The 144,179-nt window shown below is 41.1% G+C and overlaps 2 protein-coding genes across 5 annotated transcripts; one reads left to right on the forward strand and one right to left on the reverse strand.

Annotated features, from left to right (window-relative positions):
- Nucleotides 1-3,163: 3,163 nt before the first annotated feature.
- TBPL1 (TATA-box binding protein like 1) lies at nt 3,164-33,539 on the forward strand. Of its 3 annotated transcripts, XM_019951768.3 has the most exons (8): nt 3,862-4,125; nt 9,397-9,479; nt 27,174-27,352; nt 28,852-28,934; nt 29,101-29,164; nt 30,687-30,790; nt 30,883-30,977; nt 33,004-33,539. In XM_019951768.3, exons 3-8 carry the CDS (start codon nt 27,218-27,220, stop codon nt 33,081-33,083), a joined length of 561 nt encoding a protein of 186 aa, XP_019807327.1. In that variant the 5' UTR covers nt 3,862-4,125; nt 9,397-9,479; nt 27,174-27,217; the 3' UTR covers nt 33,084-33,539. The 3 variants fall into 3 exon arrangements, with proteins under 3 accessions (XP_073645712.1, XP_019807327.1, XP_019807325.1); XM_073789611.1 differs by lacking the exons at nt 3,862-4,125; nt 9,397-9,479 and adding an exon at nt 3,164-3,188; XM_019951766.3 differs by lacking the exon at nt 9,397-9,479 and having other exon boundaries at nt 3,864-4,125.
- A 2,569-nt stretch (nt 33,540-36,108) lies between these two features.
- SLC2A12 (solute carrier family 2 member 12) lies at nt 36,109-92,530 on the reverse strand. Of its 2 annotated transcripts, XM_073789610.1 has the most exons (6): nt 92,247-92,530; nt 71,406-72,746; nt 52,738-52,860; nt 48,936-49,068; nt 48,029-48,122; nt 36,109-37,479 (listed from the first exon to the last, which is right to left on the reverse strand). In XM_073789610.1, the coding sequence occupies exons 1-6, from the start codon at nt 92,359-92,361 to the stop codon at nt 37,375-37,377; spliced, it is 1,911 nt and encodes a 636-aa protein (XP_073645711.1). In that variant the 5' UTR covers nt 92,362-92,530; the 3' UTR covers nt 36,109-37,374. The 2 variants fall into 2 exon arrangements, with proteins under 2 accessions (XP_073645711.1, XP_033723641.1); XM_033867750.2 differs by lacking the exon at nt 48,029-48,122 and having other exon boundaries at nt 92,247-92,529.
- Nucleotides 92,531-144,179: the final 51,649 nt, after the last annotated feature.

The following is a 144,179-nucleotide window of genomic DNA, read 5'->3' on the forward strand; positions in this document are numbered from 1 at the left end:
CACACACACACACACACACACACACACACACTGATTTCTCCATAGCTATAGTTTCTCTTAACATAAAGCAATGATCCATACACAATTGACAATGTACTCAATCCCTACCCAGTGGGAGGCGAAAACTCAGTCATACCCAGCCCAGATTCAGGGTCCTTGGGTGTAGTCAATCTTGATCTGGTCCAAATGTAGCTAAAGGATGAATAATAAAATTTTCCCCAATGCACAAATATACAGTAAAGGAGGTGGGAGATGGGATAACAAAAACTAACGAGAAAGGGCAAAAAGGAGACGCAATATGTGATGGCTGTGAGATTACACCGTATGTATCCTGGTGGACAAGAGTAACAGGGTAAGAAGCAACTCTCTTCTCCAGCAGAGGACTGAGATATCTGGTGAGCCAATCAAAGTGCCAAGATTTCCTTTATCTATTATCCTGAAAGACCCTGCCTTAGAGGAATAGTGAGAAGGAATCTCCTGGGACTGCCCCAACAAGCGAATTCATCTTTCTACAGAGACAGAGACTGGGACATTGTCTTTGAGACAGCATACCAGGAGATGCCTTCTGCCAGGCTGAGGATTTTCTGGCTATACCTTCAAACAGTGTCATTTGGAGGAAATCCATTAGCTTTTTAACAGAAATCTCACTGAGATGTAAGCTTTGAATATGGACTCTGCCCTTCCTGCTTCTCTCCCTTGGAAACTGGCCTGGCCTCTGTATCATTCTCCCTAGATCTTAGTTCACTGTCTTTGCCACAGACACTATGCTATCTGAGCGCAGAGGGAGGGAACAGCTGGGGTCATAAAGCCAGGTTACGGTATCACATTCTGTCCTATAAATTGCACACTACTCAACTGGCATAATGGGAGGAATTACTTTTTCAGTTGGTGTACAGAGTGTACAGCAGGAGATAGTCGAGTAGAATCCTGAGAAATGAGGATCCCCAACTCCACTGTTCTGCTGGGACTCTGCATTCCTAGTTAGTATGTTAACTTTATGTGGGGCAGAAAATTTTGTTGTTTCAATTGGCAGAGTAGATATTATCTAATCCCTACCAGTATAGGATAACTAAATCACTGGCAGAAAGGACTCCTCTTAACAATGCTGTCTAAGTACCACCCCACTATTGCCTGTCTCTTCAGAAAGGCTGTGCTGAACCACAGTTTGTCTCTCTCAAAGCACTAAGGGAGACAAGCAGTAGCCAACATATTCCAATAACCTGATTTTTTCTTAACCAAGTTCATAAAGCTGGAGCCTTAGTGGGCATAACTGTGGTGAAGGATCAGTGTTTTGGTTTGTTTGTTTTTATTTACCAACCCAACACAGACAAGTGTTTTCATAAATACAAAACTGCACGCTTAGATGTCACAGTAATGTCAGATTATTGAAAGTTTCAAAATGCTCCTCTTGATTTCTATACCTATTTTATTGTTGATCAGTAGTTTACAAACTGGCTTTTGTCTATAAATCACATTTTTAGTAGCACATATCTAACTGATAAGGTTTACTGTTTTCCCAGCCTAGATATCAATTTCTGTATTAATGGGGAGGCTTGGTTCAGAACATACGCTGTATATTCTAATCTTACCTGGCACCTGAATGATGAATAATATTATAATCTTACCTGGATCTTGAATAATGGAGCACATTATAAGACCAGTGAAGCCCATGGGCTTTATCTCATTGTCTTGCTTCTTTCATCTTGAAATGAACTCCTGGGTCAGAGGAATGGTGTTTGAGCTAAAGCGTTCAATGAGTCTATGGAGAACGGTGCCTGCAGTAAAATCAAACCCAATTCCAGAATAAGGAAATACTGTAATGAGACAGACTGTGGACTGACCTGTGACAAAAGGGGGCCCAAAGCAACTGACATGCTTGATACCAGGTATATTGCTGGTCTCCTGCAAGGAGGGTGCCTCATAAAGACCAGTCACCATTGCTGTAAAGCTGACTTTTCAGCAGTGGCAGTAATTGTTGGGACAGAGCCTTTCCCCTGCCACTTCCTTGGTAAATCAGACCATGCCACTCTACAGCTTAAACCCCTTCACTTCCACTAGCACTTGAAAGAAAATCCAAACTCCCTTCTGCATGGTCTGCAAGGCACTGAAGGTTCAAGGCCTTAGTTTCTCTCCAACTTCATCTCGTGTCCTCTACCCCTAGCTCTGATCATGATGCCCCATCCACTCTAATACTCCAGCACAGCAAATTCTAGCCCATACTGTTCCCTCCGCCTGGAACACTATGTGCATCCCTTCCACTCCCATCCCTTTCAGATAACAGTTAAAATGTTACTTCCCGAAAGTCATCTCCTCACTACCCAGCAGACATTACTCTCTAACCCAGCCTCTTCTTCATCACACATATTCTTGTTCATTTTCTTCATTAAATAATTATAATACAAGCTATAATTATTGAATATTATTCAAAAAATAAATTAGTAAAGAAAATGAAACAAAATGGAAGTTCCATAATTCTACAGTGCTTTTAAACGTCAGATATTTTACTGAACAGAGTGGGAAGCAAAAGATCTAGAGGCATCCTTGAAGACCCCGTAAGTAGTGAAACACTCAAATGGTTGTCTACTCCCAAATCCCCCAGAAGTCAGCCCAAGTCTTTCAAAAGGACTGTGGTGTTATCATTTTTCATGCAGGATTCACACCAATCAGAGGCCAGGTACTCATGAGCCCGCCTCATGGCCTTTTATTAAATTAGAGCTGCCCACTGGCCTCATCCAGGGCCAGAGGCTTCTGACTGCAGCCCAGCCCTAGAGCAGAGGCCTGTGCCGGCCTGGGAGTGGGGCTCGGGGGGGTGCCGCGGGGCCCCGCGCTGCCTGGAGTTCCCAGGGCCGTTACTCGGGTCTCGCTCCCACAGGCAGCACCTTTCACGTCACCCCGCGAGGGTCCTCGAGGACCCCAGCGCAGCCGTTCAAACGGGCGAATGTGCACCCCTGGGAGTCCCCCGGGTCAGTTCACGGCTACTTGGGAGCACAGCCGAGGAAGGGTCTCAGTCCCAAGCGCCCAGCTTCCACGTGAGCCGAGCCGCCGCTGCTCCTGCCCAGCGCCCCAGTCCCAGCCTGCAGCCGCCCTCTCCCACCTCGCATCCTTCTTGGATCCGGCTACGCCGCTTAGAAGCCTCGGAAGTGCCTCCCGGCTCCCAAGGCAGAATCCTGATCGCAAACCCAAGCTGAGTAAGGAATATCGAAGGGACAGGCGACAGAAGTTTGACCTAAACTCCCTGCGTTATCTATCTATCTATCTATCTAATCTATCAATTTACCTGTGTATCCATTCTTTCATCTTTCATATCCTATCGCTCTATTTTAGGACTAGGATTAGAATTCATTCATGAGAGTTTGATCGCGAAGTCGTAAATTAACGCGAAAAAGCGAAGTAGGACTTTTTCACAGAAAATGTCTTCGTTAGAATTAGAAAAAAAAATAGTTCTTAGGGCTAGCTTCGCTAATTATGTTGAATGGTGGACCTTTTCTATAAATTGAATGAGCTAACGAAAGTTCCAAGGTTTTGACAAAAAACAAACAAAAAACCCTAAAATCCATTTATATTATACTTTACGCCAGAAATTACGTGCTCATGTTTAGCTACCAGCTAAAGATGTACAAGGGATACCTAGTTTTCTCGAAATCTTTTCAAGCGGTTTTCAAGCACAAGCCTAGCCTAGTCCACACCCACCAGCCCCACCTCGCCAAGCTCTCCAACAGGCCGGGCCGGACCTGGGCACCAGGAAGGAGGAAAGGAAAACGGAGGAAGGGGCGGGGGAAAGTGACGGGAGCAGTGAGAGCCGGAAGTGGTTGGCTAGCGAGGAGCTCAGGAGCGCCCTGTCCGGCGGCGCTCTAGCCTCCGCGCGCTGTCTCTGTGCTCCCCCGCGTCTCGTCTATTTATTGTCGCGGGGAAGCAGCGGCCGCCCTGTACCCGGAACAACAAAGCACGAAAGACTGAGCCCGAGCCTCGGGGGCTCCTAGCAACGGGCCGGGGCGGGAGTTCCATGGAGACTGGGGAGCGCGCCCGCCTCATCATTATCCTTGTCCTCCAGCTTATCCTTCGCGCCCGCCGCAACCGGCAGCAGCGCTGCCGCCGCGTCCTCTGCCGCCGCCCGCTCTTCCCACGGTAACCCGGTCGGCGACCCTGGGCGGGGGGAGCGCGGGCGACCGAGCTGCCTGAGTGCCGGGTGCGGGGCGACTTGGCGCGGGGCTGCGTGTGCGGAGCCGGGGCCGTGCTGCGGGTGGGGTGTGTGCGGGCGGATGCCTGAGGGAGAGGCGCTCAGATGTAGGAAATTGGTCCGGGGGCCGAGGGAGGGTCCAGTTCTTAGGAGGACAGGGTGATATTTGGGGGTCTCATCAGGGATAACGGGTTGGGGGTGGGGCGTCACTGCCTGGGAGCGTTATCCAGCGAGGTGTAGGATAAGAAAAGAGGTATTTTATTTTTCCTGTTAGCCACCACTGGGAAAGACAGGAGAAGGGAGATTCCCCATCCGTCTCTATGGAGCCCTCCCCCAGGGGAAGAGAAATCGTGCAAAGATGCTAGCGGGTCCGTTGCTTCCCAGAAAACTTCCAACGGCCTTTGCCGCGGCGGGCCGGCTCCCAAATAGCACCTTCGTCGGTTCCTGGTTCTGGCAATGCCAACAGCCTCGCTTTATGTTATTATTAGTAGTAGAATTAACAGAAATTAGACTTGATGAAGAAGGATCTGGAACTGAGGAAGATAAAATGGATAGTAGGTAGGGCTAAGCAGGGTTGAGAGTCGGGATAAGCAAGCGCTTAATGATAGCCAGTAGAAGCTCTAAAAGTAAATTTAATTGGGAATGACGGTTTTTAAACTCTCTCCTTCTGCCGAGATGTGCATCTGCGGGCTGTGTCAGTGTGCTCATTGCGATAGGATTCAGACTGCAGCCAATCCACATCTGTGAGCTCTCTGACTGCATCTGTCACCTGCAGTTCCAGAGCGACACTGGCAGTTAACCAGCGTTAGGCTTGTGTATTTAGGGTTAAGAACAGTGCCTTAAAACTGGCTCAAGGAAAGAAACGGAAACAAGCTTGGTGTGATTATTGTGTGAAGAAATAATAACAGATTCCTTGGGGAAACTGGGAAAGAGAAATATGAGAAGGTTCAGCTCTTCTAGTACAATCTGCAGTCTCTTGGAAAGTTTGAGAAAATGGCAGTTCATTCAAATCGAGAAAGGATTTTTATCACTGTGTGGTTTAAAGAATTATTCGCAGTTGATATGTTAAATGCCAGTTTATGCTATCTCTTTAAGCCTTACGTCTCTAACTATTTAATGGTTTTATGCTTTCCAAAACCATTCTAGGTCAGTAAATGAGGTTTTCCTGTGGCGTGCTGAAACGGCCATGTATGCATACTACAGTGATACTATTTTTGTGTCCAGTGGGAACAAAGCTCTTTATATAAAGCTGAAGATTAAAGATGAAAATAAAATTGATAAATAACAGAAGCAGTGATGTCAACCACAGTTTCTATTTGTTCCTTACCTTTTTCGCTAAGTCTGGCTTGTCTTAAGCAAATAGGTTTCATCCTTGTCCCCCAGCCCGCTTTTTTCGTAATGATCTGCTGCTCTGTGCTCTTGACTGGTTGATGCCAGAACAGAGTTTTTGACTTTGGCATTTTCATGGAATTGAGGTGCAGCATCTCTTGTTACGGAATTTCATATATGTGCAAAGAGGTGGGCAGTTTCCTTTGACAAAGATGGGAAGTATAAACATTGGGAAACTTAAAATTGCATTTTAAACCTCTTAAGAAGAAAAACCTAATATTGTCATCTTTAGGTTAGTGAATCAAGGACTTTTTCTTAATCTCTTCATGTAGCTGTACTTCTGTGAATGTTGTTCTGGGGGGTGACCACACTTGAGGGTATTGGACGTTGAGTCCCAGGATTTTCTCAGTGTGTATGAGACTTAGTGAGTTCCCTCAGTCTCAGGGCTGCCATCACACTCACTTCGTTTAGATTTTATTTGCTGTTGCCTCTATCCCTTACCCCTTCTGTGTTTGATGGGGGAAAGGATTTAAGCCCCGACTTCCACCTTTATTAACAATCCCTGCTTTCCCTGCTCTCTGCTCCAACACTCCCAACGTTTTGTGTTGTCTTAGTTCCTCTCCTTACTTAATCACATCCCAATCAAAAGTGATTTTTTATGATATTTGTATTATTTCTGTTTCTTATGGAATTTTCAACATATGTCCTTGGCCTGTATATCCTTTTCATTAATGTTACTTTGTCTGTTGCATTTTCCTTCTGTATCCCTCCCCTGATATGGAAAATGGAGTGATCATGTCAGATGCTCTGTATTTATTCTGAATACAACAGGTAAGAGCCTTAAACCAAGAATCAAGACTGCATTGAAATAAGACACGTAAAAATATTTGAACGTTTAGGAATAGAAGGTGTTTCAGAAGTCCAAGTGGTAACACTGTAATTGGAGATGTAGTCACTTTTTTAAAAATAAAAGAGTATTGTAGAGCCTGCTGTGTGTTTTTAATTGAACCTTAGATTTTCATAATTTGTACTCTAAAAACCTTTTCTTAACATCCATCTTTTCTGATCATTTTGCATCTGAATACTTGACTGAAATTACACTTTGCCAAATTAGAGGGAACAATTTAAGTGAGTCCCACAATTTTGTTTCATGTGGAAAATTGTCATGTCGAAATTTGTGTGGATGTATACATATATAGAATGTGCAGAGTTTGCTGTAAGGTAGAATGAATACATGCAGAATCTATAGCTGAATAGTTTTGGAGAGTGTTCTTTCTTAGCACGGGTGTGGCACAGTATTTAAAAATCAGCAAATATTGTATAATCTAGTTGAGTGGGTATTAGTGCTGTTTTTAGGTGAGGAGGCCCGTAATTACCTGGTGATTGATTTCTTTCTGTTGCATCATAGACCATGTGATGAATTATTATTGCTATGAAAAATAAAGTGTAAATTGATTGTAGAATTGATAGTAGAATGTTTCCACAATGGCTCAACACCTGTAGTGCTTTGAAAATTTAGCTGTATTGTGACATTTGAAATAATAAATAAAGATTTCCTGAAATTTACACTCATGTTTGTTGTACCTTTAATATGTTTGATGCCACGGCAGGTGTACAAAGCTGGATGGAAGTGTTTCTCTTCAGGTGCTTTTTGTGCACTTGTAGATAGCAGAGAAATGACATGCATAGATACTAAAACATGACAAACCTAAATTTGAATTTTAAATCCTTTATTACGTACTGCCTGGTGCTATAGTTATTGATGTATGGATTTCATCGTGCCTGCTAAATTAGAAGTTTCTTGGGGATCGGGACTGTAAGTCGCCATCATATTGTATGTTCATGTTGCATATGTGTGTATTTTGAAGATTAACATATTAATAAAAGGATGTATATATATTTCATTTCTTTCACTTCAGGGACTTATCTAGTGGATGAGGGGAACCTTTAGGCATCTAATCTAATTAGGAATCTAATTCCTGATGCCTAAAATTAACTTTTTATACTGGCTGCAAATTCTAAACAGCAAAATTTCTCAAACATGATTAGGGCTTTTTTTTTTTTTTTTTAACCAATTCAAATAATAAAAATAATGGTTTACTGCCTTGAGTTGATACAGTATTTGCTCTTATTACATGACTGCCACTTCGGGTAATTTCAGAAGGGTGAAAGAATATATTTATCTGAGGTCTTTCCAGGCCACGTAGACAAATTTGATTTTTGTATTGTGACACAATTTATTTAGAAGAAAAATGGAGTGTATGTGTTTGTACAGTTGTGAAAAAGCAAGATTCCAGAAGTACGTCATTAGTGGAAAGGAATCAGGTCATATCAAAAATTGTACTTATCTGGTCTTATCTTGTGACTAAAGGGTGACAGAATTCACAATTTGGTTTAAATGGCTTGTTTTGTAATGGAAGGTGTGCTGCTGACGATCCTATTAAATGCTAAAAAAACACAAGGTGAATTCTGGGACAGTTCAAATCAGCCTTCATATGGGAGTCCGTAATGAAGCTGTTTGAAATTTCACCAAAAAAATGCAGCACAAAACTTTGGCTGGCGATTTTGACCATGCAGTATTCATCCGTAAAGAAAGAATACTGAAAATCAGATTGCATCTGAAGGACAGTCTTCTCAGGACATGTGTGGATGACTCTTGGTACTATAATTGTGTTTACCATCATAGACTTCTGTCCATAGACCTTGATCCATGATACGTTTTTGTTTTTTAACTCACTAGGTGAGAACTCACAACATTTTGAAAGTCAGAATTTGTTTTTATTAACTAAATGGTTCCAGAGGTCAGGCATTAACCTTTTTCCTTCTGATAAATTACAAGTATTTTCATTGTAAAACCAGTTTTTTTTGTTTTTTTTTTGCGGTACGCGGGCCTCTCACTGTTGTGGCCTCTCCCGTTGCGGAGCACAGGCTCTTGGACGCGCAGGCTCAGCAGCCATGGCTCACGGGCCCAGCCGCTCCGCGGCATGTGGGATCCTCCCAGACCGGGGCACGAACCCGTGTCCCCTGCATCGTCAGGCGGACTCCCAACCACTGCGCCACCAGGGAAGCCCTGTAAAACCAGTTTTGATCAAAATCAGTTACGCTTTCTTGGGATTAGGGTTAGTATAGCGCTTAAGAGTATGGACTCTGGAGACAGGCTGCCTGTGTTCAGCGTGGTGGCGATGCTGCTTGTTAGTGGTGTGGCCTTGAGCAAGTTTTTTCACTGCCTTCGTTCCCCAGTTTCCTCATCTTCAAAATGGGGTTCATATAAGTACTACCTCATAGGTTTGCTGTGAAAAGTAAGTGTAAAGCACTTAGCACACTGTTCTGCAGAGTTAGCTGAAAAAATACTAGCTGGTGCTTGACTCAGTGGTGTGAGGTGTAGTACGTTAAAGGTGAACCATTAGACCACTCAGATGCTTTGTTTCTTTCCTTTGGAGGCTATTAAAACAGTGAAATTGTTTGTGATGCTGGCTATTGGACTCATCTCTGCTGTTAGGTCTTGGGAGGGGGAAGCACTTTTGTTTTAATTTTGGATCATCACACAGACATCTGGTTATCACTTATGGCAGATGGATTCAGTAAAAAGAGACATCTCTGTTTCTTGGAAAAGGACGGCCAACAAAGCCCGGTCTGGCACCATGTTGCAGCTATTGAAATGCTATTTCCCTGTGGACTTCACTGCTTGTTTAGTTGTGTGGTACTTCTGAATAAAAGGAATAGACCCCAGTGGTTTCATTTAGCAGAATTAGCCCTTTTTTAGAAGACACTGTTTTTTACTTGTATAGCCTTAGGTGGTGGTAAACTTGAAACTTATTGGTGTCATTATCACTTGGGTTTTCTGTGTCACTATAAATGTGCTCTACATAGTAGCTTTCTTGTAATTTTAGAGGTAGCTGAAACTACTGCTGTGCTCCAATAATTCAAGTGGCTCGGGAATGACTGCATACGATTGCAAGATTATTTGTTTATGGTAAGGCTGACACCAAATACTGAGGCTGCCTAGTAGGGGATAACCTGATCATTATAGCTTTGTTTATTAGGCTGCTATTGAAATGGCTAACTTTTTCATGTTAAATCCAAATGTTTTAGTTTAGTTGTGTGGACCTTTGAAACTGTTGACTAGAAAATAAATATTTCTCTTAAGTACAATATATCACAAACTGTTCTTTCCTATATTGGCTAATATGTAGGTCTTGGTTTTTAGTTGAAATATTTTTATAAAACATATAGAAGTTTATATAAAACATTATTAAAAGTATGTTTTGCTTTAAATATACAGGGATAAAGTTTTATAATTCTTTCTTCTATATTGTGCAGTTTTTGTTTTAGTTGGTTTTTATAACCACCCCGCCAAGACGATTGGCAAATATGCTTGTATTTAGAGGCATGACTTCTGTTTTCCTGATTGAAGAGAGTGACATTTAGTTGATACTGTTGATTTCATTGCGTACTAATAACTACATTGGCCAGAATAGATGAGGTATTGATATAATATTGTTAACATAATTCCTGTAGCCATCATGGATTCTGGGTCTAAAAAAATATGGAGATAAGCAAGGAAATGATCATGGCTGTTTCATATATATACTCGCACATGTATATATCCTTTAATTTTAGATATTCTGAGGATTGTATTGGGAGATTTTTAGGACAGCAGGTCTCCAAAGTGTCAACACTGTTGCCCAGAATAAAACCTGGGTGTTTTATTCTGTCTAATACATTGTTAACGTTTCCCCGGTGTTCTTAACACCACCCTTTTTCAGGGACAGGTGTTGCCATCTTTCAGATATGAAGATAATAAAATCAGTGTGTAACCCAAAAGTGCAAATCTGAAGATGGGCATTTGGTTTATGAGTATGGCCAACACTTAGAGACTGTATCATTGTTTGAACCTCTTAAGATTCACGATGAACCTGCAGCTTATGTGGAGCAAGAACCTCTCCATTCTTTTTAATTTGCCAGATACTTTTGTTGAACCACAAAACCTTTTATCTTTCACCTGCTTATGGCTGCAGTGAACCTCTTGGGCATCTCCAGTTTCTTGTATGTATGTGCAACCTAGTGAGGTTGTAATGAGCAACCGTTAATTGCTCATGGGTTGACCACATCCCAGGACGTGGCAGGTTAGGGTGGTGGTAGGAGCCACAGCCATGTTGAAGGCACAGTCACCAGTTCATTAGATCTTCCTCAACACCAACCTGGTGTGCTCATCTCAAAGGTCCACCAGATTGCTTAACTCAGTTCTCTCCTCTTTTTTGTTGTTGATGGGGGAGGACCTGAAGTAAGGGATGTGATGTGGCTCAACAGTTCACAACTGATAAAAAGCTCTATGAATAATACTTTTTCCATTATCTCAGCAGCATATTGATAATGTAAGTCTTTAGAGAAAACCTTTGGCTGGCCGGTAATCTTGAAAATTCTGCTTCAATGCATAGTGTAAACCTACTTAGGTGATAGTTTAATTTGTCTGTACATTAAGAATGTGTGCCTTTTAGTTACTCTTTGTAGGCTTTTTGCTTAGGGCCTGTTAAATTAGAAGAGTTTCCGATGTCTGAAACTATATTCTTAACCTAATTTGTCTGTATTGTATCCTCGCTCTCACTTTGTAAAGAGAGGAATAATGGCTTTATCATCGCACCCTGTTTAGAGGATGGTTGTTACGCTGAAGGTAACTGACAGGGTAGCTAGTCTATAACCAGCTTTCATGGAATAAACTTAGGATATGGATGAGTTAGGACCCTTGGGGCTGAAATGGAGAGTGTAGCTTAGGAAAGGGGAAAGAGAATATATACCAAAAGTGCTAAGGGTCTGTATGTGTGTTTTAACCAAAATTATTCTTTCCTTACATCAGAACGGTATTATATTTCTGTATTTGTGAAAACTCCTAGAACACAGTTGCCCTTTAGGACTTGGGGGTCTGAACTAAAACCGGTCTGTTGAGTTGATGACCAAGTGCCAGCCACTAAGCCACATTCTAAAGACATTTATATTAAATTGTTCTCTTTAAGGAGCATGGTGCCTACAGTCCAGTAGAGTGGACAGTTACAATACAGTCAGTGCCCTGACATTTGTTGGGCCCTCACTTGGGGTCTCTTCTGTCAGTGTTGCATGTGGCTGGCTCCTGCTTAGCCTTCCAGATCTCATTTTAAGAATAATTTCTCATCTCTGAGGAAGTTAAGGGACCTTCCTGGATCACTCTAGAGTTTCTCTTTATAACATAGATCACATTCTCTAATTATTTTCATGGCTTGTCCTTTTTCATTGTCTGTTTCTTCCACTGGAATACAACTGCCATGAGGGTTTCTTACCTGACTGTTTTGTTCTGAGCTGTATTCCCAGTGTCTAGCCGCAGTGCTTGGTTCACATCCATTGCATGCTAATGAATACAGTTGTGAGTAAGAGTTTGTTAGTTGAAGGAGTGGGGAAGGGGCATCCTAGGCAGATATAAAATCAGGAAAGGGTCAGCTGTCGCAAGAGGAGTGGTAAAAAGTTGTGAAGCAGTTAAGGTGTGTTGGAAGTGGAAGATTAGGTTATAAAACTTAATTTGGAGACATGAAACTCACTGCATTCCAAGCTGTCTATGTAAGAGAGCCAAGAGATATTTATTTAAACAGGGGTGTGGCACAGTTAGGAAGACAATTCTGGTAGCTTATTTGGTAGATGGACTAAATTGTGGAGACTGCAAGCAGAGAATTCCACTAGAAGGCTGTAGCCTTAATGGCACGTGAAAGCCTAACGTCAAACACTGACGCTTGGGATGCAGAAAAGAAGCTAGACGAGAAGCTAACTGGGTGTAGGAGAAAAAGGAGAAATGAAGGATGATTCTGAAATTTCGGATTCAGGTTTGAGAGGGGTGGCGGCTCCATTAACTAAAATTAGGAATCTGGAGACAGCAGGTGTTTCTGAGGGGATTAATTATTAGTGTTGGATGTGTTGGTTTACCTTAATGAATATGCCTACCAGACAGGAATATGGTTTCAAATCTCTGATAGGTCAGGATTGAAGTAAGAGCCATAAATTTATGGGTAGCAGTCGCATTTATGGGATTTAAGGCAGTTGTTTATAACCTTCAAGGATCTTAAACTCATTTGAGAATATGAAGAAAATAATGGCCTCCTCAGATGTACATCCACATTTGTGTGGATATGATTTCAAGGGGGTTTGCACCTCTGAAACCAATTGTTGAGCTCTTCGGGGACTGTCGTGGACTTCCCTGAAGAATTTATGACATAAGAGGCAGACATAAGAGCAGTATTTGAGATGGGGAGAACCTAGGAAAGGTGCCTCAGAAGCCCAGGATAGGGGATGGTGAGGAAGAATCGGGGGAATCAGGGGTTCCCAGGGCTTATGCTCTGGAGAGGTCCAGTAGGAGGGAGTGTCAGCTGTGACATTGGATTCAGCAATGAGCAGTTCATTTGTAACATTTCATCCCATGCAGAGGCAGAAGGCAGATTGTGACCGTTCAATGCATGAATCCAAGTTAAGGAAACAATGCATGGGAAAGAGTGCAGAAGTCTTGATGTTCTGTATGATAAACAGTCCTGATATGAGAATATAACCCATTTTAAGGACCTGCTGAAAGGGAAATTCCATTATTTTGTTGACCTGTTGTGGCGTTTCAGCCCAGTGGTTCTCAACTGACTGCCCCATTAGAAACAACTTGGAAATGTTTTTAAAATCAGGGCCCTACAAAGGTTAGTTAATCAATATCTTTGGGGCTTGTACCTCTTTATAGCTTTTATTTTGTTTGTTCTGTTTTGGGTTTTTCTTAAAAGTTAAGAACCAATGTTCCCATCAGAAAACCTCCTTATCACTCTTTTTATGCGTCTGTGTTAGAATACTTTCTTTAATTGTACGTTATTATCAATTACTCAGTTTACTGTTGTGCTAGGTTTAAATCAGTGCCCTTTAGTCCTTCTCACAGACCTTAGTTTCCAATTTAAAAAATTTTATGGCTTTCTTCTGATCTTCAACCAAGTTCTACATATTTATCTTTTTTGAGTGGTACAGCCCTCAATCAGTGAAAGATCTGCCCATTTCTGAGTAAGACAGGAAATTCTTAATGGTGCTTACATGTGGAAAGAGTATTCATTCTGCAGTCCCTTTTGCTTTTATTTAAGTATGTTACATTTTTTACTAAATAGTAAAAACTATTTTTTAACTAGAAAAGTTTGAACTCTGTACAGTATTTTCCAAGTAGCTAATTTCATAATAGCTACATAAGAATTTCATAATTCTTACCTTCCTTTTTTAAAAAAATGGCAGTCATACATGACCTAGGCCTTAAACAGGTTGTCTCCATTAGAGCAGACATTTTATATGAAGGGTAAACCTGTAAAATCAGTTGAAAGGAAACTGTCAAAATAGGAAATTCCACCTGTTGTGTTTTCAACTTGCAGTGTTTTCTCTGGATTAAATTCTTGATGAGCTGTCAGCAGTTCAAGTTTGAATCCTGTGTTCATACCCTTGAAATAAAAATCAGATTATGGAAAAAATTGAACTTTATGCATGCCAACCTTGACACCAACCACAAGCTGAAAGGGGGTTTATTCCGTTTTTTAGCAACCTAATTAATTAATATTTTTACTTGCGAAGAAAATGATAATCTTTAAAAAATTCTGTTGTGTTATTAGCATCAGCTTAATGGCTAGAGTAGTCTCACAAATTGTAGTTGCTTATTATGGGTAACTTAGGGCAAATATTAAGATTCTCTGTAAAGAGACAAACTTCCTCGTTTTTTAAATAATAGCTCATAATATGGGAAAATAGGGATGCATGTAAGACCTTCTGGGAAGAACTGAGGCCTTACACTTAAAATGAACTGATAAATTTACACTTTAAATGAAATGAACAGATGAATAGTTTTGTTACAATTTAATATTCAGTTTTCCTGTTTTTGCAGGTACCTAGCTAAGTAAATGTTGGCAAAATGTCTGTTTTGTAATTTGTAGTAGACTTGGTGAGACTCTTCTCCCCGTCTCTTCTCTCTCCTTCTCCTCCAGACTCCCAACTCCCCACCCCACAAAAAACCCACACAATCAACAACTACTTTTTGTTTTGGTTTGAAACGGTTTTGTTATTGTTGTTGTTGTTTTAATTCACTGTTAAATTTAGTTGTTTTTTAAATACTGATTTCATTTACCAGATACATCAAAATTGTATTCTTTATTTTTACCCTTGCTTTTAGCCCTGAAGCAACATGATCTGTTTTTGTGTTCCAAAGCTGGAGAACCACAATGAATAACTGGAAATCCTTTCCATTTTTGAACATTTCTCTATCCGTGGAAGATGAAGAAAGGAGATAATTATAGTAACAATAAGAATAGCTAAATTTGAATGCTTACCGTGTACAAGTACTATGCTAAATGCTCTGCATGAAATTTTAGTTTTCCCAACACTTGGCACTAGGTGCTCTTATCTGCCTTATCCTACAGATGTGGACATTGAGGCACAAAGGCGTTAAATAACTTCCCCAAGGTCACACGACTGATAAGTGGTAGAGTCTGGATTTAACCCAAGTAATCTGCTCCAGAGCCTGCGCTCTTAAAACTTGTGTCTGGGTGCGCATGTGTAGAGATGCTGCTGTTTAATAATCTCAAGCTAACAGTTAACCTCTCATAGACACTTTATTGAATGTGTCTCATGCCTTGGGCACTATTCCAAGACTTGGGTACAAAAATAAGTAAGAATTGATCACGCGTCCAAGGAGCTTATTGTCTACCAAGGAGACAGAAATACAAAATTTCACTGTAGTGTGGGAAAGTGCTGTGTAGTAGTACAACTAGCAGCGTGGTCATGAGACTCGGAGCATTCATCATGGTAATGGACGCTCTGGCTCAGTCTTGGAGATCAGATGGCGTAGTTCCTTTGATTTCTTATTTTACCCATCATGGTTTTAATTACCTTCTGTATGAGGGTTTCCAAGTTTTCACCTCCAGTCTAGACCTAGGCCTGTCCTGAGCAGTGGCTCTTATCTGATTGTCTGTATCTCCTCTTGGATGTCTCACAAGTTCCTTCAAGTTAACATGTCCAAAACAGAATCCTTACCCCTCCTCCTTTTCCCATCTCCCCTTGCAAACCTGCTCTCCCTTCAGTGTTCCTGTCCCAGTAGATAGTATCTTAGGCCACAAACCTAGAGTCATCCTCCATCTCCCTTTTCCTCTTTCCCATATCAGTCACAAAGCTCTGTTCACTCTGCCTCCCAAAAATGTCTCTCTTCAATCTACTTCTTTCCGTCTTCATCCACCCTGCTCCCACGACTGTCCTCTCTCACCAGGACTGCCGCACTAGACCCTAACTGAGTTTTCTGCCTGTTCTAACTTTGCAGTCCATTCTCCTGTTACAGAAATGGCAGTGATAGATTTTCATGAAAAGCAAATACATTATGTCATTTCTTGCTTCTCTTTAGCCCACCATTATCTTGGGATAAACATGAAAATCCTTAACTTGGCCTAGAAGGCATAATTTAACCCCTCCCTGCATCTCCAGCCAGGTCTCATGCCACTTTCCGTCTTCCCGCTCTAGCCAGGCTGGCCCTTCTTCACATCTGAACACTTCACACTGCTCACTCACCTCAGAGCTGAGAACACCAGCTGTTCCCTCTGCCAAGTCTTGGTCACTGCTGGACCCCCATCTGCTGGGACTGGGCCTGATGCTTAGATTTCCGTTTCATTGTTATAGAATTGATTGAATGAAGGTGATGCTGAGCTATAGAACAAGTAGGAATGAGCTAGGTATAGAAATCGGGATTGATCATTTTTAGCAGAAGGAATAGCATAAGCAAGCAAAAGGCTGATATTTCTTTACATATAAGAGCTTTTTATAAATCAGTAGGATATCTCAGAAGGAAAATGAACAAAGGGTATGAGGCAGTTAACATAGAATAAATACAAGTATTCATATTTGCAAAGTTCACCTTCATTAGTGTTCAAGGAAAATCAATTCAATATTGCTATTTTTCTTATCTCAGGTTGTCAAAGGTTTTTATAAAATCCTTTGTTGACTAGATACGACACCATATGCATATGATCTCAATCTTGTTTAATATGCACAGATAAATATATGGATTTAGCAGGCTCATGTGCCTACATGAGCATAGAAAAACAGCAGTAATTATCACTGTGGTGAGATTATGGATGACTTTTTTTTCTTTAAGTATTTCTTATGTAATCAGAAAATGACATGCCATCTTTTAAAATCATATATTAAGACCATGTAATTGAAATACTAAGAAATCTATCCAAAATAAATTTTGCTTTTACATAATAAGGAATCTGTATGCCAGATTTCTCATTTTTGAGTGTGAATCGCCAGATTTCAAGTTGTATTCAGTAAAATACTTTTTTCCTCTTATAATAGTACATTAGTTAAAATTAATATTAATGTTAGCATTGACTAATGTGACAACACTTTAATAGAGCATATTATAATTTGTGAGGTGCTCATTAATCCCTCAAATCAATCATATGGTGAGTAAATAGTGTTGTTTGTATTTTGCAAATAAGGGGAGAAACAGTTTAGAGTCAGCCCCTAGTCACATAGCATCCATTAGACATCCAAAATTTCTTACTTTACAGATACATGTTAGCACATATTAAAATAGTGAAATTTGGGCTTCCCTGGTGGCGCAGTGATTGAGAGTCCGCCTGCCGATGCAGGGGACACGGGCTCGTGCCCCGGTCCGGGAAGATCCCACATGCCGCAGAGCGGCTGGGCCCATGAGCCATGGCCGCTGAGCCCGCGCGTCCAGAGCCTGTGCTCCGCAACGGGAGAGGCCACAACAGTGAGAGGCCCGCGTACCAAAAAAAAAAAAAAAAAAAAAAAAGTGAAATTCTTAAGCAGGCTACTGTTTAAGCATTATTAATATGGGGTAAGTATTGATTATGTATTCTTAAACTGCAAAATACTTTTTTATACTGGAACTTTTTCATGGCAGTGTAAACCATTGAGTTATCTTTCCTTAAGCAGTCATTTTCAGAAAATCAGCATCATTTAAATCTTCCTCCACCACCTTTTAGGCATCATTACAAATATGTTCACTGATTAAAACATATTAATATACTCCTCTTTACTATTTTTTTTTAATAGATAGTTGCTGGCAACCCTCAGAGTTGTTTAAAAAACAGTATCTTTCTCTGTAATAACCTATATGGGAAAAGAATCTGAAAAAGAATAGATATACGTAAAAACTAAACTAAACAACAAACTAAATCACTTTGCTGTACCTCTGAAACTAACACAACATTGTAAATCAACTATGCTCCAGTGTAAAAGAAAAAATAAAAACAGTATCTTTGTAATTCTCTTAATGTAGATTTTTAAAAATTGTAATAACCATTTTGCTGCCAGTCTTCAGAATTGGTATTTAGATTAAGTCAGAGATAGAAGGTGGAGACATATGTAATGAAGATAGTTTAACTTTCTGTTTAACTTAATGCAGTGATGGTTTTGTACATCAAATACTTTTGCTTTTATTTAAGCATTTAACTGTTTTATATGAGTGGTATACTACATAATCCTTTCCTTTGGAATATACAGGGGTTTTTGTGCCCAGGCATACTGTTAATAAAACTTTCTTTCTTCGTGTGGCTAGAACACAAAAATGCCAACCCCAAGGACTGTTGGTATAAAGTATAAGCTGTTGGGCCGTGCGGAGAAATGTCTTCATGATATGATGTCACCATGCCAAACAAAGAATTTGCAATTTGGTCATCTGCCTCCGCCGTTGCCCCTCAGCGCATCTTTCTCCCTTTACTGCCCGTTTGAACACGAATGCTCGTTGAAGGGAAGGTGGGAAGTTCAGAATTGGGATGTTAATTTAACTAAACTAACATAATAGTTCTAGAATGAAAATTGAAATTTAGTATGTAATTCTAGTATGAAATTTAGTATGTAAAGTTGTCTATAGTATGTCTTCATGTAAGATGTTGGAATCCTGGGATTTGAGAATTAGATGGCATCTTAGAAACCATCTAGTGGCATCTTCTACCTAATAAGAGAATCATCCTATAACATTCCTAACTTGGTTAATATTTTGCCCTACCTCCCCTTTTTTGGGACACTTACCTTCTGTTGAGGCTTCTGTTTGGCAGGCATTTGCTTTTTGGTGTGGCTTTATGAGGCCTGCTTCCGTGCGACTTCGTTTGGATCTTTCAGTTTCCTTTTTGTTCAGACATTTTAGAGCAACTGCTATCTTTCCTTTCTTGTGCTAAATGTCCTGAGACTCTCCTCATACAACTATTTTTATATCTCATGCCATCCTACTTTCCTCTGGATATCTGGATATCAGTGCCCTCTTTAAATGATAAGGTCAGGATATTCTAGATGTTTTAGTAGCAAAGAGGCTAGTAATTCCTTTGCTCTGAATAGTCCTTTCTAACCTAGTTTTTCTTTTTTTTGTAAGTAATATAATTAAAATCCATGTTGTCTTAGTGTGACTTACTGTAAGGAAATTCTTTTTTTCTTTTAAAACAGCTTTTAAAAATTATTGTGGAAATTTTTAGACAGAAATGTCGGGAGAGTAGTGTAACGAATACGCATATATCCTATCACCTAGATTTAATCATTAGTAAGAGATGAGGCAGTAGTATGGTACTTTTTTGTCTTAAAATAAAATTATACCTACTATCCAGATTCATTCTGTACCTCAGAATAGATCGTCCAAATTTGTTTGGTTCCTGTGGTAAGATTCCAGATAATGAGGGACTCATCTGAAACTTTATCCAAATCTATTTGTTACCGAGTTCAGACAGTGGAAGATTCCTGTATCTTAAATTACAGACATGGCATTTCCCCCGTGAATATTTCAATATGCATGTCTGAAAAATAAGCATAATTGTCTACATGGCCACTCTATTATTTCACCTAACAGAATTAACAGTAATTCCCTAATGTCATCTATCATATACAAATTTCCTAATGTCATCTATCATATACAAATGTTCAAACCAGGAACCAGTCAAGGACCATGATATACAGATGTTTTATTCACTTTATTTATTTTTTTATTGGAGTATAATTGCTTTACAACGTCGTGTTAGTTTCTGCTGTACAATGAAGTGAATCAGGTATATGTTTACATATATCCTCGCCTCCCACCCATCTAGGTCATCACAGAGCACCAAGCTGAGCTCCCTGTGCTATACAGCAGGTTCCCACTAGCTATCTGTTTACACATGGTAATGTATTTGTGTCAAACCTAATCTTCCAGTTCATCCCACCCTCCCCTTCCGCCCACCCCAGTGCCCACACGTCCGTTCTCTATGCCTGCGTTTCTGTTCCTGCCCTGCAGATCCGTTCATCTGTACCATTTCTCTAGATACCACATATATGTGTTAATACACCGTATTTGTTTTTCTCTTTCTGACTTACCTCACTCTGTATGACAGACTCTAGGTAAAAATGTGAGCTTTACATTTATTAGCACTAAATTTTATTTTATCACTGTCGCCCCATTGCACTAGTGTAGGGATCTGCACACTTTTTCTTAAAAGGACCAGATAGTAACTATTTTAGGCTTATAGGTCATTTGGTTTTTGTCACAACTACTCAGCTCTGCCACAGAGTCATTATGTAAACACATGAGCATGGCTGTGTTTCAGTATGACTTGTTTTTTTTTTTTTAACAAATCAGGCCCTGGCCCATTGGTTGTAGTTTGCTGACCCCTGCCGAACCTCTTATGATCTCTGTTTTTTTCTGTTAATGTGACTGTTCTCAAGTTTTGTGTCAATTCACTAAATCATACTATCTGGTTGCGATATTCTACTACCTGTGAATCCATTAAACAGTTATAGCTACCATTTAGTGAACACATGCTGTATGCTGTGTACTTGACATAAATAATCATATTTAATCCTTAAAAGCACCCGGGGAGATGCAGTGATGTTATCGCCGATTTTCAGAAGAAAAAATTAAGACTTAGAAAGAGGTCAGGTAACTTACCCAGTATCACACACCTAAGTGTAAACACTAAGTCACCCTGCCCTTTTGTAAGGTTTATGCTGTACTATTAAACAGATATGAAAGAAGACCCTCTTTCTAAAAGGCTTTTGTCCATCTTAGTCGTAGGCATGTGTTGAGAGACAATCAAGTAATCTGTTGGGATCAGGAACACAAAATGTCTCTTTCCTAAGCTGCTGTTTTGGGGGCTTTATAAAGAATACGAGGTTAGTTTGGATGGCGTACCTTATTTGTAGAAGAATGATCTCTAGGACACCACCTGGGTTCACACTGTGTTTGCAGTTGTACTATATCCAGTCATTCCCTCCTTCTGCCATTTCTCAAATCGTGGACAGTAGTTCCGTGGTTAAACCTTTGAGGACCCACAAATCCTTTGAGGATACCCACAGTATCTTCAGATGCAATTTGAGTACACTTAAAAGTAGCTAGAATCTACTTTTCTGTATTCTCATGTTTATTTTATTCTTTTGGCTTGTAGTTAGATTTTTAGGGTTATTTTTGCATTGTTTTTATAACAGTGTTTATTGTGCCCTTTTAGTTTAAAATGTCTTTCCTGGTGTGGAAAATTTTAAATGTAGTAGTCTCGGATGTAATTTGTCTTAAAAACCAGGAGGTGGCGATGTTTTCCAGGTGATGCTTTAAGGTTGTAGTTGGAATACCACTGGAAAGAGGATCTAACTTGTCCATAAAAGTCAGTGAGCAGGGAAGAAGCTGTTTCAACTCCAATAATGCATTTTAATACAGTGCTAGAAATGTTACTTCTTGAAGTAGGACAGCTTCAGTTTTCAACTTTGCTTTTTATTAGAAGGAAATATTTGACAAACACATGTTAGGCATTTACTTGAGAAACAGGACAAAACACATTATTAAACCATGTCTTAATATTAGGCCTTGGGCAGTGGGGAAATTACCAAAGTCACTCTGTTGCCAATTCTCTGAATAGAATAATTGTTAACATTTTGGCATTTTTAGTACATACAGAGATATATAAACCAAAATGAACTCTATCAAACATATATTTATTTTTTACATTATGAACCTCCGTCTACATCCATGTAGTTGTAATTTATAAAGTCTGTTCAGTAGTCTGTTACATGAGACTGCTATACTTTATTTAACCAATCCCTTCTAGATGGGCACGTAGGTTTCTGTTATTAACAGAATTGCAGTGTATATAATCTTATTTATACTTTGCTCAGTTGAATAATTTCTCAAGATGCATTCTTAATGGTTGACTGCAATTCATCATATACACATACTTTTAATTATTTGAATACACACTGCCAGATTATCTCCTGTAGAAATTGTTCCAAATTATAAGAGAATGCTGGTTTACTTACATCTTCATCAGCAGTGTTTGATGCTTACCAGTATAAATAGTGGTATCTCATTCTTTTAAGTTAGCACTTCCTCATTACCAGTAAATTTAAAAACTATATATGTCTAAAGGCAAAGACTTTCTAAATAAATAGCTAATTAGTCTAAGAAAAATAATAATGGAAATGTAAATATTGTTAGAATCAAGGGATAATGGAAACATAATATATCCAACTTCAGATGTACCGGAAGCACTTGGTTATAATTGCCTTAAATGTTCATACGAGAATAGAGAAAAAGTTCAAAACTGAAGTATTAAGCATCCAACTTACTTTCTAATATAAGAAATTAGGAAAAAAAATAGATCTGTAGAAGGAAGGAAATAATGAGCATAAGGCAAAAAATTTAATAAAGAGGATCAACTAACTGCCAATAGTTTGTCCTTTGAAGAAACAAAAAATAGAAAAACTTTTCAGCAAGATTGATGATAGGAAAAAAAGCAGGGATAAATGATACTATGATGAAAAAGAGGTAAGTATACTAAAGTTGAGTTTTTAAAATTTGTAAGAAAACCATGAAAAATTGTATGCCATAAAATTTTAAATTTTAGAAGAAATGCAAAATGTCCCAAGAAAATTTAATTTAGGAAAACTGATTAAAGAAGAAATAGAAGACATCAAATGTCTTAAAACTCTTAAATTGAATTAATCTTTTAAAATCCCCCAAGGAAACAAGAAACAGGTCCACACCATTTTCAGATAAGGTTTTCTAAAACTGTCTTCCAGAGGATTTTTTTTTAAAAAAAGAAGAAGAAACCTCACTACAAGTAACTCAATTTCGTTTCTTTTTATGGCTGAGTAATATTCCATTGTATATATGTACCACATCTTCTTTATCTAGTCATCTGTCAGTGGACACTTAGGTCTTCCATGTCCTGGCTATTGTAAATAGTGCTGCAGTGAACGTTGTGGTACATGACTCTTTTTGAATTATGGTAAGTCAGGAAGAGAAAAACAAATAGTATGTGAACACATATATATGGAATCTAAAAAAAAAACGGTTCTTATGAACCTAGGGTCAGGACAGGAATAAAGACGCAGATGTAGAGAATGGACTTGAGGACATGGGAAAGGGGAAGGGTAAGCTGGGACAAAGTGAGAGAGTAGCACTGACATATATACACTACCAAATGTAAAATCGATAGCTAGTGGGAAGCAGCCGCATAGCACAGGGAGATCAGCTCAGTGCTTTGTGACCACCTAGAGGGATGGAATAAGGGAGGGTGGGAGGGAGACACAAGAGGGAGGGGATATGGGGATGTATGTATGCATGTAGCTGATTCACTTTGTTAAACAGCAGAAACTAACACAACATTGTAAAGCAATTATACTCGAATAAAGATGTTTTAAAAAATAAAAACTGAAAACAAAAAAAGAAGAAACCAACCTAACTTGTATAATAAGTCCAGTGTCACCTTGATACTCAAACCAGATAAAGACAGTCCAAGAAAGGAATATTATAGGCAAATTCTACTTACAAACATAGACATATCAATCCTAACTGAAATATTAGCAAACCAAATCCATCAATGTATTTTTTTTGAAAACATGACTTACTGGGTTCAAGGATGTAATACATATGTCATAACTTTAAGAGGAATATATGAGAATGATAAAACAATTCAGCGAGAGTAGAGATTTTCTCCAGAGGGAAGGAACGAGCATGTAATTTTGGGAGAAGTGCATGAGGAGACATCAATTGTATTGTAAATTTTATTTTTTAAGCTGGGTGGTAGGTACATAGATGTTCGTTTTTGCCATTTATGTATCTTAAGTATTTCACGTTATAGTGTCAGCAGGCTTAACAGCTTTGTAAGTTTAAATGCCACTCTAAAATACTATTCTTTTTTGTGGAGTTGCTTAAACACATTTCCCTTGGAACTGTACGAACAAGTTTAAAAAGTTTTATGTGTAAACCATCATGCAATATAGTGAAGTGTACTACATATGCATTTTCATGGATATTATATTAAGGGAAAGAAAAAGACTCTTAACTCTTCTTCATTTATATGAAAATGAGTGCCTTTGGAAGTAAAGTTTCAGACTTGCTTTTAGTTTTTAAAAAGTTTTTCCATGCCTAGTATTAACAGAAATAGTTTGGAATTCTAGGTGGATGAGAAATTGAATATAGGCTGAAGATTGAAATGTTGGATTTTCTAGCATTCATTCACCAAATAGTAAGAGAACATTTACTATGTGCCAGATACGGTGCTGAGCCATGGGTGTGTACAAACATTTAAGATGTAGTCTTTGACTTTCAGAATTTAGTAGGTGAAATAAATGGTCCAGATGTTTAACTGTAGGTACCATAATAGTTACAAGCAATTGGAATATTTCTTCCCTAGTGGGAGTTAATTGTCCCCATGTTTTTTATAGTTGTGTGTGTGTGTGTGTTTAAACTGTGTTTAAAAAGTTATATGTGTGTGTTTTTAGGAATAATCTAAGCCTTTTGAACTACTTTAAGAGGTAATCAATTCATTCCTCTTTAATGCTGACAATAAAGTTTCCTCAGGTAGAATTTTTTACCCATTGATAAATGATTTAGCTTCACTCGGAATTGAAAGGGGTATGATGCTCTGTAGAAGTTGAGATTTGTCTCTTTCACTGGATTGCCATTTGAATTATCCTAAGTGATATGAAATGCTTTAGCTTTAAGAAGTTAATCTTTGTTAATATTTAGTACTACTCTTGTTTTACAAGATAGATAAACTGCAAATGGGCCTTTTTTTTTTTTTTTTGGTACTGCTTGAAAAAGGTGGAATCTTTCATGTAGTATGCCTTGCCTCTTTTTTTTTTCTTAAGTACTGACTTCTTCATATTTTATTCTTGATTTAAAACCTATTAAAGCAATGATACATCTTCTGAGACTGTTTGACAGCTTACTCATATAAATATGAATATTCCTAACATGATGATCTATGCCCATGACTTCATTTTTAGAATTTAAGTTGCTTATGTATAGAAACAATCATGAATTTTGAATTAATTGCAAATTAATTAAGGCTTCTTTGCATTCTCAAAGATTTGCTTTACCCCTTCTTTCTTGACTTATTTTTTACCTTATATGTTATCCTTGTATTCTCTCCCAGACAGTTCAGCAGTTTAATACTCAAGAGTAGTAGATCTGAGTCAATTTGTTTTAGCCTGTTTGTTGTAAAAAGTCTATGTGAAACAGTAAATTTGACATCGTTTCTTCATATGTAATTTCTCTGTTAAGTAGTGCTTTTTGTGGCCTCTTATCATGGGATGTGTGTCAGTCAGGCTGCATATAACTAAAGTCCACCATGGGGCCTTAAGATAGAAATTGATTTTTCTCTCACACTTGTAAAGTCTAGAATTAGAAAGTACAGGGCTAGTAAGGAGGTTCACAGTATCAGGGACTCGGGCTGCTTCTGTCTTACTATTCTTCCATACTCATCTCATAATCTCATGATCCCAAATGGCTTCTTGAGTTCCAGCTCTCACGTCCAGACTCCATGCAGCAAGAATGAAGAAGAGCAGAAAGGCAAAAGGGTCTTCGCTGGTTAATTTGGTCCCTCTAAGCAGACTTCTCAAAAGACACAAAACCATTTATTTTACATTTCTTTGACCAGTACAGAGTGACCCTAATAGATGTTGGGGTGAGCAGCCAGGAGCCTCTACCTCACAGTTATTTCCTACTTTTAATAGGAAAATAGCAGGTGGCTCGATATCTGGGTTGTGATGTAATCGTGGGAAGTAATGCTAAGAAATCTCTGCTCTGCCTGTGGCTTTGAGCTTATTTTTATCCCTAATCACTGTTATTTTTGTGTTATTATTTTCCAAGTATATGTGCTAAGTACTCTTCATACATTTTATGTAATTCCCATAACACTGTCTGGTAGGCACTGTCTATTCCATGTCACAGGTGAGAAAACCAAGACACAGACAGAATGCATAACTGGCCTAAGTCCTGAGAACTTAGTCGGTGGTGCGTCAAACATGGAGTCTGCACTTAAGATCACCACTGATAACTGTTTCTGTCCTCTGCTTATTAATCTGTCCACCTATATATCTATCCCTCAGACTCCACTGCCACCCCTGCCCCGCCTCTTGTGCATAAGAATCATATGAGGTTGCTCAAACATACACAAAGAACAGAAAAACAAAAAGATAAGCAGATTGAAGGGAATATAAGATTGAGAAAATAGAATGACGTTGAGGTTCAAGTAGTACAGAGTTCAATGCTATATGATCCTGTAGAGGTGCTAAAAGTTTCGGTCTGACTTCTCATTGTGTCCTATCAGAAACTAAAAGGCAGGAAAACAAAACTGAATTTTTTTTATTTGGACTCTTGGCTTCTTCATTTTTTAGTCATATAATAACTTGAATCCTTAGTCATATAATAACTTGAATCCGTATAAAGAATCCTAGCTCATTTTCATATTGTGGCTTCAAGGAATTGTAAAGATAATTATAATAGTATTGTTACTATTTTCTGATTTTCTCTTTGTGGGGTAGGTAAGCTGAATTACCATTATTTATTTTTTAAGATGTGGAAACTCAGAGAATATTTTATCTGGACATGGATCATGTGCTTAGTAAAAACAAGGGCTTGTTCTTGTTTGTTTATAGAAATTCAAATTGAAAAGATACATATTTTGGAAGATTGGGATCTTGATAAAAATGCTGTTGTGCTAAGTAACTGTTAGAGCTCCCCCGTACACACACAGGTTTGTGAGCTCCTTCAGGACAAAAGACCTTGCCTTATTTCTTTTTTCCTCCAGTATCCTCAGTGGATGGAGGTGTTCAGTAAGTGAATAATGAATGAATGACTAGTAAGTGAGAAAAGTCTGTTAATAAATGTTATAATTAATATTGCTGCCTCTTTAAACTTAAGTCAATGGCTCTACCCAAAATAGCGGAAAAGTAGGCCATTCTTTTTATAGCCCTTGCAGGTTGTATGAGGTGGGTTATAGTACCATTAATGGTTGGACACTGGGACCACAAAGTCCAGCCCTTGAACATGGTGTGAACGGAGAATGGCCATAACTGCAATACGCCTGGAGCATGGTGGTTGTAAAGGCGAGTTGCTGCAGTTACGTCTGGCAAGCTCCTGGTGTGTAAAAGTTACTGATTAATTTTAAGGAATGAAAGTTAGGTCCAGATTTGGAAGGATTTTATATGACATGTTATCTTTTAAAAAGTGACATTTTTCGTGGGGAGAAGAAAGGATATGATTTGATTTGAGTACCGTTTGAACAATAAGTAATGAGCTCGACTTCTTGCATTTTAGTTTTCAAGATTACTTGTGAACAATATATTAACAAACCATTTGAGTTTAATTATCTTATTTTGTTTTATTTCTCAGGATGTGATCTTCGTGGTGGGAAGCTAAGTTTTTAAACTACCCCAATGGATGCAGACAGTGATGTTGCACTGGACATTCTAATTACAAATGTAGTCTGTGTTTTTAGAACAAGATGCCATTTGAACTTAAGAAAGATTGCTTTGGAGGGAGCAAATGTAATTTATAAGCGTGACGTTGGAGTGAGTATCTGAATTTTGTCGTGTGTGCTACATTACCCTAATTTTATAGTGCTGTGAAGATACTAAGTAAACAATGATGACACTACCTTACGTATTTATTATAAAAATTAAGAATGTGTATGAAGGCTCTGTTTAAGCTCTAAAAATCAGGTGCCAGTATACCTTGATAAATTTTCATTAGTTCTTCATGCTAGAAACTAAGTAAAGATGAATTAAACTCAATTAAAGATTTCAGTGAATCACAATGAAAGGTTTTCAGGTTCATCAATAATGCCATCTTCACTTTAAAAAAGGAGCAAATATATCTGCTAAAAAGAGAGGAAAAGGCTTATGCTGCGTTGGAACTTTAGCATGCCATATGGTAGAGAAGTCATTTTTTCTAGGAAGGTTAACTGAAAACTGAGTTGATGGACGAGCTGGTAGTGCAAGACAGTTAAACGTAGAATAACCTCAATGTTTCTCAGCCACAGCCACTTAATGTATGAAATTTTATAATGTATCTTAGCTCAGATTTTATTTTGCATCTGTGGTAAATTTTGTCTCCCCAGATTTAATAGCTTTCTAGTTTGATAATATGGCATATGACAGAGAAAAGAAGGAACTAAAAATGTAACAAGAGTTTTAAGAAGAAATGTCTCATTCATATATTTGTTACGTATTCAGTAAACATTTATCTCTTTTATACATATGGCCATATAATAAATACTGCCATAAATGAAAAGCTGCAGTGAAAATTTAAATTCACATTTTATCTTGGACCTTAGTCCTTGACCTATTTATACTCACACTGTAGGTAATTTCTTCTAAACCCATAGCTTTAAGTGCCTTTCGTTTCTAAGGAATCTAAAATTACATCTCCAGCTCCAGCATTCCTCCTGCATTCAGGATTTGCACATCAACCTTGAATATGTAATGGGCATCTCAGCTGTAAGATACAGTATAACGTAGTGGCGGGCACCAAGAAGCAGAGAAAAGCAGGGTTAGAAATCAGGGAGGGGTGAAGGGATGGGTACTTTGGTGGAATGATCAGGGAAGACCTCTCTGTGGAGATGACATCTGGTACGAGACCTGAGTGAAGGGAGAACATTGAAGGAAGAATATTCCAGATGAAAGTAAGCTAGGCAAAGCTCCTGAGGCGTGGACAGGTTTGGCATGTTCGAGGATGTGTGCAAATTGCAAATTCCAGTTATGTGAACAGAGTGGAACGAGAGTTGGAGTGTGTACATCTTTGTGGTACATTGATTTCAAGTATACAGTGAGAGGTTTATACAGGCCTTGAATTTTTAATTGATTAAATGTCCTTTTGGATTAATACGTTCTTTGTGTTCAGCGTGGTTCTTGATTTCAGAATGGGTCATTTGGAGAACAGTTATTTCAGTCTTGGGTAAGCTTGGCTTAGTAATTAAACATGAAATGGCCACATAGAGTAGAACCGTGTGTGAAAATCAACACTTACTGTGTAATCAGGTTGTTGGAGTTCTGGTTGTCTTTTTTTGCAGAAAGTATTAATGAAGCTTAGAAAGCCTAGAATTACAGCTACGATTTGGTCCTCAGGAAAAATTATTTGCACTGGAGCAACAAGGTAAATGTTACTTGGGTTTTCAATTTTCATTTTTTAATTTTCCCCTCATGGGAAGGACATTTTTCTAGACTTAAAAACAAAATCACATGTACAGTTTGTTGTGTTCCTCAGTATAAAATTTATTTCCTGTGTAACTGATCGTCTTTTTCTTTCTTTCAAACCACAGTGAAGAAGAAGCTAAATTTGGTGCCAGACGTTTAGCCCGGAGTCTCCAGAAACTAGGATTTCAGGTAACGTTTTTAAAAGCTCTCCGAGCTGCAGATACTCAAGGATTTACTTTTGTAAAGTTAGCATTTTTTTTTTAACGGACTAAAGAAATCTCCACGGAAAGTCCTCTTATGATTGACCTTTTTCTACATTACCGTCCTTCAACACAAAGATTTAGTGGCAGACCTTGCCCGTGTGGGTATTTGTCAGGAATCCTGGCTTTCTCCCAAATCCTTTCGCCATAGAGAGAGAGAGAGAGACGTGTTTCCTTACAGATTAACTGCCTTTTCAACTCTTTACATTTTTCACTTCTCACCAAAAAAAAAAATTCTGTTTTTGATCATCACAAGAATGCTGTATCAGGATGATGAGCGAGAGCTGCAGGACCCTGTTTACACGTATACACTGGTTAGCAGGCTCTCACACTTGTAAAATGACTGTTACTAGCAGGCCAGCCTTATCAAATGTGATTTTGTAGAGTCATGCATTTGAATAAAATTAATACATATCCTGGACTTGCTAGGTCACCTGGAAACGATGAGTAAATGAAAGAAAAAGATGAGCTGTGGTTCCTGAACAGGTGGGCCTAGGCAGTTTGGGATTTGGGTGGGAGGTGATGAGAGGTTGAGTTTCTCTCTGATGACTTCAGTCTCCTCTGAGGTGGAAGGTGCTAGGAAGGCACTGAGGTGCTGGGGGGACATGAGTGTGTTGGTGCTGGATGGGAGTGCAGGGTAGAGAGCCATGATTGACAGCGGGGCCACTGTGCACGTTTTGTGACTTTCTCCCACTGCCTTGTGCCGGTACTGAGCTGGAGGATAGTTCATCCAGATCTGTGGTTTTACTAGGGACAGTTGAAAAGATGACAGGGTAAAACCATTAAGATCTTGGTAGGAGTGGCTGAAGTTATTAATATTGAGAGGACTTTATTTTCAGCCTTGGAGCCTCTTTTCTTAGCATAATATTAGAAATGTTGAGAGAAATCCCAGTGAGTTAAAAACACAATTCTATCACACTGTTCCTCATTTTGTCCCCCAAAAGAAACAAACATCTAACTAAACTCGCAGAAATGCCATTTTACCTGACTGCATATAAGAAAAAGTCAGGTGTTTGGAGCTCAGTGTCCAGTACTTTCTGAGTTTTAAGTGATGGCTTTGCATTCTGACACTTCAAGGAGGACTCTGCTTTAATTTTTTCCTCACTGTTCTCCCTCTTATCCCAGTAGATTAAATATTAAATGGGTTTAAAGTATTGAAAAATTAAACTGAAATAAGATTCAGAAGACCCCAGATGTAGCGCTTTGATCATGCAGTTATCTCAGGCATTGTTTATTTTTTTAATGAAGTTTTTGACCCTTTTTCCCCCCTTTAATTATAGCATTAAGGAGCCCCCGATAACTTAAAACACTAAATCCATGCTTTAAATGTTTTTGTTTATCTTGTTTGTTCTTATATTTAAGGATTACAATTCAATGATTAAGATTGCCATGATGAGCAGATTTTTTTGTTTGTTTCAAAATAATTCATTCATTTTACTTCTCTCCTAAAGGTAATATTTACAGATTTTAAGGTTGTTAACGTTTTGGCAGTATGTAACATGCCATTTGAAATACGTTTGCCAGAATTCACAAAGAACAACAGACCTCATGCCAGGTAGGTCTTTGAAGAATCAAGATAACTTAGCAAATTTGAAGTTACTTGTCCGGCTATAAGTATTTATATTAATTTTGGCTTTTTTTGCATAGTTACGAACCTGAACTTCATCCTGCTGTGTGTTATCGGATAAAATCTCTAAGAGCTACATTACAGATTTTTTCAACAGGAAGTATCACAGTAACAGGTATTTTATGATATTGAAACCAAGCTTGTCAGTTATGGATTGAATGAGATAAGAGGTGTCCGTACCAAAATAGAGATAAAGTCTGCTTTGTCCCTTTTAGCCACTTCTGCCCTTCTAGGGGAACCAGTCTCCTCACTTTTAACACAGTAGATTAGTTTAACCTGCTTTTATATACTATTTTGAAATCTTATGTATACTATTTTGTGTCGGTCTTCTTTGTCTTCATCATAACCCTAGTGAGATTCATCTGTATTGCTGCATGTAGCTGTAGATCAGCCATTCTTACTGCTATTTAGTACCCAGTACGTGAATATATTGTTCCATGGGCATTTGGATAGTTTTCAGTTGGGAATTTAAAATATTCTAGTATGTATTTTTATATATGATTTTTAAGTTTATGACATCTTGCATTTAAAATACTCAAGAGAAACCCATTCTATGAACTTCATAGAGGTTTTACATGAGCAAAATATTCATATATAATTGGTACTTATTTGGTATGTTTTATGTGTATTTTGTTATATCTTTTGAATTGTTTAATTACTTGGAAGGGGTAGTTTTAGAATACTAGGTAGGCATAGATGTCCAAGGGTAGTATTAGCATGCAGGATGATTTTTTTAATGGTACTATGGTTATAAATTGTTCAGAGACATTACTTGAGAGTCAGACCCAACCTTTGGCAAAACTGAGTTAAGGAAAATTTCTGTAGTGTCCTTGAATTTTCTTTTTATTCCTTCAATCCTTAGAGGAAAATAAAAATTATTGACACCTGTAAGCCTTCAACAAAAAAGCTTTAGTTCTGATTCAGCCATGGATTTTCACATCTTCCTTGGAGACTTACAGGCTCTTGCCAGAGTCATGCCTGAATCTTAAAAATGGGGGAGCAAGTCCATCTCTTTCCTTCTTTGGACTCTCTGTTTCTACACTTTGGAGCCCAGACCTTACAGAGGCCTCCAGATCTATTGACAAGTCCCTACTAAGTATGGAAGAAAATAATGCATATGTAAAATATATATTAAGTTAATAGATTTAAACAACACAGTAGCAAACTGAAGACCATTGACCTGGTTAATTAGTATGCGTTACATATTAACCTCTGGAATACCCTATGAACTGTTAATTCAGTGGACATATACTGAGTGGTTCCCGTGGGCAAAGCTCTACTCTGTGGAGGGACTGAGGTGAGTCAGGAAGGATCGGCCCAGGGTAGGACGTGGTCAGTACCTTCAAAGGGTCCACAGTGGATGCATATGGACGTTTTTTAGGATCTTTCAAAAGGTAAGTTTACGTTAGTAGAAAAAACGTATTTATTCAGAATAAGTTTTATAAAAATATTTTTTCATTATCCTTTTTATATATTTTTTTAGCTATTTAGATGAAAGGCTACACATTTTTAAAGTCCTAGCGTTACATAGATTAATTAACACATAACATAACCTCATCCCTGGTGCTTTTTTTTTAACGGGCAGAGTAAGCTGTAAGGGTGAATGGCCAGATTAGTAGTAAACATGTGAGTACCAAATAGCAGTAAATTTGTGGGGATGTTTAGACCGTGCAGTTTATAACGGCCCTCTGGTTTCCCAACGCTCTGGTAGCAGCTCTGTTTAGCTCTGCCGGGTTCCTCGATACTCCTGTGAGCTTCAGTCGTAGCCTAACCAAAAGCCAGGCTACAGTGACCAAAAGCATAATAGCTGTGTAGTCCCGCTTGTTACTCCTTCCTTTAATAAGCGTATTATAGTACTTTGTGATTGTCTGTGTGGTTTTTATATATACTCCCTTTTCACAAGGGTGCCCTAAAACAAGATGAATATCATCATTTTGTGTTTGATTCCCTTTAATTGTCCATAAAAAAATCTTATTCTCTTGGTTCTTGCTGTGACTGTGTGTATAATTATGTAAGTGTAGATTTTTTTTAAAACAACCTGACAAATTCTAAAGTACTTGGTTATTTGTAATTCTGGGAAATCAGCTTTTCCTAGTGCTCTTTTGCCTCTTCTCACCCCTTCCTCCACTGTGTTGTTACAGGGCCCAATGTAAAGGCCGTCGCTACTGCTGTGGAACAGGTATACCCATTTGTGTTTGAAAGCAGGAAAGAAATTTTGTAAGTCATCACGTAATTGGTTAGAATCCCAAACTGAGCACCTTTTAAAACCTGCTGCACATTGGACTCAGAACAAAAGGAAAACTGGACCAACAGTAATTGAGGAAATAGACTCTTTTATTCATTCACGGCTACAGTGTAAGCTCCAGTCCCTTTGGATTTTATTTCAAACCTTGCTGTAATATAAAAAGGAAGTTTACAAGACATGACATTGCTGCTTTTACAAAAGGACATTCTATTTATTTTCGCAGTAATTTCATGTCCCCACGAGCAGAGCTGTCACAGTGTGCACTACCTTAAAGTGTTTTGTTGTTGTCATTATTTTTTTCCAGTTTGAGCTGATGTGTTTTATTTGTGAATAGTCTTTTACATTTTTGTATGCTGAATATGGGCACCAAAGAACCTGTAAAAGTTATCTTTTTCAATTGAATGTGCACAAATAAAAGTTTGGAAAAGATCACTCTTCATATCCATTCTATTCCCCATTTTCTATTTTAACAAAAATTGTATTCATAATTCTTTTTTTTTAATCTATGCAAGCTTAGACTTTTGCTAAAGTGTGTTGGCTTCTTTTTGAAGTGTATTTTGTAAATATATATATGCCACATGTGTATAGTATCTTTTAATGCTCTGTTACCAAATATCAAATAGGAATTTTTTTCTTGCAGATTAGAAATAAAAACATGTATATAAATTCTAGGGAACTGGAGTAGAACTTTATAAATTCAGCGTAATGTTTTATGTTGCTAATTTAACATGATAGAAAATGTTAACTATCTTTTAAAAGTCATAAAGTTGTAGTTTTAAAAAGAGAAACTCTTACCTACAAGATGAATATAAGAAAGAAGCTGTGATGGGTTGTACCTCATATGTACCTTTGTTATTCTGGAAAGACTCAACTCTGGTTAGAGGAAAGTAAAAATCTTAGGTTGGTACTCAAGGCTTTACTAAGAGTCTTGTCGGAAGTTGAAACATTGTGCTGTTTTAGCAAGAAGTGCCCAAAAGCTGATTCTGTGCCACAGTGTAATTAATTATACTACAGTTCAATTTGAACTTGAAAGCCATTTTGCAAGATAAGTCTTTCCCCTTGCTGTGTCTTATTTAGTGAAGCTAAAGAGCGACTACTCAGTATATGGGATTGCTCCTCTTTAAAGTTATAATAAATATGCATTTGTGAAACAGTGGCTCTCTGGCTCACCCATGGGCCCAGGAATGGTAATATAGGATCAGGCTGCAGTGGTGCTCGGCCATTTGTGTTTAGGAGTTTAGTATTACTAACAATGTAATTACTAACAATGATTTTACCTAGAAATAAAGCTGAGTGGAGCGTCATATTAGCTTCTCAGTTAAAATTAATAGAGGTAACAGTACAACACAGTTTTCCACTAAAACCTTGAATTTCCAAAATGTTTTGAAACCTTTGTGAAAAATTGGAACATCTTAACCTCCATTTTCCCTACCATATTCTAAAATCTTGAAAGCTGCACTGAACAATATGTATTATTTTTTATGTTTATTTTTATCTTCTTTCTTCTCAATGCCTTCCCCTACCCTGCCTCTCACTCCCTCATAAGTTGGGGCCAATGGCTAACTTTTATATTTTCTTTCTTGGGAAAGACTTAATTGTGATTTTAAGACTTCTCATTTTTTACATTTGTGTTTATTTGCTTCATTTTGAGATCCAGTGGGATAGGCAACCTCAAAAAATATACAGAAGAAAATTCAATGAAAGTTATAGGTTCTGAGCAGACTGTTTCAAAAATTTGAGGTTTTCCACTTAGATTTAATTAACAGTAATTAAGTGACCTCCTGTTTGGCAGTGTTCACAAAAAAGAAATAGCGAAAAGGGGGGGAAACACGATTATATAGCTAAGGTGCAGATCCAGATGCTTGTTGTAATATTTTTCAGTATTCGAGTGACTTGAAAACTATGTAGATCAGTAGCTCATCAAAATGCTTTCTCAGAAAAGAGGGAGAAAGACAATCTGACCGGGTCTGGTTTCAGGGCTGCTTGCTTGAGTATCGCCTGGCAAAGTGTCATGGGTGACCCACTATACTTAACAAAGCTGGTAAGAAATGAGTGTGTCTGATGTCTTCTGGCTTTTCACAAGTGCTGTACATTTTTTTAATAAATAAAAACTGTGAATATATACATATAAATTATAAGTATTCCCCCTTTTTTATTTTTGAAAGTCAAAAAGCTCTAATTGGGTGCGTATTGGGTAAAAATTAGTTTGAAAACAGAACTGTTTCATTATAGATTCTGGATAATAAAAGAAAAATATAAGACAGTGTTTAAGATACTGAAGTTGAAATCACTTAGTGATAAACCTACTAGGTTTATAACAGTTTCCTGCCCATTTACAATGTATGGCTAAGCCAAGAGATAGCTAAAGTGTATACAGTGTTTGAACTGCACAGTGAAATGTGTAACAATTTTGTTAAACATCTTACAATCTGTGATGCTTGGCAAAGAAAAAGAAATTCATATTGATTACCTGTCTTGACCTTTTTTAATCTCAGCGTATAATTGCACTGAAGGTTCATAATAAATTTCTTAAATTGATCCTCTACAGAACACACTTTCCCTTCTTCCAAAACAAGTGAACCATGCATGTTCTAACTTGCATATGAAATGTACCATGCAGAATGAAGACTGCAAATCTCCCTTCCTGATAACTTCCCTTGCCAATTTTAATTTAGATAGTATGTTTCAGCACCAGGACTTTTAGTCATTCTCCTGAGTTCCTGATAATACAGTTTTACTATTGCTTACATAGGTTGTAGTCAGATCACTTCATTATAAGGGAATGCAGTAGATCATATTTCCTTATATCAAACTGGGGCAGTTTGTTATGGGCCAATAGAAAATTTTCAAGCTGAATAAAAAGGGCTTTTGACTCTTAGGATTCTCCTTTCTTCAGGTTAATCATATTTTTGTGTTCTTTTTCAAGTTAGGTTGTTCAGTACTTTCTGTGTGTGTCTCCCATGGTTTATAATATTAGTCATTTAATGGGTTACTGCATAAGTGGTTTGAGATTCTTTATTGTAGATGTTCTATCATCGTATCCAAATTCTATTGGTAAAGTGCCTCCCCACGTCTTAAAATTCAACTGGTGAAATACAGAAGAGAGCAATCCATTGTTGCGTGGGTGAAAACCCAAGTTTCTGGTACAGTCGGTGATCTCTGTTTCATCCTAGAGAAGACCATATTGAGGGAATTGTCCCGATGTTTGGATGTCATTTATTATGTTTGCAGGCATCTGAAAGTCAGCATCAGCTATAGCCTGTAGGCCATAACCTGAGGTAGTGATAGTCCTGAGGAGTGCGAAGAATCACAGGAAACTATGGATCGCTGTTAAGGTATCAGGAAAGCCTTACAAAGAGAGAACTGTGTAAGCTTGACCTAGTAACTCAGACCTAACTACTGACAGATTTGGATAAATAACCTACTGGCTTGACTTCTTTTCTCGTGTTTTACTAACAGCTACTTCTAAATAAATATGGTCCCAGGATTTTGAAATTGTCCTTTCTAGCCGTATTTTTTTAAAATGGATGGAAAATGCTTATTTTTCTCAACTATTGCAGAGTTGTTTCTCTTAATATTTTATAATACTAATACCAAATTCATAAAAGGATATTTTGAATTACATTGTAGTTCATTATTCATAAAATAGGATGTATAATCTTTATCCTTGTTGAACTGTAATTAGAAATTGATCGCTAAAATCCTAACCAGGACCCTATCCTAACCTAGAACATGTTTGCAGTTGTCCACATTGTGTCCTGGTTCTTTTTTACACAAGACCCAGTGCAGGTAGTGTCTTGGTACGTAGGCAAAAAACCATAAGCTTATGTTCAGACAGCTTCTGTGTCTTAATGATAAAGCCGCAACTGGCCTCTATGCATACAAACCTTAAGGTAAAAGTTATTCTCGTCACTAGTTCATAGTCTTTCAAAGGCTGCTCTGTGAAGAAGGTGGAAGATAACCAACCGGTATTATTTTTTAACCTGGTATTCTGCTCAGAGTAAGAAAGGGATCACTTGGGACCTTGTTCCTCACCTACCTTTCATGGTTCCTTTTGGGCGGGTAGAGATTAAAGATTGTCTCTATAATTTCAGGGTGTCCCTTTTAAACTAGCTCTGTGATACTGAAGAGAAAACATGGGAGTGGCCAATATGTATTGGTAGGAAGACACCCTAAATGTTCTCATACTGTGTCAACAGTTGTAAGGTTTTGAGGCCATTAGGTCTCTGGAGAAAGCTGCCTTGGCTGTCCCCTACCCCGTAGCTTTTTAGACTCCAAGAACTGATCTTGGGGTTTTCTTTTTTGAAGCTGTTTTGGCACTAATTCCTCTTGGTGATGACTCATAAAACAAATATTGTTTTTCACATAGTTCCTGAAAGAGAAAGAGGCACTAATGAAAATGTCATTCTTAATTTACAGTATTTAAAAATGTGCAGGCTATAATTTTTAAAATCACCCTGGGGCTTTAATGTTTTAGCTCTGCAAAAATAGACCAAGGTTTATTGCAGCGTTTCCACGTGCCATGAAATTCAGTGCACCACAGACCTTTGATCAATCTCATGCAAAGGGTAAGGTGGGGTGCCTTCTTCTCAGAACATAATCATGGCATTCCTGTCTGCAGGGAAGGATTCCAAGGATAGTCTTACATAGAACTACTGAAGATTACATCCCAGATCCTCTTTCATTTCTTCCCTTTTCTCAAACTCTGCTTACCAATATGCCTATCTATATTTATATCTACATATTCTGCTTTCTGCATTATCCCCTCGCCCCTGCATTAACCAATTCATTTCTGCAACATTATTCCCATCAGCATAAAAACATGCTCTAGTATTTTATGTTTATTTAAATAAACACCTTTGAGGGCTTCCCTGGTGGCGCAGTGGTTGAGAGTCCGCCTGCCAATGCAGGGGACGCGGGTTCGTGACCCGGTCCGGGAAGATCCCGCATGCCGCGGAGCGGCTGGGCCCGTGAGCCATGGCCGCTGAGCCTGCGCGTCCGGAGCCTGTGCTCCGCAACGGGAGAGGCCACAACAGTGAGAGGCCCGCAAACCGCAAAAAATAATAATAATAATAATTAAATAAACACCTTTGAACCTGTCTCTCCCCTTTCAAATATCCTGTCCTATAATTTAACCAGTTCATCGAGTGGCTACAACATGCCAGGTGCTGTGGATGGAGGAGATAGAGAGTCTGGCTTTCAAGGAGCTTACACCTTAACAGGAGCCAAGCACGTAAGCATATAATTTCAAGCAGTAAGAGTGCTAAGGAGAAAAGTAAACCAAGAAAGGGAAAAAGAATGACTTAGTTGGGGTGTGGGGGACTGTATCCTACTGCTGGCATCTCTAAAGATCAGGTGACATCTGATCAGAAATTGGAGTGAAGTTAGGGAGGGAACCATGTGAAGGATTGCAGCTAAGTGCTGTGTTGCGGAAAGTCCAATATGGCTAGAGCATGGCGAGTACCTGAATGACAGACGTGAGGTCGGAGGGGAGGGTAGCAGCCATAGTTAAGAAGCTTGAATTTTATTCAAAATGTAGTAGGAGCCATGGGATTTTGAGCTGAGGAATGACGTTTTTAAGACCCATCTGGGGACTTCACTGGTGGCACCTGGATAAGACTCCGTGCTCCCCATGCAGGGGGCCTGGGTTCGATCCCTATCAGGGAACTAGATCCCACATGCATGCTGCAACTAAGAGTTCTCATGCCACAACTAAGGAGCCTGCCTGCCCCAACCAAGACCCGGCACAACCAAATAAATATTTTTTTAAAAAATTTAATCCCTGAGCCTCAGTGAAGTCCTCAGATGATTGCAGCCTTGACCAACAGCTAGATTGCAACTTCCAGGACCAGAGCTGTCCTGCTAAACCACTCCTAAACTCCAGACCCGCAGACACTGTGTGAAATAATAAATGTTTATTACAAAAAATAGATAAAAGATCCATCTAACTGCTGCATGGAAGGTAGCGTGCGGAGCGCAGGAGTTGAAAGAGGAAGACTAGTTTGGAGGTGAGTAAGTCCAAATAAAAGATGGTGGCTTGGATTTAGAACAGTACTGGTGGAAAGTGTATATTCATATGTTTTGTTAACAGCTAACAAGACTTACTGATATTAGCTGTGGGGTGAAAGGAGTAGCGTGGATGAACCCTAAGCCTCTGGCCTCAGAAGTTCCCCCCAAGCAGAAGACCCGTGGAGGAAATGTGACTGGGTGATCAAGGGGACTGGAAATCAAGAGTTCTGTCAGATTAGAGATGCCTGTTGGATGTTCCAACCACAGATGTCAAGTGGACAGTTGGATTTCGGAATTCGAAAATCAGGTAAAAGGTCCGAGACTAGAGATAATCATTTGGGAGTCATCAACTTATGGATGGCTGGTAAAGCCACGGGAATATATCCAAGAAGTGAGTGTAGATGGAGATCTAAGGATTGAGCCCTGGGCGTTATGGTATTTGAAGGGAGGGAGGGAGGAAGGGGAAGCAGCAGAGACCAAGGAATGACTAATGAGGTAGGAGGAAAACCAGGAAACTAATACTCCAGAAGACAAGTGGAAAAAAAAAATGTTTAAAGATAGGGAGCATGAGGGCCTGGGCACGTGTTGCTGGAAAGTCACATGACACGGGAACTGACCCTGAGGTTTGGTAACTCGGCAGAAGTCGTGAGTAGCCTGGGGAGTCAGAAAGCAGGAAAGAAAGCCTGAGAGCAGTAAGTTCAAGAAAGAATGAGAGGTGAGGACCTGGAGACAACAGAGCGCTCTGGAACTGAAAAGTGGGCAGGGAGTGAGTGGGTACCGGGTGGGGAATTTGAGATTTGAGGTCTAGGGAGGTATGTTGTTTAGGATGGGGAGTACTGCAGCTCTGTGTGTGTGTGTGTGATGATAATCCCATAGAAGGGGGAAATTGATGACATGCTCAAGACAAATGAAAGAATTGGCTTTTGCACCGAGAGAGAGAAGGTGGGCATAGATGTAGGTAGTTGAATAGACGGTGTGCAGGATGAAGTGGGCTCTTTCTTTCTGTTTTCTCAGTGAACTAAAAACCCAAGACCATCAGCAGAGAGTGAGGAAGTGGGAGGGAGTGCTGGAGGCTTGAGAGGGGACAGGGTGTGAGGCCACCATCTTGGACAGTAGGAAAATCAACTGACCAGGGCCATGTGGTAGGTTGCAGGACATTCCTGAAGACCTACTTGAGACTTATGTTCATCAGTTTAAAACTGGACTTGTCAGTATAGTTGGGTGTATCTCAAGCCAAGTTCCTTGGACGCAGGGATAAAACAAGCTAAGAATTGGCTTAATCAGAATTAAGGTTTGCCTGAATGGAGGGAGAGAGGGCAGGCTAGAGGGAGGGGTGGTGCATGGGATCTAAGGAAGGTAAGAAAGGAAGTGAGGACACGGGTGATGACTCTTCAGTGGATTCCCAGTCCTGGTAGGTGCTTGAGAGAGTGAGCTGAAACGCAGAGTGGGCCGAGGGTGAGTGGGATGCTTGTGAAAGGAGCAGCAATGGGTAAAGACAGTCGAGGTTATGATCATCCTGTTTGCTCCCCTTCCCAGCATCATCCAGTCCCTCCTTCTGACAACACTCCTCTTGGCTTCAGTGATACCATATTCTCCTGGCTCCTCTCCAGCCTCACCGTTGGCTCCTTTTCAGTCCTTTCGATACTCACTCTCTGCCTGTTCTCTCCGTGTTGGTGTAATCCAGGGCTTGGTCCTGCACCTCATTCTCCTCTCTGCTCTCTGACTAGACGATCTCATCTGGTTCCATAACCTAAATACCACTTACCCGAATCTGACCCTGACTCTGAGTGTCTCCAGAATTTCATGCTTAACATATCCAGCTGCCAACCAGTGCTATATCCATCTGATGTCTAATGGACGCCTCTGCAATCCTTCCAGCCCTGAAACCTAGTTCTGAAAGGGCTCCCCTGTGTTACCGTCCGTGCAGTTTCGCAAGCTAAAAATTTAGGTTCCACCCTGACTACTTCATTGCCTTACTCCTATATCCAGTTAATTCATTAATTTATTCATTTTCAACAATGAGCTTCAATTATATGCGAAGAAATTATTCCAGGTGCTGGGAAACAACAGTGAACAAAGTATACAAAATTCCCTGCCCTCAAGGAACTTAATGGAGTGAGAGGAGGTAGACAAGAAACCAAGTGAAATATAGAAGGTACCAGCTTTGGGGGAAAAACTGAAAAAAGAGAGTGGATGCAGAGTTGGGACATGATTGTGATTTTAAATAGGGTAACAGGACAATTCAGAAGGAGATAAAGTGGTGAGACAAGTGGATATCTAAGGGAAGGGAATTCTAGACAGAGGAAACCAGGGCAGAGACCCTGAGTCTTGAGCATTGCGTGGTGTGTTTGGGATGCAGCAAAATGGCCAGCGCAGCTGATGAGAGTGAAAGAGGGGGAGAGTAGAAGGATATGTAGGCTGTACGGGCCATCAAAGCCGCTGGAGGATTTGAGCAAAGGAAGAGCTTGATCATATTTAAAGGGATTACTGGCTGCTGTGCTGAAAACAGATCAGAGAGGATGGAGGCTGAAAACAGGACCAGGCAGGTGGTTACTACAGTAACGCAGGAGAGAGCACGGTGACTCAGATCAAGGGAGGGGCAGTGCAGGTGGCAGGCTCTGGATCTATATTTTTTTTAAATACATTTATTTATTTAATTTATTTATTTCTGGCTGCGTTGGGTCTTCATTGCTGCGTGCAGGCTTTCTCTAGTTGCAGCAAGCGGGGGCTGCTCTTCGTTGTGGTGTGCAGGCTTCTTATTGCAGTGGCTGCTCTTGTTGCAGAGCATGGGCTCTAGGCGCACGGGCTTCAGTAGTTGCAGCACAGGGGCTCAGTAGTTGTGGCTCACAAGCTCTAGAGCACAGGCTCAGTAGTTGTGGCGTAGGGCTTGGTTGCTCCGATGCATGTGGGATCTTCCCAGACCAGGGCTCGAACCCGTGTCCCCTGCATTGGCAGGTGGATTCTTAACCACTGCGCTTCCAGGGAAATCCCTGGATCTATTTTTAAATTAGAGCCAACGCTGTTTTCTGAAAGATTGAACATGGGGTGGGAGGGAAAGAGTCAGGGGAGACGCCAAGGTTTGTGACCAGAGCAAGTCGAAGGATAAGGTTGACATCAACTGAGGTGGAGAAGTCTGCGAGTGGAGTAGGTTTGGGGAATATTGGGGTTCAATTCAGATCATGTTTGTAATATTTGTTAGACATTTGAAAAGAGTTGGAGAGCAAACAGTTGAATAGACAAGCCTTGTGTTCAGGAGAGATATTGAAGCTGGAGATGTAAATGTTGGATTCAGTGGCATATGGATGGTGTAAAGACCATAACTTTGAGATCAATGAGCCAGTGAGGGGACAGAGGAGGGGTCAGAGGACGAAGCCCTAGGGCACACCAACTTTAAGACAGTGAAAGATGAGATGGAACCAGCAGAGGATGCTGAGGAGGCGTGACTGGTAGGAGACAACCAGGAGGCCGGTCCCTGAAGGCAGTGAAGCAAGTATTTTGGGAAGGAGGGCGTGCTCACCCCAGTCAGTGCTGGGGATGGTCACTGCATGAGCTATTAAGACAATGCATGAGAACTGATCACGGGGTTTAGCAACATGGAGGTAGCCAGGATGTTAAAAGGAGCAATGACAGTAGAGTAATGGCCATAAAAGTCTCATCAGAGCAGGTTCATGAGAGAATAGGAAGAGAGGAATTGCTGACAGTGAATAGAGACAACTCTGAAAGAACTTTGCTATAAATGATGGCAAAGAATACAGGTGAAAATAAATGATAGCAGAGCAGGACTTCCCTGGTGGCACAGTGGTTAAGAATCCGCCTGCCAGTGCAGGGGACACAAGTTCGATCCCTCGTCCAGGAAGATCCCACACGCCACGGAGCAACTAAACCTGTGCGCCACAACTGCTGAGCCTGAGCTCTAGAGCCTGTGAGCCACAACTGCTGAGCCCACATGCCACGACTACTGAAGCCCGTGTGCCTAGAGCCCATGCTCCGCAACAAGAGAAGCACTGCAATGAGAAGCCCGCACACGGCAACCAAGAGTAGCCTCCGCTCTCTGCAACTAGAGAAAGCCCGCGAGCAGCAACGAAGACCCAACACAGCCAAAAATGAATAAATAAAAATAGATAAATCTAATTAAAAATATGATACAAGAGCAAAACCTAGGGAGGAAAATGGGATCAAAAGATTTTTTTTTTAAGCTGGGGAAAAAAAATCACACAAGGTTGCTCTGCTGATGTGACATAGAGATCTAGGAGAGAGAGAAAGTATGGATGGTGCAGGGGTGATCAGGGAGGACTGTTGGGGAATGTTCTGGAGAAGGGAAGGGCAGAGGGCATGAAGTGGTTGGCTTCACATAGGAATGAGTTAAAAGATAGAACCCAGAGGGATGGTGGTGTATTTGGATGCAAATACTGATGTGTGGGTTGAGGTGGAAGGGTAAGGAAGTTCCCTTTCTGATTGTGTTCATTTCTTCCGTGAAGTCAGGAGCAAGGCTGTTGGCGGCAGTGAGGACGGCTAAGGAGGTGGGAGGTTTCCAGAGAGAGGCTGGCATTGAGCAGTTGTCTAGGAGAGACAGTTCATGGACAAGGGACATGGCTGATTGCCAGGTAGCATGGAGGGGGCCTCTTGAGGTCAGTCAGGATGATTGAACCTGGGCCCCAGCCCTGTGCTCGTGTGCTTTCTCAGCCGTGTTCAGCTGTGTGCCTGCAGACGCTGGCTTGGCACGCCTTAAAGTAAATGAGGTCACGTCACTCCCCTGCTGAAAATACTTTAGTAGCTTCCCATTGCACTTAGAATGAAATCCAAACTCAGTCTGTAAAGCCCCACACGTCAGTCTCCACCGACTTCCCCACTGGATCTCAAAGATCGCAGCCTCCTGAGCGTCTTTTGGTTCCTGGAACAGGTCCAGTGTGTTTCTGATTTAGTCTTTGCACTAGCTGTTCTCTGCCTGAATTCTCCTTCCCCCTACCTTTGCAGGGTTGGCTCTTCATTACTACTCAGATTTTATCTTAAATGTTATCTCTCAGGATAACCTTCTCAGATCACCAGTCAAAAGTACCCCCCTGGGCTTCCCTGGTGGCGCAGTGGTTAAGAATCCGCCTGCCAGTGCAGGGGACATGGGTTCAAGCCCTGGTTCGGGAAGATCCCACATGCCGCGGAGCAACTAAGCCCGTGCGCCACAACTACTAAGCCTGCGCTCTAGAGCCTGTGAGCCACAACTACTGAGCCCGCGTGCCACAACTACTGAAGCCTGCATGCCTAGAGCCTGTGCTCCGCAACGAGAAGCCACCGCAATGAGAAGCCCGCACACTGCAATGAAGAGTAGCCCCCACTCGCCGCAACTAGAGAGAGCGCACGCACAGTAACAAAGACCCAACGCAGCCATAAATAAATAAACAAATAAATAAATAAAGTACCCCCTACAATAAGATACCACCTCAAGCCATTAGGTTGGCCACTACCAAAAAAATAAAAAAATAGAAAATAACAAGTGTTGCACTACTATACATAAAATAGATAACTAATATGGGCCTACTGTATAGCACAGGGAACTCTACTCAATACTCTGTAATGATCTATATGAGAAAAGAATCTAAAAAAGAGTGGATATATGTATATGTATAACTGATTCACTTTGCTGTACAGCAAACACTAACACAACATTGTAAATCAACTACTCTAATAAAAATGTACAACGAAACAAAAACCCCAAAAAACAAAAGTACCCACACACACACACACTTACTATCTTAATTCTCATGGCATTTTTGCTCACTGATTAATGTTATAGCACCTAGAACAGTGCGTGGCACGGAACAGGTGCTCAGTAAGTATTTAGCGAATAAATGAATTTGGGTGAGTGAATGAAGGAATGACCACATAAAATGAGCTGCTAAAAGTGAAAAATAACCTAAGTCTCAGAACTAAAATATTTACAAAACATTAACTTGTTAGTTTTCTCTAATTGTTTCCACTTAAACTGGGGAAAAGAATGAAAGTCACAGCTGAAACAGCACATATGGCAAATGTCCCATTTTGTGTTTGTGCTTGTAGCTGGCAGGGCACAAGTTCAAAATGAAATCCTTTCAAATTACATTATTGCTGAAATCTTTTCTGACCTCTCCACTGAGTCATTGTTTATCTTACAAGAAACTTAACAACTTTGGAAGAATATTTGTTTTCTCAGCCTTGTAGAAATAGAAGGAAAAGAAGCCAACTCCAAATATGAGAAAGGAAAATATCAAGCGGTATGGAGTACCAAATTTGAAGTTAATTTGATATTATAAATAGTTTCCTTTCTTGCTGCTTAGGAAATCATTGGGACATACACATCTGGACTCTCTTTCCCTGGGGACAAAAGTTGATTAATTGTTTCATTAACTCCGAAGTTCATGAAGACTCCCTTAGCTCGGCAGTAGCCGTCCTCCATCTTCGAGTTCACTTCAACTTTCGTGTCCTCACAAGTCCCCGGGGGCTTTCCACCACCCCCACGTTCACTTAGCTAGTTCGATCACTTTTCAATACCATTATGTATTTTATTTCTATTTTTGCCTCTGCCATTTCCCTCCAGGGAACCTCGTTTAACACACATACTTCATACATAACTTTGGTCAATTTATATCATTCAGGCTGCTTACATTTTCATTTTTAAGGCATTTGCCAACCTACTGCTTCAAGCTAAGGCATGTCCCAGGCTCTTTGATGTTGCAGAAATCGGAGTTAGCCAAGATTTCTGAAGGCAACTGTTTCCTTTCTGCCCTCAGGTACTGGGCTTTCCCCACAAAAATGCATCCCTGGTAGACACTGCTGCTTGCTCCTCCTAGAAATGAATTTGAAATGCAGAATTGTTTTGCCACCTCGTCTTTCATAATTCTCACCTGTGCCCTTATCTCTATTTGTTCTTCTACACCAACCTCCTGGTACTTGTGGAATCTGTCTAGGGGTGGGTAGTACTCGGGCTTTTGGATCTCTCCTAATTTGCAATTTAAAACTTTCTTGGAGAGGGACTGGATTTAAGTTTGAGTAATTCAAAAACATTTCATAATGCAGAGTTTTGTTAATTTAGACAGATTTCTTCCCCACCCCGAATTCTGAATGAATGAATATGTTTTGTTGAGTCCTAGACACCCAGATCACTATGTTCTTACGGAATGTCTTATTCTGGAGGCCTACTGGATGGAAAGATTGGCTTAAGTTTTGTCTTCAAATTTTCATTTGGTTTGAAATTTGATCCATTCTGACAGCCCCATATTAAAAAAAAAAAATCTAAAGGTTTCTTAACCTTAATTCGTTGAGTACATTCTGCCTTCAAGTTAGACTTTTTAAAAAAGAGGGCAATGAGGAGTGATTCTTAGTTTCGTTCAATGAATTCATTACTGCTTTCTCCCTGCTTCAATTTTTTAGTTAGTACTGCTCACAAGAATTGTAACAAACCTTTATTTTTAAAGGCATTCTCTACCCCAGTACATATGCCCTTCCTTTGCACTTGCCAGCACAGTGTATTGCAGTGGTCTGTTTTCTGGTCTGCCTCTCCAAATAAAGGAGCTATGGGTTCTTTGTCTCCTATATTTTCAGTCTTTTCCTAAGACAGTGTCTACTCCATAGTAGATAATCAACAATGAGTTGAATGAATAATCTCTGAAGTTGCGGGCAGGGAGTGGTATGGTGCAGGCCATATGTCTCCCTTTTCTGAACACATACCTCTTGCTGTTGCACAGATTGTTAGATCATAAGATTAAATCTCGTCTGTGAACCACAGATCAAAACTTGTTGTGGTTTATATTGTTACCCCTAATCTAATCCCCACACACAATGAATTCAGCATTGGATTGACCACAAGGTATCCAACTGAACAGTGGCTACTTTTTAATCATCTGCTAGGAATCAATTTCAAGCTAGGCACTGTAGAGGTTACATATGAAAGGTAATGGGCCAAGACCATTCCCAGATGCCAAAATTTTATAACCTACTTAATGAAGGAAGTGAAATCACTGGAGTTTTAGCTAAGGCAATATAAAAAGAAAATGGGGGGAATTCCCTGGCAGTCCAGTGGTTAGGGCTCCCCATGTCCACTGCAAGGGTCACAGGTTCGATCCCTGGTCAGGAAACTAAGATCCTGCATGCCCTGTGGCGTGACCAAAAAAAAAAAAAAAAAGTGGGATTAGAAAATATTGATGATCCTGGTGAAAGGAATACTATCAGGGCTAGGGTTACTCAAGGCTTTGAAGATGAGGATTTGCATTGGCCCTTAAGGCATAAGGCTATAGGGTTAACTCTTCAAAGATAACTCTCATGTTACAGTTTACAGATGAATGCACTGTGTTATCAAGGTCTGAGGCTGTTAGTTATTTGAATCATGTATGTGTAATTAATTGTCGTTCAGTTTCTGTGCTCTCCGAGAAATCCAATTATTTGACTTCAACTTGAATAGAGCCAGGCAATGCTCTGGCCAGGCCAAGGAGATAGCCGGCTTTCCTGACAATTATATTTCTCTTTGTAAATGAATACTTTTCATTTTCATTGAAGGCTTTCAAAATAGGACCTTATCAGCATCAAAAATTATCCCTACAGTTGACATTTACCTTGAGTTAAGAGAAAAGTTTTTCTGCTTACTAAAATGAAATGTCTTTAAAATGTAAACCTTTTTTTTTTTTTTTTTTGGCCACCCCTCTCGGCTTGTGAGATCTTAGTTCCCTGACCAGGTATTGAACCCGGGCCCTGACAGTGAGAGTGCCAAGTCCTAACCACTGGACCGCCAGGGAATTCCCTGTAAACCATTTTAAAGTATATAAGGTACAAAGTAAAAAACATCCATATTCCTACTTACTTCATACCCTAATAATAATAAAAAAAATTATATAATACTAATAAGCCAGGATTAAGAGCTCAGTCTATATATTTGTACACATACCTACCATCAATTCACCTATCAGCTTTACCCTTCCTTCAGACAAAAGCTGAAGAACCGCTATGCCCACAATTTCTGTAGCCATCGTACATTTCTCTCTACTGTAATGAAAGTTGTTTTAGAAGAAAGGCACAAACTGTAATTATGTAGTTTCCTCCTGTTATATTAAAGTCCACGAACAAGTATCCCTACATTTTTGGGCAGAATGATTAAATCCTAGGAAGAGCAACAAGTTCCCCTTCATTCCTGGCCCCTGTGCATCCTCTCCTCCCCCAGGCCACAGTTTCGACAGTCAGAGCTGTGAGACCTGCTCCTAAAGAAGAGGGGAGTATTCTCCAGGCCACTGCTACGTCAAATTGTTCAAGCAGTCTCTCCCTATGAATTTTATCTAACCAGTGTTCTAACTGCCTATTCATGTAGGAAACTCTTTATCTTTCTTAGTGCACTTTGTGCCATATTTGGAATAATTGTAGACATTTAAGCCCAAGAGTTTTCCTGGTAACCTTAGCCTTAACAAGTGTTTAGGGCTTAGAGACCTACAAGTGTGATAGAGGTGGAAGGCTGAAGCCCACGGTGCTAGCACAAGGCAAGCATGACATTCCAGGACCACCTGAAACCCCAAGCAACTCCCACCCACTGCGTGGAAAACCAGAGATGGGCGAGGTTCTTCAATCATTACTGAAAAGAGCTTTGAAAGTTTCACTTGTTAGAAAGCTCTGCTTATTCTAATTCCTTAGCTGAATTAGCCAAATTAAACGCATGGCAGAGAAACTCGAATTATGCTTTGAGATATGGTTTCTCCACCAAAGGGAATATCCTAAAAAATTTCAGATATTATTATTATTCCACTGTATATAAAAGCTGAAGTTTTGATCAAAGAGTGTTGTTTGGAGAGCAGTGCACATAATACTCACTCTTTTGCCAGCTCCATTGATATTTGTTCCAAAGAGCATCCCTTTGTTTCGGGTATAAACACAACAACAAAAACCAGAGATGCTAGACTCATAATTGTATATATAAAGCACACACATGGCAGGCCAATGAGATCTAGAGAGGACAAAAGAAATTGGTTAGAGATGCATTTTGTGTTGCTTTCATCCCATTTGTGGACAGCTGCTTCTTACAGCATATATGAAAACATATGTATTTTCAAACATGCTGGTTGTACCCAGGGAAATAGCAATCACAAATTAAAAATATAGCCAGCCTCTGAAAGTTTCATTTTCACAAACAACCCCAGCTTTCTCTGGTAAAGTGAATAGCAGTCTTGTAAATATCACAGTTTAAACCCAATGCCATCTTCTTGGTGAACATAATACTTTTCGTCTTCAAAATGGTAATAGAGGGCTTCCCTGGTGCCGCAGTGGTTGAGAGTCCGCCCGCGATGCGGGGGACACGGGTTCGTGCACCGGTCCGGGAGGATCCCACGTGCCGCGGAGCGGCTTGGCCCGTGAGCCATGGCCGCTGGGCCTGCGCGTCCGCAGCCTGTGCTCTGCAGCGGGAGAGGCCACAACAGTGAGAGGCCCGTGTACCGCAAAAAAAAAACACCCCAAAACCAAAAACAAACAAAATGGTAATAGAAATGCTCATTGCCAAAAAAAAAAACAAAAAACCTCAAACAACACAGAAACACATAAAACAGGAGGTAAACTATCTCCTCTCTCCTCACCCTCTACCATTCCTCTCTTGGGAATCCCCGCCATAGCAGTTTGGTTTCTACTTGGTAGACATTTTTAAAGACCTATTTATACAGATGGACTCTTCTTGGAATGAGCTCCCCCTTCTTTTCTCTGATTTGAATAAATCGTTTCCTGTTGGCAATATTTCATCATTTTAGTAGCTGGCAGTATTTGTAATACTGCTTCCTGGATTCAGAGAAAAAAAGTGATAATGGTTCGAATGAAAGGCATTGACTTGCTAAGATGCATCAGCAAGAAGCAGGACCCTCCAGGTTCTGATGGATCTCACCCGCCAACCTAGTTTTCCCTCTGAGCGCTTCTAGCCAGAGGTACAGTCCCTTTGTAGTACTGACCAAGGTCAAGGTATGTTAGCTGGTGAGAGGTGGCCCCCGATGCACTTGAGTCTGCCCTTGCACTGCGGCACCCCAGGCTCAGCGGAAAGTCCAGTGTGGCCAGGAGCAGGGAGGAGGAGGCTGGATTTTTTTGAACACAGGCTCAGACCAGCCACAGACTGAAACAATGCAAATAGCCCTTAGCGGCCACAAATCACAACTGGTCAGTCGGGAACATTGACTGAGCAGTTATGCGGAAGGCATTTGGTAATGCAAAGTGGAAGGAGCTATGCATATTAACCACTTATAGGTCAGCTGGGCTGAGGTGGGGAGAAGCAGAGAGAAGGAACAGCTCTGCAGTCCTTCTGGCAATTTTAATTGAAGTCCGCTCCCTCTGTGCTTTTCTTGGTGCTAACACAGGGTTTTGTCCAAGAGAGTGCTTAATAAAGTGCTTGGAGAATTGGTCCTTCTTTCCTCTCTGGGGCATAAAACCAGAAAATAAAAAGTGGAAAAAAAAAAACCCAAAACGTCATCTCAGCAAACTTATATGCTCTTCTGTTTGAGTATTTTCAGTAACAAGGAGCTCATCACTTATCAAAAATGCACACTACATTGTGAGTCAGCCCTGTCTGTTTCAAACACATTCCTCACTCATTCCTAAGCCCAAGCCTACCTTCCGGGAACTTGGGTTCAGAGGTTCTGCTTTGTCCTCTGGATCAGCCTTCCTCATCCCTTCTTCACAAAAATGGCACAAATATTTGAATGCACCTCCATCCCTTGCTGAGCATCCTCTTGTCCAAGTCAAACTCCCAAACTCTTGCAACCGTTCTTCACAGACCATAGGTCACCTGCCATGTTATCCAGGTCGCCCTCCCTTGGTGGGCACACTGCAACCCTCATCAAATATTTTACTCAGAGCTGAGAGCAATACTGCAGTACATACATTACTGCATAATACAGTATATACTGTATTATGAGCACAGCAGAGTATGTCTGTGTCTCTGGTACACTCTGTTCTTATTGATACAGCTGAAATTGTGCTAAAAGTTGGTGTCCAAGGGCTTGCCACCAAGCAGAACCCTTATATCTTTTACTTGGAAAATTGATTTTTGAAAAGAAGTACAGAATTTCAAACTTAGTCCAATGAAATGTCATTTATAGGTTTGAGCTCATTCCAGAATTTTTTTTTTAATGAGTATGCTTTCCCAACATTTGTTCTAAGAGCCCATGCAGAACTTCTGAATCTTCATCAAGCTCATCCTGTGTATTAGCTATCCTTCCCAGAAATTCGTGTCGTCTTTATTCAACCTTCATCATTTCCATTTTCTTTTATATTTCTCCTTCTCCATATAAACAGTAGGTAAGTGTGTGTGTTGTGTGTGTGTGAGAAGGTGAAGAGCACGGGTCTATGTGTGTGATCTAAGCAGGAGACGTACGGTTGGTGCAAATGACCAGTTCCTGTGTTTCCTTTCATCTTGGGCTATTTCCAAAAATGTAGGACATAAATATTTTAAAATTTTGTGTAAAAACCCAAACTGTGCTTAATTAATAACTCTAAAAGTTCATTTCCAAAAGTAGATATACTCCAAAAAAAGTCAACAAGATTCAGAAGTACTACATATAGATATATACTTTTTTGACTATACATCCACTTTTGAAATGGTATCAATATATATTATCTCTGTATTATAGATACTATTTAATATTTATGCATTATATATATATACATATAAAAGGAAGGGATGAAAACTCAGCTCATTGGTCAGTTTTGGAGGATGCTGGGGAACTACCTCATTATTTTGAAAAGTAGAAAATAAAGAGAAAGTTTCAAACATTAATCTTGGCTTTCTTATATGATTCATACTTCGGGGCAGGCAAATAACTAATGAGAAGAAATTTCTCCTTAAGAGAAGTATTGCTGATAAAAAACTTAGTAGGAATAATGAAATGAAGATAACGGATCTGGGAAATGATCCTCAAAGGATGCAGGCATGACAAAGTGGGAGATAAGCACACAGGACATGCCTCTGATGGCAGGACACAGGCCATCACCTGGGAAGGAGTTTGCAAATAAACAAGAAAATCTAAATCTTTGTCAGCCTCTACATCTAAATAGCAGTTTACAGGAAACACAAAGGACAGAGGGTCACGTGATGTGACTACAATCGGCAAATCCAACCCCGGGGAAAACCCTATGAAACAAACGACCCAGTTTCTTCATTAAAAATATAAAGTGTAGGGGGAGGAGAAATGGAGGTGAAACGTACAGATTATGAGACATATCAATTAAGTATTTGGATTGTGATTCAAACAAACTATAAAAAATAATTGTGAGACAATTGGAAGGATGTGAACACAGACTGGATACTTGATACCAAGAGACTATTAATAGTATAAGATTTTTAGGTGTGATAAGGATGTTGAAGTTATAGTGTTTAAATGTCTTATCTTTTAGAGGTCCCTGCTGAAATTTTAGAGACAAAATGACATGTTTGGACAATGACTCCAAATAATTTGGGGGGCAGAGCAGGTGGGGTCATAAATGAAGACTGATAAAGTTTTAAATTGGGTGGTCAGTACATCAGGTTCACTACCATTCTCTTTACTTTTGAGTGTGTTGACGAGAAAATGTTTTTCAGGCGAGTGTGCTTCCCTAAGATTTGTCCTAAGAGCACAAAAGGCGTTAGAGGAAAGCGAGTTCTTACCTGTCACAGTCAAAAAGGTCAGAGAGATGAGGAGATTGATGCCCCAGTTCATGCTAGAAGTTAGAGCCATGGCTCGTCCTCGAATTCCACCAGGAAAAATCTCACTCAGCACCAGCCAGGGCACTGGAAGACAAGGAAGAGTGGGTGGGGGACAGCAAAGTGATCAAAAAGCCATTGAAGCTGAGGGCCAGCCCACTGACCTCTGCCCTAGTCCCTCGTGATCTGTGGTTGGAGAGCAGGGCCATGTCCTTTTACAGGACGAGGGAGGAGAGAGTGTGCTTCCTCCTCACCTCCAATCAAGTGAGAAGGGATTCAGGAGAAACACTGAGAGAGCTTGACAATGGTCCCTGGAAGTAGAGGGAGGGACATAAAGGGCTGGTAGGGGACACTGGCCTGAGACACGCAAACAGAAAGGGCAGTGGCTAGGGCCATCTGCCCACGACAAGGGGCAGCTATGAGCCTCAGTGCCAGAACCCGGATCTATCTGCTTTCCTCTGGACCCTTACCTGTAACCTCCTCTGCCCCCGACCTTTGCCAAGTCCAACATCATAGCTACTGAGTGGGTAGGAAGTAGAGCCAGGAGGGCGGAGGAAGGAGGCTGGCTCCTCTCCCCTCCCCCACTTGGGCTTCCTGGCCTGTGGCAAGCTGGGTGGAGAGAAGCTCTCAATTAGACAGAGCTCCAGGATTCGGTGTTACGCCAGGCCAAACATTTGACTTTCTGAAAGGAGACGACTCTTGGCACGAAAACTGATCAGAGGACTTTTTATGATCTGAGAGTGACACAAAACATTATAGGACCTGCCTGACGGGATTAGAAAGGGCAGCAGAGGAGCAAATTAACTTGTCTTCTGCTCACAGCCTATCAAATCCAGTTTGCCAAATAGCTACCAGTTCTTCCAATGGGCTGAGACCTTTACAAACCTTATCTCATTTGATCCTCGCTGAATTCCTACCAGATAGGAACTATATCGCTCTCCCTCTTTTATAGAAGAGGAAATGGAGGCTTAAAGGAGTTCATAATTTGCCAAGGTCCCAGAGCTCAGAGGTGGCAGCAGAGGTGGCGCTGAGCCTGGGCAGCCTCTGGAACTCATGCTTCTTCATCTTGGTGCTCTCTTGGGGGTGGCTCAATAAATATTCGTTAATGAATACATAAATGTGGAGTATCAGCACCTCTGATTCTGAGGAAAGAAGGGCTTAGGAGCTGTCCCAGCCCTGCTCCCTGCTGGCTAAGTCACATTGTGTTGCAAAGCCGGTGTTCAGATACAGACCAGATGCATCTTCTTGCCCGAGAGGAGGCGGTGTGAGGGAAGAAGCGAGAGGCCAGGGAGCGGCCCCCCGCCAGCAACCACCTGGGCTGCCAGGGCCAGCCAGAATCCTGGAGCAGTCACCTGTGTCTCTGATTGAAAAGTCACCTCTCACGACAAGGTCATGCTCTGTAGAGAAAACACCTGCTCCGAGTAAATGTGCTGTTTTAAAGTAAGAAAAATATTTAAATTATACAAGAGGGCTGGAAACACATTTTTTTTCTTGATTATCTTCTCCAAGTGAATCTACGTAGGGCGGGGGCGAGAACCGTAACCAAAGGAACATGATTATTATTGTTCTAATTAATAGGGAATTCAAAAATAACATTCCAGATCCCTCCCCTCCACTCTTTCCCCCAGAAGACCTTCACTAGATTCTTGCAGATTATATCCTTGGAGACGGGTGCAAAGCTCAGGTAACCTTGCCTTGAGGTTTGCAAGACAGGGGATCTGGATCTGAGTAGAATGACAGCTGCATAATTCTGGTGAAGCCTTTGTAATGACCTGTCCTTGGGCAAATACAAGATGAAAGTATGTAAGTCCACTCTGTTGAAGATAAATGATCTATGCTGCAAGCCAATCCCCCAGGCCCCTTCCTGCCTTGGGTATTTGGTGAGGGTAGGGGTGGAGCAGAGCGTTCCTTATGGTCTTTTGCTCTAGCAGCCGTGAGGAAAAGGTGGGGGAATGGACATGCTGATTTTCTTTGACAAGAGTTAGCACTGGTTTTCTTGATCTACTTCCATCCCCACTTCATCACCTCTGATATACCCCACTTCCCCTCCCCACCTTGCATCATGATGGCTTCTTGGAATTATTTGGTGGGGTTTGGGGAAAATCCTTTCCACGCTGTCCTCAGATGAGAATGAGTTGATCCTGCTGTTACAGAGAGTGGTGGATCTTACCAACAAGAAGATGGGACAGTTGCACAAAGCACTAGTTATAAGTGCTCAGTCTGAACTGTCGAGGGCTCACCTAAAAGCACCCAGCAACCCCACTGAGGCCTGTCCTAGGCACGCATTCAGTGCAGCAGCCGAGCCAAGTTCTTGGGCAGTTTAACCAGTCAGTGAGCAATGAACTGAATACTGAAAAACAGACTTCCGTCAGTCTCTGATGGGCCCTGTTGTCAGGCAAAACTTACACCTGACATTTCCAAAAGTAATATATCATTGCTGAATGCGACTACTTCTTTTTTGATCTAGTGGAGAAAATTCAAGAATCGATGCCTTGGTTTTTGTAATATTGACAAACTGGATGTTGCAACAATTGACAAAGGTTTTGACAAGGATGGTTCAACACCCCCAATATGGAACCTGTCAAGTCAAAAATAAGGAGAGTAAATAATTAATAAATATTTGTAAATTAATTAATTAATTAATTAATAATGTTAAAATAATTTTAACAATGATCTCAGAACCATAAAAATCGCAGGTTATCAGATCCAGAGAGTGTGAAATAAAAATCTGAAAGTGGAACTTGCAGCAAGATAGAATTTACTGAGAGGGTAAAGTCTTTCCATGGAAGACTTAGGAGCAAGATGGTGCCAGAATCTTATAGGCCTCCATGTTGCCTGAAAAAGGGCTGTGAGCACCCAAAGCAGAAGGAATGGAGAAGCTCTTTCAATTCATAAGTAAAGAGCAAAGAGGTATAAATCATCACATGTGGATATATATTGGTATTCAATAATAACAGGTGGAAGTTTTTTTGTTGTTGTTTGAATCCCTAATGTTTTTCCAATGAGATGGCCTAATTTCTCTCCAACAAAAATCAAGCTATTGTCACATGCCACAGTAAAATGGTGGCTCTCTCTGGCTGTCCTCATTATCCCCTTCCCTGATGACAGGCCCACAGGGGGTGCTTTGGGCTATCTGCTCGTGAGGAATCCACAGAGTAGTCAGAGATATAATAACTCTTCTACAGTGAATGAAGCTACTCACTGCAGCTTAGCAGGCCCTGCAACAATTCTCCTCGATGCCTGTTATTTCACCTTTAACCCCATTATTCCAGGCCCACCTCAGCAATATGTACTTGTGTAAATGTCAGAGTCTGCACGTGTCTTTAAAGTCTTCTCTAGGTTACAAGGGTTGAGGAAATTTTGGTCTTGCTGGGAGCTAATTGTCCACAAATATTGAACCTCATATTTCACATGGCATTAAATCACCAGGGCTGCCCATCAGAACTTGCCTGATCCAGATGAGATCTGCAGAGTTTATGGCTGTACAGAGTGTCATAAAAAGACCATGAAGGACAAATACGTTGAAATGTCTTTGTTTGCAATGGAGGACATGAACTTGAATGAATAGGGCCAATCAGTGGGAATGGCTGAGCTCTGTTGCATATCAACAGCCACACTTAGCTCCTCCCTCCTCCATATTTCAGCCACTGCTGAACATTTTTTTCCACTGAGGCTGTCATTTCTCTCCCTGTGCTTTCAGATTCAACCCCCGCAGCATTTCAGGCATGCTTTCCATTTGGCTTGAGCATTTTCTGAACCACCTGGCATGGCAGCCTCAGGTTTGAAAGACTCATGGAGGCCTTGAAACTCTTACCAGGGAACTCCTAGTAACTTTGGAGGAAGTTCTACACTTAGGCTGCAGAGTTCTCAACAACTTGATGGAGCCAGTGTCCTATACTTTGTAGGAGTGAAGCCAGTTAAATTATGGCCCCGTAAGTTCCTTGAGTGGGAAAGTCTTGTCCTTTAAAAATATACTCCACCGTAGGCCACCATCTCCAATATCATCAGTGATACTGTAGCTTTACTTTATTTTTATTTTTTGTATTCTCCCTTTTCTCAGTCTCTCTGAGTTTTGCTTACTCCTGGCCTCTTTTAAAATACTTTTTTTCAAGAATATGATCTTGGATTACTTAACAGGAAAACAATGAAATAAAACCTCAATGTTCCTAATCTTTCTATCTTAATGATTTCTAGTCAGAATCAACCGAAATGATTTCTTAAAATATTTTTTAGGAAATTGGATTAAATGAAATAACCCTTAATAAAAAATGCCAGAGTTAAAAATGGAACCCTTTTGTGATCAGGTACTAATTGGGAATAAGAACGGTGGCAGTGGTCTCCAAACTTTCTTGCTTGTGTAGCCTTTAAAATAATTAGAAAAACTAAGTACTTTCTTTCATTTATAAATCAACATCTAACATTTTTTTACCATATAAATTTAAATGACAGCAAAAGATGCAATTTCTATGGTATTTTTAAACTCTATATTTACAGTAGAGAATAATTATATCACTCAAGTATTTCCAGTGGAATTTAAATACAATACCTATTTGATACTCATCTTCATCCATTTAAAAATATAACAATAAGGCATTTAACATAAAGTTGACATCATTTTCAAATAGATGAAATGTGGGGGATTTCCTTGGCGGTCCAGTGGTTAAGACTCCATGCTTTCAATGCAGGGGACGCGGGTTCGATTCCTGGTCAGGGAACTAGGATCCCACATGCCCCGTGGCACAGGCCAAAAAAAAAAAAAAAAAAGGGAGATGAAATGTACTGTTTTCAAGAATAATAAAAATAGATGGGGAGTTGAAAAAGTTTTTTAATAGGAGTGTCACTACATTCTTTAAATTAACAACAAAAGTTTGTTGTAATGATATATCAGCTGATAGCTTGATTAGGTCATCCTACAGTTTTGTTGAAAGTAAATTATTAGAAATATCTAGGCTTATGAGAGAATTATTATCTAGTCATTAGAGTCATTTTTCCATATCACACCTACACCAATATTTCCAACTGTCTTTTGCATTAGCGTTCCTAAGGTTTTTATAATTGGGGACATATATCATAATAAGATTTCTGGTGGGTAACAGGTGTGCTTTCTTTTAAGTGGAAGAATAGTTATTACTGGCAAGACAGGGAAGAAGAAATTTTAGGAAACAGACTTTTCCTAAAAATCCAAAAATTGATTTCCTTTGATGTATCATTGAAGGAATATTCCAGAAAGTAGCCTCCAGGATTATGCTTATCCCAATTTGCAGATCACTGAACTAGAGTTCAAAAGGCAAAACAAAAAAGGGAAGGAGATACAAGAAATTAGTCTTTTCTGGTTTACACTATAACTTGAATGTCATGCTTCACATGTAACATTTTATACTGTGCTTTTTTCATGAACGATGCTTCAGACTCCAATGAGGAAAGTATTAATAGTTTTTAATGTTACAGGTGTTCCTTGGAAAAATGCTTAACATTGTGTTCTGAAAAACAATAAAGTAACAGGTGAATGCTGTGTTTATTAAGATAGTGTTAAAAACTTAGTCTGTTTCTTTAATGTCTTTACTGTCTGATATTTGTAATTTTCAAGGGCATGGGCCTATGATCATAGCGTGGGATGGAGAGGAAAGTTAAACACCGATGTATTATATTATGTGAAGAGTTGCCTTTGGTAATGTTGTAAATGGTGTTACTTCTCCTTGTTTAGCTGTGTTCATGCTACAAAAATGTAGTTTTAGACCCTTTGGTTCTATTAGGTACCACTGTGCATCATTTAACTCCAAAGAGGAGAGTGAGATTTAATTAGCTAAGGCACATATTTCTTTAAGTTTTTCCTCTTGCTTGGGTGCAAATTTAGTATAAAACCATTCAGATACTATTATTTGTTTACTTTGCATTATTGCAACGACTAACACCAGAGGACCATATAAATCACCACTTTAATCAAACAAAATAACTTTTAACTTAATTAACTGGAAAAAAAAGGAACAGTATTGGTGTGAATATTGATGATAACTGAAATGTAAGATTTAAAAGGAAAAAAAAAAGATTTGAAAGATATTAAAGGTAGACACAATTAACACAAACCCATTGTGTGAATACGATTGTATAATGGCTACATTTGATAATAAAATTCTCCTGTTTAAAGAATAATAATTTAATCAATATGCCTCTTCTCTAAGAATATGTGATTATCCAAGAAGAATGATAGAAAAAGAGGGTGAGCACTAAAAAGTCTTTGACGGTGATGGTTTGGAATATTAGGGGCCTGGTGTCTAGGAGGAAATATGAAGAATATCAAAATATCTTTGAAAACATTTGATATAATTCTGGTCTGCAACCCTTTGTTCTAAACCCTGTATATCTTAGAGTGAAGCAGCTGAGTAAACTTCCAAATTAGAACCTGCTGTTCCACACCCCTGGAATTGTCATAATTTTTAGCTGTACAAACAACACATAAACAATTGCTTTTGGAAGAGCTGGAGATATTTAGGTATAAAGTCTAAATTCAAATGTTATGGCAGATGAGTCATATGCTTCCTACTGATAACCATCCTCCAAAAGACTGGTTAAACTCCATAAAACCGAACAAAACAAAAAGCTAGGCTCTACAATCTTTGTACCTTAAGAAGTTCTAATTTCTTGTTTTAAACAGAAAATTGGCCTTTTCAGAGTATTTGAGTTGAAAGACGATTTTTCATGGGTCTCGCATTTCAGCATGTCTCATGAGAAAAAGCACCAATTTTGTTCCAGGCTGTCTTTCTAAGGATGTTCATAAAACAAACAACCTTGGAAGACAGAGTGTCCCCTCTAGAGCAAAGTTTTGTTTACTATCCAGTAAATTAAAGATAATGTCTCCCTCCAGGGGAAAAATCAGGCTGGCTTACTGTCTATTATAAAAGATTTGGGTTCCCTAAGCTTGGGGTTCCTCTCCTCTAAAATAACCCAGTCTAGGTATAGGTGTCACCTGGCCTGGTTCATAATGCCCTGTGGGTATTGGGGCCTGGGGAATTTGTGCAAATGCTGGTAGTCTGGCTATGGCTATTGCTATGAATAATAAACTGTCCTTTGTCTCTGACCAAGGAGTCTTGTGTCTTTGTCAAAATCCATGAAACTGAGGCTAACTTGTAAGCTTGCGAGTGGGCTCAAATATCAGCCAGTTTACAGTTCTTGAGAGTTTGATTACTTGTGGCTATGGTAGGATTTTTCTACAAAGATCTTTTATTGCTATTATTAACTTTAGACTTCCAGCTTACATCTGAGAAATTTAACGTGATTGTTAAGCCTGAGATAATCCACTGAAATATTTCTATAAGCTCTAACACTAATTAAGTAAACAAATTCCAGGCTCAGACTTCTACATATTTCTCTTAGGAAAACCAGGAAGGCGTTGTCTCAAATCTTTTTTGGAAAGAGTTAAGTTCTAAAACATTCAATTACTAAACCAAGGTAGGAATTATTATCCCATGATATGACTAATCTCAATCTCTCTCTTTTTTTTTTTTTTTTCCCACTCCAGGGGAAACGTTGAATCTTGTATTTGGAGCAAATATGGAAATTTGGAAATGAATATTTTGGCTAACACCATACATTTTTTTAAATGGCCTTAATTTTAGTAAATTTAAAACATGAAACTTCTTTAGTCATCAAATGAATTAGAGGTGGCCACACATCCTCAGTTGAATAGTTTTACTCAGATATAACTTTTGGTCAAATGTGCATGGGGTTCCCCACAAACCACTTTTATTTCTGATGGCCTAGATATTGACACAGATTCATACTAGAGAAGATCAGGATATGTCAACCCTAGACTAGAGAGACAGCTCCCCTTCATCACAGAAGCTGAGAGAGTTCCAGAAACTTTTTTTGACTCATCTAACAAATATTTCTTGAGCCCCTATTGTGGGCCAGGCCCTAGGTTAGGCTCAAGGAAACAACAATGAACAAGCCAAAGTTTGTGTGCACACAGGACACAGAGTCTAAATTAGTTGCACCAACTTAGAAGAATGGACAGTTGGGTGTTTCTCAACCTAAATCACACCTTTCACCTTTCGCCAAAGACTCAGAATTTTCTGTAACACCTGTCTGATAGCCTAGAAAACTCTCTTGACTGTAGGTAATGCAGAAATGAACCATATTTCAAGCAACACATGTATTTTCTTTAGTCTTGACCTAACTGGAATGGTGTGCATAGAAGGGAAGTGAGGAGGACCATGGCATCATAATTCAATATGTGGCTATGGAGCATCTGCTGTGTCTCCTGATGTGCCTTAAGCAAAATGACTGCTGGGGTCAGTGCTGGCCTTACCAAAGCTATACATCTCTTGTCTAGACTACGGCCAGATATTTTAAAATAGCACTAATGACTAAGTGTATTGAGTCCATGCCACACACCAGGCACTACACTAGGTACACGTCATACAAATGGCTTTGTTCAACCCCACAGTTACACTGTGAGGTGGATCAGGAAGCTGAAGCCTAGGGAGATGGATTCACCTGCCTGGAGTCCTACACTGTAGAGCTGTGATTCAAGGTCAGGCAGCCTAATGCCAAAGCGTAGTCTGAATTCACACACTGTTGTGTAGCCTCCACAGGCTTTCTGCTCTTCTCCTAAACCTCCAAGCTCACGTCTCCCTTAAGGCCACTTGATGTTATCCCTGATCCTTCTTGATTTTTCTTCATCACTCTTACCTCCACCTAAATGTTGACACTTCTCTCCTCCTGAAGTTGTATTATACATGTATTCATTTTCTGGCTTATTGCCTGTCCCCACCACTAGCTCCATTGGGGCGAGGTGTGGCTCTCTCTCATCTATCCCTAAATCACCAGCAATGGGTACCATGCCCAGTGGGTTGTGGTGAGCAATCCACACGTGCTGGACAAGTAAGTGAGCAGATGAATCCCTACCACTGTCTCCCTCTCTCCTCTCTTCGTAATCACTCTAAGATGCTTTCTTGATGGAACTCCTGCCTATTTGGTAGAAGAGATTGGGGGAGGTGATTTGCTGTCACCTGTCATTCAGTCTTCAGTGTAAAGTTCCGCTTGAACTTGTGAATACAAAGGCAGTTAAAGGATGACAGTCATAGCCTCATTACAGAACTTAATATGTGACCTTGGACAAATTCCTTCCATCTGCTCTAATGAAAAGATATTAGTCATGAGATGGAAGAGGAGTTTAATTAATTTATGGACATAGGAATTTTTGGATTTAAAAAAAGCCCTAATAATTGTTCTTTTTAATTAATTTATTTATTTTTATTATTTATTTTTTATACAGCAGGTTCTTATCTATTTTATACATATTAGTGTATACATGTCAATCCCAATCTCCCAATTCATCCCTCCACCACCCCACTCCCCTCCTTTCCCCCCTTGGTGTCCATACGTTTGTTCTCTACATCTGTGTCTCAATTTCTGCCTTGCAAACCGATTCATCTGTACCATTTTTCTAGATTCCACATATATGCGTTAATATACATATTTGTTTTTCTCTTTCTGACTTACTTCACTCTGTAGGACAGTCTCTAGGTCCATCCACGTCTCTACAAATGGCCCAATTTCATTCCCTTTTATAAAAGCCCTAATAATTGTTGTGAAAAGAACAGTCACACACATTTTTCTGAGTTACAGAGACTGTTCTAAGGAGGGCAGCTACACAAGTGTTACCTCAGATGAACTCATGAAATAATAACTTTACGCCTTGGGCTTGGGCTTGGGCTCATCTCTGCTTTACTTTTGAAGCCCAAGAAGAAGAGAAATCATTATGTGGCTCTATGTCCTCATAATGTCAGGACTTTTTGGTTCTACCCTGAAGCTTGAACCACAATAATAAAGTGTTCAGTTATTAGAAGGAGCTAAAATGATCAGGACCACCCCAGAAAGACTGGAAAGTCAAGTTAAGATTTCGAACATATTTTAAAGTGAGAGATGAAGCGTGGAAAACGGAATGTTTCATAAAAATCTCCAATAAAAGCAGTGGGGTATATATTGTGATTTTTATTTGATGGAAGAGTTTTGGTATTAGTTACAGAGAAATGGAGGGCAGAGATTCTTAACCTCGGGCTATGAAACCCCTCAGCAGGCTAGTGAAGCCTACAGATTCCTTCATAGAATAATATTTTAAATGTATAAAATAAAATATATGAGATTACTTGGTACCAAATTTATGCCCCCTCCTGAATTCTAGATTCCAGGGTACCCCATTTATGCTAAAATCAGGGAAACAGATGACCAGAAAGTAAAATGATGTAGGGCATACACTTTAACCTAAAAATAGAAATACTTTTTGACAAGAGAAACTATGTTGTGATCTAATACAATGAAGGAATGTTGTTCTAAGCCAACACATATTTTAAAAGATTTAATAAAGATGATTTAATCTTGCTTTGATTTTGCTTTGGAACAGCAAGTACTTTTCCCTTTATGCCCCTATTTACACAAAGGATTTACTTCTATTACAAGTAATAAACTCTCTAAATGAAATACCTGAGCAATAATCGCATCAGGTTAATACGTTTATAATGCGTTCACGATCTGGTATGAAAATTTGCTCTTAATAAAAATCTTCTTTAAATTCCAACTGGTTCGTGCCAATGCTCTAGAATACAATTTTGGTGACTGAATTGGAATTCTTATGGTATGTTTTCTTTAGAAAAGAAAAAATGAACTGCAGCATGAATATAAACAGAAATGGCTAACTCTTAGCAAGAAAAATAAAGGACAATTATTCAGATCTCTTCTAAAAACCCTAAGAGAATTGACAGTCTCAAGCCACCCACGTGAATTAACTGCTTGTTTTCCTTAGAGGGAATGTTTGGGATTCTGTCTCTGACTGCTTGCCTTCTACCCTCAGGCGTGACTATCCGGATCAGTGCTTGGAACAGCAATTACAAGTTGAAGAAACCGTGAGATGAAGGGTTATTTCCCTTTCCCAAACCCAAACGTCCTTCAGACTGAGATTCTCCATCTCATTAGCATTGCTTTTGTTCTAAGAAACGCTCAAAAAGACTTTCTTCTCCATGTGAAAGCAAAAAGCAAAGATGTCCAAAAAAAATCTGGGACTACTTTTAGATACTCTGTGTCTAAAAGTAGGAATTAGTGAAAGTCCCAAATAACTCTTTACGACCTGACAAAGAAAGGCCCTAAATGCCTCCAACTACTTATTTCTGAGCACTGCTAACTCTCCTGCATCTTTTCTTAGAGGCAAAAACAGAAAGAGATTTTTAAAACTCACACCACAGTTGAGACAGGAGGGAAGGCGGCAAGGCACAAGAATGACATGGCTGTTGAGGATATGACAAAAACTGGTTAGAACAGATTATGTGCAAGATGGTGGAAGATTTGACTTCCAGAGGACCTTGAGCCTCGTTATAAGCTCATTATGAGACACTAGCTATGCTAAATGACATACACACAGGCACCACGACAGTTCCAAAGCCAACCATTAAAGGCCAAAAAGTGGGCCGTGGCCCAATTCCTGGAAATCTCTGTCTCTTCCCCAAAATAGTTGTAATAATCCTTCCACTTGTTAGCCTATGAAATTACCCAGCTCATAAAAACTAACTACCCCATATTTCGGGGCCTCTCGCCTTCTGAAATGGTCCATGCTCTGTCTGTGGAGTGTGCATCTCCCTAAATAAACCTGCTTTCCCACTTAACTTTCAGGGCAGAGTCCTCTTGCCTGCCCTCTTGTATCCTTCACAAGCGTCCTATATTAATAAATCGACTTGCCTATCACTTCACCTCTCACTGAATTCCTTCTGTGCTGAGACGTAAAGAACCTGAGGTCCATTAAATCCTGTGACCAGGTGTGTGGTTTCAGATGGGAGATTGTGGGTTTGAGTCCCCGCCTAAGCCAGAAATTTTGGGTTCAAGTCCCAACTGAAGTGCGGCTGGATTCGAGTCCCACCTGAAGGAGTGAGATTAGAAGATTGTGGGTTCGAGTCTCAAACTGAGGTGTGTGGTTTCAAAGTGACGGATTGTTTTGCAAAAACATGATGGTTTCAGGAGGAACAGGCGCTTCTGTGGCAACCTAGTGTTCCCAGCTTTCCTGGTACTTAGCCTACCCACTAAATAGCTTGACACAGATAAAGAAGCACACTTCAAGATTTTTCCTGTATATTCACCTTAGTTTTAAAGTTCTTCTTTCCCTCTCCTCCTTAGAAACATAAATGTACCCCTGCATGGTTTTCAAACAGATATATACAGTGCTGACTTAAAGGGACAGAAGGAAAAAATGTGAGATGTCATGTCTTACCTCTAAGAGCTTACAATCCAGTAACCACATTCTGGTTAATAAACCAAACAAGCATACAAAAGCAGTACACTATATCATTAAGGACTAAGTTGTATTATCACGTGGTAACTTCCATTTACATCACACACTGTAACATCCAAAACACTTGAACATGCATTAGTTCCCTTGATGCTCACTTATACTCTGTGAGATAAGACAGGTATTATTATGCCCAATTCATGGATTTAGAGAGCGCTTCAGAGAAAATAAATGACTTAAAAACATATAACCAGTAGGCAGAAGAACTGAGATTAGAGCCTAGGTTTTGTGATTTTAAATTCAGGCTCTTTGTAGCCCAGAACTGAACTAGTCTACACTAGAAATAACTAGTAGTTCGTACAAATAAAGACCTTGAAGAAATGGAGTGAATTCATAAAAGAGATAAGACTTTCACTGAGCTTTCAAGATAGGAGGCACTTGGGTAGAGTAGGGGGGAAGGAAAAGAGGCCACAACAGATGCTTTCTGTCTCTTGACCTGGGTGGGGAGCAATGGGAAATAAAAATGCCCAGAGAGGCAAAGCATTGCCTCATGTCACAACGCCATGGGGCATCATTCTCCTTATATCCCATGTGGAATCTATATGTGTTTCTATATGAATGGTAGCCCTGAAAGAAAACTCCACAGACTACGATGTAAATGGTGCCCCTTGGAGTTGTGCAGACGCTCTGATGGAGTTGGGTGGGATGATGGAGAACCTTGAAAATCACACATCTTTTCCCTCCAGGATGAGTGATATAGTCATAGAAAGAGCATGGAATTCGGCTTCAGATGTCCAGAGTTCTAGTCCTAAATCTGTGTGATCTCAATCTCTGAGAGTTTCTTGTTTCTTTTCTCTAAAAGGAAAATGTAGGACTAGGTCATTTCTAATCTTTTCATCTTGAAAGGCATTTGGTTCTTCTGATATGGAAGAAAGTGGGAAGCCGTGGAAGATTTGTGAGCTGTGGTGACATGGGGAACATGATTACTTAGGGAATACTGGTGTGGAGGATGGTTGGGTGTGGGAAAGGCCTAGAAGGGGAAAGAACCACAGGAAGGGTATCCCAGTAATCTAGGGATGAGACTGAAAGGGGGTAGACTAGGATGGCAGAAGTGGGAAGGAAAAATGAACACAGGAACCCTTTGTGAGGGAAAATCCAAGAGCATTTATTTGGTCATTGACTGGATTGGGAAACGGTCCCAGAGCGTCAGACCTGAGTGACTGGCAGAGTGACTACCCCGTGGAAAAGAAAGACAAGTCCCCTTGACATGAGGGGAATAAGAATTCAGCCTCAGCTTCTTTGTGTTCAGCGGACGGTGAAGCATCAAAATGGAAAAGTTCAGCAACCATTGGGAAAAAGGGAACAAGAAGTCACGTGAGGCAACGGAACTGGAGATACGTGACAGTGGTCAGCTCAAGGGAGACAATTAACATTCCTGAGAAAATAAATATGAAAGCTTTTATCATGCATTAGCAAAAGAGTGTGTTTTGGTTTTATAGCTAAAGAAACAAAAGCCAAGAGACAGTAATGAAATGACCTCATGGCTTCTTTAGAACCAGATGGAATGGAAGCTAGTCATATAGTTTAACGAGTAATATCTTAATGAAAAGAAATGAATGTCTATCAGAGAAACTGAAGACAGGATACAGAGGCTTTGACCTTCTGAAATATTTCTTTCCAGATTCTCATCTATTCTCTTAGTCAAGTTTATCACTCTGGCCATTTTGTACTGTGTCAGTTTAGCTAAGCTGGAACTACATTTCCTTCCCTGTGTAGTTCTGGGTAAGGGTTGCCCAGAAGAGAAGTTTGCCTGAGACTTGGAAGGCTAAAGTGACACTCAGCCCTGTGCCTGGGGGGTTGGTGCCCTGGACATCAGTGCAGACTGTACACATTGTTGTGGTCTGCTGGTTCTCCTTGTTGGCATGGGGAGCAGCCAGTGCACCCAGATCCCCTCCTCCAACTTCTCCAAGTACCAGGCCAGGCACATGGGCAGGGCTCTGTGGAGAAGGACATCAGTTTTTCTGCAGGTGGCCTGCGTCATCAGAGTTGACATGGGAGACAGATGTGGGTTCCAGGTTCTTCTTATGGATTCCAGTTTGCCCTAGCAGGGTCCCTTGTCTTTGCTGCCCCCTGCTCTACATCCAGCTTTTCCTCCCACCTGCCCTGCTGACCTGCAGAGACTTCAGGCTGCAACCAGATGCAGAAGCCGCAGGCTTCACAGACTCCACCAGTTTTTCTTGGCGGCCCTGATTAGTGACTTTCTCCTTTGCCTCTAACCGTCCCCTACCAGACCTTTGCTTGCTCAGCAGCTCTCACAGTTATGCAGTGTCTAATCCCTGTAGAGAATTCCTTATCTCATATCACTCATAGCAGTTCTGCTTTTCTGCTAGGACTGCTCACACTGTCTTCTCATCCAGGCCTTTCAATACCTAGCCTCCCTTTAATTGACTGTACTTTGTGCATTTCACTTATTCTCAAGGGATCATTAGCTATCAGAAAAGGGTGATGAAATTTTTTTTTTTTTTCTGTACGCGGGCCTCTCACTGTTGTGGCCTCTCCTGTTGCGGAGCACAGGCTCCGGACGCGCAGGCCCAGCGGCCATGGCTCACGGGCCCAGCCGCTCCGCGGCATGTGGGATCTTCCCGGACCGGGGCACGAACCCGCGTCCCCTGCATCGGCAGGCGGACTCTCAACCACTGCGCCACCAGGGAAGCCCGGGTGATGAAATTTTAAACTTCATCTTAATATCTCTAAATAGGCATCACGATAGACTGGGAACCAATATTAAACCATGGCGTCTGGGGACATTATCTATAGGCTTCCAGTGCCTGGGCTGGAAGCCTCCACAGCACCCAGAACTACCCAGCTCTGTTAACAGAAAGAAAGAAGCTGCTATCTTGTTTAAGCCACTGTTATTTTGGCCTTTATTATAGCTGAGCTTGAATTCCAACCAATATACACACTAAACATTATCTTAATCAGTTTAGTTATTCAAGTAAATGCACATCAAAAACTTCTGCATTCTCATCATTATTTTCCTTCTCTTTTATCCTGTAGCTCAGCCTTATAAAAACTGTTCATGCTCGCTTAGCTAGCAGAGCTTCAGAAAAAGAGAGACTGTCTCTATCCTGCATAAAATGCAGTGGCCCATTAATAGCCTCATGTGATGGACAATAATACACTATTTTCATTCATTCTTTTTTCTAATATATCTTCAAGGAGAGGACTGAACTGACAATTAACAGTTACTATCAAGACCAACACAGTTCTGCCTATTCTTGTCTTGGCCATTTCAGAAGACAAGGGATGTTTTCATGAGAGCAAGTCACTTAACTTCTCTGAGATTCAGTGTCGTCATTTATAAAATTTGGTGAATACTTTTCTTCCCAGGCTTGTTGTGAAGGTAAAATGAAGTACTCCAAAATATGTAAAAACTTCCTAGAGCAGTGTTTGACATAATAGGTGCCAATAAATATTAGCTGAATCTAAAGCTTAAATTATGTATTTTTAAAAATTAGTATAGAATACTATTTAAGGAATTCTAGAAGGTAAATAACAAATAGCCTCCAATAATTTTGTCCAAAATCAGATTGAGCTTCCTGAAAAGGGGAACTCTTGCTCTAATACAATAAAGTATCAAATGGTATGTGAGTGACTGAGGATTTACTGTACTTTTCAATGTTGCCCAAAAATTAAAGAGAAGAAGAGTATCATGAGCTTGGGAGGACTCTTACCATGAATAGGTTGGCTCTGGAAGTTTAAGATCAATGTCTCTCATATTATAATGTGTGTCATGTCATAACTTCTGCCAACCTGAGAGATCCTCTGAATGAAAACAAAGAGGGCATCCTTTTCTTAATTGATCTGTGATATTTCAAAAGATTGGATCAAGAAAACTGATGCAAAAAAGAAATATTTTTAGTTTTATGATGAATATATAGGGAAAAAAAGATGTCAGCAAAGGGAATCAATGGAACAATAAATACCACCTGAAGTTTATCAAGTAAGCAAACCTTATTGATATAGAAAGGTTCACAGACAAGGTTAAGTTGATTCCTTGGTACAAGGTAGCACTCATATCTTGCTCTTCTAATAGACTTTAAAGAGTTTCTGAAAATAACAATTTTTAAAAGGTGCTTACTCAAATTTCGTTAACTTCATGTATCAGAATGGCCACATAAGTATTGTTATTGCTGCATGTTATGGCTCCCCAAAATTCATATGTTGAAACCCTAATACCCAATGTGATGACATTTAGAGATGGGGCCTTTGGGAAGTAATTAGGTCATGAGGGTAAAGCCTCCATGGTGGAATTAGTGCCCTTATGAGAAGAGACACAAAAGATCTAGTCACTTTTCTCCTCTCTCTCTCTCTCTCTCTCTCTCTCCATCCCATACAGCAAAAAGTCTGCCTCTACAAACCAGGAAGAGAGCCCTACCAAGAACTGAATCTCCTAGCACCTTGATCTTGAACTTCCCAGCCTCCAGACTGTGAGAAATAACTGTTTGGTCTCTAAGCCATGGCAACCCAAACTGATTAAAACAAGTGTCTCACAGGTGCACACCCAAGATAATTGAATCTTGAAAGAATGGTAGAAGCCTGTTTCCAGGAAACTGTTCGTTAATGATGTTTATCATTTTCAGTCTTAAGAAGCAGGGTCAGGGTCCAGGAACGGGTCAGAGAGAGCAGAGGTTGATGGTATTGTAGCATTTCCTCTATCTGCCCATGCACAACCCCTTATGGGGAAATCTGTCTACTCATAGGGCGAAAGGAAGGGCCATCTTCTGGACATCAGTGCTTTAGATCATGTAGTCCAGTCTAGCCATAGCTGCTTAGACTAAAACAATCCCTTATGACCTGGCACAGCAAAAAGCAGTGTACATCAGATTCCCTCTATGGAATTTGAATGAATCAGTATCTAGAGACTGATCTCACATAGACGTAGGAGTAGAAACTAAAAGATGAGGAAGCAGAATTGAAGGAGGGGCCGTATCGGCCATGTGCAAGTCCAGTTATTAATTAACTGAGATTAAGCAGGTCAAACCTGCTGGTTGCTGACCAGAAAGAATCAGACACAGGGAGCGTAGCTCAATCCATTCAACCAAAATCTCCTTGAAGACAGGGACAGTATCTGCCTTGTTCATTACTCTTTCCCTAATATTGAGCACAGTTCATGGCTATTAAAACAATTAGTCACTGGGTACATATCATTTGAATGAAGAGTTAAGAGTGGATCACTAGCACAAGCCCTCTCCAGAAACACTGTCCAGCGTCTGGCACCAGAAACCTGCACGTGTTCATGAGATTCCTTCTCCCTCAACACAGCCTATGTCTTCTCATTATTCTTGAACCTCCAGCATTTCCCTTTATGGGAGCAAATTTGTCTGCTCCTTGATCATTGTAAACAAAAGTTTCAATATCAACTCTGTAGGAGAGGAAAGGAAGGAGGAAGAAAGGGAGAGAGATGGAGAGGAATGATAGTGGGAGGGAGAGGTGACAGGTAGGAGTTGAGGGTGGTAGGGAGAGACTACCCTTGATTTTTAAGCGCATCATTTTCTAGTGAGGCGTAAAAAAGAGCCTTCACAACTTCCCTACAGAGAGGTTTAGACTTTGGATGTGAGGCTAAAAGATGAAAGAACTGCAACAAACAACCTATTCTAGCAAACTCGAGTTTGCTCAAGAGAAGTGATTAAACTTTGTCACTGCAATAGACTGACTATATCAAATAAAACAACCTTGTGGCTACCTCCCTGTAGATTGTTTGTACTATGTTCAATGGGAATGCATTGACTCCCATTCTCTTGGTTCATAGACAGAGTAAAGTGCCCCAGGAGGTTACTCTAGTGATCAAATATACTTCAATAATGCATTATCCTTCCCATAATAATCCCTTCTTAATTCCCTTCTTCTTCTTTATTACTGGAATGCATCTACTATTGTGTCTTTAAGAAAATCTAAACACAATTTTTTTTCCTTGCACCTATGAAGAAAGTAGAGAATGATATAGAAGACAATGTCCCAGTCAACTTTGTTTTCATAAAACAATATATTCTCTTGAGCAACAAATATTTTTCAAGGTCTGATTCATTCCTAATCAACTGATATTAAAGTATCCTCATGTGACAGATAATGGGAAACTAATCCTTGGTTGAATACTAGCCCTGCGCATTTCACAAGGCAGATATAAGCCAGCCATACTTTCCTCATTAGCAGAAATATCAGGTGGCCAGTATCATCCCCATCTTCCTTCTAGTAGTTCTATGTATAAGGTACTATAGCAGTAGGATGCTCTGACGGGTCAACGTTAATATATAACATTCATAAGGGGAGAGAGGGAAGGAATGAAAAATGAAATACTTACTTGGTCCTAGACCAATTGAAAATGCAGCAACATAAACAAGCAAGCTGGCCAAGGACAGCCATTTCAAAAAAGCTGGGACGTCCGCAGGGTCCGTGATGACCTGGTACTCAGTTTGGCTTAGTCCAGCATTCGATAAGGATGCCGAGGTCGTTTCTCCTCTCCTATCCAGGTCATTTCTCGTGGGCCTTAGCGAGTTTCTGCTGCGGGAAGCCATCCCTTTAAAGGATTCTCTAAGAGTGTCATTGCTGGCTGACAGGTTACCTGGTCCATAGAGCACAGACTCATCCAAAGACTGGTTGATAGGACTATGGTTTCTGCAGATATTGGTAAAGTTCATATGGATGTTGAGATTCACGATGCCCATGGTTACCAACGAAGCTGCCATCACAGAGGAGCCGACACAGAGGAGGGTTTTGCTCCCGACATGGTCTACAAGCAGGGTGGCCGGGATGGTGCTGAGGACCTTGACAACCCCAACCCCTGTGGAAGCGAGGCTGGCCGCCTCGTTGCTTTGGAAGCCAACGGACTTCAAAACAGTGGATGCATAGAATAATATGTTTGGCTGACCAGTGATTTGTACAAAAAATACCAATGTTAAGCCTATCATGATTCGGGTCCTCATGTTGTCCTTTGAACGAAACAGATCCCCAAAACTGTACTGATATTCATCTTTCAGGGAAGATTTGATCACAGTGAGTTCCTCCGTTGTATCGGAGATGGCTCTCAGCTTCCCGAGAACCTTGCTAGCAGCTTCCTCGTGTCCCTTCATCACCAGAAACCGAGGACTTGGAGGAAGAAAGTACATCGCAATCGCCTGCAAAACTCCCAAGGGAATAACAAGGCCGAACATGTATTTCCAGCCGTGGGAAACATTGGCAAACGCGTAGTTTGAAATGTAGGCAAAAAGGATGCCAATGACGATCATCAGCTCGTTCAGCGACACAAGAAGGCCTCTCTTGTGTTGGGGAGCAATTTCTGCGATGTAGACACACGTGGCGATGGAAGAGAGCGAAATGGAAACCCCAATAGCAATGCGTCCCGCTATGAGAGCCGCATAAGATAAACTGATGATCAAGACCAGGCTCCCAAGTCCCAGGAGGCAGGATGAAAGGATGATGGCGGCCCTTCTTCCGCACCTGTCAATCAGGACCCCTCCGATGAGAGAGGCCAGTAGGGCCCCGATGAGGAGGGAGCTCACAACCATTTCCTGCTCGTGGCAGGTCAGGGCTAACAAGGTTCTTATCTGCAGAAGAGCCCCAGAGATGAGCCCAAGTTCATACCCCACCAGGAAGCCGCTGACAGCAGCCGTGACAGATGACAGGAGAGTAAACATACCGCAACCTACGAGCAGAGAGAAGAAACAGGTCAGTTCTGAATTGTGTCTGATGGAGACTTAAGCTTGTCTAAGTACGTTTTTCATAGCACTGAGTATAAACACATATAATCATAGTCAAATAATACACTAACCAAAACATGAATAAAGAAGGAAAAATCCTTTTTCTTTCATTTTTGGGGAGGAGAGGGGTGGAGACATTTAGAAAGTTATTTCTTCTATTTGTGATGTGATGTTGGTTTTTGTTTTGAGCAGAAAGATATGCGAGATAAGCAGATGACAGATGATGAGGACTGAATAAACAAGAACATGGTTTCATTCCTGCCTTGGTGTTGGAAGAGAAATTCAGAGAGCGTGGCTCCTCGGGTCCCACTGTCTAAGGCAAACCCTTGAGGGCAGGACAGAGAGTGAAGCAGCCTCTGCCAGGATGTGAGCGCCTCCATGAATTCAGAGCTGGGTCAGAAAGAAGGAGGCGGAAGTAGGTGCAGGGAAAGGACCCGACAGCATCCATCACTCACTCTGAGGAAGGAGGAAGGGGCATGGGACAGGGGGAAGAAGAACAAAAGGGGCTTTATATTGTTCCATTCTTGTAGGGTTAACATCTGAGGGAAAATGGTGAAATGTTAAAGTCATTAATTTTCGGTGGTAGGTGCATAAGTGTTTGTTACATGTCTGTAACTTGTCATAACAGAAAGGATACAAAACAAAAAGACAAAGGCTTAGAGAAGAGGATCACAGGTCCAGGAAGCACTAGTTTCCAAGGCCGGAGCACAGAAAATCGCTCGTCCTGTTTTAGGAGCTATGAGATGCCAGGACGTCATGTCATGTACGGGGGCACAGCATGAGCTTGGGGAGGGAGGTGGGAGGGGGCATCAGTGAAAGTGGGTAGGTAGAGAGGGAACACTTCATGCAAGGCCTGGCAGGTCACAGTGACAACTTTTTATTGTATTCCCAATACAGTGGGGTCCATGCCCACTGACCAGTAAGAGGGAAGACACTCTGAGCTTCTTGCTGCTGTGTGGAGACTAGTTGTCAAAAGGCAAGACCGGTAGCAGGGGGTAGTTTGTCGCCTTCGTCTTGACAAGAGACGGTGCCAGCTTGCATTTGGGTGTGAGGAGTGGAACTGATGACAAGCAGACAGATTCAAGAGTTAATTTGGAGGTAAAAACGATGACACTTGCTTGTGAATTGGTGTTGGAGGGTGAGGAAGTGGGTCAGAACCCAAGATGGCCCCCTGGTTTGAGCAGTCTGTTGGGTGGTTTTACAATATTCAGTACCCGGTATGCAGGCTTATGTACTATATGGGCCACAGGTGGACCTAGGGAAGAAGCAGAAGGGACCTGGCTATGGGCGGAGGTGAAAGGAGAAGGGGAAATCAGAAGTTCCATATTAGATTTACTAAAATGGTTTACTTGTTTTACCTGTAAGGTGTTCCGATTAAAATATCAGGTAGTGGATTGAGAATACGGATTTGGAACTGAAGAGGTAAGTCAAGGCTGGAGAGATGTATTTGGGATCCAGCAGTGTGTATTTGGTATTTACAGCTACAGGGACGGGAGAGGTCACTTAGGGAGACAGAATAGAGGAACAAGAGAAGCAAGACGAGGACGAGGACCTAGGGAATGCCAACATTTAGAAGGGGAGGCAAAAGCAAAGGCGATGGAGAAGGAGCAGAATGAGATGTGTGTGAAATGGACTAGAAACGTGTGCTTGGACACACAATTATCACAAGCTGAGCTAAGGCTGTTCAACTATGCCATTGCTGGAGTAGGAGGTGTGATTTAAAAATGCCATTTAGGGCTTCCCTGGTGGCGCAGTGGTTGAGAGTCCGCCTGCCGATGCAGGGGACACGGGTTCGTGCCCCGGTCCGGGAAGATCCCACATGCCGCGGAGCGGCTGGGCCCGTGAGCCATGGCCGCTGAGTCTGCGCGTCCAGAGCCTGTGCTCCGCAATGGGAGAGGCCACAACAGTGAGAGGCCCGCATATCGCAAAAAAAAAAAAAAAAAAAAAAAAAAAAAAAAATGCCATTTAGCTTTGGTGAAAGGAGCAGGTCAGATAAAGGTGATCTGACATCGCCTCTCACCACAAGTATCCAAGGTATTTTACATCTCTGGGATCCTGATGGCATGTGGAAAATGGGAGACTTCAAAAATAAAATTTAAAAAGCATCAAATATTTACATGGAGGAGCAAATAAAAATGCAATAATCCACAATAAAATAAATTTGGTGTATGAGCATTGCGAATACAAACCATTAAATTGAAACTACATCAGCAATTTAACCAGCTAATCAGAAAACAAATATTTAACATCATTACACAGCAGGCATCTTCCTAGGTACTGGGAGATATCTATATATATGTACAGATATCTCTCTATATATGTATCACAATGAAACAAAACAGATGTGGTTCTTGCTCCCCACGAAACTTAACATTCTAGTGATATCTCTATTTTCTATTATTTCTTATGTACTCTTTTAATTTTCACATGCAAAATGACTTTGAAGTACGTTCATGCTCTCAATTTCCACATATTCTTTTTTCTCACTTGATCTTAAAATCCTCAACAACAAATTCTTCTACCACAGGTGATCTGAGTCAGATTCTCACATTTGGATGAGAATATCACATTGCTCCGTATCCCTTCTTGTCATCGTTCTTTACACCTAAGTTTGATGTGCTGATTAGGGTGTGTGCTCTGGTGGTTGGTCTCCAATATTCAGGTTGGAGAAATAAGCGGCTCTGGAGAATGGGGCACTTGAGAGGCAGGTTGAGTGAGGCACCCCAGAAGCAGATTTAGAGGGACAGAGCGTGGCATGGGGTACTGAGTCAAGGACACGGGGGAAGAGATGTGAGAGCTGTGTGAGTAGCAGAAGACAGTCTTTGCCACCTTGTCCTTCTCCTTAGCCTTCCTTAGTTTCCCCGTTTTGTTGGATGGGAAATAGTGCCTCCCTAGAAAAAGAAAGACCACTTGAGATACAAGAGTTCCTTCCTTTGATGCTCTATTATCTTACTTTATTTTTATTTTTACTTTTTTAAAATAAATTTATTTATTTATTTATTTTTGGCTATGTTGGGTCTTTGTTGCTGCTCGCGGGCTTTCTCTAGTTGCAGTGATCCGGGGCTATTCTTCGTTGTGGTGCGCGGGCTTCCCATTGTGGTGGCTTCTCTTGTTGTGGAGCACGGATTCTAGGCACATGGGCTCAGTAGTTGTGGCTCGTGGGCTCTAGAGAGCAGGCTCAGTAGTTGTGGCACACGGGCTTAGTTGCTCCGTAGCATGTGGGATCTTCCCAGACCAGGGCTCGAACCCGTGTCCCCTGCATTGGCAGGTGGATTCTTAACCACTGCGCCACGAGGGAAGCCTTCTATTATCCTACTTTGGAGAGAGTCGAGGCCGTGGGTTAAGGAGGAAAGGGGATGGGGGGGAAGGGTGCAAGTCCCAAAGCCAGCTTCTTGTGGTCTTGGGGAAATATCCCCTGACAGAAGAGAGACCCAGCTTTTTCTTCTGCTTTCTGGACTTAGCTTCATATGCCTAGTTCTTTTATCCAGGGTTCATAGGACACTGACAGACTGGGATGTGTGCAAAGGGTCTGGAAATCATCCTGGTTTGTCAGGATCAGACCCTCTTGAGACCCAGCAGCTAGCACTGAGTATAATTCTTTAGAGATAAAATAAAATTGTCTCCATATGAATAAAAAATTCTCTTTACAAAATTACAAGTTTTTAAAAATTATATATCACAGTATTATCTATCTATCTAGGCAATTTGCCTTCAAAAGCTTATACAGTTGCACTAGGACATTCTATGACCCTATACTCACATAGGTTGGGGGGAGGATACCAACGCAGGTTGTATGCTACAGAATTAAGCTATGGTCTTTACTGACTGAATTTTATTTGAAGGATATATCTTCCCATTATATGCTTTAAGGGCTACTGACCCAAACTAGCTTCCCCACTCATCTCATGACTGCTTTTTATTACTGCTGAGGTTCCATTGCAGCCCTCAGGCTGTCCATTCAGGATTTGGAATTCTAATTCAGTGTGGAAGGCTAGACCCTAGCGCTTCCAGGATCTCAACCGTGTGACACCTTAGGACTTCCATCATGGGAAATTTTCCTGCTGCTATTTTACCATATAAATAAAATGAAGAAAGACATAGAGTGGGTTTTTCTTTTTCTGTGTCTACTTTTTGGTTGATGATGATAGAAGCAGGATGCTATCCTCTGGATGCCAGAAAGTAGAGATGACGTTTCCAAGAAATCTGACAGAGAACGGAGGAAAGAGAGAGGATGTCTGCCTAAACACGAATGGCAGAGTCTGGGGCAGCTGGGTGGACTGAGGAGAAGCAGCCAGCACTACAGGGGAGAGGAGGGTGAGGAATCATAATTAGAGCCTTTTCAATAAACATCCAGCCCTGAAGCCAGTCCGCACTTGAAGTTCATGGTGAAGTTTAGCATTCCTGGCGATTTGGATCATGGTCTCGATCCACGACAGCCCTTCTTTACATCCCAGTGTCCCCCCAAAGATGCCATAGGGAATTCTCAGCCTTTTGTGGACATCACGGAAGTAGAAACTATCTAGAAACTTGCAAGTGGTACCCACAGGCTCCTGGGTCATGCCTACCCTCTGGGTCCGGCTGCTTTGTTAGACCAGCCGTGTTCCTTTTGATGCGATGATAATTCCTTAGTAAGATAATAAAGTAAAACTGTTCCTATTGAAGATGTGATCACAACTCAGAGGCTTTATGCAAATGAGCACTGAGACCCACATCCAGGGCACAAAGGACAGGCAAGCCCCACTGGCTAAGAGGCTGCAGCCGCTTTCACAATAGCTGCATTGTCTCCTGCTCACGGTGACTCAGACAGAACCACAACTTTAACAGGCAAGCACATGAAACACTCCATTTTTCACAATATTTGAGTTTCTGCCCACTTTCTTCTTTCCTTTCTCCCCCATGTGCCTATTCTAGCGTAGGTACATAATGGACACACAGCAAACGCTTGCCAGAGGACTGAGTCCTACAACAGACTGGAAAGCAGCGTGCACACACAGGTCTTTTTTCAGCAGGCAGCCAGGTCATTATACAACTTGACCAACTGTGAAGGCGTCACACATTTCAAAGACCTCCTACTTCATGTTTTGCTCGAGAAAAACTTGCAGTGGCCCCCAAATGGCCTTGCATTTGTGTTCTCCTCTTTCTTTGCTCCTTCCCTCTGAATACCTTTAATCCCAATCCATCATTCAAGAGTCATTTCAAGTGCCACCTCCCCCATGATGACTACCCTGCTCTGCCACCTTCTGCTGTCCCACCCCAGCCCCTCTGCACTCCTGCTGTGCACAGAATGTAGGGTTTCAGATATATGAAGGCATACTTCTGTCACTCATTTATTGACCTGTTTGTCTTCCCCTCTTACACAGAAAGACCTTGAAGGCAAGACCCCACTTTCTTTTTTTTTTTTATTATTTTTATTTTTATTTATTTATTTGGTTGCGCTGGGTCTCAGTTGCTGCAGGCGGGCTCCTTAGTTGCAGCTCTAGGGCTCCTTAGTTGTGGCATGCAAACTCTTAATTGCAGCATGCATGTGGGATCTAGTTCCCTGACCAGGGATCGAACCCAGGCCCCCTGTATTGGGAGCATGGAGTTTTAACCACTGCACCACCAAGGAAGTCCCCAAACCCTGCTTTCTTTACATCTGTATTCTTACCTCTAGTCTTTGGCACAAGGTCAATCCTCAATAAATATCTGTTGAGCGAATAAATAAATGAATGAATGGTAACAGCACTGCAAATGCCAATCCTTGGTCCTCTCTTCCCCATGGTTGGTCAACAGACTAAGGTTAATACCTAGTATGACTTAAGGGTTAGCACCTGGAACTTTATATTTACATAAATGCTTAGCATCTGAACAACATGCAATCAGTATTTCTATAGCGCTTTCAGCACTGTTATTAGCCAGTTAATGTGGCACCATTTGCAGGGACTCTAAAGTGTTCCATTGTCACTCGTATATTTATGTTTTATTTAATGTCAGCCCCATGCACAGGCTTGTTCACTAGTCACTCAGATTCCATGTTTAGCAGTCTCCTTTCTGGGGACCAGGTTTTCACGTCCCAACAACAGTCTTCAGGCACAATTCTCAGGCCTTCTGCACCACTGGTTGTTTCTGGAAAATGCCTGCCCTTTCCCAGACTTGTGTTTCTCTTCATGCTGTTGTCCCTCATTTACGGCACGTGGCACATCTGGCCTCCCTCCTTCACAGCTTAGGGAAACCTGAGTCTCTGAAGATCCGGCTCAAATATCCCCCCTCTACAAAATCTTCCAGACTGCCTCTCTGTGGTTAGCATTAATCTCTCTTCTCTCTTCTGCCTTTGTGTCCAGGGCCTTACAGCACTCTGGATTAGTCTGTCTCCTGCTTAGATTGGGAGTCCCTTGAGAGTAGAGTCTGTATGGGGTCCACACAGGACCTGATGCCAGAGCTCTGCAGAGGCTATTGGATGCCCGGGAAGGAGAGCGCTGGCTTAATCAGATAGCTCCCTTGTTCAGAGGGTGAGAGGAGAGTGTGGTGTTGTGGTATGGTGTTTCCAACAGCTGTCAAAAGTTCCAGATGCTGCCTCTTGGCCTTGGACCATGTGTGGTACTCCCTGTGATGCTAAATATTGGGCACTATCCTTTATCTAACCACCCTCCCCCCACCTCTCTCCGTACCCCCATCCTCTCCTTAACATGCAATGGAACTCAGAACAACAGAAAATGTGGCCTTCCTCTATACCTACTATTTGGACTTTCTAGGACAAAAAGGTAGGAACTTTACTTTCTTTCCTTTTATTTTTCCAACCCCAGGTAGTACTTTCACAGACACACTTTTCTGAAACTAATCTTCTCCAAATTCTGTTGACTGGGGAGGTATAAAGAGGGGGCGTAAGGACACTTCCCTGCATTTTGCTCTGTTGTTAACACTCCTTTTCTGCCTGATTCCTTGTAGGACTTTCATTCTTTTCTTTCTTTCCTTCCTCTCTTTCATCTTTCCTTCAATTTGAAACTTGCACCAGGACAAGTCAGAGTACTTGTTTCTTCTAAATTTTTTTTGCTACTGGTTGAGTTCTCCTACTCAGAAAAGATTTCCTCTAGTATTTTGAGGGGTTTTTCCTTCCCATTTGTTTTGGAATAATAATTTATATGTTAGCTAAATATATTCATTTCCTCATCTCTATCTTATTGTTCTTTTTATGTACATCCTAGAATAGCTTCTCTTATTTATCCTCTGAATCACAGATTTCAGATAATAATTCTGCTCTTGCAGTTTTAGACTCTGACACTTTACACATCTCGTATTAGGTCTATTAGCATCTCTGATCTCAGCTAGTTCCATCTTCACCTCAATTTACTCTTATCACCAGATGTTGTCGTGCATCTCTTTTTTCCACAGAGTCCACTTTTTTTTTAATTATAGAGAACAGAAATCAGATGCTGTCCAAAATGTATTTGTTTCCTGTAAAGAGAAATCTTAAAACGCATGCTTTGCCTTTGTATTTAAAATGTGTCTGACAATAACCAGATTGCCACATTCTCTTTACCCAGCCCCCAAATCATTTATGATATTTCTGATGGCAGGAAACCAAAAACCTGCAAAACATGGGCATTTATTGTTTACTTTGTGAGAAGACCAAGTTGAATTTGGTGTCTACAAGGATTCACACTCTATGAATCCTTCTGTTCCTGCCTCCTCAGAGGGTTGGCTTTTGTCCCCAATCTGTCACCGTATGTGCAAGGTGGCTGTCACAGCTCTAGATATTAGACGCTTTCACAACCAGACTCAAAGGCAGCAGACAATGGAAGAAGGCTTAGGGCAAGGGGTTATTCCCATGTGCCTCTTTCCTTTTATCAGGGAAGGAACTTTTCAGAAGCACCTTGGAAGATGATGGGGTTCAGGACATGCTACCCCAAAATACAACCCCTTGGCATATTGAATATTTTAAGCTGAAGGAATTTGAGAAAATGCCAGTTACAGGAAGGTGGCTCTAGCCTTCCCCCTGCCCTTCCCCCCGAAGCAGGTCATAAAACCCTCATGTGAGAGGTGCTCTCTGTTATACCCAGAGGAAAAGAACATCCTTATCTCAGAAGACAAAGGGGCACCAAGAAGAATTCAAACAAACAGGCTTGCTAAGTTTCCCCTGGCTCACTACACTTACCTCATACTCCTTGACCTGTCATATTTTCATGACTGTCCACTGTTCATCAAATCTAGCATAAAAATACTCAGGTTTAGTCATGTCTTTGGGTCTTTATTTCCTTATGAAGGTTTCCATGTCACATAAAACTTATATTAAATAAATATGGATGCTTTTCTGTTAGTCTTTGTCAGTTTAATTTTCGGACTCAGCCACAGGCTCTAAAAAGGTTGAGGAAAACTTTTTCCTCCCCTACAAAGACTTGCCCTAGTGTCTCGTTGACCAGAACTAGTGAGTTCCACAGTCAAACTTGGCTGCAAGAGAGACTAAGTGAGTATCTGAATCTTCTAGTTCTCCAGATGGGAAAGACCAAGAAATAAGAAGGAAGTTGGAAAAGCTGTTGGGTTTTCAGTGTCTGACACACCTTAGTCTAGCCACCCAGCTGCAGTTGGAAACTCTCGTAGTTAGACTTGAAGGAGCAGTTGATGTGCACAGCTGCTAGCCAAATTTCTGATGTCTGGAAGTTATTTTTCTGGAGTGACCCCACTGGACTGAGAAAGGAATTTTTTTTCTTCCACTTTTTGGTCCCCTGACTATGAACAGACTCTCATTTTTTGCTTGTCATAAACAATACATGCAAAATTACAACTTCTAGAATGTACCATTCCAGCGGCTCATTTGGACTTTGTCTCTTCTTAACACTGATTTCACATTCTAGAATGCAACGAGCCAGTCAGAGTTGCTGAAATCTTGAAAATTGTAGCCCTTGAGAGATATAGAAAGAGAAGTGATGGTGACAGGATAGAGTGGGAGGAATTGGACTATGGAGCAAAACCTTCTGACCCCCCGAAAAAGCAGCTCCGGGGGAGTCTGTGGAGATGTCATCCTTTGATTGATGAAAATTCTCTCATTAGGGGTGCTGAGTGAGAGTTTGTGGAGAGCTAAAATATTACCGCCCTAGTTTATACATTAGGTCGATATTTGCATTTTATTTAGGGATAAGTTCTAACTCATTGATGAATATATCTGGCTTTAATTCTATTGTAATTTTGCATCTCTTTCCATCTTTTCAAGGGGATTTTCAATAGATAGTTAAGAGGGGGTGAATCTGGAGAACAAACCAGCAGCCATTTTACCCAGAGGCCTCTGATGTCTCCAGAGATTTTCATCGTGTGTGAGTTGCGGTGAGCGAGGGACTTTTGAAAATTGGCAAAGTCTTCAGAAAGGATCCTCATCCCATCAATGATTATTAAACATTGGGAAAAATAGTAACATACATATTTGTACTTCAAGATTTCATACATATGTAGATGTGACTGAAAAAAAAGGTCTTAATTCAAAGTGCGAGTGAATGCAGAGTAGCTTTCTGTCATTCTATATTTTCTAATCAATAAATATAAAACTGTGAAAACCATTATGTGAGAATTTGAAGTTGTTTTTCTATTTAAAAAGGAGTCTAGGACTTCCCTGATGGCGCAGTGGTTAAGAATCCACCTACCAATGCAGGGGACACCGGTTCAAGCCCTGGTCTGGGAAGATCCCACATGCCACAGAGCAACTAAGCCCGTGCACCACAACTACTGAGCCTGTGCTCTAGAGCCCACGAGCCACAACTACTGAGCCCACGTGCCACAACTGCTGAAGCCTGCATGCCTAGAGCCCGTGCTCCGCAACAAGAGAAGCCACCGCAATGAGAAGCCCGCACACTGCAACAAAGAGTAGCCCCCGCTTGCCGCAACTAGAGAAAGCCCGCATGCAGGAACGAAGACCCAATGCAGCCAAAAATAAAAATTAATTAATTGATTAAAATAAATAAATAAAGGAGTCCAGGTTTTTCAATTTAAAAAAGGAGTCCAGGTACTCAAAAATGGTTGAGAATCACCCTCAGTGCTTTAAAAATTCTTTAGTTAAGGAAATGAAATGCAGAAAAAATAATATTGTAAAGCCTGTGGATGTAAAGTTCTTAGGAAGAGCACTTTATTTACTAAAAATGAATACCTAGAGGGCCATCTCAGGGCCAAGGGGAAAGCCCGTGCGTCATGTTGGTAATACAGTGGTGGGCTATGGGACAGAGAGGGAGAACAGGAGAAAAGGCCAAGAAGCAAGAATTTTCGTGTGTGTGTGTGTGTGTGTGTGTGTGTGTGTGTGTGTGTGTGTGAGAGGGAGAGAGAGAGAGAGAGAGAGAGAGAGAGAGAGGGAGAGAGAGAGAGAGAGAGAGAGAGAGAGAGAGGGAGAGAGAGAGAGAGAGAGATCAAGAAAGAATGGCCTAGGGCTTCCCTGGTGGCGCAGTGGTTGAGAGTCCGCCTGCCGATGCAGGAGACACGGGTTCATGCCCCGGTCTGGGAAGATCCTACATGCCGCGGAGCGGCTGGGCCCCTGAGCCATGGCCGCTGAGCCTGCACTTCAGGAGCCTGTGCTCCGCAACGGGAGAGGCCACAACAGTGAGAGGCCCGCGTACCGCAAAAAAAAAAAAAAGAAAAGAAAAGAAAAGAAAAGAAAGAATGGCCAACAGAACCCAGAAACAAGATAAATGAAAGAAAAGGTCAGGAGAGTTTGTCAGGTTCTGGGGGATGGGGAATGAAGACAAGGGAACAATAGTGCAAGAGGCCTGTAGCTTTTAGAAAAGTTGGTTTACAAGAAATTTCCTATGGTGGATTTGACAGGAGAATTTTATGAATGGGCCCACCTAATATTTAATTGCACTATAGCTCTCTTCAAATTGTCAGTAAGAATCGACAAAGTACTTGTGTGAATGGGATTTGAGTATATGAAGGAAAAGGGCTGTAATCCACGCATGGATTGGAGCAGGGATAAGAGAAAAGACAAGCTGCAGGAACTGAAGGGCAAAAATCCAGGGGAAACAGCAAGTTGGTGCAAAAAGTGATCAGAGGGTTTCCCTGGTGGCGCAGTGGTTGAGAGTCCGCCTGCCGATGCAGGGGACACGGGTTCGTGTCCCGGTCCGGGAAGATCCCACATGCCGCGGAGCGGCTGGGCCCGTGAGCCATGGCCACTGAGCCTGCGCGTCCGGAGCCTGTGCTCCGCAACGGGAGAGGCCACAGCAGTGAGAGGCCCGTGTACGGCAAAAAAAAAAAAAAAAAAAAGTGATCAGAAACCACAAGACTCCTAAGGTGTACTGGGTGTGTTTGAGGATGGGCGAGGGCAGAAGAGCAAGGGCAGGCTTTGAGCAAAGTGGAGGGCGTGTGGATTTAACGTTATGGGGGCTGGAGCTACTTTTGTTTAAATATTAAAAGAATGGTGATCCCATAGAGCTGAAGGGTTTACAGCCATGCAGGTGGAGCTTTCCAAGATTCCCTAATTCTTTCACCACTATCATCACTTTCAGAAACTTTTCTTGATTTCTATAAACCAGTAGGATCTCTTCCGAAGAATTCCTCCTTTCATGATACTTATCACACAAAGGTTTCATAACATGGTCCCTACTTACACCTTCAGATGTTTTCATAACCCTCTTTCTCCTGCTTTGAACTCTGTGCTTTCATCAGACAAAAATATTCATAGTTCCCTGAATGTGTTTGTACACAGCTTGTATACAAGCTATCTTCTCTGCTTAGAATTCTCTCTGTAAATCTATTGGCCTCAGTGATACTTTCTTGACTCAGCTTAGCCATGCTGTCTTCCAGGATCCTTCAAAAACTGGCTGAGCTGCCCCCTGTGCTCTACTGTGGCATTATGTGTCTGACCACCTCCTCCCTTGTAGGTTTCCTGATCTCTTCTCTCTCATCACCAATTGTTAGTAAGTATTTGCATCGCATGAATGTCACTGGTTCACCATTGGACCCAGGGTCTAGCATCATGTCTGATTTCTAGGAGACACTCAATATTTGCTAAATGATTGTCTTGTCATTATTTAGACTCTTATGTCTCTGATGACTTGGTAAAACTTATGGACCTGGATAATGTCTTAGATATCTTTCTTTTTGTTTTTTTACTGTGAAGTATCCAGCACTGTACCTCTCACACAGTAGGTGGTCTCACACAGTAGGTGGTCAATAAGTATTGCAGAATTAAATGCTCTTTAGTTCAGCTCAACAAACACTTCTTCACTCACTCACTGATTTAACAATTAAGCATGTACTCCATGGCAGTACTGTCTTGGACACAGATGGCAAACAGTTTCAACTATATGGACAATGCAATCAGCACGGTGGTCAATCCAATCACAGTGCTGACACATTTCCTAGGTTACAAGATGGCTGTACTTGTGCCATTTGCATGTGATCCCTAATGGAAATACAGAGGAAAAGGCATAATTCCTCCCTCTTATGAGCTACACAGTACTTTCTAAACACTTGCAGTTAGCTCAGAGCTCTGATAAGTACAAGAATATATATTTTATCTGGGAATTTATAATCTTATAGAAAAAGACATGTCACATGGAAAATTAGAGAATAGCTAAAACAGAATGCAAAAAAGTTCTGAAAGGCGTATACTGGGTACCCAAATTCACAGATCAGATCATGGAACAGACCAGGCAGTAGAAACATTGGTGCTGGATGGTATTATCATTCAAGTGGGCAAAACCCTGGCTTGGATTTAGGATACTGAGGCTTGGATCTCTGGGCTATTATCCATGCTACATGGAGCAAGTCACTTTGCTTCTCTCCCAGAGGTACCTTGGCTGAATGCTGAAGGTACAATCTGGAATCAGAGCGTCTGGTTAGTTATCAGCTAGACCCTGACACGTCCCTTAATTTTTCTGTTCCTCTGCATCCTCATTCCTAAAATAAAGATAATATTACATAACTCATAAAGCTGTTATGAGAATAAATGAGATAGATGAGTGGCTGGTGCATGCTGGTAAGTGCTTGGTAAATGCTAACTGTTGCTCTCTTAGCCTCAGTTTCCTTATCTGTGAACTGGGGGGTAATATTACCTCATTGGGTTGCCCACAAAAATCATTCAACAAAGATCTGTTTAGTCTGAGTCTATGGGGGAAAATCTCCACAACACTGAAGTAGAACTTTGAAACAGTCTCTTACTGATAGCAAAGGAAGTAAAGTGATACCTTGCTTCCAGCATAACAATTCTGCCTTTTCATAAATTCTTGAATTCCTCTGTTTTTGGCAATACCTACACAATTGGGCTTATATCATTAAAAACTCTTCCTGTGATTTTGCCTTGGGCTTTCCACAATTTTGTGTCCCAATAGAAATGAAATATTCATTAGCTTAGGGATGTTCTTTCACGATACCAACTGATTAAAATTACAACTTTTTCCCCTATTCTGTTTTCTTCACTTCTCTATTTTATTTTATTTATTTTACTTTTGTTTTTTGGCCACGTCACGCGGCATGCAGGATTTTGAGTTCCCTGACCAGGGATTGAACCCTTGTCCCTGCAGTGGAAGGGTGGAGTCTTAACCACTGGACTGCCAGGGAATTCCCTCCCCTATTCTTAAAAAACCTTGCACATCTGAGGCTGAGATGTCACATCTAAATTAGCATTGCACATGGCTCCCAAATTCCACAACGTGTGGGAAACAGGTGCATGCAGGAGCAATACATTATAAAAAATAATAATAATATAAATAAAATAATATGGTTGCAGCTAACAGCCCCAGAGCCTAGTAATGCCAGGCAGACCTGTGTCATGAATGTTTTTGAGAAACAATTACTTCCAAGGGAAGCACAGTTTACCAGTTTAAAGTTTAATAACCCTTGATTTACTTAAGGGAAAAAAAAATACTCCTGTAAGTCAAACAAAGGACTGCTTTTCTCCCTGATATTTTGGTACAACAGTATACAGTGAGTCATGCTCAAAAAGAATGAAAACTCCTAAAATGAGAATAATGTGATAAATTATTTGTCTTATTACTTCTACCTAAATTGTATAGAAAAATTAGTATATCCCTGAAGCATAGCCATTGTGCAAATGCAGAAATGAATGTGCTGCAACGCAGGAAGAGAAGTAATACCAAGGAGCCAAAACAGAACAATATAAAATAGAAACAAAACCCATGTGAATCTATGATTTACTATGGAAGTAATATATTTGGCTTAACATTTCATCTGGGAGATACTTGGAGGGATTTCAGGTTCTGTGCCTTTTTTTTTTTTTTTTGTATGGCTGTTCCGCACAGCTTGTGGGATCTTAGTTTCCTGACCAGGGACTGAACTCGGGCCCTGAGCAGTGAAAGCGCAGAGTTCTAACCACTGGACCACCAGGGAAGTCCCAGAGATTGGGTACTTTTTGAGGGAAGATGGGATGGGAAATTATCCTCATTTGGTATTTGGTCAAATAGCTCCTTGGGAAGAAGCACATTTCAGCTTTTCTCCTTTCTTACCACCGTGACTTGGTGTACTTTCACGTGGCTTTCATTGCCTTTTTTTTTTTCTTGCGGTACGCGGTTCTCTCACTGCTGTGGCCTCTCCCCTTGCAGAGCACAGGCTCCGGACGCACAGGCTCAGTGGCCATGGCTCACGGGCCCAGCCGCTCCGCGGCATGTGGGATCTTCCCAGACCGGGGCACGAAATTGTGTCCCCTGCGTCGGCAGGCGGACTCTCAACCACTGCGCCACCAGGGAAGCCCTCATTGCCTTATTTTATTCACTAACTCATCCTCTTGGGGAAGACTTCATGAGAAAAAAGTTGAACTTGGGAGTCCCGACTCCGTTCAATTTAAGAATCTTATAAAGCCAGTTCTTGCTCATACAACCTGAATAAAAAGCTGCTTCAAACCTTTAAAAGCCCAAAGCTAATTCCACACCCATGCAGGCCTGTTTGGAGCTTTTAGAACTTTTTGAACCCTGAGGCTAAACAATATTATACTTCAGTTCCTCCTAGTGAGATGAGGCGATGAAGCCAGGTTGAAGAACTAAGTATTCTTGAATGAAAAATACCATACCACACATCTACAGCAACGAAAGACTGCATCTTCAGATTCACCTCAGATACATACGTGTAAATTGGAGTTTCCGCAGGCAGTTCCAGGGTGGACTTATTGTATTTTGAGTTCTGTTTTTATCAGCTTCTACAAGGTCTAGACCACTGAAAAGGACCTCCTTGAGAATTCACAGAAAACATACCTGAGGGATCACAGTGGGGTCCCACCAGCTACCACCAGTCTCTTTCCTAAGAACGCAGCCACTCAGGTCCCGCTGGCAATGTTACCGGACAGAAGGGTAATGTTTAAAATATTTAACAACTGGACAGAGGCACTGACCTATCGGAAGAGTCATTGGCTATAAAACCTGTTCAGGCATGCTGGTGTTTGCTGGGTAATTTCAGGCCCTCTGGGTCAATGGCACTGTTGGTGGCTCCTTGGCCTGGCCTTGTCTGCCAGGCCCTGCCAACACAGGCACTCACAATACATGCCTTTTGCTGCAGCAGCCTAGAGGTGGTTTGTGGCAAGCGGCAATCTCTCTGCTCTCTCTGTGATGTGATATTAGAGAGGAAAAGAGCCCTGCTGCGCGAGCCAAACACCACCCAGAGTTGGCGGTGAAACAGCTCCCGCCATGTTTATTTAGAGCCTCTCCCTTCTGAGATCCCAGAGAAGCCATTTGCCCATGCCTCACTGTCACAAAAAGCCTCAAATTTAGACTTTTGATATGATTTCCAAGTGAGGTTAAAGGTACAGCCCCAGAGATAAGCTGACTGAAGAGAAAGGGGAGATGGTTATCTTTAAATCTGGTCTTATTTCCAGTCAAAAAAAATCTATTGTCCCTCATAAATTCAAGTGTCTATAAATTCCGTCATTTCCTTGGGAATATCAAGCTACACAACATTTTTTTTTGCCGCTGTAACTGCCATCAATTTGTTAAATACACATGTTTTTAAGGACACGATTTTTGTCAAGAGTTTTGTCACTTTTTCTTTTGATACTTAATACTGTATAGATTTTATTAAAATTTTTATCTCTGCTTTTTTTTTAAGGTATAGCTGATTTACAATATTATATTAGTTTCAGATGTCACTTTTTAATATATGGAAAGCCTGGAAAAATGGGAATGGCCAAGGCCTGGGTCTTCCCAATGTGACCAGTCTGTTGGTCTCACAGCTAAAGCTCTGTGAACAGGTCAAGCTGGTCAGTCTGACCTTCTCTCCCCCTGTGATGTTTGTTCCCCAAAGTCTCCTCAGTCTGTCTTACAAGTAGACTTCCCCTTGGGCTGCCTGAGGAAGCCTGAAAAAGCCAGACCTGACTCAATTCAAGAGGGTCTGTTTTAGGCTAATCCTGAGAGCCCAAGGCTCACAGCAGGAGCACAGTAAATATGCCCCAACCTCAAAAACACGGCCTGCATAACCGGAGTGGTGATGGACCTGAGGTTTGCTAATGTGATGCTGACCCAGGAGCCGGCTCAGGGCCACAAGGGATGAGAGAGGAGCAGGGAAGCAGCCAGGCTGCAGGTCCTTCTTCCTCCACCTCTCCCCTTTCCACTAAAGAGGCACCACGTTTACTTGTCTTAACATACTGACCACCTACTCAGCTTCCATTTGCAAAAAGGAGTTCACAGCTTTAAACAAGTTTGAGAACAACTGCCATAGGGTATTCACCTCATTAGCAGAAGTGTGCATTTCTTAAATCTCAGCTGGTTCGGAGTCTAGTTCTAGCGATCTGGGTTCCACTGCTTTCGGCAGCTGGATCTGCAGCGCGGAGAACCGACACTCATACGGTGAATATTGTTCTTGGTTTCTGACCTTTTGGGCAGATCTGAGAGGAAAATGCAGCGCTGGTGGGGTAATGGGGGACTTAAGGAAACCCTCCTCCTAGCCAGTTGTTTGAATCCTGAATTAGAAGAGCCTGGGAGACCCAGATCCTGAGATGAAGGAGCAGGCCCCCTGGGCCACAGGCCACCAGGGTCAGCTTTGATCAGCCACCGCGTGAACGTGGGCCAACCACACATCTTCTGGACTCATGCTCTCCTTGTGTAAGATGCCCCAGCAGTCCATGTTCCTCACCTCACCTATATCTGTTGTTGGCTCGAGGTAGCGAGATTTAAAATTGAGCTCAACCTGCCCTACAAGGTCAATTATAACGTGTCTATGAACACTAAAAGGTTTACTAAAAATGTACCCACTTTGAGCCATAGCTTTTTGAAAATGAATTTAAATTCATTAGCTTCTAGCCATTGAAACAGAGCATTCTTTCCAGTTTAGAGGGGTTAGCCAAGGAAAACCTGCCAACACTTTTCATTACCCACAATAACATTAAGGGGGTACAATCAAAGAGATTAAGGTTTTTGTTTTGTTTCATTTTTCAATATCTCAAATGTTTTAATGACCTTGTCCTGGGTTGTATAACTCATTCCTCTTTGCACGTTAATTTTTTCATCTAGGAATATAGAACAACTTGCTATATTGAAGAACAACCTTCAAATGCAGGAAAAGTAGGATAATTTAAGCATGTTTTAAATACTCAGAATTTCCTGGATGAAACTATGGAAGTTTAAAATATAAAGAAGTTGAAAGGAGTATTTGTCAAATATTTCATTAAACCTCAACATCTTCGTAAATCATACAAAAATACAATCCCAGTTGGAGAGGTGAAATAACTTGTCAAAACCATAGAGCAAGTCCGTACTATGGATTCATTATACACATAGGTCTGTATAATGCCTTTGGGTACCAAGAAAGCTTAAGATAATTTATGAAAACTTACAAAAGTAATAATAAAAGGTTTGTATTTGTCTAAATATAAACGACATACAGCACCCATCAAAGCTGTATTAATTAAGGATTTAAGAAAAACATTTAGGTTTCCTCTTCTACACGATAAAGGTTCATTTAAAATTAAATGTAAAAGATAATTTATGGTATTTGTTCATTTATCATTTCTTTTCAATGGCATAAACAGTTGCACTATAAATTGAATTTTGTGTGTGTATTCAACCTTTACAAGCACACATACCTGTTACCTTCCTTTGGGATCACTGTGAACTTGGGCAATTTAACCTATTAAGAGTAGTACACTGTGCTTTCAAAGACATATCAAAACTAAATAGTCCATTTTTTATTGTTACCATGGAGGCCCCTCCAGGACAAATTTCTTTTCATCTTCTTTGTGACATTTATCAGTGACCCTATCTAGTTAACCCTTTTGTCAATATCACCACCTCAGCTCACCCTAGAGCTCAATCTTGCCGGAATTCAGAGAGAAGAACTTTGCCACTCTTTCTCTTTACCCCTGAATACAAGTTTCTTTTGTCTCCTCTTAGACTTAGGAACCAAAGATCACACTTAGACAAAGGGACAGCTCTGCTGAAGAGAGGGCTGAGGCATAGTGTAAGGTGACCCCAGATATTCATTCTTGACTAGAAGGAGGGAAGCAAGGGAAGGCTGAGCAGGGAGAGGGCAGGGGATAAGGAGAGGGTCTCAGTTCCCAAGGAGGGGCCGCTCAGTTCCTCCTTGAGAGGGGTTGTGGATTCAATTCCAGGATCATCAAACCCGCTGTGCAAACATAAGTACACAGATCCATCCCAAGGTGAAAGGTAAAATGCCTTTCGTATCATTTAGTGTTTTTGGTTATACATGAAATTCCAATATATGGGGTGGGAATGTATTATATGATTAGAGGGAGCAGAGCTGAGGGAAGCGGTGGGAAGAAGGGCAGTATTTGTGTTTGATTTCATTTCATATTACGATTAGTTCCTATTCCTTTGAGAACAAACTAACTGAAGAGGAAAAGGCAACTAAAAGTGTGCAATGTGTTTGTGAAAATTGTAAATGTGGGAGTGAAGAAAGGCATTTGGTTTAGCAAAGATAACTGAAATGAATTAAAACTTTTCCAAATTTCACCTCCGCAAGGAAAAGTATGAAACACACCTCAGCCTGAAAGGCCAGTTTTAAAGAAAGCAGGAGCGACGAAGCAGAGGTGTTAGGCTGTAAATAATGCTCAAATTCATTACAAACAGATGCTGGGAACTTAAAAAGAAAGTTGTATTTATTCATTATATAACTAATAATTTTATGAAGCTTCCTTAAAATGCTGATTTTTGGAATGGTGGTTATAATGTCCAATTGTTACAGATTATCCATTTGTGACAATAAATGAAAAAGTGTGTGTATGCGGGGGTGTGTGTGGGTGTGTTTACACGTGTGATTTTCTTGCCAGTCAATTTCTCCAAATGAAAAAGATTTATACATCATACCGTCAACACGGCGGAGGGCACCCGGCTTATGAGTAGTGGGACTTCAACCTTCACATCAGAGCTCCTTGTCACTCCTCCCAGCAGATCCTGTCCCCTCGTCTCCAGGCATCTAGCACGCTTACGTGCGCGCGCGCGCGCGCACACACACACACACACACACACACACACACACAGAGACACGCGCCCAGCTAGTTCCTCTCGCGGTCCCCGAGCCCTGCAGCCTCGCTTTACCTCTCGCCCAGGGAGGATGCCGGCCGCCGCTGTCTCTGTCGCTGCCATCAGTCTCGGCTGCTGGCCCCTTCGGTTTCAGCAGACTGGGGCCCTCTGCGTTTTCAACAGGTACCATGGTCACGTAGAAGTTACAGCCGTTCCCTGGGCACTAAACCACCCTGACTTCCCCCACTGACACGAGCGGTCACTTTCCCCATGGTCGCATGCTAAAGAAAGGTGAAAAAAAACTTCGGGCAAAGCCAATGTGATTTGTGACCAACTTTGTTTCTATTTCCGAAAGCTTTGCCCTTTTCGGTGACACAGGCTCTTGCTATTCCAAGCAGCCTATCACAGGCAGTGGGAGGGCCGAATCTCCGGAGGATTGTTTTTTTGCCTTCAGATGCAGAGCTGGAAGCAAAGGATTTCCAGGCTTGGGAACCGGAGCTCTGACAGTGTTTGGCGCTTAGCTGGGGGCGTTGGGGCGGGGGGGGGGGGGGGGGGCAGCTCTTGTATTCCTGCACCTTTGAAAAGAGGCACAGAAAAGAATCAGGCAGATTCAAGCCCAGGCTGAGAGTGAGGGCCAAGAATATTCACAGATGGTATTAGTTAATCTTGCACAGGGAGGAACAATTTAGGCAAAGACATACCAGAAGGAAAAGTGTGTCAATTTTTCAGCAAGACGGTTATTCCAAGAGCAGTGACACTTAGCATATTCAACAAAGCATGAAACATCTTCATTGTTTCAACCTGATTTTGCCCTAGGCGAGTGCAGTATATACTCTCCCTCCCCAAGGCCTGTCAGACAAATCAAGGCCTGAGACCAAGTGTACACAAACTCAGAATGCCCAGGTTCTTTGGACTTTTTATACCCTGGGGTTGCAGCAAACTATCACAGTTTATTTATGCATAGCTGTCTTTAAGGAAGGAACCAACCCTGAATCTTCTGTTGAGATCAATGCCTGATAGCCTGATTGTAGGAGGAGGGGCATTTCCAGTTCTGAGCGTCCAGAGTGAATGGACCATGGTGTGGCTGTGGTGTCGTCCAATCGGAAACAAAAGCAGGGCCTGAGAAGGAAGATTTTTTTTTTCCTGATTTGTGAGTATATTTCTATAAAGGTCTTACCAAATGATTCATTTTGGGGGGAAAAAAAACTTGTGAGGCATGTACCCATATTACAGAGCAGAAAATGGAGGCAAAGTGACTTGCCTCAAACATCACAGCTAGTCAGTGGCAGAGCTGAGACCAGGAAGCCAGGTGGTCTAATGCCATAACTTGCCTATATCCCAACCTCCCAGCCTTGTCCTTCTCTGATTTTCTTGGTTTCCGTCACTTTCAGCCCTTCCTGACCTTAAGAAGATGACATGAAATACAGCTTTGGTCCTAGTCGTTCCTCTGGACAGAGAAACGAGTTCTTGCTTGTATAGTCAGAAGCTGAACTACACAGAACTCACTTTTGGCATTTTGGCTGGATCCTAACACAGCTCTAAATTAACTTATCATTTGTACATTACTTTTGCTCATCACTAGATATTTCTGTATCTTTCTTATCCTTCGGGGAATCAGGCAACAAAGGAAACAAACCTGTGATGATTCAACTAGTATTGATTATGCACCTGTTTATGTCTCTGCTGCTAGTGCTGGAAAATGGCAGTACTTTAAGCATAGCCCAGACTCCACCCTTTTTTTTTTTTTTTTTTTTTGAGGTACGCAGACCTCTCACTGTTGTGGCCTTTCCCGTTGCGGAGCACAGGCTCCGGATGCGCAGGCTCAGCGGCCATGGCTCACGGGCCCAGCCGCTCCGCGGCATGTGGGATCTTCCCGGACCGGGGCACGAACCCGTGTCCCCTGCATCGGCAGGCGGACTCCCAACCACTGCGCCACCAGGGAAGCCCAGCCCAGCCCCCTTTTGATTCAGAAGTGAGTAGTTCAGACTCCAACAGATCAGCTTGTCCCCACTAAAGAATGTGTGGTACAATGATGCTTTGGTTTTTTATTTGTTTCCAGAATGTGTTATCATTGTAGGAGCAACAGTTTTTGTCTGTGAGACACATGTATTTCTCATCAGCTCTCTGTATTCGCTTGGCTTCTATCTACTCTCTGCTGGGAATCAACGAACTCAGTTGGTAGACATGTTTTTGCAGTGGGTCAGTTGTATAATTGCTTTGTTTAATGATCTCAGGCCCCGTGTCTCCAGCAGCTTCCTGGCACCATGGACATGTTAGGGTGTTTGTTATAGTCTTTGACCAAGTAGAAGATAAACCTAATTCCAGAATCCCTTACTGGGGTGAAGAGCAATTCAACCATTCTCACTTTGCTTTCTGTAGCCGAACCACACAGGAGCTCCTAAGGCATAAACCAAGGTGAAATCCAAAGGAATAAGCACATTATGTGACTGAACACGTGGCTCCTGGTGCCCCTAATTCTGTTCTTCATTCCACTGTTGACCTGATGTGGGCCACTGGCTCTTCCAAGCTCTGTTCTGTGCTCAACTTACTCTCTTAAACTCAGAGAAAATTTAGGAGAAAAATTCTTTTCACCTAGGCTAATGGGGCATATTCTCCTGCCGAAATTTCCTGAAGAACCCTGTACTTTTCCTTCACAGTATTTTGCACACTTATCATGTTACAGTTTTATTATAGTTACATGCAGTGATTTGACTAAATCTGCCTGACAGAGTGGACCATTTCTGTTTGGTTTGCTATGGATATTACAAGTGCCTGGCCAGAATGAATACTCAGTAAATATTTGCTGGCTAACAGACTGATCCCTATAAATCCAGCTAACTTTAGCATGACCAGAATGTAAGTTCCATGAGGGCAGGCACCTATGTCTGTCCCAGGCACTCATCCATCTCTGTGTCTCCAGCTCTTAGCACAGTGCCAGGCATACAGCACACCCTCAATAAATATGTGTTAAATAAATGAGTGCAGGGACTTCCCTGGTGGTCCAGAATCTGTCTTCTAATGCGGGGGACACGGGTTCAATCCCCGGTTGGGGAACTAAGATCCTACATGCCACGGGGCAACTAAGCCCATGCACTGCAACTAGAGAGCCCATGCGCCACAAATAGAGAGCAACCTGCACACCACATCAAAGAGCCCACGCGCAGCAACGAAAGATCCCACGTGCCACAGCTAAGACCCGAGGCAGCCAAAAATAAATAAATAAAAAGATTACAGTGTATGGAAAAACCTACCCTGCAAACTACTTTGGGAAGAAAGAGATGGGCAGCCAGAGCTGAGGGGTATGAGCAAAGTCCTTTTCCTCACTTCATTCCATTCAAATTTCTACAAGCAAATAAATAAATAAACAAATAAATAAATGAATGCTCACAAATGGAGCATTTAGTGAGCTGGATAACTATGTAGTTTTTAAAAATCCATTTGACAATTGTCTCTAACACTTTGTCGTTTCTCTCTCCTTTCTGGCACTCTCTTTAGAGCAAGTATCACCACAGGCTGTCCCTCCTTAATAGAGTCTGAGCCACTACTATCGTTAAAAGTGATTCCTCCACTTAAGGAATATGTAATCAGCAGATGGACAGTTCATTTCCCATAATTCCAATAATTTTGCTGCATACCTTTTCAGACCACCTGTTCATAGGCAATGCTACCAAATCCAAAAATGTGTATTATGGCTTATAAACTGACAAGACAAATAAGAGGGGATGAAAGAGAAAGCAAACAGCATCACAAGGCTGTGGACCTCTACTATGTATATACCAGGGCTATTTTTAGGGCAATTTTTCTTAAACCTCGCAACAACTTTGTGAAGTAAACACTATTACTTTCATTTTGCAGAAATTGAAACAGAGGTTTTTGAAACATGTCCAGATCAAAAACAAAACAAACAAAAAACCCAACACTTTCCAATGTTTCATCCTGAAAATTTTCAATCATACAGGAAAACCTAGATTCTATACTCAGCATTTTACTATGCTCACTCTTTCATCTATGTATCTGTATTTTAATCCCTCTATCCATCCATTGATCCATCTTAATTTTTATGCATTTCAAGCAAGTTGGGATACTTTGATATGTGTATCATGAAGTAGAGTCCAATACTTGTTTAGGTTCTTTTTTTTTTCCCCTTTGAGACATTTTACATACAATGATGTTCATACAAGGGTACCATTATAGAAATTCAGAAAATCACATACATATGTACACTCCAAACCTCTACTAAGTACAGAACATGAACATCATCCAGAAAGTTCCTTTATGTCTTTTCTGAGTAAATTTACATCTTAACCCTTAGAAGCAATCAATGCTCTGATTTTTTCCACATGGGTTATCTTTCCCTGTTCTCACTCCTCATAGAATGGAATCCTACAGTATGTACTCCTGTGTAAGGCTTCTTTCACTGGGCATAATTTTGACATTCATCCTTATGTTTGTGTGTATTAGTAGTTTATTCTGTTTATTGCTGACTAGTATTCCATGGGTAAATATACCACAGTTTATTTATCCATTTTCCTACTGATGGGCGCTTGGGCTGTTTTGTTTTGGCTATTGTAAATAAAGCTGTTATGAGGAATTCTTGCACAAATCTTTTGCAGAACAGAACATTTCAAAGCACAGCGGTCCAAGTCCGTTTGACTCCAAAACTCACATGCTTTCCACTACACCCTGGTGCTTCTCTGTGGTGCATCCCATTGCCCTATTTTATGTAGAATGTACTTCCGGAGTTTTTATCCTAAAATAGTTCATTACAGTGTAAACACAAATGGGGAAATACAATCTTTAGACAAAAAATACCCAGATACAAATTCAGGTCTTAATTAGCCATCCTCCAATAAAATATTCATCTTCGTATCAGTTTTTTGGAGGAATATTTATTATTTTACATGTTTATACTATCCAAATAACTCCTTTTTCTAAAGGTTTTCAATATAACTTTTTTGTAATGTGCAGAATATTACTAATCATAACATATCGATTAAAGTTCCTCAAATTACAAAAGAAGTATGGTTAAATTCATTATATGTTCACCTTATATAAAATAAATTGTTAAAAGAAAGACAATATAGCAGTGTAACAAAATATTGTTTCTATTATTTTAAATGGAAAAATCAGAGTAGAACATTTCATGCTGATTACCACTATAATAATTTTTAAAAATATATATGTGAAAAATATATATATATATATGTGTATTCATAGAGACTAGAAGGGAACTTGGAAAAGTTGAAAATAACAAATACGTTGGGATGGTAATCTTAGGTCACATAAGGAATTTAGACTAGTTCTAATCATGGGTAAATCATGTGTAAAAAGTATTTTCTGAAAAAGTATTTTCTTAACATTGTTATAATACTGTATATCTAATAAGTATAAATCTGAAGAAAAGTTCTTCAAATTTAGGGCTGCCATATACTGTTGTGCAATCCATACATTGCACAACTATAGGTGGACTGTTCCCATTCATTTAAACAGAAGTTTGTTTATTTATAAAACAAGTTTTCCAGAAAATCAAAATTAAAATGTAATTTGCACAAAGATGCATTTGGGCAATTAATGGGGCTGTTCAAATTATAATCCTCCTCTAAATTGCAATGTCTTATTCGTTAGTTTGGCCTACATCTGCCTTTGTAGAGCTAAGCTATATAAGATGAGTACCCTTCTCCATTCTATTACCTGTTTTTCCAAACAAATTATCAATATTTTCAATTTTTAAATTTTCCTCAGTACTATTACCATGCTCTTGGGATGGAGGCATCCACAGAAAGTTGTTCAATGACTAAGCCTTTCCTGTAGGTTTTCCTTCTTTTTATGCCATAATGATGGAAAAATACTGCTCAATCCTATGTGACAACAGCAGTCTTTATTGTCTTGAAAGACTGGTCCACCTTCATTAATTGTCTCCTATCTGCTGGTCAGCGAGAAGGGCACTACATAGAAAATTGACTGTCTCCCACACAGAGCTTGGAAAGACCCTTCTTGGGGCTTCCTTTACACCTAGGGCCAGGCTCTGCCTAACATATCACCCACCCCAGGTTTTGCATCAGAAGCTGGCAACATGAAGCAACAGGATTTAGTGGTTTTGTTCTGGCAAAATGGTGCAGTGGTCTGGCCGCCATGTCCCTTGGCTGCTAGACATACACAGTGAGGTATGTTTCCCTGGGGCGGCTGGATCAGCTCAGAACAGGACTTGGGGAATTGTTTTTGACTGCAGAGTCTCCAAGTTGGAGTTGGTTCCCGAACTCATCTAGCTGAGTCCTTTTTGACGTATGCAGAGGCAGGTCAACCACAAAGCTAACAATATTTAAGCTTCAGGACCCCTCACTCACACTGGCCCTTCCAAGGTCATGGGAGGGGCCCAGCAATGCATTCACAGGATCGTATATTTTCTTAAAATTTGCAAAAGTAATATATTTACCTGCAATCAGTGAAGACCCCTAATTCTTTGCGTTCTGACACTGATATCCTTTTTGTCACCTTTTCCTTGTGTAGGTGACATAGGAGTGGTCATGGGATATTTGGGATCTGGTTTAGGGGCAGTTAAGCTGGAAAAATATTTGGTTTGGGTTTCACTTAGATGACTCACAGGCACTTCGGTGAGTAGTTAAGCTCTTGCTATCTCTCCCGGTAAAGGAAGGACTCCCAGGAATTCTCCTGCTTCATACTGTGCCAACTCACGCTGCACAGTTTCCACATTATCGCTCATGTGGCATGATGATGAAGGGGCTCAGGACTGGAGGTTGTCTATCCGTGTCCTGTGTCTATGTCATATGGCTCCCAGCGCCAGGAGTATGTGGGTCACAGAGGAGGGCCATGCTAGAGAAGAGATTGGGTTCTTTCTCTTCTCTCTGTAGAAAGTAATATTGCCAAAAAAAAAAATTCTGTTATGAAGAAAAGAGGGGGAAAGGAATATTATAGAGATGTATCAGGTAATTTCTGGATTGTGTGGTGTTTGTAATACTTGATTGCTTTTTAAACATTTGTAATTGATCTTAATAAATATTCACTTTCAGACCTAATTGTATATTCTTAAAGATTGGAGTACCCCAATTTTAATAAACTTCTGGCCCCTCAAAATTTGTATCTGACCCTATGAATATGGTTGGGAGATCGAGGTCTTCTCAGATGACTGTACTTACTAAAAATCTCTCAGATCTGTTCCCTTCCTCCCATCCCCGCTGTCACTCTCTGAATCCAAACTACCTCCCCATCTCCCATGTGGACAGCTGCAATGACCTCTAACAGGTCTCCCTGCCTGCATTCTTGATCCCCAAAGCCCATTTTCCATAATACAGCCCAGGCTTTTCTCTAAAATGTAGACCGTTAAATGGTTCCAGTTGTTTTAAACCTTTCACCAGCTTCCAACTGTTCTTAGGGTTGGTCTAAATGTCTTAATGAGACCTAAAATGCCCAGCATGGTCTGGCTCTAGCTGACTTCCCTGGGCCCGTCTCCTGCTGCTTCTTCACTCGAAGCTCTGCAGTCTAGTCCTTTCTTGGACTCTCTGGTAGGCTAGCTGATCAGTGCCTCCTTGACCTCATTGGCTTTTAGACACTCTTGTCTCACTCCTCACTGTGGTTGCCCACGACTGACTAAACCATGAATAGAGTTCTCACGTTCCGGGAACCAAAAGAATGGACCAGGATCCTCTCTTTGAGGGCCTTCTCTCTCTAAATTAAATTAGAGACTGGTTTTGTATCAGTCAGAGCTCTGTGTGGGAATTTTAAGCAGGAAGGAATTTGACACAGAGAATCAGGGGCTTATAAAATCATTGGAAGGCCTGAAAGATCAGATTCCAAGCATTCAGAAATAACTCCCAGAATAATATACAGTGGACTTATCAGCTGAGCTCTTATATCTAAGGCCACCTAATGGAGCAATGAGTTCAAACTGCATTGTTTAAATCCAGGGATCAGATTGAAACACAACTACCCCCATAACTGCATTCTCCCAGAAGCTATAGATGTCGAATGCTGCCTCAGGAAAATCTCACATCACCTGATCTCATAGGCTAGTAGAAACCCCCCCAAAAAGGGCAGAGAAAATAGCTTCCCCATCATATCTACCTTCCTGCAGATGCTTCTAACTGATGTCTAGATCCTGATTGCTAAGAAGTCTGGGAAATGTAATTTTCTAATCTACCCAACAAGAAGGAGGGTGGAACGGAGGTTGAGAGGGCCACTCTACTGTATCCACCAATGGTGGGTGAATGTTTGGGTTAATATGGAGTGAGGCCTGGGGTCAGAGTCACAGCAGGCCAAGTTTGTGCAAGCCAGATTTATGGTAGAGGGAGCAAAGGAGATGCGCAAAATAAGAGAAAGCTCGGCAGAAAGAGAGCAGGAGGATGAAAAATCATAGAGTGAAGCAGAGAGGTGGAACTCTAAGGCCCCAGGAGAACGGTCTTGGCTTTTGGCTTTCTATGAAGTCTGGCTGTGTTTTATACTTGCCTTCAGTACTTGAGGGATTGGGTGGTATGATCTTTTCCCTCCCTCCCCACTCCCTCCCCATCCCCCTTTGCCAGAGGCTTCAGTCTTCTCCGTCCTCCCTTCCCCCAGACTGGGCCCAGGATGCACCTCTCTGCTCCCATGGCACAGAGAGCAGCGCGGACATAAGGAGAAGCATGGAGTGCTGTGATGATTTCCCAACTTGTTCTCCCTACTAAACGGTAACCACTGTGAGGGCGCGTTGTGACCACCTGTTCATTGCCACTCCTCCAGAGTCCAGCGTGGTGTCTGAAACCTTGAGTCACTCACTAAATATTTGCAGAAAGAAATACAAAAGAAAAAGATGGAGAAGAGGGTATAAACAATCAAACTTCAAATTGATCATGTGTTGTTTCATTAAAGCATCATTTTGAAAGTAGCTTCTTGGACTAGTTGGTTTTAATTCTGGCTGTACCACTTACTGTCTCTGGAAGTTCTTTATGACTCAGTTTCCTCATCTCTAAAATGGGATAATAATAGTACCCAATTCATAGGGTTCCTGTGAGGATTAAATGTATTCATGTAAAGAAACTATTTAGAACAATATCTGACTATAATGATCCTCAATAAATGATAGCTGTTTTTGCACCCAAGGGCTCCATGGAAGTATAAGTAATACTAGGAAAAATATTACTGGTTTAGGAGTAAGATCATATAAATTCTAACGTGTTTTTTGTTTATTATCCACATGACTTGAGGCCATTCAAATAACCCATCTAGGCTCTTTGCTTATCTCTAGGATAGGAAAACATGAACTTGCTTTGCCTAAAGCTGCTAATTTTTTTACCATGCAGCCAAGCTCCCTTCTTTCAGCAAAATCCTTGTAATTTCCTGTTGGGAAACGACGTGCCATTTTAGAGGACCTGTCAACTAATGTGTACCACTCTCTAGCCGAGGGGTCAGCTTGTAACCCCCTGCCATGACAATTAGATGTTCTATCCCTGGAATGTGAGTCTTGAGAGATAACACTAGGTCAATACCTGGGTGGAACAGTCAGTCATTCCTGATGGCAGAACAGAAAACTCTACCCACTATTACCTATTTCTCCAGAACTTTCCTGGTTTCTCCCAAGACTTCGTTCTTCCTATTTTTTCCTGCAGTCCTATAAACCACTCCAAAGCCCAGCTACAAATTTGTTTTTGGCTAATGTTGACCAGAGTTCAAAGAGTCCCTAACATAAACTGTCTCAAAGATTTTAGTTAAGATAAAATCAGACAAGTATCTGAAATCACTTTGAAAACTGTTCAGGTGCTATATGAATATAATTTACTTACTAATGAAACAGCAATAACAACTGTAGAAGAGAATCAAGTTAATGCTCAGTCTATTTGTTTATCCGTTCAAATCAGGCTCTCTTTCTAAATAAGGACGGAAGCAGCATATGACAATAGACTGGCAACTGATACAGTGGTGATAAACCAGAAAGGTCCACGTATCTCCAGCCTCTACAATAGCATGACCTGACTCAACATTTCACAGAGCCACATGTCCAGCTGGAGGCCCCTAGTGAGATCTCTAACTCTCAGACAAATTTTGGGGCTGATCTTACTACCAGGAGAGAAGGGGAGAAGAGAGAGTGTCAAGAATATAAAGCATTGGGGGTATATCTTTATTTTTCAAGCTCCATCTTCAGAGAGTTTACTCTATGAAATGGCAGGGGTCAACGTCCCAGTCCTTCTTTCCCTGTTGGTAAAGAAAGTTGATATCGTGAAGTGGAGAGAATCAACTTTGGCATTAAGATGGGAATGGATTGGCTAGGAAAGCACTTCCTAATTCATCTTCTACAGAGGTTTGAGATGTTAACAGACATTCTGAGGAATCAAAAACCCTCTTGCACTGTTGGTGGGAATGTAAATTGATACAGCCACTATGGAGAACAGTATGGAGTTTCCTTAAAAAACTAAAAATAGAACTACCATATGACCCAGCAATCCCACTCCTGGGCATATATCCAGAGAAAACCATAATTCAAAAAGACACATGCACCCCAATATTCATTGCAGTACTATTTACAATAGCCAGGTCATGGAAGCAACCTAAATGCCCATTGACAGACAAATGGATAAAGAAGGTGTGGTAAATGTATACAATGTAATATTACTCAGCCATAAAAAGGAACAAAATTGGGTCATTTGTAGAGATGTGGATGGACCTAGAGACTGTCTTACAGAGTGAAGTGAGTCAGAAAGAGAAAAACAAATATCGTATATTAACACATATATGTGGAATCTAGAAAAATTGTACAGATGAACCGGTTTGCAAGGCAGAAATAGAAACACAGATGTAGAGAACAAACGTATGGACACCAACGGGGGAAAGTGGCGGTGGTGGGATGAATTAGGAGATTGGGATTGACATAGATACACTAATATGTATAAAATAGATAACTAATAAGAACCTGCTGTATACCAAAAAAAAAAAAAAAAAATTGCGGAGGCTGTTTCATCGGCCAGAAAGTTTGAGAAATTTTCCATATTATATACTGTACTTGACACACCAAAAAAAATTTTATATTTAAGAAAATTTTCAGTATAGACATGAAATAATTTTAAGGTAGATTTCTCCCAAATCCTTAGTTTTAATCCTTAATTTCTCCATAAAAATAAATTAATTTTAAAAAAATGAACTTTTAGGAGGACACAATTTGGGCAATCTGCATTAAGCTATTAGGGGTGGTTTTGCTCACAGCCACCCTGGTACCTGAATTAACTCTTCTCTGCTGCCCCCTTTTTAGTAAATTAATTAATTAATTTATTTATTTATTTATTTATGTGTGTATGTATGTATGTATGTATGTATGTATGTATGGCTGCGTTGGGTCTTTGTTGCTGCGTGCAGGCTCTCTCTAGCCGCAGCGAGCGGGAGCTACTCTTCACCACAGTGCGCAGACTTCTCATTGAGGTGGCTTCTCTTCTTGTGGAGCACGGGCACTAGGCGCGCGGGCTCAGTAGTTGTGGCACGTGGGCTCAGTACTTGTGGCTCGCGGGCTCTAGAGCACAGGCTCGGTAGCTGTGGTTCACAGGCTTAGTTGCTCCGCGGCATGTGGGATCTTCCCTGACCAGGGCTGGAACCTGCGTCCCCTGCATTGGCAGGCGGATTTCTAACCACTGCGCCACCAGGGAAGTCCTCTGCTGCCCCCTTTTGATAGATAGAGGGAAGAGCATGTTTCTAGCTGCAAGGGGCCAAAGGGAGCAGGAGACTGCCAACAGTAAGTAGCTGCCAGCTGTCTACTGGAAAAAGAGAGCACCAAATCGATCTGAGGAGTTGCTTTTGTCAACTGCTCTGTGAGTTTTGTGGCTCCGGTTAGCCGTTCATTCGTGTTTCCTGCCCGCCTGCCTGGAGTAAAGGGAACATGTGCATTCATTCAAAAACTCATCCACCTATCCTCAAATATTTATTATATGCTTACTCTGACCCTGGCCCAATGCAAGGTGATGACGAAAGAGGCCCTCTTGTGCAAGAACCCAAGACCTTTCCAGTTGATCTGACTATATTCATTGCACCTGTGCCTGACCTTCTTTTTGACTCTAATATTCTTTTTCTCTAGACGTGACTCTCAGAGACTGAAGCCTTTGATTGAGGTTTCTTTCTTCTTCCCGCATAGAACAGCCATCTTTTCACAGTTTTCCAGACCCAAATATTATTTCGTAAGGACACTTTGCTTTATAGTCATAAATGGGCTCTTTGGCTTCATATAATTTTCACTGTCTCCAGAATTCTTATGTCATTCTGTCTTGTTCTGAGATCTGAGGAAGAATCTGGATCGCAGAATCTACCACTTGAAACTCTCTTGAATACGAAAGGCATTCACCCTGGAAAGAAATTCTAATGGAATTCTTAAGATCTAAAAGTGTCATTATCCTGAGCGTGGCTCACAATAAATGGAGCATTTTAGAATTTCTTTAGAAAAAAAGAGAAAAAAGAACATTCATGAGGCAGTTTCTAGCCCCTCCATCTCTTTCCTGGCAATAAGCCCTAGTAAATATAATTTTCTTCCTTGTTATTCTCCCAGGTACCTACTTTCCATTTCCTACTCTACATGCTGAAACATTTTAAATCCCATAGAGGACAGTTAAAAATGCATAGAATGGGCAAATTTGCTATGGTCAGGGAATTAGATAACCAAAGTTTTTATGAACCTCCTGAGAGAAATTTTATTTTAATCATCATCCTTATATGCATTACACACTTCCCTGCCTTAGTTAACATAGAGTTGGAACCAGATGGAATATTTTCTGGATTATTCTGGGTAATGAGAGTATTGAGTTGTCATACTGCGATGTCCTGAAGAGTAGCTGATGGGCAAAAATATGAAGCCAATTTCACTCTTTCACACAATTTCTTCTAGCTGGTGGCCCTCAAACATTTCTGCTCAAGTACACCATAAAAAAAAAAATTGGAAAACTCTTGAGAAATTCTGCACCTCTTCATATATTTTTAAGCTGACAGCTAAATGTTTTACCATAAATTTAAATATTTACAAAGTCGCTATCTTCCAGGGTACTGTATAGTGTATATATCCTTTAAATATATTCACTAAAAACAAGGAACTATAGATTCAGTCTGTGGATAACATCTGTCACGTATTGTGATAGACCTCAGTGTCAAACCAAACTGTCTAATAACAACTTATTTTCCATGAGGAAATATTTAAACTCATTTTTTAAGTTCAAATAACCACATTAATGTGCATCTTTTGTGACAGTTTTCTCATTTCTGAATTCTTGTTCTAAAATAGATTGATGATAGATGGAAAGAAGGAGAGAGGTTTACATGAGTTGGAACCTGAGACCTGAAGTTGGCATGAGGAACAGGCAGGCCCAATGACTGCCTCATATTGGAAAAATTGTAAAAAAAAAAAGCAACTGGAACTCTCAAGTCATGAAAAGACATGGAGGAGCCCTAAATGCATATTACCAAGTGAAAGAAGCCATCTAAAAAGGCTACATTCTGTATGGTTCTACCTATTTGACATTCTGGAAAAGGCAAAACTATGGAGATATAAAAAGATCATTGGTTGCCAGGGATTGGGGGGAGGGGGGATGAATAGGCAGAGCACAGAGGAATTTTAGGGCAATGAAACTGCTGTGTATGTTACTGTAATGGTGGATACATCTTTGCACATTTGTCAAAACCTATGGAATGTGCAACACCAAGAGTGAACCCTAATGTAAACCGTGGACTTGGGATGAAAATGATGAGTCAATGTAGGTTCATCAGTTGTAACAAAGGCACCATTCTAGTGCGGGAGGTTGATAGTGGGGAGAGGGAGAATATAAGAAATGTTTGGGGCTTCCCTGGTGGCGCAGTGGTTGGGAGTCCACCTGCCGATGCAGGGGACATGGGTTCACGCCCCGGTCCGGGAAGATCCCACATGCCGCAGAGTGGCTGGGCCCGTGAGCCATGGCTGCTGAGCCTGCGTGTCCGGAGCCTGTGCTCTGCAACGGGAGAGAGGCCCGCGTACTGCAAAAAAAAGAAAGAAAGAAAAAAAAGAAATGTTTGTACCCTCTGTTCAGTTTTGCTGTGAACCTAAACTTACTCTTAAAAATAAACTCTTTTTTTTTTTTTTTCTTTTTTTAAAACACAACTGAACTAGATTTGGCCAAAGTCAATCTGAACTTGTCTGGGAATGTCTCACAGGTGGTGTGGTACCCGACTAAATTAGCTCTGGCGTGGGGAACGGTGCCGACACTGGTCCTCTGTGTGTGGATACCATTGTCTTGCTGGGGTCAGAGAAGGTCAACCCCTCTAAATGAAGGATGCAATTTCAGGAAGCAAGTGGAAATTCCCACAATCATCCTGAAAAGAGGCAGTTCTAGAAACCAAAAATGAAAACTTGGAGCTCAGGGATGAGACTGGGTGGGCTTGGAGGGAAAAGTCCTTTCTTTTGGACTATGGGGAAGAAGGTTCAGGAATGAGAGGGAAGGATGTGCCCCGGGAACTCCTGTTGGAGGCCCAGCGGTGAGAGGAGTTTGCTTCTGGAACAGGAGGTAGGCGGGTAGATGGCAGGAAGTTAGCCTGGGGCCAGCCCTGAGCTCCTGAGCTGTTATTCTTTGTGTCTGTGCTGCCTACAGATGTGACAACTGTGGCGGCTGGTCTCAGCTACCTCTGGGGAATTGAGGTCATGGTCTGTGCACATGCTCAGGACAAAGGTGGAGGCAGGAAAGCAGGGCTGCCTGAGGGGCCCCAAGGCTAGCTTTTCTCCTCTGTAAATTCTGATGGCTGGCCATCCGCTGAGTTCCAGGGAGGCCTGAGGGGCTGTGGCTCGCACCCATCTCTTTTCCTGCACCACGTGTTCTTTACACCTCCACTCCCCACTAGGAGCCTAGGAAGGAACCTCAGGCTAAAGGAAAACAGGTACTCCCCCATCCCTACCCCCGCAGAGCATCTGTAAACTTAAACAGGCTCAGCGCCTGATAAAGGGAGGGGCAATTCTGCTCCTCCCCCGGTGAATAACATGAATCTGTGAGAGCTCTTTTGAGTGCCTGAAGCCATTGTTTGTATGTGCTTACTTATGAGTTTGAGCCGTTCAGGGGTGGGTAATGATATCAGAAAGGTAGGGTCTGAATATATATGGAGATGGAAAAATTCCTATCTAAAGATTCATTCATCTTTCTCCCCCATCAGCTTTCCAAATTTTGTGTGAATTTCATATGGACAATTTATGAAGATACTGAGTGTGTCCCCACCCCTGGCCCATCCCCACCTGGGCTCCCAGAATGAAGCAGGGCTTGGAGTGCCCCGAATCGGGGCTGTTGAGCAGCAGACTGGAAGCAGCAGTGACCTCCTCCCGGCTTTTGATTTGCTAAAGTCCCTGCTGATGGAGGGGCACGGCGCTGGATTGCCCAGCAGATAGCGGGTGGGCCAATGCCTGGGGCTTCTATGAGTTTCTTAGGGCTGCTGGGACGAGGTACAAACTGGGTGGCCTCAAGTGGCAGAAATGTATTCTCTCGTAGTTCTGGAAGCCAGAAGTCTGAAATCAAGGTGTCGGCAGGACCATGCTTTCTCTGAGGACTCCAGGGAAGAACTCTGCTTGCCTCTTCCAGCGCCTGGTGGTTGCTGGCAACGCTTGGTGTTCCTTTGCTTGTGGACACGTCACTTCAATCTCTTCTTTTGTTGTCACTTGGCATTCTCCTTTTATGTCTGTGTCCTTTCTGCTCTTCTTATAAGAATGCCAGTCATAATGGATTAGGGCCCACCCTACTCCAATATAACCTCGTATTAACTAGTTACATTTGCTAAGCCCCCATTACCAAATAAGGTCACATTCTGAGGGTCCAGGGAAGACATGAATGCTGGTGGGGAGGGGGTACTGTTTAATTCAGAACAGGCCTGAAGAGTCAGAGAAACCCTCAACAAGCAGGGTCTTGAGAATTTGGGGAAGAGACAGAGGGTTTTGTGGTACCACAACTGGTGAGGATTCCCAATGTCTCCTCCATAGGGCCCCGGAGGGGTGCCAGGGCTTTGGTCACAATGGCTACCTGGTGCACTTGAAAGGGCCATGACTACCACTTCAGCAAAGACCCCTGGGTCCAAGTGTGGCACCAAAGCACTGAAACCACCTTGTGAAGGGATTACGGGGCTTGTAAGGTGGAGGGCTCCTCAATGATCGCTGTTGACCAGTGACCAGAGGTTGCTTCTCAACACTCTGAAGCATCTGAAAACTCCACATCATTCATCCAACCTGGGAGAGAAGGAGCTCCCAGATGACTGAGATTGAATGTTCTGCCAACGGGGGCTTATATAGTTGATTTATAGGAATTCGAAAACTGTGACATTTCTTACACCCTGTGATGTAGAATGAAATTCATAATAACTACATGAGAAAAAGAGTTCTAGGATTTATTTGAATTCTTGTAAAATCCATGGCTGATTACAATCCATAAAACTGGAGGCCTTTGATTTTTTGACAAGGCCTTGACCCTTTTGGTCAACAGGGCTGAGCGAGGACTTTCATAAGTGACTGTCGATTGGGGAAAACCAGTGGATTTTGAACTAATACTTAAAAAAAAAAAAAAAACCTATAAAGTGCTTCAAAACTCCCGTGCAGACACTAGGCTAGGTGTCTACCAAAAAAAGCCAGAAAGAGAACACAAAGATGGCCTTGTTTGAGTTTATTAAAGAGATCTATTTTGCTACATAACCCAGGAAAGCATCGTAAAAGGGAAGAATGTAGTTGGAGATCTTTGAGGCCTATCTCAGATTCTTAATTTCTTTTAAAAATGAATCTTTTCTAGAAAAATAAGAGCAACCCCAGTGTCTTCCAGCCCGGTCAGATAGTCTGAGTTACAGGCTAAGCTGTTGGAATTGGTTGGGGTGGCAGTGGGGGGAAGGGGTGGAGGGAAAGCCCATGGTGAAAATCAATCAGGAAATAAGTGACTGTAGGTCCCAGGCTGAGAAAAGTGGGAGTATTGAGTAGATGGTGCCACAGTAACAGATTGCCAAGGCCAGAAGTGATATCCACTGATGAAATATCCCAGGTGTATTAGTTAGCAAGGTAACAAAGCCGCTGTAACAAAGTACCACAAACTGGGCGGCTTAAACACGGAAATGTATTGTCTCTTAGTTCTGGAGGCTAGAAGTCTGAGATCAAGCTATCAGCAGAGCCATGCATCACTTCAGTCTGCACATGGAGTTCTCCCTGTGTGTGTCTGTGTCCAAATGTCCTCTTTTTATAGGGACACCAGTCTTTTTATAAAGACCCAATCCTACTCCAGTATGACCTCCTTAACTAATTACATCTGTAAAATCTCTAATTCCAATAAGGTCACATGCTAAGGTCCCGGGGGTTAGGATCCCAACATATGAATTTGGGGGGTGAGTACAATTGGGACTCTGCTTGGAGAAACCTTTCTTCAGACATGGTGCCTGAATATCTGAGAACTTTAGAAAAGGATTTAGGGTCCACTGAAAACCAGAGGATGCTGTAGGTCAATTCCCTAGACCCCCTCCCAAAGGCTGCTGAAAGGCTGGGGTCTGTATTTAAACTGGAATTAGAGTCTTTAGTAGAGAAGCATCTGGCCTGGGAGATGTAGCAACAAGCGGCTCAGAACTTGCTCATTTAAACCGGGCATGCGCGAATGCACAGCTGAGCGCTTCATCCTCAGTGGACCCTGTGTTCCCTCCCCCTCTCCAAATGCTCTCCTATCCACTGAATCAGGTGAAAGAAAAGGGGAAGAGAGGGACGAGGGGCCCATTGTTCACTTCCCTGAAAACGGGAGCCAGACATGGATGGGTTGACTTCAGCGACCCATATCTTGCCTGCTGTGACAGATGGCAATTTACCACAGCAACGAAAAGCCCTGACTGCCCTCGTGCAGGCTTCAGGGAGCTTGGTGTGGCCTCCTGGGAGAGGGTGCTGAGGCACAGAAAGTACCCTCTGGTCTGGGACCCCATCCAAGAGACATGGCTCTTACCTGGTCCTTGAAGGAACGGCCCAGGACACAAGTGAAGGGACCGTAATGTGGAGGAAGCCCCGGTGGAAACCAGGAGCCCCACTTTGCCCAATGTGGGAGGATCCCGAGCAAGCCACTGAGGGTTTAGGGAAGCCCAACAGCCTTGAGTTTGCTTCTTCTATGGTAGACCAAACCCAGGAATGACCAAACAGCTGCACAGAGGAAACTCGGGCGCGTTTGCAGTGACCTTAGCAAATCAGGGCGGGAAGCAGGGAGTGGAGCTGCTCCACAGAATACGTTTCTTAGGCTCAGCTGGCTCTTTCAGTTTTCCCTTTACTCCGCACACAGGGGTCCCCCAAACGGAAGGAAGACCAGTGAAGAAGAAGAGGGCCCAGTCTCCAGTTGGGGGACCAGATCTGGATTTATCAAAAATTGACTCTCTTCCTCTCTGGCTGCCTTTAAACCAGACGTTGCTCCCCCAAACCTGAGGCTTGTTAGGGGCTTCACCAGACGAAGAAAATTCTAAGACTGAAATGCGTAATGCGTTGGGGGGTTGCCTGCCTGTCCACTGGCTGCAGACCCGGGCTCCCAGCCTAGTAGTCCTGAGTAGATCTAGGAAAGATCCCTCACTGACTGATAAGCTGCTTCCACTGGGGAAGCTAACATCCTGGGAAACTTGGACCTGGTCCTCTTGGAGGGATGACAAAGCAGGGAATACTGTTTTCTTTTCAGAGACTCCCAGATTGTGTGGGAAGCTAGGAGAGGGAGGAGAATGGTTTGGTTCTTTGAAAATAGCAGTTGGTGTCCTGCTGCTCGGGTGTGTTTTCCTCCCCCATCCCAGAAGATAGCCAGGCCCCAGTGTTCCCAGCCAGCCTTCTTTGTGTGGCGCGGCAGGAAGTAGCGGTTGCCAGGCACCCACAAGGCACCCCTCCCCCTGGCTTTTGTGTTGCCTGGGCCTGGGCTGATCCAGGAGAATTGTGCTGCCTGAGAGGCAGAGCCAATGGAGTCCGTGCTGGGGTTGAAAAGAACTCAGTTACTGGAGGGAAGAGCTCCCCTCCAGAACTGGGGAGGGAATGGGGCTTTTGTGATTCCACACCTAGAGAAACGGCACTTCCCGCCCCCAACATAGTCACAGTGTTGAGCATTTGGGGGCATGATTGGCAGAATCCAGAGGAACAGATTCTAGGTTCACCCAGAGGGGCTGTTCCTCTCCTTACCCAGTCCTGGAGCAAAGTAGACAGAGCTCCTCAAGCTGTCCCGCTCACTCACAAGGGTGGGTGAGCAGAGTGCAGAATGCATTTCAGTCCCCCCTGGCTCCTTCACTTACACAAATCTCCTCAACCCTCTTCTTTCCTCCCAATTCATTACAGTTATTTTTAGTTCTCCTGTTGGATTTTTCCACAGGCCTCCAGTTCTCCCTAGAGCACCTCCCAACTTTTCTAACCAAACGAATTTTTACATTCTCAATATTTATCGCATCTACGTTTTCTAGTGTCTTCGGCTCTAATTAATGTATTCATGATTTGTCTATGTGTTACGGAATTAGTCGACTGGACCCATGCAGGGGTTCTAGCCCAGGCTGAGACCCTCTGTCTCAGCCAGAGAGGTTCTTTTTCCAATTGGATTCGTGCCACCAATAATGAAACCAATGCTGAGACTGGAAAAGCACGAGGTTCATTCAATGGCCAAAGAATGGAGAAGCAGAAACCTAGTTCACAAATCAGCTTCTCAACCCAATTTGGGCGGAGACGTCAGATGTATAGGAGGGTCAAGGTAAAAAGAAAGGATTTGGAAAGAGTAGGAGGAATATTCATGACATATCCAAGAACAGGGGTGTGGTTTGGACCTGGAACTGAAGCAGCCGTGCTCATTTTCAGTCCTTGTATGGGCTTTCTCAGTTGTTGTCATGGCAATTGTCAACTCTCAGGGCGCTGGTGGGTGTGTCTTTTAGCATGCTAATGGGTTACAACGAGCATATAATGAGGCTCAAGGTCTAATGGAAGTTAAATCTTCTGCCACCTTGGACCTAAGTAGTTCTAACCAGTTCTTGTTTTTTTCTCCTTGCAGCTTCCTCCTGAAACTTAGATAAGAGTAATTGGTTCCCATTCAAGGGAGGGGCAGGGGTGTGATTCTGGGGCAACAGCCTTGGTAACATATAGAGTGATTTTAAAAACTGATATTCACTATACAACATTTACAACAAGATGATTATGAATATATTATTCTCTATAGAACTAAGTGAAGTAATAAGACAGGATACATAAAGAAATGTTTTCATATGTCACTAAAAGCTGTGACACTAGGAGAAAAAAACATGTCCAAATGTTAAAAATCAAATAATTTATTGTTTTACACTCTATCAATTGCTCAAAATTATACCACGTTTTAGATTGCTTCATATTTGAACCTTGAATTTCTTATAGATGTTTGTTTTTTTACCTTGTAATTGCCTTTGTGTTTTCCTAAAAGAAGTGTATGCCTTTACCTTCTCACTAAGGTCATCTATCTTCTTAATGATATTTGTCAAGGTGAATTCACCGACCTTCTTTGACTTCTTGTTTTAATTTGAACAGGTTGTTTTCCCAGTCCACTGCATAATCTTCATCATGGGTTTGTCTCCTCTTTCTTGACCTCATACCTTCTCCTTTTGATTCATTTTAAGGTTTCCTGAAGTATATCCACAATATTTTTTTTCAGAAAGGTTAATAGTAGAAAACTTTCTGAGCTTGGCATGTCTGAGAATACTTTTGTTTTGCCTTCATGTTGGAGTAATGGTGTGGGTTAGTATATAACTAGGTTAAAATAAGAATTTTGAAGGCATCCAGCAATAGGATGCCCACTTGATTTTCTTTCCTTCTCGAGAGACTGTGGTATTTTTCTTCCCCTCTCTTAAAATCTTTTAAGCTCTTTTATTTATCGCTGGTATTTTGAAATTTTATATCTTGGTATGAATCTTTTTTCTCCCTACCTACTTGTCACTTGCAACAGTTTTCAATCTAAATAATTAAATTTTTCTTTATATTTTAGAAATATTCTTGTATTATTTCATTTATTATTTTCTCCCCTTTATTTTCTCTATTTTCTATTTCTGGAACTCCCATTGACCAGATTTTCATTTGAGCTACCATGTATTAGTTATCTACTGCTGCATGACAAATTATCACAGCTTAAACAGCAACTTAAAACAAAACACATACACCATCCCAGTTGTTTCCATAGGACAGAAGCCTGGCACAGCTTAGCCGGATTCTCTGCTCATGATCTCGAAAGGCTGCAATCATGTCAACTGGGCTGCAGTCTCATCTGGAGGCTTGATTGGGGAAGGATCTGCTTCCAAATTTGGCAGAATTCATTTCCTTGCATCTGTTGGACTCAGAGCCCTGGCTTATTGGGGGTTATTGACTGAAGGCCACCTTTAAATCCTGGAAGCCCCTCTCAGATACTTGCCACACACAGACCTTCAGTACGGCTGTTCTCTTTTTCAGAGCCAGCTGGGGAGACAGAATCCCTAGCACTAGTCTTCTAGCAAGAAAAGGTCTTGAATAAGGTAACGTAGTCACAAAAGTGGCACTTCATCACCTTTACCATAGTCAATTCACTAGAAGAAATTGACAAGTCCAGCCCACACTCAATGGGAGGAGATTATAGCAGAGTGTGAACACCAGGAACAGGGGATCATGAAGGGAGGCACCCTAGAGTCAGTCTGCATCCCAGGTCTCTTAATCATATCCCCTGAAGCTCTCACACACAGTTTTTATTTTAAAATATTTTTTCCATTAATTTATGCTCTGGAAGATTTCCTCTTCTTTATTTTTCTGTTCTTCCTGAGAATAAGAGGCCCATGACAGAGGAGATGTGAAGTAGATATGTGCACGTCACAATAGTGTGATGACCTGAATGTCCTGTGAGGGATGTGTTTCAGAGAGGAGAGTGGTCAACTATGTTCAAATTGTGGGGTTTTTTGCTAATGAGTCAAGGAAAATGAGGACTGATCATTCCCACACTGGACTTAGTAACATGTGATCATCCTGACCTAGGCAAGAACAGTTTTGGTAGAATAATGAGGATAAAGCCTATTGGGAATGGGTTCAAAGGAGAATGGGAAGAGAGGGACTAGAGTCAGGAACTATAGACAACTCTGCAAGGAGTTTTTCTATTAAGAGAAACAAAAAAAATGGGGCAGTAGTTGGACAAGGATGCAGGATCAAGAGAGAGAGATTATTTAAGACGTGGAAGTTCTTACACATTTGTGTGCTGGTGGTAGTGATCCAATAGAGAAGAGCAAAAAATAAAGTGATACAGGACAGAAAGAGGACAACAGTAACCTTTAATAGATAAGGGAGTAATAAGCTTTAATAGATAAGAGAGCATAGGATCTGATGCACCAGTGAGAAGGTTGGCCTTAGATGGGAGCCTAGATAGTTTATAGTAATAGGAAGGATGATGGTTGGGAAGGAAATGTTGGGAGCAGGAATGTGGCCTATTCCCAATGGAGTGGGTATGGGAGGGGCATGGTTGACCTTGACCAGACCTCCTGGTAAATATGTTAATGATATTTACTGTCAGACAGAGAGAGAGAGAGAGAGCTGCCAGGTGTCAAGGTGATCAATTAAGACAACCTAGAGCTATATAATAACCCACATCATTACTCCAACATGAAAGCAAAATAAAGGCATTCTCAGAAATGCATATCTCAGATGTTGTTCTACCATTTACCCCCTGAAAAAAAATATTGAGGGTATATCTCAGCAAAACTTAAAATGAATCCCAGGGAGGAAAATGTGTCAGGTCAAGATTGCTTACTGTAAATAAGCTTAAAATTTATGGAGTTTTGCAGCATGGACAACATGCAACTATGCCACATACCTTGTTCAGAAATCTGAAAACAAAATTCATTCTAATGAGGGGGAAAGAAGCATTCTAAAAAGCTGTGTCTGACAGATTGAGGCTTTTTCCAAAAGAAGTGCCACATCTGTGCCTGCTTCTTGCCTGTAGTCTCTGAGTTATTAGTGAAGGTTGGTGCTAGATGAGATCTGTGATTCAAGTGAGTTGGCTTTGACAATTCAACTCTTCTACTCTGAAGGCGAGTAGGTGGGTACTGTTACTGTGGGAGGGAGGTGGGCACAATAAAGTTTTTTTTTTTTCAATTCTCTTTGTTTCCCTGGGTAAACTGTGATTTCTCCAGAATTAATCATTCTGTTTATTCTTCTTGGTCCTTCTCTTTTGATGACTAATTTTGGGAAGCTGCTTGGTTACCTGGCAACAAACTGGCTGAGCCTGATGGTTCACTCTTCTCAGGGCAGAGCCTGAAGATTCCTCTGTAATCAAGGGCTCCGCCTGCCTCCACTGGTGTGGGAGCTTGGTACCCAAACTCAACTTCTCACTTAGCAGCCCCTAAAATTCTCCAGATGTGGACAGCTAGCATTGCCCAGAAGGTTCCTAAATAACCAGGTTCTAAGCTCAGACTTCTCAGTACCCCAGGCCAAAATGTTTATTTTTCACATCCAAGACCATTGTCATGCTCACTTTATAAGAAGCAAGAGCAAAAGGAATCAGGGTGTCCCTGCTGGGGTGCCCCACTATGTGTTCAGCTGCTCCCCAGATCAAGAAGTCCTCTCTACAAGATGTGAGAGACTGGGGTCCTCCCTGCTTCCACCACAGACAGCCTCTGGGGTCTGCCCAGATCCCTTTGGCTGTGGTCTGGTGGTCTTTGCTTGTTCTTTCCTGTTTCTATATGAAGGGTTAGACTGATTAATGGAAGTGGTTGGCATGGGTTCTGAAAGCACTGAGTAGGTCTGTTCTCCCAACAAGGCTCTTCCTGAAACCAGCATGCTGTAGAGGAGGTGTGTGTATGTGTGTGTGCGTCTCTGTGTGTCTGTCTGTGTGTGTATGTGTGTGTGCGTCTCTGTGTGTCTGTCTGTGTGTGCATGTGTGTGTGCGTCTCTGTGTGTGTGTCTGTGTGTGCATGCGCACACATGCACTGATGATAGGGTTCACTTTTGGGTGGAAGCCATGTAGGAAATACATTGGCTAATTTTGTTGGCAAAAAGGCTAGAACTTCACTCTAATGTTCCAGTGTCCACTCTTGGAGCCTTAAACCCAGTATGATAGGTCATCCCTTTCTTTAGATACCACATCTCTGTGCTTTTTCCCCCCTAGTGTAAAAGACAGTATTTTTCCCCCTAGTGTTAAAGACAGTATTGGCCAGTGGCTTGTTAAGTGTGAGGTGAGGAAAAACAGATGGGAAGGTGGCCGCCAGTACCACGTTCTGCGGAAAGCCTTCCAATGGATGCCTCCCGCTCCTGCCCTGGACCCGCTGATACTGAGCTTAGCCTCCCTGGAGCCTGCAAAGAACAGCTGCTACCTCTCCTGATGCCTTCTCCTGAGGGCGTTCAGAATGGCTTGTCATTCAATCCCCAGTCTTCTTGCTGTATTCCAGAAATCAGCCAAAATCTCTTTGCCTGTTGTTTTCCTTCCTGTATTTCTTTATTCATAACCCATATACTCGCTTAACATTTTGAACCAGAAACCTAACCCCTTTATTTTAAAAAGAGTCTGGGTTTGAAAGAGTAGGTGACTGTGAACTCTGTTTTTTGTGTTTGTATAGGATGCATGGGACACTTCTGCTCTCAATGTTTTTTGTTTTAATTTTTTAAATTATAAGTTTATTTATTTATTTTTGGCTGTGTTGGGTCTTCATTGCTGCACACGGGCTTTCTCTACCTGTGGTGAGCGGGAGCTACTCTTTGTTGCGGTGCACGGGCTTCTCATTGTGGTGGCTTCTCTTGTTGCGGAGCATGGGCTCTAGGCAAGGCGGGCTCAGCAGTTGTGGCTCGCGGGCTCTAGAGTACAGGCTCAGTAGTTGTGGCGCACAGGCTTAGTTGCTCTGTGGCATGTGGGATCTTCCCAGACCAGGGCTCGAACCTGTGTCCCCTGCATTGGCAGGCGGATTCTTAACCACTGCGCCACCAGGGGAAGTCCTGCTCTCAATTTTGACTACAGCCTGAAAAGGTTGAGTTGAAAATAATAGGTAGCAAATGTTCCCACATTCCTAAGTGAGGTGCTGCACTTCCTGCGTGGGGCTAGCAAGGAAGGTGATCAAAATCTGTTTCTGTGACCCTCCCATCTTAACATCCACCATAGGGTGTAAGGGGTTAAGGTTGAAGAGGCAGTTCCTTTGAAAAAAGATGCTGTCAGACTGAGCCTCTTTTCTTCCCCCGACGCCAGACATATAGAAAGGAGAGGGCTACTTCCTCTTTACTCAAGCCTAGTGAGAAGGGCTTCAGAGACACATCTGGAAAACTTAATGAGCGTTTCTTAGTGTTTGGGAACATGTTTGGGTCATACATAAGAAAACAAAGCTTAAAGGCTAAGCTGAAGACACGTATGAAGAGAGGGAAAGGAAAGAAGACTGTGGTGGGGAGAGGTGGTGTGTACTCAAGGATGCTTTGTGGACCAAGTAGACAGTGAGGATTGTAACTAAATCCATCCGGAAGGAGCCCTACATAAGAGAGCAGCCCAGTGAGGTAATCCTGTCCGTATCACGGCAAGGGAAGCCCACCGGGTCTGGTGCTGAGGGTAGGTGTTGTTACAACTGTCCAAGTTGGGAATGCATTACCCATTTCAGGGCAATGTGGAGTCTCATGAGGGGCCTCTGGAGAACCCTCAGGTGTGCTCAAAGAGAAAAGTCAGCTTGGACCCTCCATTACCCATCCTCAGGTAGAGCCCCAGATCTGCTGGTAGAGAGGAGAAAGAAGCTCAAAGAAAGAGAGAGGAAACTGACCACGCCCCTCTTTTCCTCCGCAAGTTTCCAGCGCAAGGGCAGCCTGAGCTGGTAAAAAAGAAGCCTACACTTAATAAGTCTGGACTTCTTACTATACAGGGAACCCAAAATATGGATATTCATATAAAGTTGTTACTATAATTAGAAGTAACTAGAGGTCTTCTTTTTTTATTTTCTTTTTTAAAATTTTCTGAGAGTTATTACAAGATTCTTAGGATCTGCCTTAAATTTTATTCAATAGGCAGAGAAGAAATACCTCCCCAGGGCAGGTTTGAAAGGCAATGAAGAGGAAGAATAAAGTTGTTGTTTTCTGCTTACACTCCATGGAAGTTACATTTCCATTTTGCTTACTCAGATCCAACTTTCAAAAGTACTTTTTGAGGAAAGATGTAATTGGAATTAGAGGTAGCCATTGATATGTATAAAGACAGAACATATATTGTCAAAGTGTCCAAATGTGAAAACATTCATTCATTATTAATTCATCAAAAATAAATTGCTTACCTACTGCATACTATGACCTGAGCTAGGGACAAGGGTTACAAATGTGAATAAGAAGGAGACTGTGCTGCACAATTTTCAGTCCAGTGGGAGAGTCAGATGTGCAAACAAACAAATATGGCGCAGTGTGGTCTCATATATACAGACACAGATATAGAATTACCTAGAAATCTTCTCCTAGCTCATGCTGCTCATCTGGATTTCTTATTTGCATATCCTTAAAATCGAAATTTGCTTGGGGAGATCCACTAACCCTAAATTTGGAATTTCCTAGAAGGGAAATAGATCACAGTGGAATAGGGGTGGAGTGGGGCCCAGGCCATAAGAAAGTTGGACCAGAAGAGTGTTTGCCCACTGCATGACATTGATGAGAGCCAGAGCTACTTGCCAAGGAACAAGTTTTGCAACAACTATTATGCAAATTAAACCCAACATTCTGTGATTAGAGCATCGTAGGAACTGGCATAGTCATATGTCTTTTTTTTCCCCCACATATTAAAAAAAAATCTTAACTAAAGCTATTTCTCACACTCCCCTTTTGGGTTTGGCAAACATTACGGTGAATGAGAAGAGAATGGAAAAATTTTAAATGTTTTTGGCATTTTGCCCTAGTCAAAGATAAGAATTAGAAGTGACAATAAGAATAATCTGTATGATTTTAGGGTCTTCAAATCTTTTTCCTTGGAGTTTCTGAAATAAGTAAGGAATAGGGACTGCAATGCATTTTTCAAAGGTCTTGAGGAAGATAAATCTTTTGTTTTTATTCTGTCATATTAACTAATATTCACTCCTCAGAAATATGATATTTTGCCCATCCAGCTATTTAGAGATTGCATTAAATCTGACAACCATTAAACTGGCATGTTTGGATTTCTTTCTCTGTACAACACTTTTAACAATTTTTGTATGCAGAGAACAGAATGCTACATTTAGCCTTTTATTTTATTATTTTTTTTTAACATTTGACCTTCCTCTCTTTGAACCTAATTTACTTGAGTTTTGGATTTTTTTTCCCGAAGTAATAGAGTAGTTTTGTGCAAAAACATGATCAACGTTTACACTGTCCATGTAGCTGTTATACAGTTTGAGGGAAGGCCCTAGCTTTCCCCTTCCTATCCTACCCTCCAAATCTCTCAGTAACAGCTACCCTTTCAAAATAAACAAATTATTAGGAGCAGTTATGAATATGACCTACAGTACTTACATGTGAGAAAGATTATATTATTTGTTCTAAATTAAATACATCAGCCATGTTGGGGAGGGGTGTGTCATTGAGGATCTGAAGACTCACATGGTGAGTCAACATAGAAAAACTTCTAGTCTTCACCACATCATTGCGATGGTTGAGACACCCACCTGTTACATTCCCACTGCTGAGAACTGTGCCTAGCACATGGTGGGTAGTCAGTTAATGTTTGTTGAATAAATGAATGAATGGCTATTCAAAGTGGACAAGAAGTTCTGTGACCTAGGTGTCCAAGGTCATGACTCTTAGCTGTTGGTGTCTGAGGGGTTAATACACAGCATCCCCTTTTGCCCCTTGCTTAAGTTCAGGACCAACTGAGAAACTGATGTAGGAATAGTACAGATGGAGATAAAAATACCACTTTAGATACTGATAAAACTATGTTGGGGAAAATGGCCAAATGGTTTGCTAATACTAAAACTCCAGATCTAAACTCATTCACCCATCTAATTAGACTGGTTCACCCACCCAGCCAAGGCTGCTGTAGGCACTGGGGCACATCCTGGAAAACTGACAGTAGAACAGAGCAAAGAAAAATGGAGAAGACCTGGGATGTGCAGGTCTAATTCCTTCTCCTAACTCATTCATCAGAGTGGTTGCTTCTCCTCCCTTGGGGGATTGAGAGTTATGGATGAAGAGAGGTCAGGTGTTTGATGCCTGTGGAGGTCTCTCCATATGGGAGGAATCATCAAGAAAAAGAATAAGTGGACTCCCCATTGCATCAGTATTCAGTTCCTCTACCAGTTTTGAGCTACTTTATAAGGGAGGTCTTATCCTCTTGGGGCTCAAGGCACCCACCCATCATGGACCCCAAACTAAAACCCCAGCATCCTTGTCTGACCAATCATGGCTCCTCCACTCTCAATGGGCTTCCAGAACAGAAGGCCTGGTGAGGCAGGGAAGGGCTTATGCTGAGTGACTTCCACCTTCTGTTCTGCAATAAAAATATCCCAGAAGCCATGGAGCACATGGAATTTAGCTTCTTAGGATGTGAGAGGAGGAAAAGCAACTCTCATTCCTCAGGTTTCTTACGGAATTAAGAATAAAATGCAAATAAATATTCCAAAATTTATTCTCCTCTTCTTGTTAAAACAGCATTTGCAATTTAAATAATAGGCATTTTTGGTGGATTGGTTTAAAATTCATCATTGATAAAAGAGAAGAAAGATAACATAAAGTTTAACTTTTCCTTCCCTGAACACGTCACTGGAAGTTTAGCACAGGAACTCAGGCATTGTACCATGTCAGAAAGAAGTCTTTTTTTGGAAAGATGGGACTCTGGCCAGTAACAAAATAGTTAATCCTTAACGTTCTTCCTCAAAATGGGTCTTTTGGTGGCACAGGCAGCTGCCTGATGAAAGATATGTCTGACTCGATATGACTTTCAAAATAGTTCTGCTGCCAAGAAGGCCAGCATCCAACTATAATGATAAACACAACTGTGGACAGGCTTTCTCCCGGGATGTGGATGAAGAAACCGGTCACCCAGATAGCATTTGCCACAATCTCGTGAACGTGAAGGGGTGTCAGATTTACGCAGCTAGAATAACAGAGGAGAGATGTGGGTTCTTAATGACATCTTTTTTTTTTTCTTTTTTTGCAGTACGCGGGCCTCTCACTGTTGTGGCCTCTCCCGTTGCGGAGCACAGGCTCCGGACGCGCAGGCTCAGCGGCCATGGCTCACGGGCCCAGCCGCTCCACCGCATGTGGGATCTTCCCGGACCGGGGCACGAACCCGTGTCCCCTGCATCGGCAGGCGGACTCTCAACCACTGTGCCACCAGGGAAGCCCAAGGCAGTTATATTTTGATAAGGGGGGAAGAAAGAAAAAATAAAGTGAAGGAGAAGACAGAAAGAAAAAAAAAATGGAGGGAATTTTAAAAGCCAGCCTCTGGACCCATATATATATATATTTTTATTTATTTATTTATTTATTTATTTATTTTTGGCTGCATTGGGTCTTCATTGCTGCTTGTGGTCTTTCTCTAGTTGCAGAGAGCGGAGGCTACTCTTCGTTGTGGTACACAGGCTTCTCATTGCGGTGGCTTCTCTTTGTTGCATGGGCTCCAGTTGCGTGGGCTCTAGTAGTTGTGGCCCACGGGCTCAGTTGCTCCGTGGCATGTGGGATCTTCCCGGAGCAGGGATCGAACCTGTGTCCCCTGCATTGGCAGGCAGATTCTTAACCACTGTGCCTCCAGAGAAGCCCCTGGACCCACATTTTTACCAGACTGAAACAAAATGAGAAAAATAAAAAACATCCAGAGAGTTTTTCATGAAGGTAAAGTCACTCAGTTTAAAGGGCTTTCCTTTATTCTGAGATTATGCTCTTCTAAATATTTTTGGTATTAAAATATCCTTTAAAGGGACTTCCTTGGCAGTCCAGTGGTTAAAACTTTGTCTTCCAATGCAGGGGGTACGGGTTCGATCCCCAGTCGGGGAGTTAAGATCCCACATGCCTCATCAAAAAAACAAAACATAAAACAGAAGCAATATTGTAACAAATTCAATAAAAACTTTAAAAAATGGTCCACATTAAAAGAAAAGAAAATCTTTAAAATATCCTTTCAAAAACAGGAATGTTGGTGATAATAGATAGCTGTTGCTTTAAAAATATATTTTTTTCTCCCTTTGAAATAAAAACAGGGTAACTTAATTATGGTCCACCCTATTTAAAAAAGATGTGCTGGTCCATATTACTCAGCCATAAAAAGAAACAAAATTGAGTTATTTGTAGTGAGGTGGATGGACCTAGAGTCTGTCATACAGAGTGAAGTAAGGCAGAAAGAGAAAAACAAATACCGTATGCTAACACATATAGATGGAATCTAAGAAAAAAAAAAAAGGTCATGAAGAACCTAGGGGTAAGATGGGAATAAAGACACAGACCTACTACAGCATGGACTTGAGGATATGGGGAGGCGGAAGGGTAAGCTGTGACAAAGCGAGAGAGAGGCATGGACATATATACACTACCAAACATAAAATAGATAGCTAGTGGGAAGCAGCCACATAGCACAGGGAGATCAGCTCGGTGCTTTGTGACCACCTAGAGGGGTGGGATAGGGAGGGAGACACAAGAAGAAATAGGGGAAGAGATATGGGGACATACGTATATGTATAACTGATTCACTTTGTTATAAAGCAGAAACTAACACACCATTGTAAAGCAATTATACTCCAATAAAGATGCTAAAAAAAAAACAAAAAAAACACTCCAGCAGAGGATGGGCTGATTGCCAAGAACGCAAGGGCTCCACAGGACATCCTTCGAGACAGAATAGAAGGAGGCTCAGGCTGAAAAAGGAAGGAATGAGAACATAGGAAAGGTAAGGCAGAAAGACGAGAGAGCAGAATCCAAGGGCCTTTCCATCCCCTTCCTTTATACGATCTTTGACTACTTAAATGAAATATGTATATTTCACTGTGCCTAGTACAATGGGCGCTATTTAAGTGTATTCTGTTATAGGATTAGTACAACCAATCCACACTTATTTAAAGGAAGAAGAAAAAGAAAAGCAGAAACCTAAAATGGAATATTTGATGTCTGGAATCCACTCTCTCATTGGATCCTCACAAACTATCTTTTTATTCCCATTTTATAGATGAGGAAATTGAGTATCTGAAAAATTATCTAAGGCCATAGGGGCCGTAAAGGATGAAAGCCTAATTTGAGCCAAGGACATGTTCTTTCAGCTGCATCACACACTACTCAGCATTACCTTAGAGAACAAAGCTGCTTATTTTAAGGATTAGATTATGTTAAGATTTTAAAACTTTTACTGCAGAATATTAACCATTGCTACTGTATTTAATTCAGCTCAATGGTAAGATGAATCTATCAGTTTTGGAATCATATACCAATTGCTGATGAAAAGTTTTTCCTGCAAGGAAAGGGGAGTGACTAAGGGTAGAATTTACAGAATCTTGCTTTGACATCTTGCCACAGACATACATAATAGAAGATTGAAAAGGAGTTTGGCTTTTGGAAACTCCTTTACAGAACTTCCTTAGAGGGTTGGAGAGGAGGGATCAGAGGAAGCCGGTGGTATAAAAGAGGCAAGCCATCATTTTACATTTTACTAAAGTGGTACAAGGTCCTTAATCAGCAAGAACGTGAAAGGAATACAACATAAGTGAAGAAGCCTGGGAACTGATTTTCAGAGTTTACCCTAGTTACATATTTTAAGGGAACACTAAATCTTAACAAAACAATGACATTTACTCTAGAAACAAAGTCTTAATTATGAATGTCCTTTAATCCCAAATGTTGCCATTGTTCATAAATTGTTCCTTATTGATAAATCTCATGATCAAACTGGAGAATGTCTGTCTGAAATTATATTTTTATCCAACCTATAGCTGGAACATGATAAGGCAGCAGATTCAGCACTTAGTAATAAAATAAAACTCATTCGCCCAATCCTGATTTCAAACAGATTTATATATCCTTTGGCTACTGATAAATTTGGAGCTTTGCACAGTTTTGACTTAAAAGTTTCTCAACAATGACCAAACCCAGCATCTACCCCTTTACCCTTGATGAAACACTAGAAGCAATTCTCACAGTAATTCAGAACTTCTTTAATGCAATAAAAATATATGGAACTTTGAAAGCTCCATATTTCCAAGGGACATGTGAGCATAGCTCTCTGCCCTTGACTTTCCATAGAATGGAGTCAGCTTTTCTCTCTATGTAAAACACAGGGATTGACTACTTCATTATTTTTTATTTTATTTTTTTTTTTGCTGTACGCGGGCCTCTCACTGTTGTGGCCTCTCACTGTTGTGGCCTCTCCCGTTGCGGAGCACAGGCTCCGGACGCGCAGGCTCAGCGGCCATGGCTCACTAGCCCAGCCACTCCGCGGCATGTGGTATCTTCCCGGACCGGGGCACGAACCCGTGTCCCCTGCATCGGCAGGTGGACCCTCAACCACTGCACCACCAGGGAAGCCCTACTTGATATTTTTGAAAGTGCACTTTCTAGTTTGTCTTTCTACTGGCAATTCTTAAGCTAGGGTAAAATTGGCATTTTTGGGGAGGAATGAAAAAGAACTCCACGTCAAGGAGAGTTATATAAGAGCTAAGTTTGAAGTCTTAAATAGTTCAAAGACAGAAATAGGGACTCTGTTCTCTGGAAAACCCCCTCATCAGCAAAATTTCAGCCATGGTGAAGATCTGGAAATCATGAGTTAATGTCCTGTGACCTAATTTCATCTGCCCTTCACCAAAACTGTAGACTGAAAGTGAGAAAAGCAGCCCCTGGTAGCAGGGAGCTGGCTTGGTACTATCAATTAGGTCTTGGTTTTGCTAGCACTCAGAGCTAAGTTTTGTCTTTTTCTGTTGAACAAACACAGTGTCACAGAACATCAACACCAAACAAGGCCATCTGTGACCATGATGGATCAGGACAAAAACAAGTTCACAAAGTAATCATGCCTGAGCACTGACAAAAATGTAAATGTTCTCCAAACCACAAAAAAATGACCAAACATCCCCCTACCCTGGCTTGTAGAAGTGACTGCTGCTTCTTTACTAATTACAGCCTTGTTCTAGTCTCTCTTTCTGGATAAGATTCACTAAGATACCTGTTTTTCAAGGCCTAGCCCCCAGTACCTCAGAATGTGACCTTGTTTAGAAAAGTGGTCATTGTACCTGGAGAGAGTCAAGTTGAGATGGGATCATGATGAGGTAGGATGAGCCCCTAATTCAATGTGACTGGTTTCCTTTTAGGCACTGGAAATTAAGACACAGATAAGCGCACAGGGAGAACATCACGTAAAGTTTGGTATTATGCTACCACAAACCAAGGAACTACCTAGAATCCAGGAGAGAGCTATGAACAGAGCGTTCCCCAGTGCCTTCAGAGGACTCATGGCCCTGCCAACACCTTGATTTTGAACTTCCAGCCTCCAGAACTCTGAGATCATAAATTTCTCTCATTTAAGGCACCCAGTTTGTGGTTCTTTGTTATGGCAGCCCTAGGAAATGAATAAATACCCAAACATAGAATAATTCTTGTTTTCTGGCAGCATCAAATCCAGAGGAATCCCTGACTTCCTTGAACTCTCCTGAAAATCACCTAACACAAGCCCAAATCGTAAAGTCTTTTCTCACATCCTCTTCCCATGGTGTGTGTGTTTTCCAGTTGATAAAACCAAGCTTGTTTAACGACAACCTGTGTTCCTAGTGGCCTTTGGCTAAAGGGCAGTGACGCAACTCAGGGAACTTTTTTTTCCAATAATATGTATAATTATGGCTTGTTTCAGTTGTTTTAGTGTCTACTCCCAACCCTCACCAGGGAAACCTTAATTTCAGAGCATGACTGTCTATTTTCTAATACCTTGCCAACATGGTAAAAAGGCTTCTACACGTCACTGGTTGGATTTTATCCAATAACAAGTCTGCTTCAAATGTGGATTTTTCAACTGCTTCTGCATTTTTAAGCTCATTGAAAGTGTTACACAGACTTCCCTGGTGGTCCAGTGGTTAAGATTTCGGCTTCCACTGCAGGGGGGCACAGGTTTGATCCCTGGTCAGGGAAGTTCTGTGTGCCGTGCAGTGTGGCCAAAAAAAATATATATATATAAAATGTTTCACTATCTTTCTACTTTTGTTGTCTCAGTGTGCTGTTTTTCTTTTCAATGTTAGCCTTTTCTCTCATAACTTTCTGGTCTTATTTCATATAGGCCATGTCATTCTGAATCTTACTGAAAATTTCTAACAGTTCTCACAGTTTTTCTTCAAGGTTCTATAATCAATTATTTTTATAGGTTTCCTCTTTTTAAAATTTTCAACACCATAAGTCTCTTTTTTCGAGTCTCTTGTTCTGTAATACATTTTCAAAATCTCTATACTTTTTTGTTTGTGTGTATAATAGGTTAGATTATTGTTAAAAAGTATTCACCTTTATGAAGGGATATATCCAGTTGAGTCCAGTCTAGATCAGCAATCCGTAGCTGATCTACAGATCCATGGCAATAAATATTAATTGTTGCATGGCACTAAGATTTTGTGGTTGTTATGCAATACTAGCTAATGGATAAACCACGCTTTCTCATTTGTTTACTTGCATATTCTTAGTCGATGGGGATAACTATACGTATCTAGACTCTACCAAATTGGGTGGATGGATGCCCTTAGTTTTACTTTCTGACAATTGGATGCTAGCTAAATTTTCTCTTTAAATTTGTAACTTTTTTTTTTTTTTTTGCGGTATGCGGGCCTCTCACTGTCATGGCCTCTCCCGTTGCGGAGCACAGGCTCCGGACGCGCAGGCTCGGCGGCCATGGCTCACGGGCCCAGCCTCTCCGCGGCAGGTGGGATCTTCCCGGACCGGGGCACGAACCCGTGTCCCCTGCATCGGCAGGCGGATTCTCAACCACTGCGCCACCAGGGAAGCCCTAAATTTGTAACTTTTAATAGGTTAGTATCCTCAGCTCCTAGCCCCAATTCTAGCAGCTAACAAATTACATTCATCTGGCTTTGTTCTGTGGCACTGATGGGATTTTATCCTGTCCTTTCTACCAGTTTTCTGACACTGAACACAAAGAGAATATGAAAAAATGATTCCGTCCAGAGCTGGCATTCTCTAAGACACTTTAGTTATGGAAATGACATATCCCCAGATTCAATGCCTTCCCTTCTTCTTGTACAATTGTCTTCCTTAAGTTGCTGTCCCTAAATGAATATAAGGAGAAAGGTACTAAAAAGAGCATGGACATGTTGGCTAGAGGTGGGAATGGCAATCTGGCAGTCTACAAAAGCAACAGCCACAGAGGGGAGGGAGAGATGCCTAGTTTTCTTTTTAGTTCGGTCCTTGCATTTCTGGGCCAGGAGCTGATAGTATGAAAGGTGTTAGGGTTGTGCAGTTCCCCGTGTCACAGTAAGGGCTAGGCCTTTCCACCCAGGTTATCCATTAGAGTTAAGAAAATTTCTCTTCGAATCTCAAGTTTCAGCATTGCGAGCTTTCATGTATTTCTTTCTTTCCCCATATACTTCTCTTTTCCTAAGAAATTTATTGAGAAGCAGAGAGAGGTCAGAGGCTCCTCGGTAGGTGCCATTTAAATGAGGGATTAAAAATGGATACAGTGATATAACCAGAATGTATGTTCCTTGTGGGCAGAGACTAATTTCACGTTTCTTAACTAATTTATAGCATAGTATCAGCATATAGTAGTTGTTCAATGAATTTTCTTCAATGGATAAAATCAGTTTGATCTAAACCGTAAACAATCCCTAATTATCCAATTGGCATTTCTTGGCAACTGCGGAAGGAGTTTCCTACCCATGTCCAAGGTCAAAATATTCTGCTCTTCTGATATCAAGCCAATTCACTATTCACGTGATGTAAATTACTACCCACTTCATAAGTTTATTATGAAGATTAGAGTATCACTTAAAGCAGTCAGTATAAAGCCACAATAACAACAGGTATGTCTTACGGTTAATTTAAATATTAGCTTTTATTATAAACCATTCCTAATATAAGTTCCTTGATGGTAGAACACTGGTTCCTATCATCTGTGTGAGAAACTGACAAGTCACTGTACAAGTTTATTATATGGTGGTACCAAGACTGGTAATGAAAACCCCAGAACGATTAACCTCAGAATAGGTACAATGGGCTAAAAAAATAAATTTACTCCGATGTCAAAGGAGATATTCCCTGTCTAAACTTGTTCATGTTTTTAAAAATCGTGACAGGCATTAACAGCAGGTAATTCCATATAAATTAGTATTTGAGCCCTAAGACAAGGCTGCTTGGAGAAGTTTCCTTTAATTTTGGTGCAGTAGCTCCCTGAAATATTCAGCATTTATAGCAATGTTGAGATTTGTTCCATACAAAGTGATTTTAACTACTATTAGTAGAAAACGTAGGTTGAATAAAATCAAGTACGGCTGGAAAATCAGGCAAGTAAATATTTATAAACAATATTCACGTAAGACAAGTGATTTAAGTGATATTCTATTAAATAATTTTATTTATATTATGGTGCCTCACCTCAGTAAATCTGCAATAATGAAGGGATTTAAAATTTAATTATCCTCTAGCTTTTCAAACCTATGACTTTATAGTTTCTTCAGTTCTGGGGAAAATGTGTTTTGCTTTTCCTTTCAAGTAAATAAGATAAAAATTAATATTTAAGTTTTTGAAATGACATATAAACATACTAAATTTCTATTTTCATGCCTGCACTGTTTCTCTCTGATTTCAAAGTGCTACTTCAGAAAACATGTGGATTTAAGGTTTCTAGAATTTTCCTTTGCTCTAAGTCTAAATTTAATGTTTGAAAGTCAGAGAAAAATCATAAAACAATAAAGCAACAGTATTTCTATGTAAACAACAGCAAAAATCCTATTTGAAAAAGCTATAAAAAGCTGCTTATTGCTTCAGTGCCAGAATTTTCTGCAAGGATCATTTGCAGTGTGCTGGACAGACTTTTTCGAGCCAATATGGCCATCTATTGGTAAAGTTTATACTGTATCTTACAAAATGAAATTTTGGTTGATGAATGGTGAAGGCTGTTTTTGCTTTGGCTTTGGTTTGTTTTTTGAATTTCATTCGAGTTGCATGGAAGGAGAAGGTTTCTTTTTCTTCCTGAGGGAAGTTCACAATTTGGTGTGGTGACTAAGAATGCTGGCTGAGCTCTTTCCTACCTGTGTGAGCTTGGCAAGTGACTTAAGCTCTCTGGGTCTTTTCTTTCTCATCTATAAAATGGATGTTCTGAGAACAGTGCCTAGAACGTAATATGTGCTCAGTGAAAATTAGCTCTTATTATTTCCTTCTTAAGGCAAATCTGAATAAAAACTTCTCAGTTATTTTCTAGGAACATTCCTGATTTTTAAGATAGTTCCCATTTATGTGTTTGCTTGTTTCAATAACCCCACAATAGGAGAACATAATGGAAAGTCTTTACTGAAGTTTTAATTTCCATCTCTTGAAATTATTCAAAGTCATAAAATATATTTGATTGAGAATCATTCAGGTTACTGCCTCTTTTTTATTTTTTTTTTATTTTTTTTGCGGTACGCGGGCCTCTCACTGTTGCGGCCTCTCCCATTGCGGAGCACAGGCTCCGAACGTGCAGGCTCAGCGGCCATGGCTCACGGGCCCAGCCGCTCCCTGGCATGTGGGATCTTCCCGGACCGGGGCACGAACCCGTGTCCCCCGCATCAGCAGGCGGACTCTCAACCACTGCGCCACCAGGGAAGCCCTACTGCCTCTTTTTTAAATAAGCAGTAGTTTTATCTTGAATTCTTACATTTTTCTATGAACCCAATTTATTATGGTGACAAAATTTGAAGACAATAACTATAAACAAACAAAAAATACGTAATGCTTTGGGAAATGCAGCCTCTACTTACTAAGAGCAGCTTCTAGGATATGGACATTATTACAGAAGGCAAACAGCTGAGCATTCCGTGCAGTCTCAGATTGGAAATTCACTGAGGGCCACTGTGACATTGCCACATGGCTTCTTTTCTCCCATCTTGTCCCTTTTCTTCACTTTAAGATTTATTCTGTAGGCTCATACCCTTTCCAACGTAAAATTGCCTCTCTTTGTTCAGCTCCTGCCAAATCTTCTCCTTGTCCGTTACCCTGATCAATATCAAAAAGGCCCAAGAGGGCTTCCCTGGTGGCGCAGTGGTTGAGAGTCCGCCTGCCGATGCAGGGGACACAGGTTCGTGCCCCGGTCCGGGAAGATCCCACATGCTGCGGAGCAGCTGGGCCCGTGAGCCATGGCCTCTGAGCCTGCACGTCCGGAGCCTGTGCTCCGCAACGGGAGAGGCCGCAACAGTGAGAGGCCCGCGCACCGCAAAAAAAAAAAAAAAAAAAGGCCCAAGAGGGCAGTGGACCCCTCAGAGTCCTCCTCAGAAGGTCATGGGAATGAAGGTGGAGGATGCTTCCATGTTACAATATCTGTGACCCAGTCACATACATATTCACTTTCTCAGGGTAGAGGGGGAGTGAGCTGAGGTGACTACCCAGTGCTGGGTTCTTTCATGACCTTTGCTGTACCTAATGCTGTCCAGAGAGGCTGGGAGCTGGAGTTTCTCCCAGGGCACTATTAGGAAAATCAGCTCCAATCTTTGCAAATGCCCTCTCTCACAGCTACATCTGTTTTGGTCTGTGGCTTCTCTTCACTAAGCACTTTATCAATATAAGCCCATCTGCTTTCTATCTTTTAGGAAATTTCTGTTCCATTGATAGTACCCTTTCTTGACCATATTCTTATATCTTTTCTGCTGTTTTGGCACTTTGGTAGGGAGAGAAGCTAAATATTTTGGTTCCATGATAATCAGCGGTGCTCTTTATAACAGAATGAAAAGAAGAAACAACACTTTTCTACCCCTATTGCTGCTTTTTGGAAAAAAGTCAAGGCTCTGATTCCCAGGGGATATATTCTTCTGCACTGTCCCCCAGCTCTCAACAAACACAAAACTACTCTTGAACTTCTTTATTTTCTAGGAATTTTGCTGAAGAAAACCCTACCCTGTTTAGTTTGAAAGATTAGGCCAATCAAAGAATTAAGTTGGAGCTGCCATGGTTATGGGCATAGGAGGTGAGGACCAGAGGGTAGAGGAAGGGATGATAATAAACACAAAAAACCATGAAGTCATTCTGTATAACTTATGCAAATAAAGCCAATTAACATAAAATTTAAATTTTATTTACAGTAAGGAGGGACTCAAAGTCCCACTAGAATATAATGATTTGTTGTAAATTTTTCACATGTATTCCTTTCATAAAAAGGAGATTCTTTTTCATAACGTCAATGTTTATTTGCTCCAATATCTTTCTCATACAAAAAATGTTACTAGATTGGACATTCATGTGACATTGTAGACGTTATGTCATTTTTAATAAATTTTAATTTTGAGGAGCCACATTTTTCACTGCTGACCAATTTTGGCGAAGTTACACATATTCTGTAATAACAAAAGAAAGTTTTCAGAAATGCATCCAGAAAATTATCCCTTAAAATTTTTCTGTGTTAGGCAATATAAATGCATCAAACCAATATGTTGTACATCTTAAGCTTATATAATGTATGTCAAATATAACTCAATTACATTTTTTTTTGCTTTGTTGCAGGACTTAAAATAGATTTTAGGGAAAAAAGTATATATGGCTGCCTATCGATAGCACCTTCCTTAGTATGATCAGTATTCCATTTAAACTGGAAGTCTTTACATAGATAGAGTAGTACTGCAAATTACTTTGGTCATTGGACATCAATAAAGTCATGACATTCTTTTGATTACGTGACCAATTTCTTTTAAAAATAGTGCTGTTATATTCAATATAAGAAAAGAATTGATTTTGAAATTTAGTATTGGCTCATAGATGGGACGGACCTTGTGAGTTACAGTTGAGATAAATCTTAGTATTTCTAGTGTTTTCTATGTGAAGTTGGCATTAATATCAATGCACTATATCATTTATTTAGTATCATTCATTTTTCATGAACACAATTTATTTTTCTTCAAAAACTTTCTTAGTGCCTTTGATGATTTCAAGGTCTTTATTACACTGAATTTTCTCTCTTGCCTTCTTTTACTTGTAACACTAATTTCACTTAAAATATCATATAAAATTAAAACAGATAAAATAAATTCAATAACATTTTTTCAAACGTTATTTTTGCTTGCATTCTAGAATCTATTAATGGATCAGTAATTTCTAAAAGATCGTTGCATAGTGCCACTATTTGAGTTTTGGTGTTGATTTTCCAATTGTGTTTTACATAAAGTTTTCAAATGTATGTCTGTTAAGTGTTTTTACATACAGGCCATCATTTCATTATAGCCTACAATTAATAATTTTAAAGAGATCTTATACTGAAATTTGTTGTTTTTTTAATTTACCCTTCTGGCTTTATATATATATATATATATATATATCTACATATGAGAAACAAGTTAACACAGATCTGGCTGCTTACTCTTTGCGTGCCTCCAAGGGAACCTGGAACCATGATTGACCCTTGGCCAACCCCTTGGAATGCGGCCCTCGGGATGTGGGATGTTCTTTATGCTAGTGATTGACGCTTTCGTTGTTTTCATCTGGAGTAATGGATCATCCTGTACCAGCTTGTCAGGTTGCCTTGAACAAACATCAAGGTTGATAAGGTGTGCCTGTTTTCACTGTTGGGGTCCTGAGTTTCAGTTTCCATGGCTGGTTGAGTAGCAGGATGTGCCTATGTGATCAGCACCCCATGAAAGCCTCAGACCCTGAGACTTGAACAGTCTTTCCTGGGCATAGACTCTGCACGGGTGTGACTACAGTTCTCTGCCAGAGAGGAAGCACATCCTGTGTGGTCTTAGATGAGGAAAGACTCAGAAGTCCCTCCTTGCTTAATTGTATTCCACCGATGCAGCATTTCTTTTCCTGCTGTTTTGGCTCTGTATTCATTGCTGTAATAAACCTTATCCATGAGTATGACCTGCTGTTGAGTCTGACAAGTCTTTCTAGTGCATCACTGAACTTGAAGCAATAAAGGGAATATCAGGGCTTCCCTGGTGGCGCAGTGGTTGAGAGTCCGCTTGCCGATGCAGGGGACACGGGTTCGTGCCCCAGTCTGGGAAGATCCCACATGCCGCGGAGAGGCTGGGCCTGTGGGCCATGGCCGCTGAGCCTGCGCGTCCGGAGCCTGTGCTCCGCAACGGGAGAGGCCACAACAGTGAGAGGCCCGCGTATCACAAAAAAAAAAAAAAAAGAGAGAATATCAAAACATCATATTATTAGTTCTATCATCTACTGGACAAAATTCCCCAAATGTTCAAATATATAAATTTTTACACTTTGGTAATTCACAAATCCAAACATACTCATCTGCATTATAAGACTTCCTTACCTCAGGAATTGTTTATCTAAAACAATGAAACAATATTTAGTATGTACATATTACCTTATTCAAAAGTATTTTAGTCATCAATCTACTATAACTTTAATCTTCTGTTTTTGTATTTCAACCCCTAAGTGATATATAGTAATACGTGGTATTAATGTTTCTTTTCTATGTAAATGTTGCTATAATGTTAGTGCATTTTGGTTTGGTTTCTGCCAAAGGAGTAAAATTCCCAATATCACGCTCAAAAAGGTTCTTGCATGATCATCTTGTGCCAAACATTGTTTTGCCAAAATCTGAGCTCTATGTACATACATTCATCAACAGCCAATATTGTTCTTCACAGTCTCTACAGTGTTCATATTTTTTTCAAGTCAGATTTCAGTTCAAACACATACCACTATGATTGAGGTCTTATGAGTAAGCTTGCTAGATTATTACAATTCTCTTGGTCCATCATCTATATGAAGCTGGAGGAACCCAGGTAACTTACCACCTAGCTTACAGCTTACTGGGAAATAGGGTTCCATCCCTTAAGCACCACTGGAGCAGGAACCTCATAGATCTTGTTCAATACTATATTCTCAGGACCTAGAACGGTGTTTGCTTCATATTAGATATTCAAAAATTATTTGATGAATAAGGAAATGCATTTTTCCAGTTAGTACTATAATCCTATATTATAACCTTTCCCCTTAATGAATCATAAAAGAAGCTATCCATTTTTCAAACACCAAATGGAGATGGTCAGCCCAGAGTTACCATCGATTTTCTTACTGTCTCATGGTGTATCTGTTAAGCACCAATCCGGCATAGATCCCAGGACCTTTATCCCCTGATGCAGTGATACGCACTGATTCTAAATCTGTCTCTCACAGATCACAGAGGTGCCCCAACTTTGGCTTCTGTATTAGTTTCTTGGGGCTGCCATAAAACTGGGTGGCTTAGAAGTACATTTGCTCCACAGTTATGAAGGTCAGAAGTCTGGAAACAAGGGGCTGGCAGAGCCGTGCTCCCTCTGAAGGCTCTAAGGAAAAGTCAATTCCCGGCCTGGTAGTTCTCTGGCTTGTGACTGCATAACTCCAGTCTTCACATGTATAAAGTCTCTCTATGTGTGTATCCATTTCTAAATTTCTTCTTTTTATAAGGACGCCACTCATATTGAATTAGGGGGTACCCTACTCTCGTATGACCTCATCTTAACGGAAATGACCTTATTTTCTAATAAGGTCACATTCTGAAGTACTGGGTATTAGAACTTTACAGAATTTGATGGAAGACACAATGCAATCCACTGCAGGTTCTAATGTACAGCTATTAGTTCATACCCACTGGCTCAGCCATTGTCTCCAAATCATCCTGAAGTTCAGAGGACCTTCTAAATCTTAGCCACCAACCTCCACGTCCTACTGTTGAGTCCAGGTCAAACTTTCCTCCCAAGATTTTTTCCCTGGTGGGGTCCACGGTGACTTTTCTATAGAAAATCCATGTGCCTGCCCTGAGAGATAACCTTAAAAGGGATTTTCAGTTAAGTTCATCTCTCAGGGTGACTACATGGCCTTTGTATATTTTGCATATTGCTCCCCTGTTAAATATAATGCAAACCAAGAAGAGAGGCAAAGAGAAGTGTCACCTTAAGCCCATCAAAATATCCCAACCCTCTGGCTGCAGCAATTTGCTCATTGATACACAAGTGATACAGACCAGTCAGAACCAGACTTTTGTTTGCATTTGTGGGGAGAAAAAGTCCTCTCCTTTCTCTGAACCTGGAGTTCAGAGCATTTAACCCTGAATCTCCATCACACACGGAGATGCTTTGCTTAGAATAAATCTGCCACAGCCAGAAGTGGTGCCCAGAGTTAGACAGATTGGGTCTTAAGACATTCTTTAAGCTTCTGGTTCAAGCCCGATCTGATGACCTTTTTTTTTTTTTAGTTACATGAAATTCTCTTTTTGTTCTTTTTTTTCCCCTAATGAAGCCTCTCTGAGTTAGGTTTCTAAAGATATTTAAAAGAACGATAACTAGTGAATACCTGTCAGCTGGGGAGCCTACTTCTCCCCTTAAACCTTCCCCATCTCCTACCTTAGCGTCTCCTAAAGGGATGATAGAATGTAGTGTTAGGATGATCTTTCTGTGGTAAAACTAGCCTCCTCTTATTGCTTCTCAACTAGGCCTGGTAGCATTGCAATCACAAGCAAAACGACCAAGACTGGAAAAATATCCAGGAGTTACAAAGATTCTTGCAGATACTAAGAGCAGTGAGTTTAGGGCTGGAGGTGGTTGTGTACGTGCCACCAGCAGGATTCAAACAGAACTTTTCCTGGAAGCATTCCCTCAGTTGTCTTGTTGAGTTAAAAGGAAGTAGGTTAAAGATTGAGGTAGAGGAGGAGATAAAATAGATAATGAATATTTTTGCACTAAAACTTAAATTGAGAAATAAGAGTGAAACACCAAGAACATATATATTAACTATTGTTCAACGGAGTCAAGATCTCAGGAACTTTTTCTATATAATTATAGCACTGCAAATATTCTGATACAATAATACAATAAAAATCTCAGAAGAAATTAGGGAAAAAGGAAAGATAAATAAAAGAGGTTGGACATAAATCACAGCAATATCTTTTTCGATCCGTCTCTCAGAGTACTGGAAATAAAAACAAACATAAGCAAATGGGACCTAATTAAACTCAAAAGCTTTTGCACAGCAAAGGAAATCACAAACAAAATGAAAAGACAACCCACAGAATGGGAGAAAATATTCGCAAATGATGGGGCAGACAGGGGCTTAGTTTCCAAAATTTACAAACAGCTTTTGCAGCTCAATATCCAGAAATCAAACAAGCCGATCAAAAAATGGGCAGAAGGGGCTTCCCTGGTGGCGCAGTGGCTGAGAGTCCGCCTGCCGATACAGGGGACATGGGTTCGCGCCCCGGTCCGGGAAGATCCCACATACCGCGGAGTGGCTGGGCCCGTGAAGCCATGGCTGCAGAGCCTGCGCGTCCGGAGCCTGTGCTCCGCAACGGGAGAGACAACGACAGTGAGAGGCCCACGTACCACAAAAAAATAAATAAATAAAAATAAAATGGGCAGAAGACCTAAATAGACATTTCTCCAAAGAAGACATACAGATGGCCAAGAGGCACATGAAAAGATGCTCAACATCACTAATTATTAGAGAAATGCAAATCAAAACTACAATGAGATATCTTCTTACACCAGTTAGAATGGTCATCATCAAAAAATCTACAAAAAAAAAAAAAATCTACAAACAGTAAATGCTGGAGAGGGTGTGGAGAAAAGGGAACCCTCCTACACTGTTGGTGGGAATGTAAAATGGTACAGCCACTATGGAAAACAGTATGGAGGTTCCTTAAAAAACTAAAAATAGAACTACCATATGATCCAACAATCCCACTCCTGGACATATATCTGGAGAAAAGCATTGTTTGAAAGGATACATGCAACCCAATGTTCATTACAGCACTGTTTACAATAGCCAAGATATGGAAACAACCTAAATGTCCATTGACAGATGAATGGATAAAGAAGATGTGGTACGTACACACAGTAGAATATTACCCATTAAAAAGAATGAAATAATGCCATTTGCAGAGAAACATGGATGAACCTGGAGATTACCATACGAAGTGAAGTAAGACAGAGAAAGACGAGTATCATAGGATATCACTTATATTCAGAATCTAAAAAAATAGATACAAATGAAATTATTTACAAAACAGAAACAGACTCACAGACTTAGAGAATGAATTTATGGTTACCAGCGGGCAAAGCTTGCGGGGAGGGATAGACTGGGAGTTTGGGACTGACATGTACACACTGCTATATTTAAAATAGATTACCAACAAGGACCTACTATAAAAAATAAAAAATAATTTAAAAAGAAGAGGCTGGAATAAGAAACTTGAAAGTCATCATGAGTAAAGAAGAAATTGAATGAGCTTTGGAATCAGTTGAGTTGAAATCTTAGTTCTATGACTGTAAACAAGTTATTTAATCTCTTTAAAACTTTCTTCATCTGCAAAATGAGGTTAATCATATCTACCTTGTATTGAAGTTGTGACAATTAAATGAGAGCGAAATGTATGTAAAATGTGTGGTGGAGGAGGAACTCAATTGTAATTATCATTGTTCTGTTTTATAAAGAAAGAATGTTCATATTCAAAGATGATACATTTGATCATTTTAGGTGTTATGAATTATGTGGCAAGTATGAAATTGTTAAGACCTAAATCCATGAAAGCCTTACATGTGTAGAATAAATGAGATAAAGCAATTTAACTAGAGTCTTAAAGGAAAAAAGAATTAATGCAACATGAAACGTTTTTAGTTCCACCAAACAGGACCACCCTAGGGCAAAGAGCTGAAGATTTTTTAACACACCAATTATTGGCTTTGTATGATCCCTACACTAGGAATCAGTATCTGGCATGAAGCAGCTATCTATTATCTAGCTCTTCATCTCTAAAAAGGTTGGCACCAGAGCTCTGCCCAGGCAGGATGATTCTACAATAGATGGTGACAGCCTCAGCCAATCAGAGCCCCTCCTTTAAGGTGCCTGAATGGGAGACATTCAGAAACGGATACAGTAAGTGACACAGAAGAGAGGCGCACACAGAATAGCTGTTAAGCAGAAGCCAAGAGGGGCAGAAATCACAAACAAACAAGCGTCAGTCATTAACCACAGGAGCAGGAGAAGTGCCCAGAGGAGGAGCTGCTGAAGCAAAACGCTGGGGCAGGAAGCAACTGGCACCTGCCAGGGACATGGCTGGGAGTTGCCCTGGGCTCCAGGGAGTCAGGCAGAGCCCGGGACCTCTGTCGTGGGCTTGGCGAGGGGGTCCTTCCCGGGGAGACCTGGCTGTGCTGCTGCTCTCAGGGCTTCCTGTCCCCTTCACTTCTCAACACATCCTCACAACAATCCGCCTGAGAACTGAGATACCCCAAATGTGCCTCTGTCTCTCGGGAACTGAGGAGTATAAATGACACCCCCTCCTAATTGCACCACCAGGAACTTTGGCTTGAGTGATGCTGGGAAGCTCTCCTGTCACCTGAGAGACTGGTGAACCTGCCTCACCTGAACAGCAGATCAAGGAAACAATGCCTGCTCCGACGGAGTCCTGTTTTCTCGATTTTCCCTTAGCAGTGGTTCTATTTGTGTAACACTGTATAGTTTCCACACATTCTCACACTCATTGTCGCGTTTGATTCTCATATTTTTTTTTGAGGCAGCAGAGCAATGAACGTGCTTCCCTTCTACTGATGAGGTAGATCTGGAGACGTGCATAAGGTCAATGGCTAGTTTGAGATTTCCCGAGATCAGGAAGCTGTTTATTACGGCAAACGTTGGATGACAGTGGAAAGCAGTGAGAACACTGGGCCAAACTGAATCGAAGGAGATACAAACCAAGGCAGGATGGGATGCACATACGGCACTTGAGGGTGGATGTAATCAGAGGTGTCCCAGGCCAATTCCACTCACTACCGTGACCAGCGTACATCCCAATTATCCACAGGTCTGAGGACTCCCGCAGTCCAACCTGTCTAGCATTTGTCCCATCTCCTTTCACTCTCAAAATTATCCCAATTTGAATGGCAAATTATATGGTCCACTCATTATGAACCTGAAGTGTTGTGAGTTTATAAATTGAGGAATATAAAAATGTTTCTATATAAGTAGGATAGAAAGCATATTTAGAACAAAAATATCTTTTGGAAAATTGTCGATGTAAGTTTCAAAATCAAAAGATTTGTTTTTTAAAATAAATTTATTTATTTTATTTATTTTTATTTTTGGCTACATTATGTCTGTTGCTGTGCACAGGCTTTCTCTAGTTGTGGCGAGCGGGGGTTATTCTTGGTTGCGGTGCACGGGCTTCTCATTGCAGTGGCTTCTCTTATTGCGGATCACAGGCTCTAGGCATGCGGGCTTCAGTAGTTGTGGCACGCGGGCTCAGCAGTTGTGACTCGGGGGCTCTAGAGCGCAAGCTCAGTAGTTGTGGCACACGGGCTTAGTTGCTCCGCGGCATGTGGGATCTTCCCGGACCAGGGCTTGAACCCATGTCCCCTGCATTGGCAGGTGGATTCTTAACCACTGCGTCACCAACGAAGCCCAAGATATAGTTCTTTTTTAAGTAGACTAATGAATCAGAGCAACGACTTGAATATTTCAGTTCATGTTTCTGCAGGCTGTGTCCACTGCATTTGTGGGATGGGGGTCAAAATTCTGGTCTGATTGGTCTTCGTATGAGATTGGAACTATACACATCTGCTTCTTGCTATTTGTAAAATATTTAATTGCAATGTCTCGAACTCATTCTATATTCAGAAGGACAATTTTTCGGTAGGTTGAGATAAAAGTACTTAAAAGTGTGATTTCATAACAGCTTGAGTTATACTTAAAGGAGTGACTAAGATTGCCTGACTGTAGGAGCAGATGTCAGTTATGGGCACCCATATTCACTTGTCCATTTTTACAGAAATACGTATTTTCTTCGTGTGTATGTCTCAGAATCTAAGTCTGAGATAATCACTTTGCCGAGGTGACTTGATTCTCCTACTTTGGAATCAAGTCAGTCCACATTTTTATCATCCTCGCTGTTAATATTTACAGCAACCCAATCATTCTTCCTGCTTCAGTCCAACCCTGAAGCCAATCCATTTTATACAACGCCGGAAGGTTAATTTTCCTAGAATACTAGTTTTATTATCACTTCTCTGCTCAAAAATACTCAGAACTCCCCCGCCCTGTGTCATTAAAAGAAATTCCAGACTCACCCCTTTGAATGACTTTCTAAGTGTTCCATTAGTAGATCTCATCCTCTCTCTCCCAACACTCCTGCGGCTCTACTATTGAGAGTTTTCGTTTTTGAATTTGATCATACACCAGCCTTATATTACCATTTAATTTTGGTGGGGGATGCTAGATCTCATTTTCTGAACAGAATTGAGAGGTCTGTGGTGACGACGTCCTGGTTTTTTTCCTTCTCAGGCACAGGCAATTTACAACTGATCTGCTAGACTCTAAGCTTCTTGAGCACGGGAATTAATCACCTTGTCCACAGAATCTAGCAAAACATCTGATGCCGATTTATGTTCAGTAAATTACTGAATTGAACGCGTTAGGGTAGGTACTTAGTACACAAGCTGAACAATTCACCTTTTTGCCAGCAGATGCCGCTACACTTAAGGTGTTTAAGCCTTAGTTTAGCTATTAAACGGCTTAAACTATTTTCAAACAGTAAAGGTTTACCTTATATTATTATAAATTTCTAGAATTTCTTTTTCATTGTTTTTAGCAGTAGTGCTTTGACCAGTCCCAAATTGTGCATTTCCTTCTAATCTTTTTCCATGCAAAGTTTTTTTTGCTGGGCTCACAGACCATGATAATGGTCATAACAATGCCTGAAATTTATAGAGTCCTTACTATGTGTCAGGTGCAGGACTGAGCACTTCACACGTATTACCTCATTAAAGACTCATGACATGTCTATGAAGTAGGAACTCTTATTACCCTCATTTTACTAAAGAGGAAACTGCAGGAGATTAAGCAATTTAGTAAAAAGTCTCGTAGCTGCAAAGTGACAGAACCAGAATTCAAACCCAGGCATTTAGACAATTTAAGCTTTTCTTCTGTCATTGTATAGTTTTTGTAAACATAATTTTACTAAATTTTTAACCTGAGTGCCTATATGTTTGTTTACCACAAATAATATATTTTAAAGCAGGGTGGGCTCATGCCCTTCAAGATTCTGATAAGCATCTCTTATGCTTATTATATTGCTACATTTTTTAAATAACATGTATAATTCCTGTGTACAAGGGAGATACCCAGGAAAACTGACTAACTCTGCTACATTTTTTAACTAGAAAAAAAAGGATGATTGCACTTTAAAACTTTAAAACCCAAGCTTCTCTCTCAGCTCCAAACTGTACTCGAAGTCTCTGGTGATAAACACCATTATAATGATTAGTTTTGGTGAATTGAATGGGAGAAGCTCAAGGAGGCTTCAGGGGCACTGAAAACTTTGTATATCTTGCTCTTGGTTATGGTTTCATGTGTGTGTGTGTGTGTGTGTGTGTGTGCATTCACTAATTTGTACACCTATGAATTGTGCAATTCACTGCATGTAAGGACAATGGGAAATTCCCAACTAGCATCTGGCCTTAAGGAGTCTGGCCTTAAAGAGTAAATTGTGATGGTCCATTTCCCAAATAGGTGGCAAAGGAAACTGAATCACAGACACACATAACACCCCTGGACCTTTCAAACTATTTGGAGAGGTAAACCCCAAGAAAAAGCTAGATTTCTAACTAATTTCTAACTAAATTCTAACTAATTTCGAACTAATTAAGCAGATGAGGGCCTAGAGTATCAAGATTTGCTTTAAGTGTTAATGTAAAGTGATCTTATTTGTAACAACTCGCTAAACAGAATCTCTCTGAGTCAGCTAAAATTAGAACCATGTTTGACCATAACTAGCTCAGCTATAAATCTAGCTCAGCACATTTCTGATTTTTAAAAAAGCATTACTAAAATGATTCATCAGCCAAATGCTTTCACAAGAATGAACAACCAATTAAGAGAAATAGCTTGGTTGGTTTGTGCTTCTTCAATTTACAGGTTTCTAAAAATTGCCCTTTCTGTCAAATACCTCATTTCTCTCCTTGACTTTTCTCTTTCATATGCACTTCATGTTACTGTGTGTCTGACAGTTCATTAAAGATCAAATTTAAAGCCAAGGAACCAGTCAATAAGATACTACAAAGGCCTAGAAGGCTAATCTCTAATATAAGGCTTCCGCATCTTCCAATAACTTACGTTTGTGTTTAGAGCTTCCAGGGATTTTTTTCTTTTTAATGTGTAGAGAGACAGAGCAACTGGTCTACCCCAAGTCCCTCAGTGTAGCCATCCAAATAGTAATAATGATGATAATAATAATAATAACAGCAGCATCAGCAGCGTTAGTAGCAAATTCTGTAATAGTTATCATTTGAGGAGGAAAGAGTTGCTTTGGCATACAGTTGCCCCTCTGTATCAGTGGGTTCTGCATCTGTGCATCAGAAGTATTTTTTAAAAATCTCAGAAAGTTCCCAAGAGCAAAATTTGAGTTTACCACATGCTGGTAACTATTTACATAGCATTTATATTGTATTAGGTATTTATAAGTAATCTGGAGATGATTTACAGTATATGGTAGGATGCACACAGGTTATATGCAAATACTATGTCATTTTATATAAGGGACTTGGGCATCCATGGATTTTAGTATTCGGAGGTTGGGGGAGGTCCTGGAACCAATCCCTCACAGCTACTGAGGGGGGATGGTACCTTGTTTCTGTTTGGGAGGACAATTTCTCAACCTAAATATTTCTGAGCTCCCATCATGGATCAGCTATGTACTTATTAGTGATATGCCTTTGGGCAAGTTATTTAATTTCCCTGACCCTAAATTTTTTGTTTCATCTAAAAAATGGAGAAAACAATGTCCGTCAACATTTTTGTGAATTGGAAATGTCTTACCACTGTAGATGTGTCTAATATGTAGAAGGCAACACACAGCTATGTTTTCTTTCCCTTGTTCCAGGGGAAGACGCTCCTGACACCTCTTTCTATAAAGGCAACATTCTACTCTGCCCAGCCTTCACACGGTAGTGCTGCTTGCAGACTGCTGTACGCTCAGCTGAGAAACAAACAGGTTTAGCTCTGCATGAGGTCCCTGCCTGCAAGCCAGTAGGTCAGTTTGGTCTCCTCGTCATGTGTATGTGCTGCAGGGTGGATATATTTCTAAAATATTTTATTGTACCAGACCTTATTATTTTACAAATTAATTGGAAAATGAAAATATGAAAGTCGAGAGATCGTTTTATAAACAAAGAAGGGTAGGTCGTATAAACAATATATTTGGAACAAAGATGTAAATCCTTAGTCATACCAAAAGCTGTGCATCTCTAGTTTTGATGAGATACTCATTGACCTATTGTAATTCACTTATAAATGAAAAGAAAATTAAACGACATTTATGTGCTGAAGCTGCATCATTGTGTCTAAAGGCAAAGGTATGAGTAAGATTTCTATAAAATGTCTAGGTTTGGGGGGAACAGTTTTGTATGAAATTAAAAGACTGGTTATAATGATTTCACTCACCATATATTTAATTACGGAGTCAAGGGTTCTTCAGTTTCACCTTAGGTCCATTTTAAAGATAGAATCCCTCAATAAATAAATTAAAAACCTCTACTGAGAATGAAATATGTATAAAGTACCCAGCAATATTTCACAAAAGGAGGCCAACAGCATTTTAGGAGCCATCTTGGTAGCAGAACATTCAACTTCGGTCTCTTGCTGCTCGTCTCCTGCAGACAGAGGCCGTATCCTTTCGTGGCTGGTAGAACAGCAGTAATGTCCTAAAAGGGAAACCTAAGAAGATTTACACGAATTATGTGGACACCTCAAAATACAAGCAGCTAAAGCCCCTTAACACAGTTATCACGTCATGGGAAATTTGTTTCCTACTTTGCTATTGTAGTAACACCGAAAACTTGTCCAAAGAGAAAGAAGAAAAGCTCTCAGGGGCTTCCCTGGTGGCGCAGTGGTTGAGAGTCCGCCTGCCGATGCAGGGGACACGGATTCGTGCCCCGGTCCGGGAGGATCCTACGTGCCGCGGAGCGGCTGGTCTCGTGAGCCATGGCCGCTGAGCCTGCGCGTCCGGAGCC

The sequence above is a fragment of the Tursiops truncatus genome, chromosome 12 (assembly GCF_011762595.2).
Source record: "Tursiops truncatus isolate mTurTru1 chromosome 12, mTurTru1.mat.Y, whole genome shotgun sequence".
Lineage (NCBI taxonomy): Eukaryota > Metazoa > Chordata > Mammalia > Artiodactyla > Delphinidae > Tursiops > Tursiops truncatus.

What these genes read in the sequence shown, in the direction of transcription:
- SLC2A12 (XM_073789610.1), bottom strand. Translation starts at nt 92,361, where the DNA reads ATGGTACCTGTTGAAAACGCAGAGGGCCCCAGTCTGCTGAAACCGAAG. An exon ending in TTCAATTGGTCTAGGACCAA is followed by an intron (nt 52,861 to 71,405) that starts GTAAGTATTTCA and finishes CTTGTCTTCCAG; the next exon opens with TGCCCTGGCTGGTGCTGAGT. An exon ending in TCAATGGAGCTGGCAAAAGA is followed by an intron (nt 48,123 to 48,935) that starts GTGAGTATTATG and finishes CTTTCATTACAG; the next exon opens with TAGAGAGAAATGTACGATGG.
- TBPL1 (XM_073789611.1), top strand. Translation starts at nt 27,218, where the DNA reads ATGGATGCAGACAGTGATGTTGCACTGGACATTCTAATTACAAATGTA. An exon ending in ATTTGCACTGGAGCAACAAG is followed by an intron (nt 28,935 to 29,100) that starts GTAAATGTTACT and finishes TTCAAACCACAG; the next exon opens with TGAAGAAGAAGCTAAATTTG. An exon ending in AACAACAGACCTCATGCCAG is followed by an intron (nt 30,791 to 30,882) that starts GTAGGTCTTTGA and finishes TTTTTTGCATAG; the next exon opens with TTACGAACCTGAACTTCATC.